Raw genomic sequence first — 144,179 nt, 5'->3', positions numbered from 1 at the left:
TAAAGAGGGCGCTGAAGAAATAGAAGCAAGAAGACAAAGAAAAAGCCTAGTTTACCAGTACTGTTGTCATATGGATTTGCCCTCCTTGGGTTTGGCTGTGCTTAAAACTGACTCTGTCTGGGTCAGATGAATGTTTGTGTTGCAGAGACCCTCCACCAATTGCTGATGCCCTTTTATTTGCAGTTACTTTTATAAAGTCAAACATGCTCTTCTAGGCTGTCATTTTCTTAACCTCAGAGGAATTTTTCAATGGTAGAGATTAGATTTTACCTCTATACTCTTAATTGTGCCTTTCAAAGTGTCCAGTAGGTATCCCTATCTAGCTATCTATCTATCTATCTATCTATCTATCTATCTATCTAGTCTGTCTATCATCTACCTATTGCAAGAAACCAGCTTATGCTATTCTGAGGACTTGCAAGACAAGTTTGAAATCCATAGGGCAGGCCATCAAGAAGGGCAAGCTAGAAATTCTTGCTGAAGTATACAAGTGGAATTTCTTCTTTCTTAGAGAAACCTCCATTTGCTCTTCAGGCCTTCCAACCAATTAGATGAAGCATATTCAAATTATCAAGGACAATCTCTTTTATTTAAAAGTCAGTTGATGGAAGGTGTTAATCACATGTACAAACTGCTTTCACAGCAACACCAGGATTAATTTTTTGATGCGGGAAGCCATCCATTGTCAATACTATCATGAGAATGCATCAAGCAACTTGGAAGGCCGATGCACCTTGGACAATTAGCAGGGCTAAAACCATGCACCAATTGTTCTGTTGAGATAGTGGTGGCTTGAAGCAATTTCCTGACCTAATAGCCTCAAAGTAAATTTTTACTGACCTTTGAGACTGTCTGTCTGCTACCTGTTTACTGAGGGCAAGATGTGTATCTAAAAGTGAATAAAAAGCAGACAGGCCAGAAGTCGGTGTGCCTCTCCAAGAGAGAGGTTTCCACCTGGCCCCCATGCCTTCTAAATTCATATTTCTTGTCTAGTGTTGTCATTTGTGCACAGTCCCTTCTTCAGATACTGAACCCCTGCCGCAAAAGGTTGCGACAATTTTTGAATGACAGAGGACTATAGCCTGGCCAGATTAACACATTAATTAACTTATTAGCTACATACCAGTCATAAGCAGGTATTCCACACATGCCTACTATACCAACTACATAAGAAAGTGAAAGTGCATTAGAAGAAAGAATGTTGAGTCTGGTCTTGGACATGTAGTATTTACAGTGTCCTTAAGTGACTGACATATTATCTTAGTGGTTTTGTACAAAAGGCTTGTTCCAGATGATTTCTGAGGCTGTTTTCAGTTATAAAATAATTTCTATTATCATGCACAAAGGTAGTAGAGATGACTAACAAAAGGTAATTGTCATTGCAAAGAGAATAACTGCTGGGGTCCAGCCCCAGCGGTCCAGGGGTTCCCAAAGGTGTGGACGGAGTCGGCGAAGAATGTTTTACACAGAGACAGTGTTCAGAACTCTCTAGCTTTCCTTAGTCTCCGTGGATCTTCCCTGTGCCTGGCTGAGGCTACAGAGAGAGATCCCAAGGCAAGCTGAGCCTTTATTTTATAGTGAGAGGTAAACAAGGTAGTGGTTTCCATAGTTACACAGTTCTTGTGAATTTCACTTGTTTTGGACACTTCCTGCACTTCCCTCAGCCCATTAGCTTCACAGATAAGATCTAGAGAGCCTCATAAGGTCAAGCCTAATTATGCTTAGAGGACTGTGCCCTCTAAGCTGGGAATTGTTTGTGACTTTGCCCACAGGTCAGTCTGAGGCTTAACCCTATATCAGCTCCCCACAAATAACCATGCAGAATTGAAAAATTTCCCTTTTTACTGCCTGTCTCAAATGTAGCCACTTTATCAGCACACTATGTAGCCACATTCTCAGCACACCATAGGCCATAGACTAGTTTAGATGCTGCAGATACAAAGTGGAATGTGATTCAGTCCTGGGCACAGAGAAACATGACTATAATCTATATATATAAAAGCCTAAGTGACCATCACAACCGAACGGACGACCCAACAGGCTGCATGGGGCGACTAGGCCAGCAGGGGGGTTTAGTGAGGGGCGACCAAACGACCGAGCAGCAGGCTGTGTGGGTTGACCAGGCCGGCAGGGGGGTTAGTGAGGGGCGACCAAACGACCCAGCAGCAGGCTGCGAGGGGCAACCAGGTCCACAGTGGGGGGCAGGTGAGGGCGACCAGGCCGGCAGGGGAGGGGTGGGGCAGTTGGGGGTAACTAGGCTGGCAGGGAGAGCAGTTGGGGGTGACCAGGCCAGCAGGGGGTGCAGTTAGGGGCGATAAGGCAGGCAGGCAGGTAGCAGCTAGGAGCCAGTGGTCCCGGATTGTGAGAGGTATGTCCGACTGCCGGTTTAGGCCCGATCCAAGGAGTCCCGGATTGGAGAAGGTGCAGGCTGGGCTGAGGGGAACCCTCTCCCCCACCATGCACGAATTTCGTGCACCGGGCCTCTAGTGTAATGATAATAAGTAAATCAATAATTTCAGTCCAATATGATAATACTATGATAGAGATGTGTAGAGCACTGAGCAGTGGCATCTGAATTAGGATTTAGGAAAGTCTTCCTGGGGGATCTAAATTTGGAACTGAAATTGAAGGTTAGAATTTAGATAAACTAAGAAGGTGGCCACAGGGAGGGGTAGCTTCTGGGAAGTGGCAGTGGGGGGGAGAGGGAGTTAAAGAAACTGTGATAAAGCTCTGCCATAGGCTGGTAAGGTGAACAGAAAAATTTGATGGGCTGTTTCTTTTTTTTGGTTTTGTTTTGTTAATCCTCACCTGACGATATTTTCCCATTCATTTTTAGAGAGAGTGGGAGGGACAGGGAGACAGAGGAACATCGATGGGAGAGAGACACATTGGTTGCCTTCGCACACGCCACGACCGGGGCCAGGGATTGAGCCTGCAACCGAGGTACATGCTCTTGACCTGAATCAAACTGGGACCTTTTAGCCAGCAGGCCGATGCTCTTTCTACTGAGCCAAACCGGTTAGGCCTATTTAATTTCTTGAAAAGTGCCTTAGGTTTGCAGGGAAAAAAGTTAATGCATGTGGGGATAGTGGAGGAAGTCATGTGTCTTGATCAAAGCCTGAGAGAGAAGAAATTTCTAGATGTGTGATGGAGGGGAGGGCCATTGGGGATAGGCATAAAGGAGAATGGGGCATTCCAGGCAGAAAGTGGAACATAGCAGGTTTGGGCTGAGGACGGGGATAGATAATTAGTTTACTTTTGAGTATGTTGTGTCAGTGTGTCTATCTGAACATTAATAGATTTAGAAATAGCCTGATTAGATATAGACTAGGGCAAAATTCATAGCTCATGTATTACCTGGCTATTAGTTTCAAGTAATTATATTATACAGAAAAATTCTAAAGTAATAGATGATTTGACCCTAGATTTATTCCTTTGGTCTCAAATAAAAATTTATTAAGATCTCTTTGTTAAAATTGACAAAATTCTGTTTTCCCCCATTGTTTTGGTTCCTTCCTCTTTGAGAGTTTTCTGGTTGTATTAATGTCCCCTTTGATAACAATCATGTTCCATTTTTTCAGCATACATAGCTTTTCAAATTGTTACCTGACCCGAGCAGTTTCAATAATTCTCATGTATTCTTTCCGTTTTAAACAATGATCAGAAGCAGAGCTTTTATATTCTGCTCCACCCATGCATTATGAAATCTGTCTTTGAGAATGACATTTGTTTACTTATATAAATCTTAAATTGTCCAAAGGCCCTTTGAATAAGAACTTTATCTGCCCAGAACATATTACCATGTTGTTTGTTTTTTTTTGTTTGTTTTTTTTATTTTTTTTTTAAATCTTTATTGTTCAGATTATTACATTTGTTCCTCTTTTTTCCCCCCATAACTCCCCTCCTTCCAGCTCCCACCCCACCCTCCACCCTCACTCCCCACCCACTGTGTTCATCCATAGGTGCATGATTTTTGTCCAGTCACTTCCCGCATCTCCCACACCCCTTTTCCCCCCAAGAATAGTTAGTCCATTCCCTTTCTATGTCCCTAATTCTATTATAATCACCAGTTCATTCTGTACATCAGGTTATTTATTCACTTGATTCTTAGATTCATTTGTTGATAGATGCATATTTGTTGTTCACAATTTGTATCTTTACCTTTTTCTTCTTCTTCCTCTTCTTAAAGGATACCTTTCAGCATTTCATATAATACTGGTTTGGCGGTGGTGAACTCCTTTAGCTTTTCCTTATCTGTGAAGCTCTTTATCTGACCTTCAATTCTGAATGATAGCTTTGCTGGATAAAGTAATCTTGGTTGTAGGTTCTTGGTATTCAGCACTTTGAATATTTCTTGCCATTCCCTTCTGGCCTGCAAAGTTTCTGTTGAGAAATCAGCTGACAGTCGTATGGGTATTCCCTTGTAGGTAATTGAGCCTCTTTCTCTTGCTGCTTTTAAGATTTTCTCTTTGTCTTTTGCTCTTGGCATTTTAATGATGATGTGTCTTGGTGTGGTCCTCTTTGGATTCCTTTTGTTTGGGGTTCTCTGCGCTTCTTGAACCTGTAAGTCCATTTCTTTCTCCAGGTGGGGGAAGTTTTCTGCCATTATTTCTTGAAATAGGTTTTCAATATCTTGCTGTCTCTCATCTTCTGGCACTCCAATAATTCTGATATTAGACCGCTTGAAGCTGTCCCAGAGGCTCCTTACACTATCTTCACACTTTCGGATTCTTTTTTCATTTTGCTTTTCCAATTGGGTGTTTTTTGTCGAATCTTTGGTTTGATTCTTGAGCTCCTCTGGTCTGCTATTGGGTATAATATTCTTTATTTCAGTCCGTGTATGCTTACTTTCTAATTTCTTTATCGTAGCATCGAGGGTCTCATTAGTTTTCGTGAGGCTCTGCACAAATTTATGGCAAGCCCTCAAAATTGCGATTCTTAGCTCCATATCCTCCATTTCTGTCATGTTTTTTTGTCTCCGCATCTTTTATGCTTTCTTGGTGCACCCCCTTGTGGTCTCTGTGCGCAGTCTTGTTCTAGCCAAGCCTTAATTGTTGTAGTTAACACTAGAGGGATTTGACCACCAGGCCGACTGGCTGTAGGGATCAGCTGTGCGGAAAACGTCTGTCTTCTGGGGAGGCGCTAATCCAGCCTTTGCCTGAGGCGATCGGCAAATGGCTGTGCGCAGGGCTTGGGTGGGCGGGATCAACAGGGCGGGGGGAGGGAGCCGCTATGGCCGCTCTCAGTCCGTCCCCAGGGGTTCTGCCTCTCTGTCCCAGCAACCGCTGCAAACCTCGTAGCCAGACAGTCCCGCTTCTCCCGTTTGAGTCTGGGTCCCTAGAGACTCGCCCGGATCTGTAGCCCAGAGTCTGAGACTCACTCCTGATTGAAAATGACAACCGCGCCCTCAGCCACCAGTCCGATTTGCGCGCGCACCACCTCACCACCGCACCACCGTACCTTTAAATTTTCCACACTACGCCTCCTCTGAGCGTCGGAATGCTGTTGTTTTTGCTTCTAGTTGAAGAGTCTCTCCTCAGCCAGCCTTCCTGTGGTTCTGGTTGATGTCCGTTCCGACTTTTAGTTGTATTTTTGAAGTAGTTGTTTACGGCGGCAATCTCCGGTGTTTACCTATGCCGCCATCTTCGATCTCTCCTCTCATCAATCTGTTTGTTTTTATTGACAGAGCTATGAAACAACATCGACCAGAACACTTTCAGAGCATGGAGATAAAATAAATTAGAGATTTTGTGTGGTTGAAGGGCTACATTGTATTCTCTCTCTCTCTCTCTCTCTCACTCTCTCGCTCTCGCTCTTACCCAGTGAAGTAATGAAGAGCTCCACAGAAATGCTCGTACATGGGTTTCTCCTTAGTTTATGCCTAGGCACTTGCTGTCCTATATGTTGAAATAATGTATGTAAATGCCCTTAGTGTAATGTACCGTATTAATGTGAAACTGTACTTCTTTGCATTGTATTAAAAAATATTTCAGGACTTGAACATAAACAAGCTGGATTGGTTGGTTGGAAGCCTCTTTCACAATATAAATGTATTTGTCCAAATTTAGCATTAACAAAACTTTCACTATAACTTTTTTTTTCTTTATTTTTTCCCTCCTTACCTCCTTCTGTCTATCCCTTTCTTCCTTTCCTCTTACCCCCTCCTTCCCTTCCTTCCTTTCTTCCTTCCTATTTTATTAGATCAATGACAACATCTCTCCCCTTCCTTTTACAATGTCTATTATTATTTTAAGAATATACTTTATACAAATAACCAGTTCATATGGAAATAATCTATAGACTTCAGAGGATCAAAAGCTTTTAAAAAATTATCCAACACACAATTTTGAACTATTGAGGTGTTGCTCTCACTGAAACAGGAAATTAACAGACCACGGCAAAATACACACAATATAAAAATAAGTAGCATTCTCTTTTCTAGTACTTTCCAGGAAAGTTCATATGGCTGTTACAGTAGGAGCAAAGAATCCTTGACCCTGTGTGCCACAGTTGGTGGACACTGGCCTGGAGTCCCAGGCACAATGTCTATTTAACTTTTGTATTTAAAGTTGTAAAGATAAAAAATAATACTGTCAAAACTGGTTTGGCTCAGTGGATAGAGCGTCGGCCTGCGGACTGAAAGGTCCCAGGTTCGATTCCGGTCAGGGGCATGTACCTTGGTTGCCGGCACATCCCCAGTGGGGGATGTGCAGGAGGCAGCTGATCGATGTTTCTCTCTCATCGATGTTTCTAACTCTCTATCTCTCTCCCTTCCTCTCTGTAAAAAATCAATAAAATATATTTAAAAAAATAAAAATAAATAAAAAAATAAAAGTCTCCATTATAAAAAAAATAATACTAAAATTAATTGATCACTCTTGAGTACTTATTATGTATCGGCATGCTTCCATGTCTTTTACATGTATTAACATTTAAACTTCACAATAGTTATTTGAGATAAATACTATTACCACTCCCATTTTACAGGTGAGGAAGTTGAGTCTAAAGAAGGCCAATCATTGCCCATAGCCACATGGGGATTAAGAAGCAGAAGATTTAAACTCGTATTCTTAATCATATCCTCACTGTTTCACCTAATAAAACCGAGTGGGAAAAGTGACAGGCACTAAAATAAATAAAAAATAAGATAGAATGGAGAAAGTGCCATGAGAGATACTAGTACAAAGTGCTACTGGAGCTCTGAGGAGGGAAAAGCTGTGGGGATGTTGGGAGTCTTCATGGAACTTGACCAATCGGAGCATTTTTTGAGAGAAAGGTAGAGGGAATAGTTTAGCAGGAGGGAATGGTTTGAATTATTTCATTTGTATGTGTCATTGAGAACATAAAGTGGAACAGTCAGTCTAAGCCATGGGAGTTCCAGCCATGTCCTGTGAGGCTTTAAATACAGACAGAGATGTTGGTATTTAACAGGTCAGGTGGAAGGAAAACATCTAAAGGTTTTGAGCAGGATAGTGACACAATCAATGTAGTGATTTGTAAAAAATTATGTATTAACATTCTGTAGACTGGAGTAGCCTGGAAAACTTCAGATTCCGGGAGATTAGTTAAAAGTTTGGTAAGAGAGATTAAAGGCTTCACTTCAAGTATTGGTTTGGAAATGGAAAGAGGAGAAATATAGGATGGATAAGAGGCCCTATAGATGCATACTAGGACTTGGTAACTGTCTGAAGGAATTGTTAGTGAGGCCTCCAGGGTTTCTAAGAGGGCACTATAGCTTTGGGAGAATGGTAATTGCATTCTCTTGCATAGGAAGCAGCAGAGAGAGCATGTCTGGGGTGGGGGGAGGAGGGACAGAGTGGAGAGGTGTTCATGCTTCCATCTGGAAGTAGCTAAGATGTTCCACTGTTCATAGGAAATAAATGTGTAAAGTCGAGGACAAGGGCTTTTAAGAGGCCCTCAGTACTTGGCTCAGATTGTTTTCCATTTCTTTTCTTTCCCCTCCCTTTCCCCTTTCACATTTGGCCTGTCTGCCACTTGGAAAGTTTCCCAATGCTGGAAGCAAATGCTCACCATTTATACCTTCCTTCCAGTTTCTCTCCATTGTTATAATCAAATTCATTAAATTATACATCTTAGTTGCTTATTGCCTGCATGGTGCTGAACCTTTGGTAATATGCATTAGTGCTGACTTTTAACATAAAGCAAAACCAAAACCAAAAGCAAAGCCAGAGCAAACAGAACAAATAAATACACAGTCTTTAAGCTAGAGAAATAGTGAAGCCATGCAGAAATAAACCTTGGAACAAGCAAGCAGAAAGTGCCTCAGAAACAATGCTGCCTGCATTTGTTTCCATGGATTTTATCTCAGGCTCTGCCAGTGAAAACCCAAGAGGAGGACTTTTGCTATTACTTACAGGGTCTGTGGTCAACAGATTAGATTGGATAAAATAAAACCTGTAAGAAAGAGCAGAAAAGTTCGGTTTTCTAAACTGGGCAAATAAAGTTTCTTAACTTTGAAGAAAGGTCACAGTGAGTTAGTCAAACATTGCTTTGAAGGTTATATTACAGAATACAAGTTCAGGATGCTTGTGAATAGCTTTATTATATTATACTAGAGGCCTGGTGCATGAAATTTCGTGCAGCAGGGAGTCCCTCAGCCTGGCCTGCACCCTCTCGAAATCCGGGACCCCTTGGGGGATGTCTGACTGCTGGTTTAGGCCCAATCCCAGATCCCTGCAGATCAGGCCTAAACCGGCAGTGGCACATCCCTCACAATCCAGGACCGCTGGCCCCTAACTGCTCACCTGCCTGCCTGCTTGATCTCCCCTAACCACCTCTTGCCTGCCTGATTGCCCCTAACCCAGGGGTGGGCAACCCCTGGCACGTGTGCCAAACATGGCACGCCAGTAACTTTTGCTGGCACGCCAGTAACTTTTGCTGGCATGCGAAACCCTCTCTTATAATCTTCCATTTACAATTTTTTTCTTAATATCGACTTTTTTATTTTTCAGATAAATTCAGTGTAGGTGCATCTTAGATAAATAAATAATTTTACATAACAAGTTATCTTAAAGACCATAGACATGGATTGACAAGAGAGGGGAAGAGCAATTTCTATGCCTCTGCCTTAACTCTTCCTGCCTTCCTAGATCTAACCGGTGTTTTGGTTTCATCCATATACACTTGTGAATCTTTGTTCTCAGTGATGAATTTTGTTAAGTCTCGTAATAGGAGTAGCCTGACGGAGGAAAGTAGTAGCTCGTGCATATCTCTGAAGGTCACGAAATATAAACCTGATGTAAAATCTGTGTCATCAGTGATGCAGCAGCAAAAGTCTCACTGATAATATCAAATAGAGTCATAAAGTTTTCTGTCAGACTATCAGTGTACATGTATACATTAAAAAATAAATGTATTTTTCATCATATACTGTGTTTTTGTCGCTTGAATGAATTTTATTATTTCTTCAAGGCTCTTCACATACTTGTACACCTTAAGAGATATCAAGTAGGTATAACATGTTCTCAAAAAATTAGGGTTGGCACACAGAAGAATTTTGAGTCAGAGATTTTGCTGGTTTTGGCATGCATTCACAAAAAGGTTGCCCACCACTGCCCTAACTACTTGCCTGCTTGCTTGATCACCCCTAACCACCTCTGCCTGTCTGCCTGATCACCCCAACTGCCTCTGCCTGATCGCCCCTAGCCACTCACTGGGGGACTGCAAGCGGGAGTGAGGGACCGTGGTCATTCTGGTCTCTGGTCATTCTGGTCGCCCCGCCATTTCAGTCACTGGGCTTTTATTATATAGGATTCTCTAATCTTATTAGCTGCCAGCTAATGGCTTTAATAGAAGGAAATTTTAAAAAAAAATTTAATTCTCTCAATCTTCAGTTAGTTTTTCAGTTTTTTAGCAAAATTACTTCCTGGCAAAGATTTTGTTGAAAATCATAATTAGCAAACAAATTTATGGTCAAGTTATTTTCTCAATTAATGGAATTCATTTCGATATCAGTTTTGAGACAGCACCAGTCATTTTGTTTGTTTTCCCCCAAATGTACTTTAGTTAGAACTAATTCTGTTCCCTCTGCATTTCTCTCTGATGCCTTGCCAATTGCCTATTTACCATGTGCTTCTGTCCTGCCACCATCCCAACCCATCACTCATCTGCTCTTATTTGTGTGCACTCATAGCAAGTGTTTCTATCAATGTCCAAACTTCTGAATTCACTCCTGGCACCTTCTGCAGACCTCTGGGATGAGAACTCTGTCTTTAATCATGGCCCCTATTTTCCCCTAATAATGCCTCTACTCTCCAAATTCTGGGTAGACCTCCCTGACCTCTTTTCTCCTCTGGTTAGGTTAGGCATGAACTCTCCTAGCCCCTTGTTCTTAGGAATCTTAGCACTTATTATAACACTAGAGGCCCGGTGCATGGATTTGTGCATGAGTGGGGTCCAGCTGGCCCGCCCCATTGGGGGCCCATCATGCCAGGCTTGGGGGGGGGAGGCCGTGGGCAGTTGGCCAGCTGGCCCCACCCCCAACCGGGGTGTTGGGGGCTGATCTGGGGCCGGGCTGGCTGGCGGGGGAGGGCTAATCTGGTCCCGGGTCAGGCTGGTTGGCTGCTGCAGTGTGTGTCATAGCCACTGATTGTTCTGCCGTTCTGGTGACTGGGCACTTATATAGAGAAATTGAGTGCAGAGGCTGTCATTTGTTTTTTATCTTTAGGGCTTTAATTGTTTTCAGCAAACAATTGGTTCCCCAATAAAGATCAGTGGAATGGGGGGAATAAAAAAGAACCACAAGGAACTATTTATTTGTATTTGTTAAAAAATGTGTTTTAGAAAATAGACTCAGATATTGTTATTGAGATAGTTACAAGTTAACTTAATTTTTAGCCTTTTCTCAACTCCCCTTTCTAAGGCTTCTTTCTACAACACCAGTCCACCTCCTGTTCTGCGCACTGCTGAAGTTTACACTGGGACAGGGTAGTTATTTGGGGGCAGTGTGTCTTATAATATTCATCTTTTAGCTGCAATCTCCAGCTCCCCAGACACTCTGGGTTAGAGCTCAGCATATGTTAATGCCTAAGGGAACCCAGGTTCCTCTCCAGGCTCATTACTTTCAATTTTCCTCTTCACTCTCTATGCTCTACCAGCCGTGGGCAAACTACGGCCCTCGTTTGAAATGAATAAAACTAAAAAAAAAAAAAAAAAAAAAAAAGACCGTACCCTTTTATGTAATGATGTTTACTTTGAATTTATATTAGTTCACACAAACACTCCATCCATGCTTTTGTTCCGGCCCTCCGGTCCAGTTTAAGAACCCATTGTGGCCCTCGAGTCAAAAAGTTTGCCCACCCCTGACTAGCCTCACTGGCTTTCACTTACTTTTGTGTGGACAGCCATGCCTTTTTCTAGCCTAAGAATATGCTATCTCTTCCAGGATATGCCACCTTCCTCCAGCTCACCTAGCTAACTTCTACTCATCTTTAAGGCTTCCACTTGAATATCACTTTCTCCTGGAAGACTTCTCTTAAGTTTTCTAGGTTAGATTAACTTTTGTCCCCCCATGTGCTGCCATAGCATCTTGCTCCTCCTGTCCTAATCCTGGGTAACAGAGGCACAGGCAGCATAGCACATTAGGGACTGAACTTGAGCCAGACTACCTGGGTGCAAACCCGTTTTGCTTATTACTAGCTGTGTGAACTTGGGCAATTTTATTGAACTTCTCTATGCTTTAGTTTTCTCATCTGTAAAATGGAAGTAATAGTGCTTATCACATATCATATGTTTTTTTAGAGAATCAAATTAGCTAAGACATAAAGGATTCAGAATAGTGCTTGACATGTAATATATAATACTAGAGGCCCAGTGCATGAGATTCGTGCACTGGGGGTGGGGAGGATCCCTCAGCCCAGCCTGGGCCCTCTCTCAGTCTGGTACCCCTCGGGGGATGTCCGCCTGCTGGCTTAGGCCCGATCCCCCCATCCCTCTTGCAGTCTGGGACCCCTTGCTTCTTACCACCCGCCTGCAGTGGAGACAGGAGAGGCTCCCGCCACCACCACTGCGCTCACCAGCCATGAGCCTGGCTTCTGACTGAGCGGTGCTCCCCCTGTGGGAGTGCACTGACGACCAGGGGGCAGCTCCTGTGTTGAGCGTTTGACCCCTGGTGCTCAGTGTGCATCATAGTGACCAGTTGTTCCACCATTCAATTGATTTGCATATTAGGCTTTTATTATATAGGATATATTAATAAGAATATATTATTTAAAATATATAGCATAAGTAAAAATGTTATTTTAATATGTAGATGTTATTTATATTATGGGATGTGGTATGTACACAGACATATGTATTTACATTTATTGTTTTTATAATTATCTTGTTCCCACAGGGAATGAGTTTTTATGATAACAGTTTAAGGACTGTGACTTTTCTCACTATTATATAGCTAAAAATTTGTGCAATACAAATAGATAAATGACCTCCACAGTTGCTAGAACCTAAATTCAGCTGCTAGCAGGGCTTAAGCATAGATCCTGCCAGTGGGAGGCATCCTATCTGAGAATGGGAGGTGAAAATGAGAACTTTTATGAGCTTTTGCAGTTGTGGAGGCAAATAACCTGGGCATCCTTCTTAGGAGTATTCCCCTATAGCGACAGGAAATAAAGGCAGACTTCTGCTTGGATGCAAGTCAATAGCGGCCACATCGGTGCCCTCTCCTGTGGTGCTGACAGTAGCTTCCTGCAATTCCTTGTTTCTGTAGAATATGCCTATTCCTTCCATGGCCACCCACCCCACCCCATTTTTGTTCCTATTTCCCTCAAAGTTTTTTGTAACTGACTTGTAAGAAGACTACCATCTTGCATTGAAATGCCTAGAATGGTGTCTGCTTTTTCTAGCTGAATCTTGACTAACACATTATTACAGGAAATTACGTAGACGTTACCTAGAATTTTAAAAAGCAGCCAGATTAATGTGTTGTATTCATTCCCAAGGAAGGAACTATATGTTCTTTTACTAAACATTCACAGGTGGGTAAGAAATGTTATTCATTCAATAATATTTATTAAAAAGGCACCCCATACCAGACACTATTCTACATTATGATGGAATAGTATGTAATTTTTTTGGTGTATGAGCATTTGATTTCAGGTTATTCTGGATTATATCATAAACATAACAGCCCATATATCTTTATCAATAATCCCATACAATTGTAAGATCACTGTGAAGTTACTTATGTGAAGGAATTCTATATTTCTATGTAATGGAATATATCCCTCTCTCCTTTTCTGTATTTTCACCTGCAATGTCATACTGCCCAAGCTGATGGGCATATTAGAAACTTTTTTCAGAAAAAAATTACCTACATTTCTCATATGATGAAATAGCAATATTTTATGGTGGCAATGTACCAGCTTTGTCAATGCATTATTGGAATGTTATTATATTCTTGGAAACTGGTAGTTTGCATTAACAGCAGTTAACTTAAGTCTATAAATATGTTAGGAACTTCTCTTTCCTTACAAAACTAACACAACTAAATATTATTACTCCCTTCCTTTGAAAGACAATTTTCCATTAAATCAACCTGAATATCTCCTCTGAGTTCTAAAGAAAAAGTCTGCCTCTTATTAAAGTAGCTAATTTTCATTCTTGCCTCCACTTCTTTCCAGCTTATTAAGTCAGCTTCTTGCTCTCTGTCTTGTCCTTAAAACTGACAGGATGGCTCCCTCCTATATGCCACCTTCCTGGAAAATGCTATGCAGAAATTTCAATTCTTCTACTTGAGAAAAACAACAGCCATGACTCACAGACTCTAAGAGAAGTTTTAACCCGGCACTGACCTGGAAGTGAGGAAACTGAATTACAATCTTGTATTTACTCCTTACTACCTATGAGATCTTCACCACGTAACCTCGCTGAGCCTCACTTCCCTCATTTGTAAAAAGCAGGTTTGAACTGGATTTTCCTAATGTCCCCTGGGGCTCTATAGTTCACTTTGTGTGACTTGACTTTAGTTTTGCCATAATGTAGGCATGGTAACCCCACAATATCATCAAAGACGCAGGCTCCTTCTAGTTTATCTATCAACATCCACGTAAGTGCAATATTCGAGACAGGACAAAGGAGAAAGAGAAAAGGCAAAGACAGGAGAATATAGATTTTTACTATATTGATGCCTCAAATACAGTTGGGATTCTGTTTGTAGGAAGAGTACAGAATGGATGTTGAGTAGGCTTTCACATGGGACTAATAATTCCATCTATTCTTCAAATATTTATTCAGTGAGCAAATCTTTATTGAGGGCCTTCTTTATGCCAGGCATTCTCTTTAGGTACTGAGCATTTCATGGTAACAACAGACATCACTTTTCTTTCATAGAGCTCAGTAGAAGCTATTGGAATTAGTAGGAGAGCTATACATTAAAAACAAAGTAAAAAATAAATATACAACTACACCTTAAGATATGTGATCTGATGGAAAATAATTAATCATTATAAGATGGCAACATATCAAATTAAGATTAGAGGGTCAGATACCTTTAGAGAAAGTGAGACTTAAATAGGAGTTGGATTCTCAGAGTAAAAGATAGGGTGGCTGACAAGAATCTTCAAAGAGAAGGAAGAGTGTGGCTAAAGGCCTTGGAGCCTTGAGATTCCATAAAGGCCAGTGTGGTTGGAACATGTCGATGGAGGGAAAAGAGTAGCAGGAGATGATTTTGGCCAAGCTGATGGGACCAGAGTACAAAATGAGAGAAAAAGGAATGGGGCATCCAGGGCAGAGGGTATTGACTATATGGACCAATGTATGGCGGTATCAGCTTTCATGGAAGTTGAACATTGGTGGTTCATAAAGGTTGCGACATGGGGGACCAGAGTTGGGACTGGAAGACATGATCAGGTTACAGGGCATTTTGAGTCATGCTCAGATAAGCAGATTTTATCCTAGTTGATGGCAACTTACTGAATGGTTGCCATAGAAATGGTGGGTGCTAGTGGTGATGGATGTATGAGATGCTGTATGGAAGATGGATTAAATGAGAGGCAGGGAGACACAAAAGAGACTATTAAAAAAGACTAGGTAAGTCTAGATAAAAGCACAAACTTAGTATCATTTCCACATTTTTGTTTCTGAACCAAGGGACCATGACAGAACTTACACAACAAAGAGCACAAAGCAGAACATAAGTGTAGTAACAATACCTGCCATTTATTTGAGGCCACCATTAGCTGGGCATTGTTTTAAGGTCTTCCCTTGAGTTAATTTAATTAATCCATTCAACAAATTTATTATCTTTTTATAATTATATTGTTATGCCATTTTACAGAGAAAATAGTGTAAGGGTAAGATCCTCAAGCTTTCCTTGTTTAATAAAGTATCTACTCCTTTTTTTTTTTACATTATATTGACTTAAGTATAATTTTGCAATGATTATGTCATTATGTTGGCTACTCTGATTAATCTGACTAACAGATGATGGGATCATGTCCATTCAACATTTCTCATAAAACATGTAATTAATGTTTTATCAAACATTGCAACCAGTAAGACAGGCCATGAGGCCAACCTGCCATACTGACCTTATCCATACCATCAATGTTCTAAACATAATTAGCTGAACAAGTCACTTAAACCAAAGGGTCGACCTAGAAAGCCAGGTAGTTTTAAAATTTAAGTTTATGCTTTAACTTCTTCTAATGGCACAAGATATTAAGCCAAGTGCAAAAAAATGTACTTATGATTATACAGACTCTACCTTGGTCTATAAGGAAGAAGTCTAGGATGATTCTATCATTTAAAACAGCCCTGGCCAATGAGGTTGACCTGAATTTCTTCTGGGGCTGATGTGGTATCATTGATTATTTTAGGTAAATTAATATCAAGGATAAATCTCATATATGGTCAACTAACTTATGACAAAGGAGCTAATCATACTCAAGGGAGAAAAGCCAGTCTTTTCAATAAATGCTAATGGAAAAAATGAATATTTAAATGTAAAAGAATAAAATTAGACTCTTATCTGACACCACTCACAAAAATTAACTTGAAATAGATTAAATACTTGAATAAAAGATTGGAAATCATAAAACTCACTGAAGAAAACAGGAAAAAAGCTCATTGGCCTTGGCAGTGAGTTTTTGGATATGACACCTGAAGCACAAACAACAAAGTACAAAATAATTGGAACTAGTCAAAATAAAAAGCTTCTGCAGAGCAAAAGAAACAATTAACAAAATGAAAAGACAACCTACAGAATGGGAGAAAATATTTGCAGACCATATATATGATAAAGGTTAATATACAATATATAAAGAACTCATACAACTCAATAGCAAAAAACAAAACAAAACCAATTTGACGTAAGAAAAACATGGCAGAAAATCTAAACATGAAAGGAGCTCAACATCACTAATAATAAGAGAAATGAAAATCAAAAACATAGTGAGATACCACTTTATGCCAGTTAGAATGACCATCATAAAAAATACAAGTGTTTTTCTCCACATTCTGCCCTCTATTTCATGTGTAATTTAGGAAATAGTTTATATTTTTATATGCAATTTAATAACTCAAAACTCAAAAGATGTGTGGAAACTATTTTTGTAGTAATTGTTTATGAATACTGGCAGGGATGTGGAGAAAAGGGAACCCTTGTACAACTTTGGTGGGATTATAAATTGCTATAGCCACTATGGAAACCATGTGAAAGTTCCTCAACAAATTAAAAATAAACTACTACATGATTAAGGAGTTCCACTTCCTGGAATATATCCAAAGGAAATGAAAACACTGTCAAATGTCAAAAAGGTATCTGCATGTCCATGTTCATAGTAGCATTATTTATGATGGTCTCTTATTTTTAGAATAAAATATTTTTCTTTGTCCTTAGCCAGTGGTTCTCAACTTTCTGGCCCATTAAAACAGTTCCTCATTTTGTGACCCCCAAACATAAAATTATTTTTGTTGCTACTTCATTAACTGTAATTTTGCTACTGTTATGAATCATAATGTAAATATCTGATATGCAGGATGGTCTTAGAGATTAGACCACATACACAATACTTTCTGAGTGACTGGGAAGCCTTCTCTGTCAAACTTCACCCACCAGCCACATCCATCATACCTAAGAGAGGTTGAAGAGCCTATGACCATTTTCAAGTGAAGCACAAAAAGACCTTGATTTGAAAATCTTAATTGGGAAGACCGGGCTCTGCCCCGCTGCGCACACAGCCTCCTGCTGAACGGTCGTTATGGCGTGAGGGCATCATGACCATTAGCATATTAGCTTTTTATTACATAGGATTATATAGGATATAGGACAGTGATGGCGAACTTATGACACGCGTGTCAGAGGTGACATGCAAACTCATTTTTTTGGTTGATTTTTCTTTGTTAAATGGCATTTAAATATATAAAATAAATATCAAAAATATAAATCTTTGTTTTACTATGGTTGCAAAGATAAAAAAATTTCTATATGTGACACGGCACCAGAGTTAAGTTAGGGTTTTTCAAAATGCTGACATGCCGAGCTCAAAAGGTTCGCCATCACTGATATAGGATATAGGATATAGGAGGTTCACTGCGATTTCACTCAGAGGATTGAAAAAAACTCCTCAATGGAATAAGTTTAATGGAGAGTGAGAGAAAAATAAGGTTGCTCTCTTTATGCTTTCTAACAATTAAACCCATTTGTGATGGGGAAAAGACAGAGATAGACACTGTGGAATGATATGAATTGCCTGAATACTAGTTGTAAAGACTGGCCTCACTAGTCACCTAATGCAAGTATATGAGAGACAAATATCCCAACAAAATACATGGAGTTAAATGAGGTGATAAATTGTGATGAAAACTCTCTATTGCAATGAGTCTTTATATGTGATGGGGTTATGGAGCAATCATGTGTCAAAATGTCAATTGATATAATTATACAAATAGGTAAATTACACCCTGCCCAGTGTGGCTCAATTGGTTGGAGCGTCAGCTTGAAAAGTGGCAGGTTCGGTTCTCATCAGGGCAAACACCTAGGTTGTGGGTTGTGGCACATATGCAAGGCAACCAATAGATGTTTCCATCTAACATTGATGTTTCTCTCTCTCTCTCTCTCTCTCTCTCTCTCTCTCTTTCTCTCTCATCAATAAAAAGCATATCCTCGGGTGAGGAAATTTTTTAAAAAAGGTTAAATTACATGAGATTAATATAAACTCTGAATAGAAGATGGGCACCACATGTCTACATAAAGGCAGAGAGATAATGGTGCAAATGAATTTTTAGTGGGAACCCTTTGGGAATTATGGGAGCAGTGAAACTGTATAGACCTTCAGACAACCAAACTTATTCAGGGTTAACATATAACTTCAACTTCAATGAAAGAAATCACTTTCCTTGGTCAAAGAAATGTGAGAACTCAATTTCAACTAGATATAGATTTAAGTTGAAATTCAGAAGAAAATGCTGAATTCTCACTTAGAAAGAGAATAAATACTTCTGCTAACAAGGTGGCCCTAAGTGGGCTGTCAGAATTATAGTAAATAGACCATAATTATTGTTGCCACATGGATGGCAAATAGCAGCCACCTTCTAGTCTACACTCACCCAAAGGAGGTTTGAACGTTGAGAATGATATCACACATGCACAATGAGGGTATGAAAAGGTTTATTATTTGCATAGGAAGCTTTTTAGGGAGAGTAGGATAGGCACCCAAGTTACTCCCCAATAGTCTGAGTGAAGGGGGAAGTGAGTGGCTTTGGTTGTTTACTATGGTTAAAGGGGAGACCTGGAGAGGGACAGGGTTTAAGTAGTTTGAAGTTCCCAAAGAGGGAACTGTAGGCTTTTATTTTTAATTTTTGTATCAGTTTGTCCACAAGTAGAAATGAGGGGGGGGCGGGCGGGGAGAGAAGGGTGGAACTTTAAAATTGTCAGCAAACATCAACTGTGGAGTCAGACTTTTTGTAAGACTATATTTTTATTGATTTAGAGACAAAGGAAGTGAGGGGGAGAAAGAAAGAGGGGGAGAGCAGGAGAGGGGGGGAGGGGAAGAAAAGGAGAGGGAGAGGGGGAGGGGGAGGGTGATGGAGAGGGAGAGAGAGAAACATTGATCAGCTGCCTCCTGCACGCCCCCTACTAGGGATTGAGCCTGAAATCCAGGCATGTGCCCTGACCCAGAATCGAACAGGCAACCTCTGGGTGCATGGGATGGTCCTCAATCAACTGAGCCACACCAGCCAGGGCTAGACTTTTTAATACAATAACAAAACCTGTCTTTTAAGTTTTATACACTTAATGCTCAAAATATTTTTATATTTAAGATAATAGAGCTGAGCATGAACTATGAAGAAAGGAAAGGTCATAACATAAAATTATAGCCCCTAGAAATAACCTGGAGCTCCTGATGGTAGTAATTATGGCAGAGGGCTTAGTGTTTCAGACTGAAAAGACAAAATTTGAACATCCAAATATTTTTCTATATTAACATAAATTGTATATTATTATATGCTTATCTCTTAATTTTGTCACTTCACTATTTAAAATATATGTGCTTTTATTTAAATTAAGCTGCTTTCCCTATATTGCAAAAATCCTATGGCTTACTCACTGCAGGTTTTCTAATAGACTGTTTATTACCTACCTTGTCCAACCTCTCTCAAAAAGTACTTTTGCTAAAGATATCACAGAGAAAAGAAGATGGAACTTTGAATGGAAAGGTCTCATTTGTAATTTTAATCATTCACTAAATTAAAGTAGAAGAAATAATGTGATTAGGATAGATAAGGAGAAGCTAGAAAAAAAACAAATGATGACTGAGAACATGTAAAAGAAATATTTAATAGATTTTATGACTGGGTTTAAAAAATGATTGTCAATGGAATTTTAGGTAACAAGGATGTTGTGCTGTAGGGCAAGTGACAGAAAACTAGATCCAGGAGGCTACATCCAGCCTACTGCCTGTTTTCGTACAGCTCTTGAACTAAGAACAGTCATTACATTTTTAAATGATTATATTCTAATCTATATATATAAAGAGGCAGGGTCCGTAATGTCCAAAACGACCGAAGGGATGACCGAACACCAGGCTGTGCATGCAGCAGGCTCGGGTGGGTGGGGACTGGTGAGCAGGCTGAACTGCTGACCTCTCAGAGAGAGAGAGAGAGGTGGGGCTGATCAGCAGCCGCCCCAGGCTGCTGGCGAGGCCTGGAGAGAGAAGCAGGGTCTGACCTGCTGATCAGCTTTTGCCTCTCTTTCTCTCCGGGCCTCGCCAGCAGCCATGCCTCTCTCTCTCTGGACCTCACTAGCAGCCTGGGGTGGCTACTGATCAGCCCCAGAGATAGGCCCGAAGACACTGACTGGCATAGAAACTGACCAATCAGAACCAAATCTGGGTGAACTGCGAGGAGCCAATGATTGCCTAGGAGGCGGAGCTTTTGACACTGACTGGCATAGAAACCGACCAATCAGAACTAAATCTGGGTGAAGTGCCAGGAGCCAATGGCTGCCTAGGAGGTGGAGCCTTTGATGCTGACTGGCATAGAGACCGACCAATCGGAACCTAATCTGGATGAACTGCAAAGGCAGAACCTAAGGTGGGGGCTGAGGAGGGGTTTTAAGGGCAGCAGCTGTTGGGTGTAAGGTGTAAGAAAGCGGTTCAATTTTTTAATGACCGGTTTGGCAGTAGGGTGCATATGGCTGGCTATCAGTTCAGATATAGGGATTATGTATTTTTGTCTGCCAAGAGCATCTCCTCCTGCTGAAAAAGACCCCCCCCCCCCATTTAAGCAATCCTATCCTATATAATCTATCTATACTAATAAAAGGGTAATATGCTAATTAGACCAGGTCGACCGACCATCTTCCGGACATCCGACACGCTTCCAGACAAAGCCATGGTGTTGGGGGCCGAGGCAGTGGCAGTTAGGAGTGATCAGGCTGGCAGGGGAGGGCCGTTGGGGGCGAGATCACGCTGGCAGGTGAGAGCAGTTAGGGGCGATCAGGCAGGCAGGCAGAGGCAGTTAGGGGCAATCAAGCAGGCAGGGAGAGAGGTTAGAGCTGATCAGGAAGGCAGGCAGAGGGGTTGGGATAATCAGGCAGGCAGGCAGAAGCAGTTAGGGGTGATTAGGCAGGCAGGCAGGTGAGCGGTTAGGAGCCAGCAGTCCCAGATTGTGAGAGGGATGTCTGACTGCCGGTTTAGGCCCAATCCCACAGGGGTCCCATATTGGAGAGGGTGCAGGCCAGGCTGAGGGACACCCACCTCCCCCGTGCATGAATATCGTGCACCGGGCCACTAGTGGTTATATAAATATCTATATAACATTCTTAATTATGCTTCTTGTCTTGCAAATTCTAAAATATTTATTCTTTGACACTTTACAGAAATAAAATATGCTGACCACACTTTAGGGAATAGATTCAGTTCAGGGCTCATATTGGGCTAGAATTTTGAAAATAAACAAAAACAGAATTTGGGGACCAAAATAACAAAGGTAAAATCTGTTCAGAGTAGTGTGTTTAGAACTTTCCTTTAATATGATCTATGTACCTATGAAATGTATATGTGAAATGTGATAATCTTGTCATTATGTAATGTATGAAATAGAAGATAGAAGAAATAAGAAATAATCATTTGTTTCCTCAGCTCCCTACTGTTCTTGAGAAGCAGTTCCCTGGACACACCTATTCTGTGACGTGGTTCAAGTAGTTATTCCTGGAAACCCATCCTAGAAACTTCTCCTGCACCTCTTAAAAGAATTTTAGAAGCACTTAATTCCTCTTGGCCTTTTATAGTAAGGGACTCTCTATTGCTTGAAATGGAACCCTGAATGATAGCAAGAAGGAAGAGTTTCTTTTACTCTTTCAGATATAATTGTAAGGTGTTGATACTGGAACCAGCGATCAGAAATTCTTCCTGGGATCCTGTCTCACGGAATCGAAGAATGAAGCCACGGACCAGAGGAGTTCAAACAAGGCAGGAGTTTATTGCAAGCAAACACCGGCTCCTCACTCGGGGAGAAGATCCAAATGGGTTGCCACCAAAGCAATCTGCTCTTCCCCTTATATCTGCTAAAGGCCCTCTCTTTGTCTATCTGTGCTGCTCTCTGATTGGTTCCTGGCCTTTTGGCAACATTTTATTTTTCACTTGCAAGAAAAACATCCTTGCCTCAAAATACCCTGTTTTTCTGCTATCCTGTTTTGCTGCAAAACATTTTGTGGTTTCAGTTAGCTTCACAATTCTTCCTTCTTCCACCCCTTTCTCTGCTTAAGAGCTTTTTAGAGACTAGATGATTCTATATTTTGAATAGGAATATTCTCCAAAGCCTACAACACCTTATCATTGTCAAAAACAAGAATGCTTTCCTAATTGCTTTTGGGTGGTGCATGAAGGGATAAATATGCAAACTGCTAGCACATAGGTAATGATACACTGAACATCTCAAGAAAAACAGTGATTAAATTAGAACTTGTTTTGTAAGATGCCCACAATGATACTTAAAGAAGACACATATTGATTGTATTAGAGAAAAGCTCATCAAGAACTGTGAAGGCTCTTAGACTGTAACCCTTTGCAAGTTAAATTAGTCACCAGTTTCCCAGGTGCTGGCTGATGATAAAGAAATAACTCAGAGATAAAGGACTTTATTACTCCTGCTACAGCAGGCAGCATGGTTTTCATGTTTGCATGAGTTCCCTTTTACTCCAAGTGCCCTGGGGGCAATGCAGAGGCAGGCCCAGGTGGATGCTGCCCACACAGTGTGCTTGTGCTACAGCTGAGCAACTCCAAGATTAGGAAACTCTAATCCTTTAAAAGGTCTGCTAGCAAACCCACCCAACTTTCCCCCAGAGGGAGACACTATTTTAATTTTCTTGGTCAGGAAAGAAATCTGTCCTCAGTCCCACACCACTACCTCTATCTTCCACATCTGTTTGTTATACAATTATCATTACAAGATACTTCTGAACAATAGCTCAGACAAGACATGCAAAAATGTCATGGAGAATTTCCAAACAGGGTTGGGTGGATCATTTGGCATGGGAGCAGGTAGAAGAGTATGAAGCAGCATGAGAATGGCAAAGTGAGCCATTGTACTTGGCGGAATCATTATTGTCATCCTACCTGGCTGTTAACATTTGAAGCTCTACCGCTGCCGTGAATACCCAGGACTGGGGAAGTCAGCACCTCCTGAGGGCACTTTCTTTTGCTTTTAGATCTGTTTAATCATCTCCATAATTTCCATATTCTTTGTTATCAACATGACTTTATATGCTCTGATTGTATCTATAGCCTCACCTTATAATTATTCACAGGAAAATCCTATTGTGTTACACTACATTCTTCAGTTTGTAGTTCTATGTGTATTTCTTGCTATTTTGTACCTGCATTCCAATTCAAAATATGAGAATACTAATGTAGTGATATTGTAATAAATCTCTGTTTTCCTATTCTCTTTTTTACCCCTTTAAGGCAAATATAATAAATTTTCTGTTTACAGATGATAACACTGATACTCTTTACTTTCTAGTGAGATTCTTGATTGCATTTCGGAGCAAACACCCTCCTACAGGAGTTTGATAAAAGTATATTTGAGAACTATCAGAGAAAAGAATTCAATTTCATATTATATTCTCTCTCTAAAATAAGTCCTAATGTGTAACTTTACAAAAGACTTAATATTTAACCTCATACACAAAATATTTCTTACATTCCTAACATACGTTTGCAGATGCGGAGACTAGGTTTTAAAAGATGAGAATGTGAGCATTATCATACAAATGTGACAAATTAATCTAGGTTCGCATTTGTTGTACTTGTTGAATGTAAATTGAAGAAATGTGTATAATGGTATCCAATATTAATGACAAGGGCTATAGAGAGGAAGTAGAGCATTGTGGTCAAGTGCATATTATCTGTAACTGGGCTTTCTGTGATAGAATTATTGTTCCACTGCTTATATAATGTGGGCTGTGAACAAGTTACTCATTTTTTATATACCTCAATTTCTTCGTCTGAAAATGAGTGTGTGTGTATATATATATATATATATATATATATTAAAAAGAATATGTACTCATTGGTTACAATGAGGAATTGATAAATCTTTGTCAGATAATCAGAACAGTGCTGGGCATATGTTTTTGCTAGAATATATTTGTTATGCTCACATTAAAAAATTTGGAATAGCTATTTATTCTGGGATGTGGGGATGAGAGTCTGGATATCTGTTTTCAGAAAAAGATGTGGTTTTCAGAGTATATTCTTACACTGTTTACATTTCCTACCAAATTTTTCTACCAATCACATAACTTAATTTGAAAAGACACAAAATAAATGAAAGTAAAATCATTAAATTTCACAACCATAAATTGCATTTGCCAGTGCAATCACAGAAAAGTAGATGGCAGATACCTGTGATTTTATTTTGGACATCTGATCATATTGTTTTACACTATGAGAAAACTGTTCATTTCAGAAGCACTGTCCTATACTTTAATATCCTATATAATTTTCATAAGATATTCTTCCTTTTAAGTAGTTCAAATATTTTTGGATAATGTACATTTAAGGTTTTTCCCATATATAACTATATATTCAATTGTCAGTTTGATTCCTTTTGGAGAGTCTCCTATTTTGGACAATAGGAATGGATTTACAACAGTGTCTCTACAACCTAAATGCTAAAGATGAGCTCAGAAAAAAAAAAAAAGCTTTGCACACAGAAATAAAGATAATATAGTAACAGGACAGCTGTGTCTATGACATTATGATAATGTTTAAGAAGGGCTATCGTCTATTCGACTGTGGAACCCTGTTCCCACAAGAGGATAGAATGTTAGGTTCAAGCATAGATTTGTAGTACCTTCGGGTGGGAATGAAAAGGAGTCAATCCAATTGCCAAGATTAGCATTACCCACCCACAAAGCTGAACTATGAGAGAGAGAGAATGGGACATTGTATTTCTAAATGTTGAATGGTAGAGACTGCTGAATTGGAAGGAATGAGAAATACAGCAAACTGGAGAGGGACCACACTACGAGCCTCTTCCTCAGCAAGGCAGTTGTCATTCTCAGGGAGGGGAAGGAGTGAAACACAGAATTAGCATAGTGGAGAGCTGAAAGCAGGTTTATTATCTTGCCTACAGGTTTATTATCTTGCTATCCTTGTGATTGAAGTCATCCATTGAATTACCAATATCTCTCTCTTTGGCATTACAAAAGCTTTAGAACCTCTTGTCCTATACCAGACTCCCCCACTAGCGCACCCCCCCCAACACACACACACTTTGGCACTAAGCATAGAATATTCCTTAATAGGATTTTTCTTCCAAATACCTCAATGCTTTGTCTTCATTTTCTGGTACCAGAAATTTTGCCAAATAGTGTAGAGGAAATGTCCTTCCCTGTCACCCCAGCATGCCAGGTGCTAAATGTTTACATTTTTTTTCAGATGGCAGCCTCCAAGAGAACTACATGTTGGTCTTTGAGCCATAGGCTAAGGGCGCCTCTGTGTCTTTGCAGTAAACTCCTAAGGATCATCCTGGTGGGGTTACAACTTACTTTCCTTCCCATCCCCAAGGTTATGGTCAGTAGGAACAAGAGGTGTTCAAATCTTAGGGAATATGATTTTCTGACTTTTTTATTTGGTTAGCTACTAGAAAATAGGGATCCAAAGTAAAGACACATGACACAAGTAATAGAAGTGTCTCAGTCAACTTCCAAGGGACTGCTATAACTCACTATTATTTTTATAAATAACATATGTGAATTGAGTTAATATTTCATGTAATCTAGAATCTAAAAATTAGTGCCTTCTAGGCTTCAGGCCTCTCTTACCTTCACCCCTATGAAGCTTTATACCCTGAAACGTCCTTCTTCTACAACAGCCACAGCAAAGCAAATGAATGAAACCTGCTGCTGTCAGGAAGTACGTCTGTGGTGACAGTAAGTGATGAATCCCTTCTTTTTTTTTTTTTATAGGGATGACTAATATGGATTTGCCTGGGGACCACTGGCTATGAAAAGGCAGTAATGCAAAGCATTCAGGACATCTCATAGCATGGACTCCCATGTAACTGAAGTGGCAAAGTGGGTCCTATAATTTAGGATGTGGAAAGTGTATCAGAGAATCAAAATTCCTAATTCACCTTCTCTTTAGATGCCTGTTCAGAATCACATTATTTGAGAGTTTATTTTATACATATTTTATGTCTTAACATACCTTAATATTATGAAAACTAGAATTCTACTTGCTACAGAGATGTTTTCAGCTTTTGACAAAAGTAAGAGAAGGGAAGAGAGAATAGGAAGGTGCTGTAGGCCCCAATGGAACTAACATGAAAAATACATCAGCTGGAGTTGCTTTGGGGCTCTAAATACGGTGAGTTCAGAATTCTTTCTCTATAGCTAACTACCTCCCTTGCCTTCCCATAACACAGAATAATATCGATTCCACAACACTGTTAACAACAGAGCTCAGGGATTTTCTTTTAAGTCATTTCTTACCCACAAGCATTTAATAACCTAACACTATGCTAGGTTCTTTGGGAACAAAAAAAAGGGAGGCTATAGATGTGGTTCCAATATTCATCTAGTGAAATGTACAATCAGAAAAATATTTTGGATATAGAAAAGAAAGACACACAGAGTTTTCTGCATAAAAGAGGTTCTGTCATAAATGAGGATATAGCTTATCGTAAATGAGACTGCTGTATCTGGTCTTTTTTCAAGGGTAGGGGAAGAGAAAGAGATGAACTGGTAACTTTTCCCTAAATTATACGCTTGGAGTTCTTGTATAATTGTCAGAAAGAAAAGACCAGTCCTTAAAAAGAAGAGAGGAAGCAGAAAAGCATGCTGCCTCCTCCTCTGAGTTTAGGAAGCTCTCTCCATGGCAGGGGTCAGCTCCACGTTTCCATGGTGGCCAGGAGTTTGTTCCTGGTGATCTCTGGCTAAAGGGCATTGACATAAGCTGATACATGGGAAGTGCTTAGGCAGTTGGCACTCTTATTATACTCAGCACACAATACAGGGCTTGGAACATCGATGGTAATCAGTATGTATTTGTTAAATAAATAATTCAAGAAATGCTGGGCTCATGTATCATAGATGTTCAAAATATGTGAATCCTGGGTTGCAGATGTATAATCATGGAAATGAACGAAGGAAAGTAATGGGTCAAATCTGTAACTGTTAACCTATGGAGCTGTGTGAAAGGGAAAATCGAGAATTTAGAGTCTTTCTGGGCTGGGAATTTTAGCTCTATTTTGAGATAACGAATATGCAACTAACTGTAAATACTCTGAAACATAGTATTTACAAAGGTTTTAAAAAACAGAATGCAAAGTATGTTTGATTTTACAAGTGAGCCCAGATGAGAGATATAAAAAAGTAGGAGTAAAATAAACACACACATAGTAGTATATTAATGCTCACTGGGATATGTACTGTGTTTTTAAATGCTCTGGAAATATTAATTTTTTAAATTATGCAGAGTGTATGGAAGATTTGCAAATTCATATGGAAACAAAAAATGAAATGTAGGTCAATATAATTACCAGAAGGAATTCTCCTTTTCAAAAGGTCAGAAAGTGAAGAGACAAAAAATATAAAGCAGGGAGAATTATCATGCAAAAGGATAAAACATAAGGTTTAAAGAGCAAAAATTGATATTCTTTACTACACGCTCAATTAATTAAGTTTTAGGCTAGAAAATTAAAGGTGAAGATATTTAGACAAAATAGCAAAATCACAGAATAAAAGAGTAATTTTGCAGAAAGGTTTAAGGTTATGAAAATAGCAGATCAAGAAAGATTCAATATTTAATGATTGTCCAGGACAACTTCTGGGCACAATTAAAATGTGGTAAGATATAAAACTGTAAATAGGTTGGCATGAAAAATAAAAGAAACAAGAATAATTAACATTAATACATTAGAAAGGGGAAAGAGAGGGTATAAAAATTAGTATGATTATAATATTATATTCAAGAATGTTTTTATAAAGACCGACAAAAGTAGCCCAAATCTGAGCAACCAAGGTACAGCCATACATAATAGACCCAAAATAGATGATTTCCATGGGAACTTAAGGAAAATGGATCAAAGGATGGAGCGGGGACAATGTTTAAGTTTAGATCACCAAAGTGCTTCTGCTTCAGTAAGTTTTGATATTCTCTTTAAGGTCATGATATGCTAGTTATGTTAATGGAAAATTAGATTTTATTTACTAAATCCTCTATATCATAGTACATGTTACTTTGATAGGCAAGGAACATAATGGAATAAACTGAACCTTACGTTTTGACATGCCTGGCTTAAACTCCCACTTCAGCAATATTTGAGGTAAATGTGTATCACTATGTGATTTGGGGTTAGTTCAAATTTTTTGAGGTTATAATTTTTTTCACCTAAAAAAAGATTACGAGGAGTAGAGATAAAATATGTAAAATAAATTGCACAGAATCTGTTCAAGGTATTCAATAATTTTTTCTTTTTTCCTCTCTTCCAAATTGCACATTTTTCTCTACCTTCTTTCTGAAATTGGGATGTATCTTAGAAATGTCAAAAGAAACTTGCTGGCCACCAGGACAAGGAGTAAGTTTCTATTGCCTTTGCTTGTGAGGTTCCTTTTTACAGAGGTTCCTTTGATTGTCACCTCAATAGAGTCACTTAAATTGATAACTAATTCCACAGGCAATAGAATAAGTTATTTCTGAATTCCTAATTCTTGCTTAAAGTGTCTTTGAAAAGACTGCATTGTGATGCCGCATTGAAATGTAAAGTTACATTGTGTACAGAAGATTACTTGTCACAAGCCAAGTAATTTAATGACAGAAGAAATCTCTCAGAATAGAACATAGAAATTTTCAAAGCTAGGAGAGGTTGAAGTGACTGATTAGTGTGTCATAAAAAACCGTATCACTCAGATGCTATCAACGATCTGTCAAAAATTTCCAGGTGACTAATGAGAAGTGTTTAACTTCCATTGATACAGACTTCAATTGATGACAGAGAGAGAGAGAGAGAGAGAGAGAGAGAGAGAGAGAGAGAGAGAGAGAGAATGAATAACTTAATAGGAATAACAGGGAGAAAAGCCCAGAATTTTTCAATATGCCTTATTGTCCAGCAAAAACAAAACAAACAAAACAAACAAACAAAAAAACAGAACCTCTAAAACATAAAGAACAGGAGCTACAATAACTATGAAAATCTGTAGTCTCCATGAGGACTTTTGTGTTAATTTTAAATTTATTTTAAAGTTATGTTTGTAATAATTACTATGAGCCAGGTACTTCTATATATTATCTTAATTACAAACTAACTTATTTAATCACAAACTAACTCACTTAATTCAGAAATATAAACTCAATTTTTCTAACAAATCCATTTATGAATGAGGAAATTGAGGAATAGAAAAGATGAAAAGGTTACAGAATGAGTAAGTGGTGAAGCCAGGATTCAAACCTCCAGAGTCTATGTTCTTATTCTCTAAACTGCTGTTTTTGAGACCTGGTAAATAGGGAAACTTTAGTCTCAGTCTATCTTAACAGGTTCTGTTCTTAACATTTTTTAAAAAGTTTAAATAGGTTTAAATCTTGCAAGTTAAGGAGGTAGATACAATTTCTTAGAGCTACACAGAAGTGAGGTAAATTGTCTTAACAATTAGGCTGAGATTTGTACTTAGGCAGGCAGCCTGGCTTTAGACACATGCCTCTAAATTGTAAAGCAAGTTCAAGAAGAACTTAAGTAATTAAAGATGCAATACAACTCTAGTTATCCAAACCTCTGTTTATTGCCACAAGGTCTTTTCTGTACAATTGATTTTCTTCACAAAATGGAAGCATGACAGTGGATTACTGCATATACTAGCCCTAAGTACTATGCTCATACTAGTATATCTATTTATTTATCAACTCTGCTATGAAGAGGAAAATTTATCTCACCTCATGATCTCCTTTTTCATTCTTCAAATGTTTGTTATATTATTGGCTACTTTGAAATAATAAAAGTACCCCTATTTTGTGTTTAATCAACATTCCTCAATATCTTGCCACAACTTGATATAAAATAAGAATTATCTGCCGTGACTGGTTTGGCTCAGTGGATAGAGCGTCAGCCTGCGGACTGAGGGGTCCCAGGTTCGATTCCGGTCAAGGACATGTACCTTGGTTGTGGGCACATCCCCAGTAGGGGGTGTGCAGGAGGCAGCTGATCAATGTTTCTCTCTCATTGATGTTTCTAACTCTCTATCTCTCTCCTTTCCTCTCTGTAAAAAATTAATAAAAAATATATAAAAAAAGAATTATCATAACTCCTTTCTCTGTTTTTACTTCCTACCTTCTGTCAGTTATACTTTTACTTTTATGTTGCAAAGGCTACCAATGTTTACATTCTGTTCTGCTACCCAAACCAAGGATTAGTGCATTGTCCACAGGTTGACTTTAGATGTTGAAAATTAATAAGCACACCATTTATTTTATTACTAGTAGCCCTGCACACGAATCCATGTGCCAATAGCTCAACAGTAGCTTGCTGACATCCTCCAGTAGCTCTCCACCCACTGTCCCACCCTCCTGTAGCTCCCCCGTCCCCCCTCATAGCTTGCTGTCCTGCCCCCTCCTGTAGCTCTCCACCACCCACTTGTAGCCAGTAGCTTGCTGCCCCACCCTCCTATAGCTCCCTCCTATAGCTCCCTCCGCCTGCCCCCCCACCTCCTTTCATAGCTTGCTGCCCTGCCTCCTCCTGTAACTCTCTGCTTCCTGCTTGTAGCTCACTGCCCCACTCTCCTGCTGATTGTGATCTGGTCATTACAAGGTCGGTCTTACGCTTCACAGCATAAGGACCATTTCCATCCTATATAATAAAGAGCTAATATGCTAATTAGACTGAACAACAGAACGACCATCTGGACGAAGCTGGGGCTGCAAGGGCTGGCTGGGGCTGCGAGGGCCAAGCCCTTTGCACAAATTTTGTGCATCGGGCCTCTAGTATTACATGTTTAATATAGGATGACACCAGATATGTTTTACACCCAGAACAAGAAGTATTTATTCAGTATTTACTAAGTGCCTATCCTATGTCAGGTACTGTTTTAGGCACCAAAGATATAACAGTAAACAGGATAGGTAAATAACCTATGCCCTTAGAGGACTTACATTTTCTTGAATTTTTCAACTCTGTGGAGACAATGTCACTGTCATTGCCTACTTGAAGGAAATGTTTCTAACAAGGTTTAAAGTTTTCTTTCAATTATATCCCATTACTTAAAATCATACCATATTTTATTTATTACTGTTTATTTTTCATGGAAATGATGACTAACTAATTTAGCACTTAATATATGACAAGCATTCTGCTAAATATTTCATGTATATTTTTATAACATCTCTATGAGATAGATATTGATATTATCATTATTTTATAGATAAGGAAAAGGAGCTATAAAAAGGTTAAATATGCCACAGAAGGGATGTTGAATCTATAATCACTGAACAGAATCGCACTGAAATATATGGAAAAAAAATTCTTAAAGATATAGGAAAATATTTTCAGAAACGTAATCATATGGAGAGCTTTTTCAAGCTTTAAAAATAAATCTAAAAAGCATGTCAGAAAATAAAGGTGCTAAATGACAAGGTTTATTTGAAATCTATAAAGAAAAACTCATAATTTATAGAGACTATAACCTTTCCCATGTGGCAATGGAATAATTATAAACATTTTATATAGTTTTAATAGTGATTTAAAATTATAGAACACAAAAATATATAAATTCCAAACATTCAGGAGTTATTGAGACTATATAGATTGATTCTTTTCCCTTCTAGCCTCCTTTCCTTCTGTTTCCTTCCTGGAATAACTAAGTGATGACCATGCCCCAACATCCATGCTGGAACACGAGGACACTGAAGTTGAAAGTCACGCACTTAGGATGGACAAATAGAAACATAGACACTAATGACCAAGAAACAGTAACATCAGTCCTGGCCTCTGTTTTGGGACTTTTTTAAAACGGAGAGAAAAACAGCCCCACAGACCTTTAGCTAGTAGTACTGCTGGATTCTGTCACATGCAGCTAAATCTCACTCTCACCGATAGATAATATTGCTGTCATTTTTCTTCTATTCCCAAGCTCTAACTAAAGTAATCTAAGGCAGTATGGTCTATAGCTGGTATTATCTTTCAAGTAAGATCTTGATAAGGGACACAAAAGATAACTCTAGCTGCTTACCCACTGCTTTGTGTAGATTTATAGGGGAGGTCACTTAGATGCATAATTCCTCATTTTTACCATTACACTCCCCCCGGCCCTTTATCTACGGGTAATATGTTCCAAGACCCACAGGAGATGCTTGAAACTGCATAGTACTGAAATACATACATACATATACATACATACATATACATATATACATATATACATATATACATATATATATATATAATTTGTTTTTCCTACGCTTACATACCTATGATAAAGTTTAATGTATACGTTACACACTGTAGGAGATTAACGACAATAATAAAATAGAGCAATTATAACAAGATGCTGTAACAAAAGGTATCTGAATGTGAATGTGGTATCTTTCAAAATACCGAACCGCACTGTACTCACCTTCTTGTGCCGATGCGCGATGATAAAAGGCCGGAACAATTCCTGAATCTGCGGAGCCAGCCCTTCCAGTGGTGAAAGGCTGGCCGTTCCCTCTCCCAGGGGACCCCGCGGTGGAGTCCTGGCTGGCGCTCCCTGGCGCCACCTGTTGCCATCACCCTGGACGCGTTTTCTTTCGTGTCCTCCGCCCACAAATGGATGCCTTCTCCATCTTCACTCAGCGCTCTTTAGGCACCGCGGCTGTCACTTTGGCAGCTTCAGGTGAGACACGAATTTCTTTTTCCTTCTTCGCAGGTTCACGGATGGACGATCCCCTCTGACCATAAACCTGGGCAACCTCAGCAAACGACGTTGTTTCCTTATGACCTTGAGAATGTTCACCGGAGAGCAGCACCCCAGGCTCCCCTTCGCATACTCGCATCGAGCACCACGAATTCGCGCTTTGGGGCCCCTGTTCAGTAAAGTAAGCGTTACCTGAACACAGGCAGCGGGAAGCCTCCCAGCCAGAGTCCAGGCCAGGGGTCCTCAAACTTTTTAAACAGGGGGCCAGTTCACTGTCCCTCAGGGCCGGACTATAGTTTAAAAAAAAAAACAACTATGAACAAATTCCTATGCACACTGCACAGATCTTATTTTGAAGTAAAAAAACAAAACGGGAACAAATACAATATTTGTATTTGCATGTGGCCCGCCCGCGGGCTGTAGTTTGAGGACCCCTGCTCCAGGCTGCAGTGCGAGCCTACGGGCCGGAAGTGTGCCATTCCCGTCCTGGGAAACCTCGCGAGAGCTCATCGCTCGGCTCAGAATGGAGTGTAATTGAAAACGCACGAATTGCTTATTTACGAAATTTTCCACGTTTTATCTTTCAGGCCATGGTAGACGGTGGGTAACTGAAAGCACAGACATCAAAACTGCAGGTGAGTGGAGGTTGCTGCCGTCACAACCTCAGTAAAACAATTTTGAGGAAAGGGGGTCTGAGCAATCTCTGTGTGACTAGGAGTTATCTGGTGTTTAATGTGTTTCACAATGTAAATACAATTAACCTTAAGTAACTAGGTTTCTGTCAGAAGTTACACTCAATAGAAACATATGTTTGAGAGGTAAATGGAAAAGAACTATGGTACTTATTCAGGACCCGTTTTGGGGAGGGGTACATGTCGCCATCTCACTTAACCATGAGTATTTTGTTAATCATTAAAATAGTCTCAGCCCTTAGCCGGTTGGACTCAGTGGATAGAGCATTGGCCTATGGACCAAAGGGTCCTGGGTTCGATTCCCGTCAAGGGCATATACCTTCCCATCCGGGGCTCTGGTCAGGGCACGTGCAGAAGGCAACCAATCCGTGTGGTTTTCTTACATGGATGCTTCTCTCTGTCTTTCCTCTCTCTTCCATGCTCTCTAAAAATCAATGGAAAACATCCTCAGGTGAGGATTTGGAAAAAAAAAAGTCTCAGTATACATGAGCGTTTATATATTTTTGGACCACGGTAGACTGTGGGTAACTGGAACACAGAAATCAAAACGGCAGATAAGTGGAGAATGCTGCTGTTACAGTCTCTGCCCACCGCTGCTCAAAGTAGAGCCAATAAATATTCTGTCCACTCAGTGCTCTTGTTTTCCACTTTAAAAAACCCCCACGTATTACAGATTACTCATTCATACTATAAAAATACACACTTTACATAGTCATGTTGCTACTTAACAAATTCAAACACACTACTGCAAGACAGACTTGAATGAGAAGGATGAGAAGTGAATAGATGGTTTGCTGTGATCGTTTTGACAGGACTGCAATTAAGCTTTCAGCAGCTAGGAGAGAGAGAACACATGTGCACTCTGTGTTTGACTGGAGAACGCTGCTCAAGCGGAGCACATTATGTGCAACAGATTCAAGGAAGCAGTCCGCATATCTGACATACAATAGGCAACGGGCCGTGAGATGTGAGTCCCTTGGAAACAGCTCTACCGTAGAGCTTACTCGCTTCACATAGTCTGCCTGTGTGCATGTTGACCTTTCTATCTGAGTAGAATGAAAATATAAGCAGATCTAAAAATTAATACTGTAATGAATAGGCTTTAGAGTGAGTGATGATTTGAGTGTTTGAGGACTTCCTTCTTAGGTCTCCTGCACCTTGTAGTGTGTGTTCAGGCACCAGAAGGCTGAGTCATAGTTGACACCTGTAAGGTCTTAAAGCAGCTACCTTTTTGGGCAGGATGACTGTTTCTCATGCTTTCTTATTAGTGTCTTTGTAGGTTCAGAGCCAAATAAAAGTTAGGACTTTTTTTTTTTTTTTCCAGTGGAGATGTTAGCAGTTTGTATTATCTGAGAAGGATGGTAGGTCTATATAGCTCAGGCCCTGCAGGTGCTCCTTTACTATAAGCCATTTTTTATTCGTGAATATAAAATATCTATGGAAGATTTGGAGGGTAAAACAGATCTTACAGAAAAGTGGGAGTAAAATCAGCCTATCCAAAAAGTCTGTCTTCGGTAAAACTTAGTCTTCTTTTTTAAGTTTTTGTATTTTTTCTGGATGACATGCCATTGCTCACCTATTGTTTCAGCTTCTAAAGGACTCAATTGGAATAAATGTGTGCAGTGCCTTCTTTAGAGATGTGTCAGCAAAGTCATTAAAATATGTAGGTTCTCTTGTTTCATAAAAGATGAGCTTAAAATGTAAAAGTCATGAGTGTGAAATATCTAAAAACTCTTTAAGTGCAATTTTGATGTGGGAAGCTTTGGAAAGGGCACATGTGGTGGTTAATTTTATGTGTCAACTACACTGGACTTTGGGGTGACCAGATATTTGGTCAAATATTCTGGGTTTTTCTATGGGAGTGTTTTTGGATTAAGTTAACACTTAAATTGGTAGAGTGAGTAAAGCATCTTGAACTGCCTCTAATATGGGTGGGCCTCATCCAATCAGTTGAAGGCTTAAATATTTTTAAAAAGGCTGAACCTCTCCTGAGTAATAGAGATTCTGTCTTTCTTGATGGTCTTCAAATGGGGACATCAGTTTTTTTTTCCTGCCTTCAGACTTGAACTAAAAATAAAAACATTGGCTGTTTTGGGGTCTCTAGCTTTGTGGCCTTTGGATTGGAACTACACCACTGGCTCTCCTGGGTTTCCTGCTTGCCAAATCACACTGTAGGTCTTGGGACTTGCCAATCCATGATCGTATGAGCCAATTCCTTAAAGCAGTTCTTTTTACATATCTTCCTATTGGTTCTGTTTCTCTGGAGAACCTTGCTAATACAGGACTCTTCATCCTTTTCATGTTTGGTTTGAGAATTATTCTTCATTACAGGTGATCTGCATGTATGTATTTGGAAGCATCACAAGACCCTCAAACGAGAGGTGCTCTTCCTATACCCATAGAAAGGAGCATCCTTATCTCTGAAGACTGGAGGGACATCAGGAGGAATCTGAGCAGTGCTTGCTAAGTTCCCCCCAGTTTACTGCACATGGTTCGTACCCCTTTGTCCTATCATATTTCTCCACAGCTCTCCACTCTTCATCAAGCCCAGTACAAAATGCTCAGATTCAACATTTACTTATGAATGTTCCCATGTCAGAATAAACTCATATTAGACAATTTGTGTGCTTTACTCACCTTTTTCTTTTCCTTTCTTTTCTTTTTTTTTTTTTGCTTTTGAGTTGTAGGAGACCAGTGTCACATTTTAAACAGTAACCGTAGCTTCCACTAAAAGGCATATGGTGCTTTTTTATTTGTTTTAAAATCAAGAAGTTAATTTTTAGTTTCTACCCTCACAATGAGGTTCATTGTCTCCATGACTTAAAATGGTAGTTCACTCTAGCATGAAATTAACCCAAATTTTTCTCAGTTAAAAAAAAAATGCTTCATTGTTTTCTCCACCCCCACTGGCATTCTTCTTACACTTGGCGTGGCAAGGGCAATGCTTATGTGTATATCAACTTTCATTTTCCTCTCCCTGGGTACACTGGAATACACCATTTTTCCAAGCTCCCTTGTAGTTAAATTGGCACAAGTGACTGGGTCTTAGCCATTTGCTAAGGTAAGTTACACATATGTCTTGTCCCTTAAAAACAGCTCACAGTATTTCTTCCTCTGAGGTGAGGACTTTGGAAACCATATGCTACAGAGATAGCTGCAAGATGGAGGAGTGGCCAACTCATATTGGATTTGATACGAGCAAGAAATAATCATTAAACCATTAAGATTTTCGATTTCTTTTTTTTCCTTTTCCCAAAGTAGAGGCTAGCCTATGATGACTAAGTCATGTGCACTAAATCTATATAAAAGTTGATACAAAAATATTTATTAAAAATTAAAAAATACTTATATAAAGGCATTTGAAAACATAAATCAACATTTTCACCAGTAGTCTTTAAGAAAATTTGATACCTTATCAGATAAATGATAGTAAATTAATGCCAGGAAGAAAATTAAGTTGTTTTGAAAAACCAAAATGCAGATTGGAGAAGTCTAAATGTATTTAAGAACACAGAATAAGGCAACATTCACTGTAATTATATTTAATGACATGGTAACAATTTTGGGGTTAAAATATTTGAGAAAATAAATCTTTGGTAGTTGGAACATTTCTTCTTTTAAAAAATCTTTTAAAATGGAAGTTGAGAATAATACTGTTACATTGGACAGTTAAATTTAAAGTGCTAATAAACTGAGGTAGGAATCTAAGGAATACTCCTAAACCTAGTAAAACTAAATGAATATATCTCCAATGAAGTTCATTAAGTGTAAATTGATAACATTAAGAAATTTCTCCCTTATAAAAGTCATCTGCAGAGCCTATAAACTAAAAAAATTGAGGAAGTATAAACATCAACTTTAGTATACAGGTCACTCTAACATATGAAAATCAAGTCATTAAAATGTGCAGTTAAAGATCAGTAAGGGATACTGGAATCTGCCACCCCAAAATATTTCTCCTTGGCATATGGATGATTTTGAGTCAAAGTAAAATGTGAGGTTCAGGGTGCAGACTTCTTGTGGGTCCTTGTCTGAGGAAGTTGAAAAATAAATTTGTGGACTAAAGCCTTCTTTAACAAAAATGTAGAAGTTTATTGGAAGCATATATAAACTCCATCTAGGCATGGGGGGTCCCCAAATGGGAAAGGCCTGCTCTCTCTCTCTCTCTCTCTCTCTTTCTCTCTCTCTCTAATGGGAAAATATCTAAACAATCTGAATCTGCTGAGTCTCTTTGTCTCCAGTTTATAAAAACTCTTTGTCTGATCATGAACTTTTATAATTGGTCCCTTTCCTTAATTTTTGACCCCCATGCTTTCCCCATTGGTCACGCTGCTACATAGTGTAAGTTTCAAAGCTCAAAGCCCACGTGGTGCCCCCCTTTTCTCTCCCCCTTGTCTTGTTGGTTGGAGTTGCTTTTATTCTCCCTTATGGTTCTCCCAGCTGCTCAGGCCAGAGATACCTCTTTCCTTGGTTTATGGCTGTTTTAATTGCTCAGGCCAGAAATGCCTCCATCCTTCCTGTATCTCCCCTTCCTGTCTGCCTAATTAAGCTAGCTAGCTAACCCTTATCAAAAGGCCATTGAGAACCTGCAGATGCTGAAAAAGCTCTAAAAAATAGGATACACTTTACTTTTGCAAAAAAAATTTACATTTAAAAAGTAAATTTCTAATTGTATAAATTTATCAAGAAGAGGAGTCCTCTTCAATAACTCTTACAGTGGAAAAGACAGGGATTTACGATGCATAATAAGCCTTACTAAAGCAATCCTTGTTTCCATACTTTTCCTGATCACCTTTCCATAATTTGTGTACTTGGTGATTGTTATGCCCAGATTTCAAGATCCCCAATAGACCATCAGGGAGCCAGCCAAGTCCGATGCAAAAGCAGAGAGTCCTTTATTATTATTACAGACCCGGGTCTGGCTCCCAGCCTCTTCCGACGTAACGGCAAGAGGAGAGAGAGGCCGCCATGGGAAAAAACAGGGTTTTTATAGGGGGGTGGAGTGAGGGGAGGAGAGCTGACTGTGGGCCTTGCCGATCGGCCAGGCGCCAGCTGGGTCTTGTTACACAGGATGCGGTAATGTCTATGGTGTGCACGTCCCTCGACTGTCATTGGTTAGTTCAAAGAAATCCTGGGTGTGGCTAGCAGAGGCTTGGACTTCCAGGAAGAAGCCCCACTGAGCACATGGCTGCTCAAAAATGGAGGACACAGGGTAAGATGGAGGGCATAGTCCTCACCCTTTCAGTGATGGCTACTGCCCATGCAGCCTGTGCAATTGCCTTACAAAAAGATGTCTAGGTGCTGGAGAGAAGAAAGAGCACAATGCCAAATCTGTCTGAGCAGCCAGGATGATAAACTCTTGATTTTGCTGCTTCTGTACCAGTCTGTAGATTACCATCAAACCTTCCTTTATGTCCCCACAGAATTAATGTTTGCTTTCTTTAAATGGGCTAATAAATATGCCAGAGTCACACAAAGAGACGGGCAAGTGTAGAAGCTTTTAAAAATGGTTGTACCTGAGCTGATTTCACTCTACACTTCTAATAAACCTTCTAGGACAGCGGTTCTCAACCTGTGGGTACTGACCCCTGTGGGGGTTGAACGACCCTTTCACAAGGGTCGCCTAAATACATCCTGCATATCAGATATTTACATTATGATTCATAACAGTAGCAAAATTACAGTTATGAGGTAGCAACAAAAATAATTTTATGGTTGGGGGTCACCACAACATGAGGAACTGTATTAAGGGGTCGCGGCATTAGGCAGGTTGAGAACCACTGTCCTAGGACATCCTACTTAGTATTAGCACTGGTAGAATGTTTGTCTCTGCCAGGAAATTGTAAATCCCTCCAGAGTGAGACTCATTTTGTTATCTCACAACTCCTCCACGGTACCTTATTCTGGGCCTTATTTAGTCTGTATTGCATGATTTATTTATGTGTTTCTCTCCCTTTTACTAGATTATGAATTCCTGGAGGACTAGGTTGTGTCATCTTCATCTTTGTGTTTCTCATAGCACCTAACACTACTTGATACATAATAAAGCTCAAAGGTTGTTTTGTTAAATTTGAGCAGTATCTCCTCAGGTTAATTTTATTTATAAAACATTTATATTTGAATAGGACTTGTTTTATCAAAATGATTTACTTTGAAGATTAAGATGATTGTGAATGAAGCTAGAAGACATGGAAAACTTTAAAGTATAGCTTCAGACTTCATTAGGGTTTAACAGGGTTATATGGTATAGGATGGCAAGATGAATTGATGCCTTTTGGTACCTAGTCATTTTCAGATTGTGTTTCTTATGAAAGGGTAGGTAAGGTATCCCTTGGGGGCTTTTTACAAAATGGGGAAGAAGCCCTAAAAATCATATTGTTTAAAAGACCTGCATTCTTTGTATACAAATTTTAGCAGCGATGAACTTAAGTTTGGAACATTCAATAGAAAAGAATAGCCAAGAAGCTATGCTAAGCACTCCGCTCAGTCAAATAATTGAGTTCTCAGAAATGTTTACTTATTTAATTGGTTGTCTGAAGCTGATGTTTGAGGCAGAAAACCTTTTAGTCAAAGGTATAAGGACAGTGAAGGAAGTTCTAGAAATGACTTATATTTAATTCTTTTATCTTCAGTTCTATAAAGATTTTTTTAATGCCCACCTGTTATATAAAATATACACATTCATATGTATAGATTATGCTTTTTTTCCCCCTATTTTGGAACCTCTGCTTTAAAAATATCACTCTGTATCAATTTGTAGATATCTATGAAGCCTTTATTAATTTCACTTCAGAATTGATCATTGATTTGTTTGACCATTCTATTAGGATAACACTTTGACATCATTGGATTTATCAAAATTAGTCCTTGAAGTTGGAGAGAATCAGGATTTTAATCTTATTCATTGTCTCACCCAAAGTCCAGCTAGTCCCCTGGGGGTCAGGAAAAGCCCAGCCTAGAATAAATATCATCAGTATTCAATTTCTCTGAGCTCAGAATGCTTGTGGACGTTGGCATTTGAACAGGTGAGAGAGTATGCAGTTTCCCAAGGGGCCTAGCTAATGTTACAATGTACAGGAATCTTCTTTTCATAGTAGCAGTCAGAGGTTAGCCTACATCTCCCCTGAAGAATTTCTCCAGTGAAAACCTGCTTATTATGAAGTCCTGTGGATATAGGCCACCTCTGTCTTTGAAAAGAGACTTCTCTCATATTAAAGTTAGACTTCACTCTGCTTTGCTGATGGATATGGCAAACATAATTTCTCATCCAAATTGAGACAATGAGAGTGAAGGGCACACCGATACCACACACAGGAATTCCAGTCATAAACCAGTACTGTCTCAGGCCGTATATGGTCACCACACCAACAGAAATTCTTATAGTATATGTTTGGTTCTGTTACTACATGAATCAGATCGTTTTCTTTTTTACTTGTTTTATTTTGGGGGGATTGGATACCAGATTGTGACTTTATCTAGACTGGTATCTGATTGGGAGTTTCTCAAGGCAAGACATTACCTTAATTTCATTTTGAAGAAACTGCAGAGGAATCTTGTTTTTTTTTATTTTTTATTCCACATACATCTATGTCAGTGGTTCTCAACCTTCCTAATGCCGCAACCCTTTAATACAGTTCCTCATGTTGTGGTGACCCCCAACCATAAAATTGTTTTCGTTGCTACTTCATAACTGTAATTTTGCTACTGTTATTAATCATAATGTAAATATCTGATATGCAGGATGTATTTAGGTGACCCCTGTGAAAGGGTCGTTTGACCCCCAAAGGGGTCACGACCCAGAGGTTGAGAACCGCTGATCTATGTGATAGTGTAACCAGACAATCAATGGGTCCCTGCTGCCTATCACTACTTGAGTCAATTAAGCAGAGACAGGGTTGAATCATATGAGCATTTTATTCCAATACTGCCAGCAGTATGGGAAAGCAGTAGGTCATCCACAAAAATCTGCTCTGCCCCCCACCATAAACCAGCTGCTTATATTGGGTAGAGGACAAAGATTACAAAGGGCATGCCAAATGGGAAGTTAGGTAATGCAGGCTGGAAATTTGCAAAGACCCGAGGGTATGCAAAGGGCTGGAGGTCTTCAAAGAGCTGGCATCTCTGGTTTCTGCAACAAGGTTGTTAATCTTTCCATGATAATAGACAGCTCCCTGATGGGAAGGATGGGCTGCATTTCCAGGTGAGCTTGCAGGTCCCACATGCAACTCCCAGCCAGGTTAGAATGTGTCTTCTTTAATCAGAACAAAACAATCACGGTTAACAGAGCATGATTAATATTTCTTACGATTATAGCCTGTCCCAATATTCTATTTCTGCCCCTATCAATGGGAATAAAGGAACATTTCTTAGAAGTCTTTTTCTTTCCTTTTTACCTTCATCTCCTCCCCAAACTTGTTCTCCCATTTGGCCCAGGTTTCTAAGGAGGAAGAATGACTTGTAGCTTGCTCAGCTAAAAGTCTTTGTTGTGCTCACAAGACTCTAAACGTGCTGAATATAGGAGTAGGGACACTTGAAGAAACTAAAAGGATATAATGATCACCAGTACAGGAAATGCCAAAGATAAATTTATCTGAGATTGGAAGTCAAGGGCTTTGTTAAATTTTGCAAATAGGAATGCTTTAGAAACTCCAGTTGCTGCTATTTAAAGTGACACTTAGAGGGAGTTGGGAACGTTTTACTGTTTAATGTGGAAAGTAATTCCAATACATTTTCAACTGAACTGTAATAAAGGTCAGCAATATTCTTAATGTTTTATGGAGCTGGACTTCTATATCTTTATTTTATTTTATTTTTAATATATTTTTATTGATTTCAGAGAGGAAGGAAGAGGGAGAGAGAGATAGAAACATCAATGATGAGAGAGAATCATTGATTGGCTGCCTCCTGCATGACCCCCACTGGGGATCAAGCCCGCAACCTGGGCATGTGCCTTTGACCAGAATTGAACCTGGGTCCCTTTAGTCCACAGGCTGACGCTCTATCCACTGAGCCAAACTGGCTAGGGCGACTTCTGTATCTTTTGAATGTGATAAGATAACATAGTTTTGTGTATTATATTTATTAAGCACATATCAGATAGCAGGCAATCTATTTGAGGAGGCAATGTTGAATAAGGCATATGAAATAGAGGATGTTTGTTGAGTGAATGAACAATGAGTGCATGAATAAATGACCCGCGTGGAAGATCAGAAAGTTTTTCTCCTCTGGAAGATTTAAGGCAAAGTTGCATACATTATGATCCTCTACCCCTAGTGTATTATTTACTGGATCTTCTGAGAAGTTTTTCTAAATCTTAGTAGACTCTATTGGTGGCTCAGGAAGCAATAGGAGGTCTAGACAGATTTAAATTGGTGTGAGCTTCCAAAGGTACCTAAAAAGAAAATTTGCAAACTCATTACTGACAGGTCAGATCCAAGATGCAAGACTGCAATTCCTTGCTGCTTATTAAAATTTTGATCCTTTCAGTTAAGTTAAATAAGTTTTTAATTAGTTACTCGCATTTAACATAGAGATCCTGGCTGCTCTTTAAAATATGGAAGAGGTTAATGGGGGAAAAAGAGACATATGTAATGCTTTCAACAATAAAGAATTAAAAAAAAAAGATATTCATTTACAAGGCAACAATCTGCTATAGCTAATAAGCTGCTGACCTCTTTAGATGAAGTATATGATTTGGTCCCCGCCTCACCTGTTTCAATCATTTATATTCCCTGCCTGGCTCTGGGAGGCATTTGAGTTTTTGACATCTCTATTAAGGGCTTGGAAGCAGCCTGTTTCAGGAGGTGGAAACAGGGCCATGTCAAGGTGATAATTGCCCTCAGAGAACACACAGAACTTGGGGTGTTTCTTCTGTGGCTCCTTTGCCTTGTCCCCTGCTGTGGGTGATATTTTCTTGAAAAAACAACAGATTGACGGACTGACCTCAAGAGTCACTGTGACTCCTTAATTACAAACCCCTGAAAACCTTTCAGCCTTGTGGAGCTTACGCTGTTTGTTCAACTGGCAAGGCTTCCATTTGCTGCTATTGGACTGGCCATTTCCTAAAAGGGGACCAGTAGAGTTAAGGAATAAACATGGAAGCCACTGGGTCGATCAAAAATATAAATGGCTTCATGTCATGATCTTGACTAATACTCTGGATTCCTGTTGCAAATGAGTAATGTCTACACTCCTCTTTAGCTGCTCCCACTGCTCATGGCGCTCTCAGTCGTAGCTCCATTATAATCTTATGCTACTCTATCCCATTCACTTTGCTTCAGGCAACAGCTGTAGGTCTCCTGCAGGTTTTGGATGTCTGTAGTAAAGGTTTGGACGCAGTCCCTTTGGGGAGGTGGAGAACAGGGCTATTTCAGTGTAATAATTTGCTCTGAAAGGACATTGATCCCAGCGTGTCTTCTCCAGGTTCCTCCAGTCTCTCCTTTGCCTATGGGATTGGCTTTTACTGTTGACTTTCATCTTAGTTGTCTCTTGTTCTCTTCTCATCTTGTAGGTCTCTGCTTAAATGTGCCATCCTCTAAAAGGTCTTCTTTGATTATCATATTCAAAGTGGGTTCACTCATTTACTCTTCAACATATTGATATCTTTATATTTAACCCAGCTGTTAATTAACTGGAAAGAAACAAAGGGAAAACCAAATATTATAGGCATTCCCAGTAAAGTCTGGGTGACTCAGGAAAGATGGTTGACTTTTGGCCACATCTAGAAGCAGGTCACTGACCAGAATGGGTGTGGCCACTGCAAGGGTGGGAAATCTGCGATATGTAAGCTCTTGAACAAAGGTCCCTCTCTTACACTCTTGCCTGCTCTTGCTGCTCAGCCTGACTACTGGCTTGCAGTGCTCTCACACTCTGCACTCACCCACAGGGCCCACAGCCATGTGGACCCCACATACAATGGACTGATGGACTCGAACTAGCCTGGTGCTGTGCAAGGTCCTCCATGGAATGGAAACTTTGGACTCTGACTCTACTTCTAGCTCAGCTCAATCCCCAGCTGCACCTTTTCCAGGACTGGTTTAAGGGAAAAGGGACTTTGCAACTTGAGGAATGTAATTCCACACAAATAAAGCTTCCTATCACATCTCATTCTCCCGTGGGGGCCTCCAGGAATTCATATTCTAGTGGCACCCCATGAATCCTACTCCCACTAGCAACAGAGAAGGGCAATCCACCCCATTCTCTGATAACAATATCACCTTATTTATTTTTATCTTAGCATTTATCACAATCTGGAATTATCTTTTTATTTATTTTTATTGTCTATCTCTCTATCTCAGATCTGTATGTCAACTCTCTGACCACAGCAACTTTATGTATCTTCTTACTGATATATTCTTAGCACCAAAGCAGTGCCTGGCTTATAGCTGTCATTTTGAGAAAGGTAACAGAATGAATAAATGTGTACCACATGTTGGGTTTTTTTTGTTACTTTGTAATCTCTGTCTCCAATTTCTAGAAATAAACTATATTATTGGAGGACATTATATTAAGTATTTTCACTCTAGGTATAAACTAAACTGAGAGTGCCAAAGTATGGAAGAAGATTATCATTTACTCGAATTAAATATTGATTTAATGTTCTTAAAATAGAAATCAACAGTGCCATACACTTCTACTTCTCCCATGATTCCTTTTGAAGGTCATAAGTTTAAAAACACAAGAGTAAACTTTGTGGATAAGATTGTGTCAATTTAATTTGAAGCACATTTATTTGAGAGGCATGTCACATGAACACTATAATTACCAAATAGGTTTTAATATATAATTAAAATTATTTTAAGTCAAACTCTGAGATTATAACAGCCAGTACTTTATTTTCTACATTCATTGGCATTCTACAATTCTGAAATAGGTTTATTCTTTTTAAAGTCAAGTTGACTTCCAGAGGATGTTGTAGGTCTTGAAACGCTCACCTTTACATTTCTCTAAACTGAATCTATTCAACCTCCTCTATAGGTATAGATATACTCCATACTTAAGTAGAGAGAAATTTAGAATCTGTGCCATTTGAATATCCACTCAGTATTGAGTCAGCTTTTGCTGTTTCCAATATAACATGAGATTCCCCAAGAGTTAATGGTAAGATTTACCACCCCAATGCCACAGTCAGCCTGCTCCTTTTTTGGCTGTGTCCATCTTTTGGGTCATCTATCCTTTGCCTTCCCCATTATTGTTCTAGATCTTAGTTTTTACTCCAACTTATATCAGTTTTCATCTTATTCTATACCCATAGGACATGCACTTATGTATATGGTTGGTTTTTCACACTAGTCTACTTTTATTGTGTTTCACTTGTTTGTAGTTATTATATCAAGCTTTGAATTTCTCTTACAAATAATCCCAAATGAAAAATACTAGATATCATTATATTTATATAATGGACTCTGACTTTCAAGTTGAGTCTCATTAGAAACAGAGTGTTAACGTTTTCAGGTGTCCTTATTTTGATCATGATCCCCCTGGCGAGTTAATCTCTAGTCATCTCATTTTGATCATGGTTTCCTTGGTGAGTTACTCTGTAGTCATCTCACCTCTTATTGACTTAGCTTGCTTGTTTCTAATTTTCTTAGGTCCACAGAAATGCCATTGCCTTCCTTATTTATGCTCACAGCATTGCCCGATACAAGTTCCATAGGGGATCTCATCTAAAATCAGACCAAACACCACTGTTATTCTATCTCAAAGTATTTTCCTTCACTTCATTATTGGTTACCTTGAGTTCTAGTTTTAGCAAATCTTTATTCCCTGCAATAGTGCTTGTTGACTATCAAGCTGGGAGGGTTATTTCTGTGATTAAAATTTCATAGTTTCTTACATCTAAGTTCTTTGCTAGAGAGAACATAGAATATTCTCTGGAGGAAAAAGAAACAGCACAATAATTTTTTTGTGTGCAGAAATTTACCATTACAAATTCTAAGGCATGCTCTTTCATTAGTTCTCTCCAGGTGAAACAGAGTAATGGTAATAAGCTGCTTAGCTAAAATCAGGTTTGACAATTTGTATTTATAATAATAAAATGCTCTGTAGTAATATTTTTGATATATGCAGGATGATTTTTTTATTCAGATTTTAATTTTCTGGACCAAATAGAAAATAAAATCGAGACAATTAAAACAAGAATATGCTATATGAAAAATTTAGTCCTACATTATGCTATTTATAGCCTTTCTATGGTTTGTTGATTCTGCTAAAATGATCATGTTCCTCAGAATTTTTTCTTAATTAAACCAAAGATATTTTGTGCAATTAAAAATTTGGAGGAGGAACCTTAATTGAATTAAGAATTGACTAGAAGGACACATATATAATACCTTAATCAATAAAGAAAAAAAACATTTTTATAATCCTGAAATGTGCCTAGGTCTATATTGTTTACTACAGGAGTGGGCAAAAGTAGATTTATGGTTGTGAGTACAAAAAACACAGAGTTTATTCTTGTATTATTATTGTGAACAACTATAAACCTACATTTTCAAACCCCTGTATGAAGAAATTCATGGTCTTTGCTGCTGTAAATTTATTGACCATGACAAGGAAACAAGTAGAAAGTGCAATTCATTATAGATATTATTAAGTTCTAGTTTATAACATAAAAGCTGAAAGATTTTTAAAAACCTGCATATTGGAATCTTAAGGGGACATTAATTAAGGAGTGTGTGATTTTGATTATCTTTAAAGGGATATAGGAATTAAATTACTGGATGGGTGAGAAGGAAAAAGGAGAGGATGTAGTAGAAAAGAAGCCAGTTTCCATCAAAGGGTGTGCAAACTTCTTCCTTCTGGGGCTGTAAATTTTTGTCTAATCCCCAAATTTCATTGGACCAACCCTCCACAATGTGTATAGTGCTTCCTTCAGAACTCTAGGATTTCCAGGTTTCTTGCTGTTCATAGGAATGAACAGGCTTCATGGGGTGATTTATAACAACTGAATTAGAACACATTCAATGTTTTTCAATTTTGCCGCATGTGTTGAGACACAGCCTTAGCTCTGGAAGTTATTTAGATTTTATTTCAATAATAGGAGGTTAACTGGTAAGGTCACATTGTGACTCAGAGAGGAAAGACAAAATGTTCTGAGCCAGATAATGAAATAAAGTGAGACATATGGTCAGGATTGTTTCAGGTACTAGCATCTGAAACATATATTGTATTTTGGAGAAAAACAACAACAAAATTTGGTGAAATATGTCATACGAGAGAAGTACCATGTGATGCTGACAATTTTTGCATATGGCATGCATCAAATTTTAAGTAGCTCCAAAGAGGAGGGTTTTTTAAAAAACATATTTTTATTGATTTCAGAGAGGAAGGGACATAGAGAAACATCAAAGATGAAAAAGAATCATTGATCAGTTGCCTCTTGCATGCCCCCTACTGGGGATCAAGCCCACAACCCAGGCATGTGCCCTGACTGGGAATGGAACAATTACCTCCTGGTTCATAGTTTGACACTCAACCACTGAGCCACACTGGCTAGGCAAGGAGGGGGTTTTTAATATCAAATAGAAATATTTAAGATTAGTGGCTTCTGGGAAGTTGGGGAAAATGATTTAGGACCACTTAACTTGGAATATGTTCTCTTGTTATCAAAATTCAGAAGCTATAGGACCTTCCCAGTGCTATGTTGTATATATGAAAGAAATTGAAAGTAGAAATGCAGAGGTACAAAGAGGATTAAGCTAACTAGAGACAGAGACATACATAGAGACAGATAAACTGAGAGAGAATAAGGCAAAGGGAAAGAGAGAGACTGGATGATGAGTAAAATACGAATTATCAGCTCTTTCCTTTAATTCAATACTTATTGCTATGGACTGATTTATGTCCCCCCACCAACCCAATTCATTGTTGAAGACTTAACCCCCAATGTCACTATATTTAGAGATAGAGCCTTTAAGGAGATAATTAAGATTAAGTGAGATCATAGGCTAGATCCTTAATCCAATAGGACTAGTATTCTTCTTCTAAGAAGAAGATACACCTGAAATCTCTCCCTCTTTCTCTTTCCCTCTGTGTCCACAAAGGCAAGGTCATATAAAGGACAGAGTGAGAAGGTGGCCATCTTTAAGCCAGGAAGAGAAGCCTTACAAGAAACCAACCCTGGTGGCACCTTAATCTTGGACTTCCATCCCTCAGAACTGTAAGAAAATAAACATATGTTGCTTAAGCCACCCAGTTGGTGGTATTTTTTATAGCAGCCTGACCAGACCTAAAACACCCAGTATGCCAGTAAAGAAATAGTATGCTTTGCAGAACTGGTTGCAGTATCCAGGAGTTAGGAAGACAGGTTGGGGCATTACCTGGAGATTGGTGGCTGCACCCCTTTTCTGTTCCCTGTATTGTACTCAGCAGGCATACCTCAGAGTTTCAATCTGAGAAGCAAAGCCCAGAAGGAGCTGGGAGGTACCTTCTCCATGAAATGTATACACTACACTTTTGCTTAAACCTGCTGGGTGAGCATAGAATTCAAATATAAAACACCACTGCCTGCCCCTCTCCCCTAAACAAAACTTCAAACCAAGAACTCTGTGTGAACATGTAGACATGACTGTGAATCCTGGCTTCCCTGGGTCTACACTGTCTGAGCCATGAGGCTGGAAAACAAAGAACATAGCATTAACCTGAGACCCGACAGCACCAAGGTGCATTTGGGGTGGGAGACCAGAAGCACTTGGGCCAGCAGCCTTGCTTTCTAGCTCGTGAACATTGATATACCTATCAAAATCATCTTTGTCTTCCTTAATGTGACACTATCATTGCATTAGACAGTTCAATACAACCAAGTCTTAAAAAATTTTAAGTTTAAAACATATTATTAATAAAAGATTCTATGAATACATAAGAAGTTATTCCAGTCTTGTTCTGTTAACACACATGTAATCCAGTGCCCAATGTAATGCTTACAAGTTGCTTTCAGAATCTCTTCATGTTTTCATTGGGCAGTAGGTTCTGTGCGAGGGGTTCACTCAGCATATGCCCCTTATGTTCTGACATGGGGACTTGGAGGACCTTGGGAGGCACCCACATTGCTGTGTTCAGGGTGGGTCCCTACTGGCAAAGTCAGGTCCAAGCAAGTTTATTCTGGAACAAGAGCCACAGCAGCAACTTCTAATCTCATATCTTTTAGAATGCAAGAAAGTTCTCAAGATGAAGACTTGGAAAGAGGAGAAAGGGAGCAAGAAGGAGGGTGAAGGGAAGTGAGGGACAATCTGGGCTAAGTGAAGCAGCCATGTCTGCCTATATCCAGTCTATCGTCCTTAGAACATAATGGCTCAGTAGTCAAGAGCAGCTCAATTTTTTTTCCACAGGGTTGCACATGTGCACATTCAGGGAAGACCCTACTGAGCATCCAGATCTGTAGAAATGAGCTGAGTCATCTGCCATAAATATCTGTGTGCTTCTAAAGCCAAACTAAAACAACAAATACAAAATAAAATAAAACAAAAAAAACCTATCACCATTTCTTCTTATGCCCCTTGCTTCTTCACATCAAATAAACAAGCAAACAAACAAACCAAATCTTATCCTTGAATAGCTAAACCACTTTCTTTCCAGTATGGAGAAATGAGATGAGCATCTTCATTTGTGTCTCAGTGGAGGTGACACCACACCTTAGTTGGCTTCCATTTTGCTAGCACAGTGGGTATGCATTAGGCCACTGAGCAGCTTAGAAAGATTATGAGCTGCATTCCCACCCAAAACCAGTTACAGTGACATTCCCTAAATTCAGTTCTATTACAAATCCAATCTCCACCCCTTCTTCCAAGAGATCAAAGTGAGTACTTTGTGGTTGGAATACATCAGCAAGGGTCCAAGCAGCATTACAGCATTGGAAGACTCACTCCCTGCTAGGTGACACTCAGCTTAGAGGTGCCAGAGAAGTCTTGTAAATCAGTAGGGAGCTTAACCAATGGGAATGGGTGGTGCTTCCTCCACAGTAACTGGGGAAGGTCAGCTTTTCTGTAGCTGCCAAGTCCTTGAATAAAATGCCTCCTGAGAGTGATCCTTTGCTTCAAAATCCCTCATTCCTGTCATGTCAGGTCTTCTCAGCCTGCCTCAGCTCCCCACCACCCAGCCTATAGAACTTGTTCTAGTCTCACAGGAGTGGAAGCGGAAGAAAACTCTGCCTTAATTGGACAAAGTCATCTCTGTGCCCCAATGAGTGTTAGCTTTTGAAACAAAAAAAAAACAAGAAGAAACTCTTTTTTTCTTCTGTTATGTTTCTCCCCTGAGAAAATGATCATGGAAAATATAGCTGCTTTGACTGTGGCAAACAGAAGAAGAAAGAGGTAAGAAAAAGTAAACTCCAAGGAGGAAGGAAAAAGCAACAACATTGCTAAACCTCTAAAAATAGTTTCCTCTCATGCTTGTCGTGCCACTGGTTGTATTCATGTATGCATGTACAATGTTACAAGATCCTTTCTTGTTCCTTCAGAAGGAATTTCAAGAACTGGTGAACAATTGGAGCATGTTTAGAAATGTCACACGGGCTTAAACCATGGAGAAAGAAGTAATATCATTGGATCAGTAGTTGTCAATAGGAATGACAACTCTCCCAGGATGTCATAGTCCTAACTCATTTAATGAGAAAAGACCAGGGGTGGTATTGTCCTGAAATATTCAGGGGCAGCCTTCACAAGAAAGAATTGTTCAGTATTCTGCATAATTTTCAATTGATCCACAGAACATCAGATAGATAAAAATCTACTCATAATGATCTAAACTTAGAACTTACCTCTGTTTTACATGTAAACCCAAAATATTTTTGCATAGTGTTGAAATACATCTAATGTTCCAGGAATAATGCTATTGAGGGAAGATTACACTTTACTTTGAAATTTGCTGAGAGTTGTTAACCATTTGGAAAAATCATGCCTCCAAAGATAAATGGTGTCCTTTAGCTTTAGTTCTAAGTCCAAGCATCTGACTACATTATATATTGTAGTCATGCCCAGACAATTCCATGTTTAAAGATCTATTATTTTATTACAAACTAGGGGCCTGATGCACGAAATGCGTGCAAGAGGCTTGGCCCTCACAGCTGCGGCAGCTTGCCTCAGCCCTCGCAGCCCCGGCTTTGTCTGGAAGGACGTTTGGCTATCGACCTAATTAGCATATTACACTTTTATTATTATAGACTAGAGGCCTGGTGCACAAAAATTTGTGCACTGGGGGCGGGGAGGAGGTCCCCCAGCCTGGCCTGTGCCCTCTCGCAGTCTGGGACCCCTCGGGAGATAACGACCTGCTGGCTTAGGCCTGCTCCCGGGTGGCAGAGGGCAGGCCCAATCCCTAGGTGCAGCCCCTGGTCAGGCTCAGAGCAGGGCCGATCAGAGGGTTGGGGTGCTGCCCCCTGTCACTCACAGAGCAGGGCCCATCAGGGGGGTTGGGGCTCCGTACCCTGTCACACACAGAGCAGGGCCGATCAGGGGGTTGAGGAGCTCCCCGCTGTCACTCACAGAGTAGGACCCATAGGGGAGCTGGGGCACCGCCCCCTGTCACATACAGAGCAGGGCGGATCAGGGGGTTGGGGCGCTGCACCCTGTCACACTCAGGGCAGGGCCAATGGGGAGGTTATGGCTCTACTCTGTCACACACAGAGCAAGGCCCATGGATGGGGGTTGGGGCGCCACCCTCTATCACCCACAGAGCAGGGCCGATCAGGGGGTTGGGGTGCCGCCACTGTCACACTCAGGGCAGGGCCGATGGAGAGGTTATGGCTCTACCCTGTCACACACAGAGCAGGGCTCGTGGGGGGGGGGGGGGGGTTGGGGCGCTGCACCCTGTCACACACAGAGCCCCAGGGCAATCAGGGGATTGGGAAGCTCCCCCCTATCAGGCACAGAGCAGGGCTGATCAGGGGGTTGGGTGCCTTCCCCTGTCATGAACAGAGCAGGGCTGATAGGGAGGTTGTGGCCCCGCCCCCTGTCACACACAGAGCCGCAGGGCGATCAGGGGATTGGGGAGCTCCCCCCTATCAGGCACAGAGCAGGGCTTATCAGGGGGTTTGGGCGCTGCCCCCTGTCACGCTGATCCCGGTGCCGGGAGCCTCGCTGCTCCGCTGATCCCGGTGCTGGGAGGCATATTACCGTTTTACTATATAGGATAGAGGCCTGGTGCATGGGTAGGGGCTGGCTGGTTTGCCCTGAAGGGTGTCCTGGATCAGGGTGGGGGTCCCCACTGGGGTGCCTGGCCAGTCTGGCTGAGGGGCTGAGGGCCGTTTTCAGGCTGGCGGGTGACTGAAGCTCCCAACTGCTCCTTTTTTTCTTTTTCTTTTTTATTCTGGGCCAGCTTTAGCTCTGAGGCCTCGCTGCTGAAAACATTGATACAATGTTGCGGTCCGGCTGGCTGAAGCCAGGCTGAATGAAAGCCGGTTTCTGGGGTTTTGTTTAGCTTCTATGTTTGCAACATAGTACATAGTTACTTAGAGTTGCAGCTGAGAGGCCGGCAGCGGCAGGCGGGGAACGTTGGAGTCCGCAGTCACTGGAGCAAGCAAGTCTCCCTGCTCGCTTCAGTGCATGGCTGCCAGCCGCAATCTTGGCTGACAGTTAATTTGCATAAGGATATGCTGATTAGCCAATGGGAAGGGTAGCGGTCGTACGCTAATTACCATGTTTCTCTTTTATTAGTGTAGATAGCTTTCTTTTATGTGTTCTTTTATCTTAAATATCTTGTATGCTTAGAACAGAGTCCAGGGAGATCAGATTCAAGCTCATGGTTGTTGTCTCCCAGTGGAGTCACATGTTTAATTCTTCCAGCCACAGCATGCATGAAGTGTTGCTAACTCACTTAGCATGGCACCCAGGATTTTTATTGGGGGTCAGTCACATAGCTATGGAATACCTATATGGCTGACCTTACTCAGTCTCCAGCAACTCCAAGATCAAATTGACACTATGTGGCCCCATAAATTACTTTGTTAACATAAACTGTCTGCTGTGACCCAAAGCCATAGGTAAACAAAGATACTCTTTTCAGGCATAAGATTCTAAGGGCTTAGATATTACCTTCCTGGAGCCAGTCAAGGGCCAAACCTTTGTTTGGAATGTGCAAGGTTTGGACAACCCAGGCCTGCTGAGTTAATCCTTTACCGCATGCTATCAATTTCATTTCAGAACATGAAATATTATATTAGGAATTATAATCACTGCATTGAATGTGGAAAGAGATTGAGAGACAATAGAACAAAATCTTATACTCTGGGAGGAAAGGAAAAGTCCACCCCCTCTTTCAGCCTCCTTAAGGTGGTGGAGTACAACTTTCAGAATGTGCGTCTTTGGAGTTGGGCTTCTGGACTAAAAACCTGACCCTACTATTTATAACTAGTGTGATTCAGGGGAGGCTGTTGGAATGTTCCATGGCTGCTTCTTTATCTGTTAGTAAACTAGAGTTGTAAATGCTCCTACCAAAAACATAGTCAATTATGGATAAATGGTTCTTAATAAGCACTCAAAGTCTGTTAGGGCTACTAATTGTATTAGCTCTCCTAAGAGAAGAAATGGGATAACCAAATTCAGAAAGCAAAGGAAGGTTCATGGTCATTTGAAGTTTGGGAAGTGGTACCTTTTCAGGTTGGGGTTTTGGAGGGCTCTCCCAACTAATGAAAGGAATACATGCTATTGGAGATGAGTTTTGAATTCTGGGGAATGAGAAGCCAAGATAATGTGTCATTTATCTTCTGGGGGTTTGCTTTGTGCTTTTGGTTAAAGAGGAGAGAGAGAGAGAGAGAGAGAGAGAGAGAGAGAGAGAGAGAGAGAGAGAGAGAGAAAGCTTAAAGCAGAACCTCTTTTTTAAATTCCTAAATTGTCGCAATTTATTCTCTAAGGTACAAATAAGGGAGAGAGATTCAGGGCAGAAGCTCAAGTGATAAACATATTGGTGCCTCTCCCTTTGAGAGGTTTAGTATAGAGGCTGCGTATGGCACCCTCCACACACATGACAGTTAATAGACAGCCTGAACTCATAAGACTTTTCTTACTGAGGGTGAACAAATCACATTACATAGAGAGATTCTGAACTGCTTTAGTCATTGCTTTCACAATATAGACACAAGTGATAAGAGTATGAGAATGATTCATTTAGCCAAAATGGGTTACATAAATTGACTTGTCAAAAACAACTTAGAATAAGAGAATCGATTAATTGAAGACTGTATGACACCTCAGCTAAAGAGTCTCCATTGATGGAGGAGGAACATACCACTTGATCCAAAGGTAAGTGTCATCAAGCAGCAGAAAATGAAAATACCTACTTTATGTTAGAGAGCTTGCTTTCTAGGTTCGCCCACAGGGCAAGGGGGTGGTTCTTGGGGATGAAGAGACTCATGCTCCCAACCCTCACTAAAAGCTATTAATTTTTCTTCTTTTTGGGGGAAAACTGTTAACTTTTTCAGAGAATTGAAGTTGGATAATTAAGCTGTTGGATAATGCAATTTCATAAAAGAAACATTTCCTAGGAGTTTTCCACAGCTGTCACTTAAAGATATCAAGAAATCTTCCCCCCCTTTCCCCATCACAAACCACAGGGCGTCTTTTCCAAACTTCAGCAACCCTGGGAAGCTGAGAGCCCACCATCCTCCAGGAACTACTGAAGTGAAATCTGCTGCTTGGCATTCCTGTGGTTCTAGACAGCCTAGTCATTCTCAACCACTTTCAAGTTCACATTCTCACAATGCTCTGGGGCTTCTCTACTATTCTAGTCCCTCACACCTTTTACACTCCCCTTTCACTGTGTGTGCTATTTGCTATTCCTCATCCATGATCAGCAAAATATTGTATAGCCTCAGTGTCTTCCACATGTTTGCCTTAACCTGGCCTCCTCCTGGTTGCTCACCTGCTCACATTCATCTCTAGGTCAGATCATATGAAATACTTAAGCTACTATGCCTTGGCCACCTGCCTGAAGTGGTGTTATTTTGTCCACCTGAGAGTTCACCTCCCCAAGTTCATCCTGTACCTTTTGTTCAACCTTAAAATAACTAATTTAGAAATTTCACTTAAGGCCACAACTTCTTATATTACTTGTCAGCTTATATAGCCTATTGGCATAATTGTTTTTCCCCAATTTGATTAAGATATAATTGACACATAATGTTGTGTAAGTTTGAGAAGTATCCTGTACCAATTTGACTGATAGATGTAGATATTACAAAATGATTACTACAATAAGATTAGTGAACACATGTAACTTTCTCATGTTCTTCAGTAACTATTTTAGAATTTTCCTCTATATCCTTAAACACCTTACTTCCATCTTACTCTCAGCAAATGATTTGGACTACTTGCCATAGACATTTAGATCTTTCCTTCACCTCAAACCGAGTATGAGGAAAATATTTTTTAATCTCCCCTCCTCCATCAAAAAATACCCCCTCTTCAGGGTTCTCTGTTTCACTCTTGTATCCTTATAGTCTATTCTCTCAATATTTAAAAAGTGTCAACCTGTAACTCTCCTGTCTGTGGGGATCCCATTTTCCTATTAGAAAGTCCAAATGATTAGTAGTCATACTGCTGCACAAGCTGGCTCCCACCTAGCTATCTCTCCAGCCTCACTGCTAATCTTCTTGTTCCATCCATAGTCAGCATCTTTTATTTCTTCTAATATACTCAGGGTCTTTGCACAGGCACTCCTCTCTGCTTTCCATCACACCTACCACCTTTTCAGACTTCATGACTCAACTAAAATATCCCTTCCTCTAATGAAATTTCCATTGACCAAGCTCCAGCAGACTAGGTTAGGTCTAGCTGTTACACAGTCTTAAAAAGTTGCATGTCTCAATTAGAAGTATTGATTAAAATCTCTTCCCCACCCCAATTTATGCTCTATCATGGTAGAGTCCAGATCAATTTTGTTTACTCATATAGATGATCAATAACATCCATGAAAAAAGTGAATGGCCTGGTTGGCGTGGCTCAGCGGTTGAGTATTCATCTATGAACCAGGACAGGAGGTCATGGTTCAATTCCCAATCTGGACACATGCCCAGGTTGTGGGCTGGATCCCCAGTAGGGGGCATGTAGGAGGCAGCTGATCGATGATTCTCACTCATCATTGATGTTTCTATTTGTCTCTCCCTCTCCCTTCCTCTCTGTGAAGTCAATAAAAAAATATACACTTTTTAAAAAGTGAAGGAATGACTTTAAATCAGCCTGTTTACTACACTTTAAAAATTGCAAAATATTTAAAGAACTCATACAACACAACAACAAAACCCCAAAAATCTAATTAAAAAATGGGCAGAGGACCTGAACAGACATTTCTCCCAAGAAGACATACAAATGGCCAACAGATATATGAAAAGATGCTCAACTTCCTAGATTTTAGGGAAATGCCCAGCAATCATATTATATTTCCCCCAGGCTGCTCACCCTCCACTCTCCTCTTGATACCACCACACACCCGCTAGAATGGCTATTATCAACAAGATAAATAATAACAAGTGTTCAAGTGGTTGTGGAGAAAAAGGAATCCTCATTGACTGCTGGTAAGCATGTAAAATGATATAGCTGCTATGGAAAAGAGTATGGAGGTACCTCAAAAATAAAGAATACAGTTACCATATCACACGACAACCTATTTTCTGGGTAGCTACACGAAACATTTGAAAACATTTATTTGTGAAGATATATGCACCCCTAGGTCATTGTGGCATTCATTATTCACGGTGGCCAAGACATGGAAACAACTGAAGTGTTCTTTGGTAGAAAGTTGGATAAAGAAGATGTGTTACATACATACAATGGAATACTATCAGCCATAAGAAAAGATGAAATATTGCCATTTGCAACAACATGGATAAATCTTGAGACTAACATGCCAAGCAAAATAAATCAGACAGAAAGAGTAAAGAACCATATGATCTCACTATGTAGAGTATAAAACTGAAAGTAGCAAATGAACAAACAAGACAAACAAACAAAAACTCATAGACACAGACAACAGTATGGTGGTTACCAGAGGGAATGGGGAGAGAGGGGGTATTAAGGGTAAAGGAGGTCAAATATATGGCTATGGAAGGGAATTTGACTTTGGGTGGTAAACAGTGCAATACACAGATGATGTATCATAGAATTGTACACTTGAAACCTATATACTTTTATTAACCAATGTTGTCAGAATAAATTTAATTTAAAAAAACCCTACAATTATTTCCTTTTTATTGTGACTAACAGCAGTATAATTTTCTTTTCTCATAGAAGACATAAATAACTGCAGCCCTTCTATTTTCTCAATTTCATGCCTTGCTCTTGGGTCACTAGCTCCTATTTTTCCAGCTTACTTTCTTTGTTAATCCTATTCCATCAAAATTCTGTGCCTATACCCCTGAAGTTGAGCATGACTGGAGAAAAGCACACAGCCATGCTAACTGTTCCTAGTTTAAATCCATGGCCACAAACCTTGAAGTAAAGATTAATTCTGCCCAGCAATCATATTACATTTCCCCCAGGCTGCTCACCCTCCACTCTCCTGGAAGATTTTCTCATCTCGTCCTTTCTTAGGATTTTTTAAAAAATCTTTACTGTTGAAAGTATTATATATGTCCCCTTTTATCCCCTATTGATCTCTTCTAGCCCACCCCCTCCCCACCCCCAGCCCCAGACCTTCACCACCCTATTGCCAGTGACCATGGATTATGCATATATGCATACCAGTTCTTTGGTTAGTCTCTTCCCACCTACCCAACCTCCCTTACCTTCCCTCTGGGTTTCCACAGTCTGTTCTTTGCTTCTATGTTTCTGGATCTATTTTGTTCATCAGTTTATTTTGAATACTTACCTGTGGACTTCCCCCTCAACTGACATCCTTGCTTCCTTCTCCCCTGAGAACACTGAAGCATTCAAAGGAGCGCTTCCCTATGTCCCACCACCATATCTGCTAATCTACCAACACCTGTAGCTAAAAGCTCTGACAACACATTGGTGCATGAGCTGTCCCTGCACCTGATTTAGGTGGATCCTTCCACTGGTGCATTTGACCTCAGCTCCTCTCACTCAGGTAAAGACATTGCTCCAGAAATTTGCCCCCTCCCCCACCCCCACTTCTTGTATTATGTTTTCCCAGTTTACACTGTTATTCTCAAAAAGTATGATGTTATTTTTCCCATCTGAAAAATATTTAAATATTTCATCCCACTTTCCCCACTAAATACAGTTCCATTCTTCTGCTTTTTACAGAATCTCATGTTCACTGACTCAAAATCCCTCACCTCTAATTTATCTCTTAACCCCCTGCTTTCCCTCTCCCAGCCAGATGTTAGCCCTTCCATTGTCTGACTCTCTGACTAGAATTTAATTCCCGTAAGATCACAGATTTTGATTATTTTTGTATTTTTGATCATTTATACATTTTACAACTCAAGAAAAATGACTGACAGAGTAGCTGCTGAGTAGGTATTTATTGAATGAACTAATGACTAAAGGATTTGTGTTAAGATTTAAGCTACAGCAAGTGTAAAAATATTTTTTAAGTTGAATAAATATTATTTTTCATATTTCATGATATGTAGAGACTAGGATGTCAGACTTTGGAATGAGTTAACCATGTGTTCAAAGCTGTGCTCTCGTATTAACTACATGTATATCCACTCAATTAATCTGAGCCTCAATTTTCAGATCTTAAAATAGTCATCATAGTTCATCACAGGGATTTTGTACAGATTAGGGATAGGTTTGCAATGAGCACAGTGCTAGGTGCATGGTACATGTTCTGTATGTTTTAGGCAATATGTCCAACTTAAAAAAAATCTAATTCATGACTCTACCTTTCAATTACAGCTTCTGGGTAAGATGACTGTAACTTTCAGTACTGCTTCTCCCTTATTATTCAGGTAATAGTATTTGTGTATTCTGGGAGGCATCATTATATAGGCTATAGTGTGATTGATGCCTCCAGGAGTTGTGCAATTTGGTGGCTTGTTTGTGTCTTGTGTTTCCATAATGATCCTTACATATTAGGTCTTTTACTTTCTGGTTTGTGTTCCCGTCACTGACTCAGGTTTAGTTTCCCATTCAAAGTAACATTTTCAGTCATATATGATGTGAAATTTGTCAAAGAAAAATAGTTGATCATGAAAATACACACAAGCTAAACAATTACTCACTAAATGCATTCACAGTGGGAACTGATTCTGTTTAAGCAATATACACTTGCATTTGGAACTTTGAATGATTGTTTTTTTATTATTATTTTTTTTAAATATATTTTATTGATTTTCTACAGAGAGGAAGGGAGAGAGATAGAGAGTTAGAAACATCGATGAGAGAGGAACATCGATCAGCTGCCTCCTGCACATCTCCTACTGGGGATGTGCCCGCAACCCAGGTACATGCCTTTGACCGGAATCGAACCTGGGACCTTTCAGTCCGCAAGCCGACGCTCTATCCACTGAGCCAAACCGGTTTCGGCTGTTTTTTTATTATTTGGAAAGAAAGTGAGTTTAAAAAACATGAAAACTGTCAAGTGTCTTATTTGTGGTTACTATTCACATTTTTGGTTGTATTCTCTGTAGACATTAATGAACATGCCTTCCCTTTGTTCTGTATTATTTTATGTGAATAGAATAAAAAAATGTTTAAATATAGCACAAAAAGGAATTTTAAACAATCTACACTAATAAAAGACAAAGATGCTAATTGACCGTACCTTCGCTATGCCCACCAGCCAATCAGAAGAGTATGCAAATTAACCCAACAAAGATGGCGGTTAATTTGCATACACAGGTGCCCAGCGAAGACTGAAGACAGTGTAGAAGGAAGCCAAGCACTGCAGAAGGGAGCCAAGTGGCGGAGAAGGGAATGGATCAGAGGTAGCAGAGACAGGAGCGGAGCTGAGGCTGTGGACATGGGAGGAAGTGAAGTGGCGGAGAAGGGAGGGAGCCGAGGTGGCGGGAAAGGGAGGGAGCTGAGGCGGCAGAGATGGGAGGGAGCGAAGCCCATCTCCTGCTTCGCTCCCTTCTCTGCTTTGCTCTGGCCTCAGGAAGCCCTGTTCTTGCAGGAATCTTCCTGCAACAGGACTCTAGTAGCATAAATAATGACTTATCCATGAATTGGATGTTTTTCAAATTCTTTCAGATACACCAGTGGTGACAGCCCAAAATTACCTAGAAAATTGTCAGTATAACAACTCATACATTTCAAGAGTTCATTAACTTTTAATTACATTTGCTTTCTACTTCTCACATGTTTTTCAATGTATACATTTTTCATTCATATATTTTGTATAAATTGTCTTTACAGATTATAACCTAATATTATACCTTCTGCTTTGCGAATGGAGATCAGTTTGAGAGGTGGTCATAGGAAGAATTTGTCTCAATTAAAAAGAAAACAAGAATAGAAACCTCTATAAATCAATTAGGAAGACAATTCTAACAGAAGAATGGGAAAAAATCTTAAACAATGAAATCCAAATTGCCAATCAATATATATGAAAAATGATCAATACCACTAGAAAAAAATTTTAAAACACTGATGAGATACCATGTTTGTCATGCGCAAATTGGCAAAGATTCAAATAACAATGCCATGTATTTATCAGAGTATTTAGAAACTCATGTATTGTTAGTGGGAATATAGATTTTTATTATAAATATATACATATATTTTATTATAAATATACACATATATTTACAATATATATTATTGTAAATATAAATATATACACTTCCTAAAAATTAAATATAAATGCTTTCTGGGGAAATATTTAGAAATATTAACAAGAAGTGACCATTTGTTTTCAGAAGCTTAGATTTCGATCAGGCTCCCCAATTTTTTGGAAGTGAAGACTTAAGCAAGGACAGACAAGTCAGATCATCGAGTCTTCTTTACCCTGCATTCTATACAGATTTATTTACTTGCTTCTTTAGCTATATTTCTTTCATAACAATGATTCTAGGTACAGAACATCTGCATTTTCAACGAATATAACTTCTTTGAGCCAGTGCTGCATTGACAACCTAGTTGCTACAAACATTCCTTCTGAAAATATTTTTTGAAAATTTGAGGCAGAGCAAAAACAAACAAAAAGTAACCCCAACTAATGGATCACCTGCTAAGGTATTTATAGGGACTTTTTCCAGATGAAAAAATGTAGCTAATATGTGTAAGTGGTATTTACCTCTTTTAACACTTGACTAATGATTGTTTAATTACCCCTTAATGGAAATTGTCGAGGACCTTAAATTAATAATTTTCTGAAAAAATGTATGTATTAAGTAAAGTATTTAAGACAGTGGTTCTCAACCTTCTGGCCCTTTAAATACAGTTCCTCATGTTGTGACCCAACCATAAAATTATTTTCATTGCTACTTCATAACTGTAATGTTGCTACTGTTATGAATCATAATGTAAATATCTGATATGCAGGATGGTCTTAGGCGACCCCTGTGAAAGGGTCATTCGACCGCCAAAGGGGTCGCGACCCACAGATTGAGAACCGCTGATTTAAGATACAGACAGTTGCTTGAACTGTTGAAATATTGATACATGGGTTACACTGCTCTCTTCTGAGTGCCAAAAAGATGACTAATAAAGAAATACTTAGCAACACAGATGTCTCAAAATTAGATATGAAAAGTTATTTTCTTCAAAGACAGACAAAAATAATTTATAATCACTTTATTTATTTTTTCAAAATACATATGAAACAGTAAAATTATATTTCAAGTGCTTTTCCATTTTCTTTTACAAAAGTAATCATAAACTGTACACTTCATAACAGCTTTGAGGTTTCATTGTTACATAATTCATCTGAACCTGACAAATATGTTCACACATTCTAAAGAAGACATTGTAAAAATACTGAAATGTGTACATCTTTTAAAGGTGGTTGCAAAACATTTGTTCTCAGGAATACAATTATATGCTGTCAAGTTTCACAAATGGCTGGTTACTGTGTACAAAAGCCAGAAACACGAATTTCAAACGATTTAAAAATTTTTCTTCTATAATACGGAAGTCAACGATATTGATTTGAACAATGGCTACGTATTACATCACAAAATTCAGTTAAAAAGTCACCTTATGAACAATGACTGAAGGATACAAAGCAGGATTAAATATGATGGATCCAAATTATTCAATTTTCATGGTTGCTGTCAGTTTACAATAATTGGAAAATATATTGGATTATTCATTAGTGAAATCGCTACATTTACAATGTCAGGCAGTTTTTTTCTATTTTGACTTCTTCATTCTTCATAATAAAATGAAGGTCTCACTTCATTGTGATCCATAATTTATCCCTATTTTTCAGATAAACCAAATCACATTTTTCAGTTGAAAAGGTCAATAAAAAGTTAATGCGAATGATATAAACCTGGGTTGAACTTTTTGTTTACAAAAAATTATAAATGCAAATATTTTATATCTGGTCTACCTGCTTCTTTCTTATACAGTTACAGAATTTATAGAGCTAGTCACACTGGGGGTTATTGTGTTTTTTTAAAATAGAAAGCTTAGAGCGTCTTTTTAAAGAAAAAAAGAAAAAAGATTTATAATAAAACCCACAAACAATCTATATAAATAGAAAAAAACATGCAATTTTTATAGTAAATGATTCCATGGCCAATTTGCACATAGCTTTAGGAATGATAGGGATATTTTTGGTTCACAAACTTTATTCTACAGCAAAATTCTAGTTAAACATAATTTCATGTATTGGTGTTCAAATGGGGAAAATTTTCTTTGAGAGACAGAAAAAGACAAAAATCCAATGTATTTATCTTTCAACGTTGAGACTTCTCTTAACAATTTTGACTCATTTCTATAACATGCATTGTTTTCTAACAAATTAGTTTTTGAGGGAACAAAACATGAAATTGAATAATCGAAATCCACCAACCTGTACAGTAAATAGGGATTCTGTGCATAGCAGATGCAAATCACAACTTAATTTCCAAAGAAAATGGCCTATTTTTACCCTTTCATGACAAGATCAGGCATAGTTTGCTCTTTGGAGAAGGTACTCTTGACCCAGGCGAGCTTAGAAGTTATTGTCAGTTTGAGATGAAAGTGTTTCCATATAAATACTATCTCCATCTCTAGATCAGTCAATATCAAGTCACTTCCAGTGTGTCAGCATAGATAAAAATAGGATTATTCTAATCAATTCCTCCTTGTAGGGGTATATTTAAATCATTTCAGGCAGGAAAACATCTGTTTTTCTCTTAAACATCTTCCACTTTTTCTTCCAATCACCATTTCTAGTATTTACAATGTTGCCATTCAATAAGTCATTAAATCCCATCTCAAACCTTAATTCACTGATTTTTTTTAAAGTCTCTATGGCATGATATTGTCATCCCATCAAGTCAAACCCTGGTTACCTATCTTCATGATGAACAGGACAAAAATAAAAACAATTCTTTACTTTGATGAGAAACACTTGAACTGAATATTAGTTAAATGCCTCTGTTCAAATATACATATTTTTGGTGAACTGTTAATGGCAGAAGACAATGCATCTTTTATTAAATTACAATTCACTCTAATTAATGTAGGATTGAGTCAATGTAGGAAATGTTTTAATGAAAGCGAAAATTCTTACTTTAAAGAGCATCACTGAATAACGTATTAGAAACAGCATTTAGTTTAATTAGCTCTGTTGCCTATGTAAAATTCAAATTCACTATTTTCTTTACATAATGGGTCATAATAGGTTCAGATGAATCATATCCTGAGCCATTTCACTAACTGATGAAATACTGTGTCATGGGTTGCTGTTTTTGGAATAATATTAGAGGATTCACTTTCCATTAAAAGTTAAAATACCAAGGAGTTTTTTGTTTTGCATTCAAATATGTTTATTTCCATATGCTATAACGCATTCGTTTACCACTTATTTATATAGATTCTTACTTTATTTTATGTTCCTTGCCTTTGTATAATTTCTTATTGGCAGCAATACATTTTTAGCTTGGAAACTGAGTGTATCAATTGAAGTACCTTGGAATAACTGGAGTTGTTTCAAAAACAAGTTGTAAAGAAAACAGATCGCCACATTTTCACTTAGATTTAAGAGAATCTCTTTGTTACATCCTTATCAACTCTAGTTTTCTTTTTAAAATTATCGGGTTATTAAATTACCTGATCATAGTCACAACTAAGGTAGCAAAAAAAAATTCACATGAAACTCCAGTCTATGAAAACATTCATTCTGAGATAATAATATCAAGTACTCTTTTTAAAGAAGTAATTTAAGAAATTACCACGTGTTCAATGTTAAGATTTTGTATCTTTTTATTTGTAATAGTCCTTTGGCTCTTTGGATAACTCATTCTGAAATAACTTACAATTTGTTTTATGGATAGTAAAATTTGATAAAACAGCGGAAGTTTGGCTTTTTCATTTTTGAAACAGTTAATCATTAAGTAAGTGAAAGCCTTAAGACATTGATAGTTCTTTACTGACTCTGCAAAATGTTTAAATAATAAACATCACAGGAGAATAAACACAGGTGAAAATGTCAATTAAATATCACAACCAAACAAGTTCAAATATATTTGCTTTTATCTAAAACCTGAGTCAGTATTGATCAGTGTGATCTCCCTGCAGTAACTAGAACATGCACTCACTCCCCAAAACAGCATAAGAAAGTGGGTGCTTGGCTCTGCCTTCCTGTGTCTTATTCCCTGGCAATAATCTGGGTGAAATATTCACTAAACTGTGAATGTATGAATATCATGAGTTTTGCATGTAAATAAAGTACCAGAAACAGAGCTGGTCTGACCAAAAAATTAAAATTATCAAGAAAAATATTTTTAAGGAGCCAGTGTAAAAAAAAAAAAAGTCAATTGTTGAGAATTCTGTGAGATTACATATTCCACAAACACTAATGCTCTTTTCATATTCAATTTCCTCATTCTCCTGATCACTTAGTGAATCAGGTAAAATAAATAAATAAATGACCCCAAAAGAACATCATTGGTGTTGTTATGCGAATGAATCAACATTGGCTCCTTTTTCCTAGACTTAAGTTTGGCAAGTCCCTGAATAAATCCCTGAAAATTAGGTATTCATTACATACCTGAACTGCAACTTCATAACGTGTCAGTGTTATCATTAAAATGTGGTATCCCACACAAACGTGGGGGAAATCTGTAACATCAAACCTTATTTTAAACACATTTCACCTTCAATCACAAGTAGAAAGAGGATACATTCTGGTTGTATGAACGTGTGGCTGTGTAGAGTGAGGAGGTGTTGTATTAAAAAGTGGTGGGATTACAATTTTATAATATGAACTATCATTTTAAATGCTTTATCAATATGAGTGTAAACCTCTCTCATGTATTGCATGAAAGACGACTTGTGGTGAATTTTCTCTCCTTAATCCCTCTCACAGGATTAACAAATCCTCCGGCATGCTGAGTTTATTTTAATCCATGGGAAATATTTCTTAAAAATTACCTTTAAAACTTATTTTAATCTACAATCCTGTTTGGCTGATGGCATTTTTTTTTTTCATCACAAGCATTGGCTTTTTCTCCATATGGGGCAAAGAAAAGCATGAACTTTAAGAATGAGTATACAGTCCTGAAAATATCTTTGCAGATGAAAATAATTATTACACTCACTTAGGAAATATATTTACTAATTAATCGTAAGCTGCAGCTACATCTACTAATAAAACAAGTGCCTCCAAAAATGTCATTTTATTAAGAGGATAACTTGTCTTCCCATATGACAATTGTTATTTCCCAGTAAAATAAAGAATTCCAAAATGCGAGTGTCATATTCAGTGATTTTGTCTACAGCAATGATTCTTTTAGGCTTCATAAGATAGCCAGGTATTTTCAAACAGGTTTCTTTCTATAGTTTTCAATCAGAAAATTTAGCTAGAAATACTCATCTTCATTAGGATGGTAACAAGCATTTGAAGAATTTTAGGAAATTGTGTTTGCCTTTATAATGTTAAAAGTGTAAATTACATCTTAATGAACAGTGATGCCATCATTATGAGAGATGCCAATAAACAAAATTTCAAGTCTTTTGAAACTTTTTATTTTTTAATATTTAGAAATATGGGATAAAATTTTATAATTCCTAATACAAATTTCTCATTTTGATGAAGGTGTTTTAATATATTAAGTACAGATTTTCTTGCCTTTTTGTTATATTCTTTTAACCTCCTATCTTGGGATAAGCTTGAAATATGCACTATCCACAGTACAAATCTCAAAGCAAGGTTGGGTTGTTCAATATAGATACCTTCCAAGAGGACCGAGAAGTACGACAATAAAAAGTTGACATGATGTAAAAGAAAGTTCTGTCTTGTAAAAACATTTGCATAGTTTTTACCACTAGTGGCCTGATCCTTGATCCTTATTTAAGGCAAATGCCTTTTATGAAAGGACTGTGGGTCTGGGCCGTCAGAATTTATTTTTATTAAATGCTGAAATTGTATTATTTATGGTATATTTCTATAATTTGCTGAAAAATAGGTCATCCTTTTCTTTAAGAAAATACCCAATTTTAACAATTAGCTTCTGATTGGGTTTGAAAGTCACCAGTACTGTGTACAACCTAAATGACAATGAGCACAGACATTTATTGTACCTTTGGTGTCTGTTAGTATGGTCTGTCAGAAACACAAGATCTACACGAACGCTTCATGTCACAAAATATACATCACAGTACTTGAAAACCTTACGAACACAAAAAATGAACGAATTCTAATTCTATTTATTTAGGAATACTAGTGCTACATTTGAGATTAAGATTATTAGAATTTTAAAATATCAGTTAAACAGTGTAACAGATGTGTGAACTAATGTAACATTAAGACGGTATAAAATGGTAGCCCAAGTGGCTCAACCTCCACTTTCCAGTTACTAAATATTACTTTTTACGTTTATATTCAAAATGTTTCTTTAAATTATAGCTTTAACTGTATGTTTTAAACGATAAGCTTGAGAGACAACGTTCTGAGTTTAGCAGAGCCAAACCTCATCAAGAAAATAATTTACTGAGAATGAAAGATTATCAGAAAAGTAACATTAATTTGATGGCACAAGGACTTAATCCTGTGCAAATTACGTTCAAAATTTCCATTAAAGCTTATATAGAAATATGTGCATAATGAGAAATGAACAGATTAATAAAATCCAAACCTTACATATGTGACGTGCTACTTTATATAATAGCAGCATAGACTATATTAAAATTTAGATAAGTATTGATTCTTTTTTAAAATGTAATTCTTTGCTTAGAATTACAACTTAATAAAACACTCTGTGCTAATAGGCATGTGACAAGAAGAATAAAATGCCTCGTGGAAGTAAGGACTATCTGTTTTCAAGTAAAATATATCAAGATGTCCAAAGTTAATACACAGACAAAAATGTAAATGAAAAATTGCACAAGTTCCTTTACTACCAGAATATATTTTAAATGAGGAAACCAAACCTTCTGCTTTCTTTCTGATCTGATGAGCACATGTCCTGGGTCCTCACGACAATGATCTTATTTTGGAGGCATTACGGTGTGGAAGGTGGTTTGGGAGATGAACAGGATCCTTGACTATCAAAACTGTTCGCCCGGCCAGGTAACTGAAAGACAATAATTTCACAATGTATGACCTAGTATAAAAATAATAAAGTGGGTAATTATTGCTACCTTTTATTTATTTTTTAAAAAATTATTTTTATTGATTTCGGGGAAAAGGGAGAGGGAGGGAGGGAGGGAAGGAGGGAGGGAGAGAGAGAGAGAGAGAGAGAGAGAGAGACATCAATGATGAGAGAGAGAGGTAGAAACATCAATTGGCTGCCCCCTGCACTCCTCCTACTGCAGATCAAGCCTGCAACCTGGGCACGTGCCCTGACTGGGAATTGAACCTTGACCTCCTGGTTCATAGGTCAACACTCAACTATTGAGCCACACTGGCCGGGCTGTTGCTACCTTTTAACAGTGAATATTCACTCATGATATGCAAGCCTCTGAAGAGAAAATATACATAACGCCCCCTGCCCTCCACAACTCAACTCCTCAGGGCACATGAGAGGACACAAATATCTCATAGAGATGTAGGCAGGGTGTGGTACACAGATGGTATGCACAGCAGCCAGGCATGGACAACTATTCCTTTCATGTTCTATGACAGGTGCTTAGTTCTTATTGTAAAGTAATTATTGGTTTACTGTAATGGGGAGGGGGCAATTGCCAGGTAAATGCAATAAGAGATTCTAGACACAAGAGACTGCATTTCACTGGCTCTAAAGCAGGAAGTGACTTTTATTGGCGCAATTCATGAGATGACAGGGACTAAGTTTGGCAAATGGGAGCCACAAGTGATGAAGAATAATGTCTCTCAGTCCCCAAATATTATGTGTGTTTTAAAAGTTTAGTTACAACAGAATAAATTCGTGATTAAGTAGAAGTAACCAGATTTTCTAAATGATGCTTTAGTCCCTGTCCCACCAACTTACCCAGCTCTCGAATTGTTCCCTTCTAACTGTAATCTTTTCTCTGGCAACAAAACACATAATTACACACGCATCACTTTCCCACAGTGCAAAATCCAGCCAGTTCATGGGTCTCTAGTCCATATGTTCTGTTTGACCACTGAATGTAGGTACAGGAGTTGGAAAAAAGGTGCTGTTTGCTGGAGAAAGTATATTTGCATAATATTTTAGTCCACTTGTCCTCTGATACTCCACTGCTAGAAAAAATATCTGGGATCTTCTGATATCCATATTGCAGCTTATTTTTCCTGTATATCCTACAATGACTGACACAAACACATGCCTAGCCCATAGCTCCCCTTCATCAGATAAATGTGTAACTGCTTATTAAACAGTCATATGTCATTATCATATGCCCTGGGTTGCACAACATATGCCCTTTCATTAAAGTTGTTCCTCAGATTACCTCATTTCTCCCTACATAGTGCCTGTGAAGTCTGAGGGGCATGCATTTCCATTTTCATTAGCTCTGGAGAAATGCAACTGTAGGCAGAGTGAGTGGTCTGCCCAGGATTATCCAGCCAGAGGAGCAAGGATTAGAATCCCCGTCTCCCCTTCAGTGTGGTTCTCTGCCCAGCAAATTTTACTCCCATGTCTAGATTCTTAAAATTAATATATACTTTGCACCCAGCCAGTGTGAACCAGGGATCACTGGTTTGATTTCCGCTTGGGTCACATGCCCAGGTTGTGTGCATGATCCCCAGTGGAGGGTGAGCAGGAGGCAGCCCATTGATGTTTCTCCCTCACATCAGTCTTCCTATCTCTCTATCCCTTTCCCTTCATCTCTCTCTCTTTAAAAAAAATCAATAAAAACATATTTTAAAAAGAAAAGAAATTAATATTCACTTTTCAATCCTTAAATAAAAACAAAGATGAAAATCAGGAAAATGATCGTAAATGTACAATAAGCAGTAGAGTATACTTTAGACAAAAACACTGTTGAAATAAAATACAACCTTCCCAAGACTCACTGAAATATTTAGAGGATATATTGTCTATCTTTCTGAACCACTCTAGGGGAAAGTGCTGTGCACATGGGCATTTGTGTAAGTGTCTGACTTTTAAATGATGATGTGAGGTAAACATGTGAAACACACACATATAAGCAGATATCTATGATGGCAGTTCACCTCTGTTGTCTGGGCATGCATTCACACCACATTCATCCAGTTTTCTCTATCATGTCCTGAGTAACATGGCCAAGGTCACATTTTTGTGACTAAGCTAAGATTAGAACCAGAGCCCATTGACATTTAATAGTTAATTACACTGCACGCAGTGCCAGAACAAGAAGCAGAATCGTAACCACAGCGAGACAGCAATACATCATCTACTTACCATGTGGTTATCATAACTGTTCTTTTTATTGAATTGCATAAATTCCATCATCTGCCACGAATCCTTTTGCCAACATGCATCACCTTTCAGTTAAGTAGGCCATATAAATGACTTACTCCGTGACTCTCCCAGAGGCTCCGGCAATTGCCTTTTCATCTAGCAACACTCAGTGTTTCCAGTAGACTGACAATTAACTTTACAGCTAAAAATCCTGATAGAAGCCGGTATCGATATCCATTCTGGTTAAATAACCTATCATTATAATCAAAGCTAACACTGCGTCACACTCAGGGCTAAGAATTCAACATTCAGCATTTTATTTAGTTTTACTCTCTCAGTTTACTACTATTACAGAGTCATAGCAGAACTTAGGTTAAGGCAACTCGCCCCAAGCTTCTCCGATATGTGGTCACACAGCACAGGCACGCTTTGGTCTCAAGCAAGCTGACGCCTCTATATTTAAAAGATCTGTGAGCACTTTTACTTCCTGGCCAGAGTGGGGGTAGATATACCTGTCCTTTTACATAGATGAATGGTATTCATTGACAGGACCTCTAGTTAGGGTTTCTGGAGAAGTTTAGGTGAGGTGGCAGTTTTCACAAAAGAAAAGCACCGACATTCCTTTTCCAGTTAAGAATGAATTTACTAGAACACTCCACCATTCATTGATGTAAGCTTTCCCGCTATGCAAAGAAAATAATAGACTTGCAGTTTTTAGGGGCTTACTGTCCAGAGGAATTTCAAACCCAGAAAGTTGAGTAATTTTTGGGAATCCAACAAGACACACAGAACTTTGAATACTGGATGACAGCGTCTCTGGGGCAAAGCAAGAGCAACATCTGTGTGGTGTTTTTTTTAAAAAATAGGTGAATATATAAAACATCAGAGAATGGTTAGAGATAACATATGTAAGCAAAAGAGATTTTAAATAGAGAGTAGGTGTCAGGGAATCACGCTCACCTCCAGCAAGGGGTGCCAATGCGTTATTGGTTTTCGGTGATAGGCCAGCATTTCATTCCAGTGGTCTCGCCCAAGGCCCTCAGCGTCCAGTCCTGTTCTACACACCCCTATGACCTCATTGTGTCCGACCCTGCAATTCAGAGAATGTTACATTTTCATTTCCATATTCAAAGATACATGGAATTTCACACATCTTAGCAGAATTTTAAACATATGATTAAAACACTAGATTTTGTGGCAGGTTCTAAATGATTTTGCAAATCAAACTACTTTAGGGCAAGTTTAATAATCTTAAGCAAACTAAAAGTTACTAAACAGAAGCAGCATTCAAAAATGAATTTGTAAGGGTGCACATACAAACCATTTTAGTGCTCCGTACCTTGAGCACGTTGCACAATGATAGACGTAGTGTGAATGAAGAATGCCAGCTGGTCCTTACCTATATGATGAGTTTCTTTCTTGGAAGCAATGCAATTAACATTAAGTGATGTGAATCACAATCTTGTTCCTTCCACAAGGCTTAGTGTTTTGTATGCTCATATTTCTCACCAAGACCTCAATATCCACTTTTTTTTTGGTATAAATGACCATATTTAATTGACTCTAAATGATATGTCAGTGAATGTTATACTTGTACTATAATTAAACAGGACAGGGCTATGTTCAATACCACAGCACTTGATTTATCATTGCATAGCAGCAGAGCATACTGAACAACATTCCTATTTTCCATCCATGTCCTGTTTTTACAGCAACAAATCAAAATAATAATGACGGTTAATAATTTGGGAGCTTATTATATGCCAGACACTGTTCTAAATAATTTAAAGGTACTGCCTCACTAAATCCTCCCACCAAGACAATGAATATCATCACCATCATCTCATTTTACAGACAGAGACAAACACCCAGAAGTGCAGGGACCTGCCTGCCTTTACACACTTAGTAAAAGGTTGAGGCAGCATTTGAATTGAGACAATGGACACAAGTGTACAAGTGGTTAGGTTGCTTCTCAAGAATGAAGTATAATTTAAAGGCATTTGTAAAGGTTATTTTGACAGATATCTCTAAGGAGACTTTGAGATGATTTTTTTAGGACATTTCATTACTTTCTTCCTGTCATTGATATTGATTTTTATGTTTACTATCATTTTCCTCAATATTAAGTTTCCCAAACAAACATACTTTTAAAAATAAGTTTTTTTTTTCATCTTCCTGTTTTGTATATTATCAGGATCCATTTCCCTAAACTTGTCTGAATGACAAGTTCTCAACTAGATCTCCCTGCAATCACTGTGGTGAGAAATCAATAGGAGTCATTTTCTTGGTAAAGCAGGACAAGGGCTCCCAATGAAAACAGCACATGTTTAGCTTTTGAAATTTCAACGGACTCAAGAGCACTCTCTTTCTTAGGATAGCTTTCTTTGTAAACTGTGATATAATTTAATTTCAAATATTAGATGATACATGTCATTTTATTTTTCACTGCTTCATTTTGTTAGCTCTGAGCCAGAAGATAGCATATTAATTTCTCAAGGTTATAGGGTCCTGGTTACTACCATTTTCATGGTCCTATACCAGTGATGGCAAACCTTTTGAGCTCGGCGTGTCAGCATTTTGAAAAACCCTAACTTAACTCTGGTGCCGTGTCACATATAGAAATTTTTTGATATTTGCAACCATAGTAAAACAAAGATTTATATTTTTGATATTTATTTTATATATTTAAATGCCATTTAATAAAGAAACATCAACTAAAAAAATGAGTTTGCGTGTCACCTCTGACACGCGTGTCAGAGGTTTGCCATCACTGTACTTCTACAGATGACACTTTTTAAAAATATTTATAAATGTGTGTTCCATTCCACTTGTGTTATTAGAACAAAATAAATGTAACAAGATACTGTCTATTGCTGATAATTTTGTAGGTTAAACATACAATAGTCCTTTCCAAAAAGAATTTATAAATATGAAAAGCAAAACAATAGAAAGAAGCATAGAGCAAGGACCAAAGAAGAGTTATGAATGTTTAAGGTGGGATAAGAGTTCAGAGGAAGAAGAGGCGGGTTAGCGGAGAAAGACACAGAAGTGGTGACTTGAGCAGGGCTGTAAGGCATGGGTGGGATGAGATACACAGAGCAAGGTGATACTATCTCAGACACGGGAAGGATGGGAAGATGAAGGTAAGGGCTGCAGTAGGAGGAACCTTCAGAGCTGTACCTGGGAGTTTGCAATTTCTCTCATGAAAGGATAAGTGACTCCGTGTGTGTGTGAGCTGGAAGAGCTGTCCACAAAGCAATGTTTTAAGATAGATGTCAGAGCATCAAGGCTGCATTCCTATGGCCACTATTCAACTTTTCCTCTTAATGCTCACTGTTCACAGTTCCATATTATGCTGATGCTTTACAAATGGGAAAAGCAAATCCCCAAGAGATTGCATAACTTTCCCTTTCACACAGCCAGTTAATGATAGAGCTCTGTTAAGAATCATAATATTCATATTCCAGCCCAGTTGGGAAAACAAACTCCGTTGATTTTAATTGCTGTTGTCACTGTCAAAAGGCTTCACACAGTGCTTTCTATAATGTGCTCCATACTGCGTCTGTCTGTACCCATTCTTTCACCAGCCCCAGGTGTCCCATTCTTCAACTTAACAGTGACTTCTTTTGGAGAAGAAAAAAAAAAAAGAAATATTAAAACATGGAATAAATGAGTTTTGAAGGAATAACTTTTTCCTCTTCCAATTGACATTAAAACCGCTATAGTGGACTATGGTTTGCATATAACTAAACATGACTGTTCATCAGTGAGTACACAGATACACGTACCTGTCATAATCCATGACCGCGATGGAGAGGCTGACCTGCTCCACATTCTCCGGAGGGATGTCAAAAATAATGGCCTCATTGTACACAGGGTTTAGAGTGTTTTTCTTTGTAGTTGTTTTCCTCTTTTTTAATCTTCGACCCTCACACATCAGAGACACTTTGACATAAGGATCTAGGAGTGGGAAGGTCATTTTGTTAAAATAAAAGTAATGGCACGAAGTAGAAATAAAATTGCTGTTAATTGTTACCAAGAAAAGTGGCATTTAAGCTATTTAGTATTACCAGCTTTAAATTCAAATGATTTACTTGGGGGCAATAGACTCTCTAGGACTTCTTACTTTAAATAAAAGCATTTATCTTGAACGAACTAAAAAATAATTAACTTGACCTCACTATTCGTACCATAACAGAGAAAGCTCACTCATTTCTCAAGAGCCAATCCAGAGCTATAATGTCACAGCTATTTGAGGACACAGCTTGTTAGAAGTGATTTCTAAGGAATGGAATCCTAACAAGTAAGGATAATTATATTAAAGTTAATTTCTTTCAAAATAATTTATAATAAGAATACTAAAACGTATGAAAGAGCAACACTATCTAGACCAATATATATAATCACAACAAGTTGAAATTAGAAAGCAACAACTACAATAGCTGGCATTTTCTTCAATCGTTGGAAAACATACTACAATCAGAGGTCTCATTTTAATCATAGCATTACTGCTTAATAAAGAGCTCAGATTGAAGAAATGATTACTACACATAATTATTAGATGCTCAAGAGTATACAAAAAGAGGGCAATATGTGCTTTAAAAATGGCCACAAGGAAGGTTTCTGTTATGACATTGTTTATATGATGCCAGCTGGAAAGACAAAAATTTAGTTGGGTTATATTTTTATGGGCCAAGGGATCTTAACAAGTTCTGCCCAGCTGATTGTCTCTACTGTCTTACTCCTGACACCTTATGTAGAACAACTGTTACAGTACTAGAGAAAGTTATATAGTATTACACAAAAGTTTCTTTAAAAGCCTTCACTTTTTTATAAAAAGGAGGCATGGCTTTGGGAAGGGGTGTTGGCATGGTAGATGGTTAAAATAATCCATTTCTAAGCTCTATCTTTATGTTTTTATTTTCTGGTCATCCTCCAACTATAGCACCACCACCTTTTCTCTTTCCACCAATGTAATAATACGTCTTATTTCCTTAGAATAGGCCAAAATGATGGCAATATTAATTTAGTTGAGCAAATTAATGTTTTTTGAGCTCTAGAAAAATGTATCTATGTATTTTATAAGCATATCCTCCAAGGGTTAAAAACATATTTTGTGGCTAGAATTGAGGTATGGAGAAGAAAACAAGGTGAAAGGACAATGTTCAATGGCTGCTTTCCATTTATTTATATTTATTTATTTTGCAAAAAAATAATATATATATGTATATATTTAGATTTTTCAATAACTGGAAATATGTTCTAAGGAAGAAGCTCATTTTTGTGATCTGTTTTTGTGTATGAGCCCATAGGCCTGTGCATTTCATTAACAATGGGAACAAGCCCTGATTTATCCTTCCATGCCCCCATCGTGTCTTTGATGACATTTCTCTACTCTACTCATGGCAAGGATAATTTACTGGCTCCTGAGTTGATTCACAAGCCTTTTGTGAGAATTAATGAGGTGGTGTTCTCAAAGCATGCACTCATCTCATAAAAAGCCTCATATAAGTAAAAAGTAATCTTGTACTTAATTACAACTTTGATGCTGTTTGCTTGTCTTAAAATTTGATCTCTTTTGATTCATGGTAGAAAGAATAAACAATAATTTGTGAGTACACTGTTTGACTGAACTTCTTCAACATTTGTTGACCCAATAATTTTTCTTGGGTTAATTAAAAATAAATGTGGAATTTACTTACTTTCTTTCTACATTTATATATCAACTATGTATTGCAAATTTTAAAAAAATGAATAGGCCCATGAACTCAGACAGTGGGCTGGTGAGGGCCTGGGGTGGGGAGCGGGAGTGGGCTGTGGGGGGTCAATGGGGGGAAAAAGGGACATATGTAATACTTTCAACAATAAAGATTAGAAAAAATAAAATAAATATGAACAATAAAATGACAACAAATACAATAAATAAATAAATAAATAAATAAATAGTAAATCATGACATAGTTCAAAAGTCAAGTTGCTAGAAAAGGATGTGCAATAAGAAGTCTCCCATCTGTCTCCATACCTCTCTAATCCAACCTCAATTTTTTTGCATACCACTCCAGTATTTATTTATGCAAATATTAGCAACATGAACATATATCCTAAAAATTCCCATTCTTTCATAGAAGGGAGCATGATATCCATACTTACATTTGCATCTCATTCTTTTAATTTATATACTAAATCCTGTCCCTCTTTCCACACTAGAATTTAGAGTTTCCTCAGGCTTTTTGTAATGCAAATTTAGGGGGCATTTTTGTTCTTAAGAACCACAACATTATAAATTGCCCATCCCCATGTCATCCTTTACTGTATCTCCATTACTACTTGTTATTTCTGTTCATTTCAACAAATGGTTACTGACCTCCCTACTCTGCTCTCATTTTTCCTCCCCCAGAGTATGCCAAAGGTCACATATTCAGTTATAAATAATCCTCCAGAACTGCAGTGATATAAGTGAAGGGATAAAGAACGATGTGGCTTTAACACTAACAAAGTTAGCACACACACAAAAATTTCCTTCAAGAATGTTTTTAAGAAACTTCAAGAAGCATTTATTTATTTTATTATTTCTTTCCATCCCTTAGAACATATTTCCAATTATTGGCAAATTTTTAGTTAGGTAGTAAGAATGCAAATGCAAATGGTGGTCTTGAAACCTGGTTATTCCTCTGCAGATCAGGTTAGGGAAATAAATTCAGTCTAAATATGTTTTCAAGTGGCCCCCAGTCATAGACTAATGCAAGTTCGAAGTGCATGCCTTCAAGTCCAAGAATCTTCTTTTATAAGCAAGTGATTAGCTGAAAGCAGGGAAGTGGATGATAAATCACATACTTTTCAGAAAGAGTTAATCAGTAGAGGAAGAAATAAAAATAAAAACCCAAGTTCTAAGTCAATCTACTTGGTAATACCTTTTAAAAATTTTGTGATGATAATGCAAATAAAAGAGGTGATTTGGAGCACTTTAGTTGGTAATCTCTTTTTCCACTTTTATAGTACTCCAATACAGACACATGAACTCATTAATTCCATCGCTACACATACGTTTGGGTAGGTACATGGACAATTTTATTCGGGAATGTATCCTTGGCTGACTAACTACTTGTGTGCATACCTGATGCGCCAGTAATATCCATAGCCTTCAGATTTCTGCACTTGATGACTGTCAATGTCATACGTCCAGCAGTTGGCAAATAACAAAGGGAAAACATGATTTCACCCAGGTCTACGCTTTCCTAGAAAGGCAATTGGAAATGTTAGCAATTTCAAACACCAGAGAGTGAATACAAAATGTAACTGAAGGGGTTAAGTGAAAAATCACTTTAATAGAATATTTGAATGTCAGTTTAAATTGTTTTATTGAGGATACAAATAACATTGTGAGAAAGCTGTTCCATGTGGAGAAAGAAAAGAGAATATATCCTATCTCAAATACTTACTTAACATCTCTACTCTTATTTCTTTTTTAAAAAATATATTTTTATTGATTTCAGAGAGGAAGAGAAGGGAGAGATAGAACATCAATGGTGAGAGAGAATCACTGATTGGCTGCTCCTACATGCCCCCCTACTGGGGATCTAGCCTGCAACCTGGAATGTGCCCCCACCAGGAATTGAACTATGAACTCCGGGTTCATAGGTTGAAGCTCCACCACCGAGGCACGCCAGCCAGGCTCCACTTGTATTTTTAACAGGAATCTCAAACTTAATAGAGTTAAACCCAGACTGTTGATTCCACTCATTCCCTATCATCTTCTGAAACCAAAGCCTCTGTCGGTCTTTCCATAATCAGCAAATAGTAGCATAATTCATCCAGAAGCTGGAGCCAAAAACCTAGCAGTCACTTTTATTCTTATCTTCCCCTCATGCCTACATCCAACCGATGTCTTATCTACATTATCTACAAAATGTATCCCAAATTACTGAGTTTCTTTTCAACTATATTACTACCATTCAAGCCAGTATCATATCTTACCAGGATTATTTCATTAGTCTCTAAAACTGATCTCCCATTTCAGGAGTTAACCTTCATACAGTGGTCAATGAGGTTATTTATAAATACAAATCAAATTATTTCACTTTCCTACTTAATACCATCTAAAGGCTCATGACTATACTGTAATAAAATTAAACTTATTTACCCTGGCATATAAGTGGGATAACTATAAATCCTGGTGTACCTGGGAAATTCTGGCTTTCTACCTATTGTCTGGTGTAATTATTAAGAACATCCCCTTTAATTCTTATATATGTCTTTGTTTGGACAATGCATTACAAGGGTGTACATGTAGGGCCTTGTGTGATTTGGACCATGCCTATCTCTCTAACTCTATCTCTTGCCTCTCCCCTCAGCTCACTCTGATGCAGATACAAAAGCCCTTTTTGCCCTTCTTTCTGTTGTTCAAATGGATTTTGTTCTTGCTTTTGGTCTTGAATTTTCTATTTTGTAAATCTTCACATGGCTGACTCTTTTTCACCATGCAGGACTCAGCTCAAATAGCATCTCTCCTGTGAGGCCTTCCCCCTTCCTATCCTATGCTCACCCTACTCACAGATCCTTCACATTTTTTTTTCCATAGCAGTTATCATCATCAGAAATTATCCTTGAGTTTCACTTTTGTTTCCCTGGTTCCCATATATAAGAGCAGGGTTCTTGTCTGTCTTATTTTTGCATCCCACTGAAGTGGCTGGTGCATAGCTAGCTCTCAGTGCATTTTTTTGAAGGAATGAAAAGTTTATTAAGTAACCTGGATAAAAAATGACCTACTTTATTTCATTTATAAACTGTCCACAGTGCCCTGATATAGATATATTTGCTGTCATTGGCACATAGATTGTGGACAAATGAAAATGAGTGTGAACAATGCACATTTAGGATGCTTCTCAAAAAGTCATTTACAGGATTTAATCAAATCATTCCTAGTTAAGACAATTTGTGGTGGATTTAATTTGAGGGGTTAATAGGTTGCTATGCATTTAGGTCCAAGAAGTAACCTCTCAAAAATTGTTCAGGAGAAGCTATTATCATTTATTGGACACATTCTTACAGATCAGGTTCTGATTTAGGTATTCCCATTTCTTTATTCATGGTCTAGAAGTGGTAAAGCCAAATAATTAACAGAATAAACTTTGAGTCAGTTAAACTTAGTTTTGACTCCCATTTTCTGCTCCTCACCTGTGAGATCCTACAAAAGTTAGTTAGGCTTTGACTCTTTGAAACTTAATTTTTAAATTGAGGAAAATACCCATGCCACAGGGGTTTTAATCAACATGCTCTAAACCAGTGGTTCTCAACCTTCCTAATGCCGCGACCCTTTAATACAGTTCCTCATGTTGTGGTGACCCCCAATTTCATTGTTACAAATTGAACATAATTAAAGCATAGTGATTAATCACAAAAACAATATGTAATTATATATGTGTTTTCCGATGGTCTTAGGCGACCCCTGTGAAAGGGCCGTTCGACCCCCAAAGGGGTCGCGACCCACAGGTTGAGAACCACTGCTCTAAACAAACCCCGAGTTATTTAACAGTATCTGGTATATGGTAAAAGATGCCATTCGTTGCTGTATTGCTATCACATGGAGCAGTGCCTTACACATAAGTATTGGATAAATAAAAAATTAATAAAGTGAAGCAATTATTATTTTTCAAGAAAATTATTAAAAATAAGTATTTTATTAAAAAGTTATATCCAACTGGGTCTCCTCTGTGCTATTGGATTGTTGCAGACCCAAAGTAGTGAGAAAGACCTAATAGGGGAGGCCTGCCAAAGATTCATTCTTTTCACCACCAAGCAAGTACTGAGTATTACTTCCTGGGCTCATGGTAGGTGCTAAACACCAAGATAGACATGGCAGGATTCTGCCCTTGAAGATCTCAGTTGAAAAGGAAGAGTAGTCTGCAAAGGGCAAATAAAATAATTCTGAATTCTATATTTATCTGATGATTCTCTCCTTGTTCCACTTTTTATCTCTTGTTCCAAATGTTCCTTTAGGCTTAGTCAAGGGGCTGAAGCTTCCTGTAGGCAGCCATCCCCCTCCTGCACTGGGTATTCCTCCTCCCAGAAACTATCAATCGGAGTCAGCATATTGCGTTGTCAGCTGGTAAAAATTATGAAGGTAAAGTAAGGTACCAAGTTCCACCAAGAAACATGGGGGTGAGAGGTGGTGATGGAGGAGCAAGGAATGAAATAGGAGACATGATCTCAGACATGAAATGCTTGGAATCCAATGGGACGTGCACCAGGTGCAAACTCGAAAAAAGTGTGACGAGGCAGCTAAAGGGATTCGTAAATAAAACATTTTCATGTGTCTGACTGACATGGATTTACTTTTACACATTAAATAATCAGAGGGAGTAATTTTGTACTTCTCTGGGCATATCACATGCTTACTAGCCGAAACAAAGAAAGTTCATCATGTTTGGTCCTATCTCTCAAAGACCCTTTCTATGGATCCAGATGCAACATAATTTTGACCGTTATTAACAGGTATTAGTAAACACAGAGTCTAAAGTGAGGAGTTGACCAAAGTACTAGCCCAAATATATGGAAAACAAAAAGCATGATCTCTGAGTAGCTCCAAATAACAAGCTAGCTGGCTTTATGCCTAGTACAGTAATAAGAAACCTACTTAAATATTTAAACTACATGTAGTCAGGAGTTATTTTTTTTTTAAATTGGAATGAACTGGGTGGTAAAAACTGATTTATAATATGCATCCATGATAATTGCACAAAAGTTTCATTCTTCAGTAGACTAAATGTTCCCGTCAGGAAATATAGCTGTGGAAGAACTAGAACTGCCTACATACTGAAAAGGGCAGAATGCTCTCTAAGGTAAATGCCATTATTCTTCAACTTTTAAAATCTGGAAGTGATCAAAGAGATAATCATGAAAAATGAACTTAATGAAGAAAAGTGGCTATGGGACCTTAAAAAAGGTCCTCCAGCAGATGTAGCAGCAGAATTCTGGATTTTGGCCACAGTGCTCTGAGCTGGTGTGCACTGATCCCCACTGCCCACCACCGAGTCTGTCCTGGTTGATGGCCCAACTCCAGGGAGCCGGTCAAGTTCTAATTGCTGCCTCTTCCCTCTCTGCTCCAGACCACGACGGTTTATAAGGCCACACTCAGTCTCAACAATCTGAATCCTCTGACGCCTAGCAAAGAATCAGGAAATAAGTTGAAAGGTGTTTGAAGAACCAGCAAAAATATAAAAAGTTATGCAGTTTAAATAAGCCTCTTATTTAATGAGACTATATCATTTCTTATTTAACACACATTTGCTATTATTTTAGACAAAATTCTAACTAGAATGTTTACTTAGTATATCAATATATATCAGGTCAAAACTCATGGGAAATGTGGAGGTGGGGAAACTTATAGCATTAGGTCTAGTGGAGATAGAAATAAATGATAATTGCAAAGACGCCATACATATAAAAGAGAAGCCAATATTCTCAAAAGGATAGCAATCTAGGTCATTTTGTATCATGGGGAACTAACATTAATGCTTCAGCAACTTAAAAACAAGAGTTTGTTGCAGACTTGAAAAGAAATTAATATTCAAAATGATGACTCTGAGTCATCAAGCTAAGGGAAAATATCCTAAATGTTCTATTGAAGAAGGTAGAGACATGTACACTATTTTTTTTACAGTTATTTTTATCCAAAATCCTTAAAATGTTTGAAGTGGTAATTTTGGCTTACAATGAAAAGCTTTGAGTTTCTGAAATTTTTATTTATGGGTAATTTTATTTACTGCAATTTTATATAAATATGAACTTTACATAGTAAATTTTAAAACACTGGTATCTTTGGGCAAATAATCATTTGAAAGCTGGCTATAAAGTCTAGGACATAGTATTCTAAGAACTTTCTTTCATTTCAGACACGCTAATGTATTTGGTTGAACATTCACAGAGACAGTCTTCTGGCTGGGTCAGGGCCTGTACATTTGATTTCTTCACCCAGGCTCCACAGAGCTGGGTGAAGGGCTATCGTCAACCTCACAAACGAAGTCACAGTGATAAAGTCGTTTTGTTCCATGCACTGTCTCACCAAAATAAAAACCATTGGAAAAATAAATTGATATACAAATGGTTGCACTGCACATCCCATCCTATTTTAGGACTAACAGAACTAACAGCAAGATCGAACTACAGCAATTGAGTGTAAGAGACCTAGAGCAGTCACTGCGAGCTCCATACTCGAGGGTGTGATAGCCAAGAGAAGTAGTCCAGGAGGAGAATAATCATTACACTGGGGTTCGAAAAATTAAACAGATGGGATTGAGAGGGAAGACGAGGAATCATGTTGTATGTGAGAACTACCGTTAGTAAGAATGGTAACAAAATTTGAAAAATGTTTCTTTATTTTGAGGAAGCTAGGTTAGGATGGAGAAAGATAGAAGGGAGAGGGCATTGAAGTAAACAGGTGTGGGGAGATGCTGGCTGAAGAAAGGTTTGAATTCAGTGATATATTAGAAAGTAAAAATCATTAAGACTTATTGGGGGAAAAAAACCCTTTAAACAAGCAGTTGGTTGCCAAGGTGACAGCAGCCATCACATCCACTTAGCACTCTAAATGCAGCCTGCCTTGTACATTTCCTGGTTGGCAAGAGAACGGATGGTTTTCCACACAACGTTGAACAATGTGTTATTAGAGCAAACGAGATCTTCATCAAATTACTTTAGTCCTTCATCCACCTGCTCATAAAATGAAGCTAGAGTGAAATGCAGACTCAGAACGGTCTACTGGATTCAAAGTACCCTGATATTTTTATCTCTCTCTGATGCACACCTAACATTTGCCTAAAAAAAATTATGGCATTTAACCTTGAGCAATACACTTAACCTCAGTTTTGTGTGTGTGTGTGTGTGTGTGTGTGTGTAACATGAGGTGCTCAAAGAGATGAACTAATTTATCTTCCATTCTAAAAGTTTGTCATTTTAAGCACTCGCAAAATGAAGATTACTTAGCACGTACAGTTCAGGCATGCTCAAGAATGTACGGACAGGCATTTTTAGGCCCTGTTTGCTATAGAACTGGTGGAGCCTCATAAGAAAGACCACAAAGGATCAACTGGTGCTAATAACTTGATTTCAAGTTCAAGAACAGATGGTCATACAAAATGGCTATCATGCTGACTTCAAGATGACACACTAGATGAGGAGGATGCAATCTTTAAGGCAGAGTGCATCCGGGTTGATCTGGTTGGGGATCACGAGGAAAGACCTTACAGGATAATGAAAGTGCATTGTCATTTATATTGTCTCCTGGCTATGCTAAAAATCTCAAGGGGGTTGTTTTTTTACTCTCTGAAATGTGTTGGGCACACAGGGCCTAAAATATAGAGTCCACCCTCCTCCACATTACACATGTGGTTCCTAAGAATCTGGTCCCTACGTGTTTTTCCACATTCATCTTACCAATTTCTCGTGAAGTTTCCGCAACTCCAAAACTCTGCACTCTAGTGATATCAAATGCCATGTCAATCTCTAAACATTTTTTCATTCATTAGTATACTCTTGTTTATTGAGAGCATCCAGAATGCCAGGCAATGTTCTAATTATTGGGGAAACACTGATGACCAAGACAAATTTTTTCTCCTTATAGGATTTATATGTGATTTTTAAATAAAGTCACGTAACCTCTCAGGATATCATGCAATTAATCAGGAAACAAGCTAGCAGAAACACATAAGTCTGCATAATTTTATAGTACATGCTTTTTTTGTTTTTCTTTTTTGTTGATTTTTTTTTTTTTTTTGTTCCAGTGTTGCAAGGGATTTCTAGAGAAATTCTTGGGTTTTAATTATAGCAACAGAGATAAAAAGTACCCGATTCTTCCCATGAGGATCTCGGAGGACTTCAGAGTAATTAAATGCGTGACATTTAATCTGAACCTTTAAGAATGAGTAAAGGTAAAGGGAATTAAAAACAGAGGGAGATGCATATAAAGAGGCTTTGAGGGTTGGAATGTCCCACAAGGACCAGAAGGCAAACAGAGACCACAGGCTCTGGCAATGGCAGAGTATAATTTAAATGGCAACACACTGACCGTATTCGCAGGACCCCTCAGAATACTTATTCAGGTCAACCCTGATTTTCTCTGCAGTCAGAATGAGATCCATTTCCATAGCCAATAACAATTTCCTGGGTAGGTTGTATTTAGATTTAAAAGGGCTAATATAAAAAGATAATGTATGTCATGGGTTTCATTTGCTGCCTGACACATAGTAGATATTCAAACATTACCATTTTTTTTCTTGTTGAAAACAATTCTTCTGGGGTCAGTGACTGGCATAAGGTTGATGCTTAATACAAAGTTTATTGAGTGAAGAAGTGAATGAATAAATGGAAAAACCATCAGCTCTGATCATGATGTCAATGGCAGCAGGGATGGCTGCTCAAAGAGTGAAGGCTACTCAGTAAGCAGGAGACAAGTGAGCAAATTGCAACACTGTTTGTGGGTGTTGTGGGCTTTGTGAGTGGGACCCCTGAGAACTGTGCAAGGGCATGTCCATATAGTGTGGCCCTGAGAGTACAATAAACTAATAGTCATAACAGTTCTGAGCCATTTAAAGATATATTTATGGTTTGGGGAGCTGAAGTTAAAGGATACTTATCGATTAGTTTTACTGAACTTTATTTCTCTACAGGTCCCTCTGGTCTAGTGTGATTTGGGATACTGTGTGTTATAATTCCATCGCACATTGGCATTCGGAGCCAAATGGATCCCTGAGGCGTATAAATTGCTTTTTGTCTTTGAACATCTGGCCACCTCCTCCAATCTGCCAGCAGAAGCTGTCTAGTGACTCTGAGAGGCACACGAGAAGGAGGAAGCTGTTTGATATGCTTCCTACCTTGATATACAATTAGGAAATGTAATTAACACTATAACCCTTCCTCACTTTCTAGCCCGCTTCCCTCCTTTTCTTTCAAAGAACTACAGTTTTCACACAGCACATCCTCCCTGCCCTTTCTTCTCCCGGTGGTTCTGATTAAATTAGATTTCATTGTGTTCAATGAGGGTGGGGGCAGGAAGAGGCAAAGGAGGGTCCTCTCACAAAACCTAGTTAAATTCCTGGAGTTTTCGATCACATTTTCCATCATGGAGTCTTTCCTGCCATCTCCACTTGAAGACAGAGGAAATGCTACCAGGTCCCCTTCAGTAGGACCTGCTTGTGTTTCTGCAAGAAGGAAGAGATGCACTTTGGATTAAGCACAGACTATTAGGAGTTGTGCTTGGCCATGGTACACAATCCAGGTGAAATTTTCTGAACTCAGGGCAGAAAAGGGCAGAGAACATGGCAGTGTTAGAGACGGGGTAATTACAAACCCCAACGAGCAGTAAGTGATTAACAGTTGCAACTCAGAGCAATTGTTGCCAGGGATGCTATTGAATCCTGCCATGTGGCTGCTCAGTGGGAGAACCATTTTCAGCTCCAATGCAAGTGGGAAATATCTCTGCCTGCCAAAACGGGTTAGCTCTTATTCTATCCTACACAGCTGTAGACAGCTACCACCAGCCATGATGTGCTCAGGTTGTAGAGATAGAGCTGAGGCCTTAAAACAGCCTTTCCTGGATTTAACAAATCAAGTCTCCTAACTCTGTAATAAGGAGCTGAAGCAAAGAGGGGCCTGAAGCAAAGCCCAATACAGACACTGGGACAAGAGCAATCTAGGACATAAGAAGAGGACACAAATTTGATGAGAACTCTTCCCTTTATCATACTGGATAAAAGATATCTTAAGCTTCTTGGTGAGCAGGGCTAGAGGCTTATTCTCAAACCTTAATCATTATTTATAGACTAGAGGCCCGTTGCAGGAGGATTCCTGCAAGAATAGGACTTCGATCCCGTCTCTGCTGCTCCTACCCCGCCCTTCTCTACACCTCTTACCCCACCCTTCTCTCTCCCTCCTACCCCGCCCTTCTCTGCCCTTCCTACCCCACCCTTCTCTGCCGCTTCTCTCCCTCCCGTCTCTGCTACCTCAGCTCCTCCACTACCTCAGCTCTGTTGCTCGGCTTCCTTCTGCAGTGTCTTCAGTCTTCGCTCCCTGCCGGTACATGCAAATTAACCGCCATCTTTGTTGGCGGTTAATTTGCATATCGCTCTGATTAGCCGATGGTGGTCGTAGCAAAGGTACAATCAATTTGCATCCTTGTCTATTATTAGATAGGATAGGGGCATAGAAACTATTGTAATAAACTGTATGCAGCTCTCCTTAGAGTATTTGATGCTTTTAAGTGTCTTTACAAAATCCCTGACGAAAGGAATCCCTGTCAGTATTGCTGTACATAACCTTGGACGGGATGAACTTGGCTTCACAATTCTCGAGTCTACCTTAAATTGGTTCACATGGCTTCATTCCTGTTCCCCAAAGTCTATTCTTCACATAATAGCCAGAGATTTATTGATCATGAGACGATGGCTCACTTCTGATCAAAAGTCATGAATAATCTCCAGAGGCACTCAGAATAAATTTCAAAGTTCTTTCCATGGCCTAAGGCCACTCAATAATCTGACCCTCAGCTGTCTTTCTGATCTCATCTGCTATCGCTCTCATCAGAGGCCTTATCTGACCACCCTATCTAGAGTGTCCCTGCCCTACAACCACGTCCTATCCCCTACCCTGCCTCATGTTTCTTAAAGCACTTGCATTCATTGGGCATATTATATATTTCCTTTGTTATTACATGTCTCCTTTCTTACAAAGTAGGACTCAGACAATGGGGACATTGTATGTCCTGTAACATGCAGGAGAGTGGGTGGTAAATAGAAAAACTAAACAGAAGTTGGTTGAATTGATGAATTTAAAATGCTTGTTCTACAAGTGGACAGAGCAGGTAGCAAGCCTCTATTACAAAATGTTTATTTAGCCATTATTTTCTCTGGATGAGCACGATATAACAATTGCTTCTCTCTATACAACTAGATCACAAGTTAAAACATTTGCAGTCTACTTGGTATGATAGCAATCTATTTGGCATGATTTTCTGCTTTTGTTCTCTATGGTCTTCTGTAGACTGGTATTTGATAGGTGCCTACAACATTTGTAAAGCATCCCTTCACTTACCAGGGGGTATGGGATTGTGCACAGTTTTTAGAAATTAAAACACCCCTGAAAACATCAATAAAATTGATGTTCGGTCAGTAAGATCTTTGGTTTACTTAGTTTGTGGAAAGATTTCATGCAATGTATGCCATGGTATAATCTTTTACAACATTGTTGTATTTTATGCAATTTCAAGATTGAGTTAAAGAGTATAGAATAAGTATCTCTCACTCATTAAAAAATACACAAGGGTATACTTTTAAAAATTTAAATATTAGGGTGAGACATTCAAGACATGAAAGTAATTGGGATGTCAGTTACCAATTGGGTAGCAAACAGTTGTTTTCTTTACGTGCAAGATTATGACACTTGGCAACTTTAAATTTTACAGAAACTTCACATTTATTATCTCATTTTATTTTCAAAATATTCCTATGGGTTTGATATTATTATAAAATGTTTAGAAATTAGAAAATCAGTTACCTGATTTACAGGAAACTGTTTAATGAAGTCTATTATGGAGGAAAATATTTTGAACATTCACACTTATAATTGAACTGCATATTCTTTTCACTATACAATACCATGTTAATAATTAATGACTAAACTAGTTAAATGCAAGAGAGATAGGGTAACTCAACAGGACCTTTAGGAATATACTAAACTTCTAAAACCTGCAACAGACCATATATTACTAAAACACTGTGGGGCTAAAAAGCTTCTCCTTACCTCCTACAACCTCCAAGCTGTAAAATACCGCAAGATGCAAATGATCCAGTTAAATTATATCCCAAATATAAGGTTCTCACTAATTACATTTAAGAGAAAAACATTGCCTAGAAATTTCCTGAAGTAACACTGATACCAACTGCTTGTTTGAATGATGCTCAGAATTATTGCTTAGTTCTCCATGAATTTAGATAAAAATTGTTAACAAGATGGATTTTATAAGATTGTAAGTTGTAAAGATTATATATATATATATATATATATATATATATTTGTCATAAGTATCATTAACATTTAATTTAATTTAAACTATATAAGCATTCTGAGATTTCAATTCTGTAAGTCAAAAGTTGAACTTTCATGTTAAAAAGAGTCAATTTCTTTTTAGCATGGTAATATTTTGATTTAAATTAAAGCAAACAACACTGAACTAAGAGTTAATTAAAGGTTTAGAGTCTAGTTTTTTTAATTGTCTGAGTGAATTTAAGTGGTGTTTTAAACTATAAAATGGAATGATCACACTAAAACTCTACCAGTTCTATAATAATATGCTCATATGATCTAGACATAAGACTTCTCAAAAATTCTACTCAACTCACACCCATGAACGTTTAAGTTAATATGAAAACACTCCTGACCTGTTACAAGTCTCAAGCACTTTATTCTGAGAACAAGATCTCAGGGCTTTGTTTAAGATTCATTTATTTTATTTATACACAAGTCTCCCAACTTCGTGTTTTATTATACAATCTGAAAGCAACAAATTGGAGATGTAAAGAATGCAGGAAGCATGTACCTTTATAGTGGAGATAAAACAGTGTAATAGAAGAGCAATCAACAGAAATAAAAGCCTGACTATAAAATGTATTGTAGCCCTGACCGGTTTGGCTCAGTGGATAGAGCGTCGGCCTGCGGACTGAAGGGTTACAGGTTCGATTCCGGTCAAGGGCATGTACCCTGGTTGTGGGCACATCCCCAGTAGGGGGTGTGCATGAGGCAGCTGATCTATGTTTCTCTCTCATTGATGTTTCTAACTCTCTATCCCTCTCCCTTCCTCTCTGTAAAAAAATCAATAAAATATATTTTAAAAAATGTATTGTAATGGTTACTGGTGCTAAAGATCACCACTATTAAGAAAAGGTTAAATTATTCAGTAGATTCTACTTAAAAAGCAGGATCAGGTATATCATTTTAGAAGTAACACTGAAATTTTTATTTTAAATTTCTAAAGTAAGACATTGAATAGATAAATCTGTGTTCTGAAACCTATAAAGTTAACGTAAAATTATTTTTTCCAGATTGTTCTAAATAAATAATATATTATTCTTGCCTGAAATCTAGAGTTTAAGGGACAGGAACTCTAGCTTTTTGGAATTTTGATGAAATGTGACATTCTAGTTTAGGAGTTCCTTTGAAATTTTTTGTGTAATAAAAATTTAGAAGGTTTTAGCAATGGTCAGGGTTCCCTCTCACTTTCTGCGGTGGAAGAAAAGGCTTGCCTTAATATCAAGATTTTAAGGAATTAATTTGGTGCCTCCCAAGGTAATGAACACACAGAATATCGTAGGTACCTGTCACAGTCCTAGGTGGTTAAAGGAAATTAACCTGATTGTAATCAGGAATATTTTTCTTTCTTTAGGGTATTAGTCAGGGATCCAGGAGGAAGCAGAAGGCATGCACAACTTAGAGTAACTCCATAGGGCCTAACCAAGGGACCACTTACAGAGATTTGATCAGGAAGTAGGAAACGACAACAGTTGGTGCACGTGTTCTGAGGCTGGTGACAGGAGAGGCTGTAAGGACCCCTAAGTCTGAAAGGACAAGGGAGGGGACAGTTACCTGGATTCAAGAGAGAAGTCTACTCTGAGAAGAACTACCTCAGGTGAAGGACATACCAGCCTGGGGTAATCTCACAGAGGAAGATCTGAAGAGAATACACCCGAATGTCATTCTCCTCCTGACCTCACAGGAGGAAGGCAGAGAATCTTGGCACCAAGCAAGGCAGCCTCTTGGGGCACCAAACAGGGAAGAGAACAGTGGAGAGTGAGCTTAAAGGGAAACACACAGAAGATACCCAGCATCCTTAGCTCCTGAGGTTTTAAAAGGTGCACTTTATAAGAGCATGTACACACTGGTGAAGGAACACAGAAGGAAGTGCTTAGTAGAAAGGGAAGAGTGGGAGATGAGGGCATGCTAGGCGACAGTATGTATCCTATTAATAAAAGAGAAACATGGCAATTAACCATCCCTCTGCTATGCTCAAGCCACACCTACAATCCACACCCACCAGCCAATCAGGAGCGAGTATGCAAATTAACCCAACTACGATGGTGGTGGCCACAAAGCTGGAGTGAGCAGGAGGCTTGGGTTGCCTCTGGCAATGGAGGAAGCCAAGCTTCCCGCCTGACCTGGCCAGCCCTGGGCTCCGCTCAAGGCTACAAAGTTTCAATTATAGAAGATAATAAATCCCAGATACCTGCTTCCAGCTGGCCATGGCCTCCGCTCAAGGCTACAAAGTTTCAATTATAGAAGATAAATAAATCCCAGAAAAAAAGCAAAAAAAAAAAGGAGAGGCTGGGAGCTTGGGTTGCCGGGGGACTTGGCCAGCCTGAAAACGGCCATCAGCCCCTCACCCAGGCTGGCCAGGCACCCCAGTGGGACTCCCCCACCCTGAAGGGGCTGTGGGCAGCCTGAAAACAGCCCTCAGCCCCTCACCCATGCTGGCCACAACCCCATGGGGTGAGGGTCCCCGCTGGGGGACTTGGCCAGCCTGAAAACAGCCATCAGCCCCTCACCCAGGCTGGCCAGGCACCCCAGCGGGACCTCCACCCTGATCCGGGACACCCTTCAGGACAAACCAGCTGGCCCCCACCCATGCACCAGGCCTCTATTCTATATAATAAAAGGGTAATATGCAAATTGACCCTAAAAGCAGAATGACTAGGAATGACTGGCCACTATGACACACACTGACTACCAGGGGGCAGACGCACAATGCAGGAGCTGCCCCCTGTTGGTCAGTGCGCTCCCACAGGGGGAGCTCTGCTCAGCTACAAGCCAGGCTGATGGCTGCCAGCACAACGGTGGTGGCAGGAGCCTCTCCCACCTCCTCAGCAGCGCTAAGGATGTCCGACTGCAGCTTAGACCTGCTCCCCGCTGGAAAGTGGACATCCCCCGAGGGCTCTTGGGCTGCCAGAGGGATGTCTGACTGCCAGCTTACGCCTGATCCCCTGGGGAGCATGCCTAAGCCAGGAGGTGGACATCCCCTGAGGGGTCCCAGACTGCAAGAGGGCACAGGCCAGGTTGAGGGACCCCCCTGAATGCACAAATTTTTGTGCACTGGGCCTCTAGTATACATCATAAAAAGAAAGAACAAAACTAGTATCCACTCACAGAGTCACAGCATACAGTAACTAAAAAGATTTAAATTACTCCTCACACAAAACTTTCTGACCCAAGTAGAAAAACACAACCTAAAGGTAGCTCCTACCCTAGTAACAGGTCAGCCATGTTTAGCACCAAGATCTACTTTCCTATTTAAAATGTAAGCTACATCAACAACCAAAAATATATCCTTAGATATCATTCTGCTAATACTTTGCAGTTGACATACAGTGAGAATTTACAAATGTCTGGCTTTGTGCTAAGGACGTATCTTATTTAGTTTATTTAACAAATTATGGTTGGCCTTCTTGCCTTGTCATAATTCCCATTGTACAGATAAAATAATTACAACTTAGAGATTTATTAACATGCTCAAAGCCATATAGGCTACACTGCTTCAATGAGAGAGAGTGAGAGAAAGAGAGAGAGAGAGAGAGAGAGAGGTGTATGGAAGGAGGGGCTAGATGGCAATTGTAATCTTTAGAGGTAGAACAATTAAATTTAGATTGTAAATTATGTAGATACAAAGAATTTGGAAAAAAATCATCTTGCTTTATAATCAACCACAAATATCATGATTAAAATATGGTTACCTTTCACTACCAAGTTCTGAATGACATTCTTTCACTGAATCAAAATATCACACTGTGCTTACCTAACAATTCTTTATTTATTTAAAAAGTATGGCATCAGTGTTGAATTAAGTCTAAATTTGGTGGCACAAATTTAAGTTTTGTTTTGTGTTTTTTTAAAAATATATTTTATTGATGTTTTACAGAGAGGAAGCGAAAGGGATAGAGAGTTAGAAACATAGATGAGAGAGAAACATCGATCAGCTGCCTCCTGCACACTCCCTACTAGGTATGTGCCTGCAACCAAGGTACATGCCCTTGACCGGAATCGAACCTGGGACCCTTGAGTCCGCAGGCCGACGCTCTATCCACTGAGCCAAACCGGTTAGGGCACAAATTTAAGTTTTAAATATGCTTAATTCTGATATTTTGTTTGGTGAAATAGAACACTGTAATCAATATTACAGAAACCTACTGCTTAAACTGATAGTAGAAAGGCTAATATAATTGTTGTAGGCTATTTTAAAGCCAATTTATCTTTAATTTTTCACTTGAAATGCAAAATATAGTCAAAACAGCCTGAATGGACACTGAGCCTTGTACTCTAAATGTACACAGGTGTGTACAAAGATGAAACAAAGTTTCTTTTAACAGTTGGCCTGGGTTGAGCAAGTATTAACATCAAGAAGAATCAGGCTTTAAAACTCTCATAATTTTGTGATAGTCCATGGTAGACTCTATTATTTTAAACTTAATTTAAATTTAATTGTGTATTGCAACATAGATGCTTCCTATTAATGCCTGCAAAATGGCTAAAAGACCTGACAGATAAGGTCCTGGAGTTTATTTGCATCATTTGCATTAATAATTGGCAGCAGCCTGTTAGCAGATGTGATATCTGTGACATTCCAGGGTCAGGTTTACAGCAGAGATGAAATAGGACATTAGGAATGCCCACAGAGGAGCAGATGTGGACAATCCGCAGGCCTGTGGCTACGATACTGCCGGCTGCACCCGGGAGATCTTGCAAAACAGCTCCTGATAAAAAAGATCGATTCCTTACAGCCCTGCTTTCCACCACACTGTTTTCCTTAGAATGAGGTTGGGATTTTGCCTCCTCCTTTAAAATGTTATTCCATAGTTAACAAACTTTATAAGAGAGTTCACTGATAGCTAAACGCAAAAATATACAGTATTATCTTAATCTTAAGGTTGGTCCAGGATGGTTGGGGAAAGAAAAATATTCACAGAAATAAGAAAAATTAATTTTTTAGAGGTTTAAAGAAATGTTAGTAATCTATGTATATATAAAAGCCTAAGCAACCGACCGACTGGCTGACTGGCCAATCACTAGCTATGACGCACACTGATCACCAGGGAGCAGACGCTCGTCACAGGAGCTACTGAGCTGCAGTAACTTGGCAGCTGTGGTTCTTGGGAAATGCACCCGGAACCAGAGAGGAAGGAGCCCAACTCCGGGGTGTGTCACTCAAAAACCGCCCTCTCACAATCCAGGACCCCTCAGGGGATGTCAGAGAGCTGGTTTTGGTCCAATCCCTGCAGGCCAGGCCTAGGGACCCCACTGATGCACAAATCTGTGCACCAGGCCTCTAGCCCATTGGCGCCCCACTTCAGGTCTGGATCCCCCTGGGCCTCTACCCTATTGCAGAGGTCATGGATCTGGTCCTTACAGAAACTTTTCAACTCAATTAGCTAAATGATGGATGTGCAGGACCTACTGGCTGTGGCCCCAGTGTCTGGTGCCTGCGCCGGCCCATCCACTTAATATTGATTTCCAGAGGAGGCAATGAATTTTCCCACTACCATTATCGGCTAGGAAACTGGCCATGGCTTCCCTCCTACCGGGCAGACAGTAGCACCAGCAGGCAACCTCCGGGGAGGGAAGGAAGCGAAGGAGCAGCTCAGGTGGGAAGAAGGAGGTTCCCGCCACAGGACTCGGCCTAGGCAGAAGGGCCTGGGCGGGAGCCTGACATTGAGCAAGGATCCTGCCCTAGGCCGACTAGATTCCATGCTAAGTAAGCCCTGTTTGCTAAATAATTGCATTTTGTAACTAAATGCCCACAAGTCATCAGTTACCACCAAACTTAGGGTAAAGTGAGATGAAAGAAGCGAGACAGATACAGAGAGAAAGTGACATAATATTGGGAGAAGAGAGGAGGGAACCAGATTCCGGGGTGCGTCACCCGAGAACAGCCTTCTTGCAATCTGGGGCCCCTCGGGGGATGCTGGAGAGCCGGTTTCAGCCTGATCCCCACAGGCCAGGCCGAGGGAACCTACTGGTGCACGAATCCATGCACCAGGCCTCTAGTGTGAAATAAAACACATTACTTTAAACCAAAGCTCAGCTAGTGCATTTAGTATTCTGAATGGTTGGTACAATGGACACAAGTTTCTTGTATTTGTCATGTCAAGGCCTACTCTTTCAAACAGTATTTGACAGATCCTTAGAAGGTAACACATTCAAGCACTTATAGCTGCAAACAAGGTGAATGTGGTTATACATATACACCTTCCTTTCTTGTGAGAATTCCTGAGTGTCTAAAACACGGTTGGTGCTGAAAAATATTCATTGGATGGATGAGCAAATAAACAAATAGGCAAAATAAAATTAGTACTGTTAAAAAAAAGCTTTTCCTTTACTTTCAATGGCTTCTTGAGTGCATGAGAAAACTATGTTTAAATATTCAAAATACATTAGTCTTTATAATGATTAACTTTCTGAAAAAAATATTTTAATAATATACTCATAGCTTTAAAATAAAATGTATATAAAGAAATATGTTGGCAAAAGCATTCCTTTTCTATATTCATTCCATTTTTACCATTTTTCCAATAAGTAATTAATATTATTAAATTCTTGTGGGTTTTTACATAGATTTTTTTTGTATATATAATTGAATGTAAATAAATATTTCTCTTTCACATTACAGACATAGGTACACATACACACCATTCTTCAAGTGATTTTTTTTCCTACGTTGGAGGTATTTCTGTTGTGCAAGAGGTGATTGGCTTGCAATATTTGTTCTATATAGTAAGATAATCCTAAAGTAAAAATTATTTTTTGGACATAAATATTAAGACACACCTTTATTATTTCCTTTGTCATTCTATTTGAAATTTAAAAATGCCTGATAATTTCTGTTAAAAATATAAATCCTCCTTGTATAGAAATAATTTATTAGCAAGGAAATTATGAATATAAAATGTGTGACTCTTGTTTCAATTTGATAGAATTTTTGACAAATAAAAATATTCTTGGTTTATTTTACAAATAAATTTGTGCCATAGACTGACTAATAAAAAAATAACCTGTCTATAGAAAGTAGTTAATGTTAACAAATATAACTAAGCATACGTTTATTAATTTGTAATCAGATGGGTACATCACTACATTGTTTTTTTTTTTCCAGTGGTAGATTTGTACTTACATACATTCTTACACTTGACCTTCTATGAAAATTTGTTTTAAAATTAACCACTAAGTGCTCATATATGCCATGCAGGGTGCAAGAGATGCCTAAGATAATTGCTTCTTCCAGAAATCAGAGGCAAGTGGCAGACATAAAACATATACTTCTAGAATGTAGAACGTTTCATTATCATATATTACCTTCTTTTCATTTCCATTGCTTCCAGCCTCAATCAGACTTTATTTAATCTAATTTACACTGCTGTTAAACTCCTTCCTGATGTCCTCTATTTCATAATCCTCCACTCCTATCCACTAAACACACCAAGATGCCACACAAGATAATATTTCCAGTAGTTTCACTCCTCTAATAAAAACAAAATAAATGTGAACCCCTATGGTATTGAAGGTCCTATTGACTGTAGTTAAAATATCACATTCTACTTTGGGTTCTCTGTAGTACCTTCATCCCATATTCCCACTCACAAGTCTACTGTTTTTCACCCTGAAAACATTCTAGTCTCAATTTATTTTCTTTACCTCTGCTGTTTTCTCTTCAGGGAACATCTATCTCCTTTTTTCAGAATTCTATCATCATCCAAAGGTGATCTTAAATACTATTTTCATCTGAGATACAATCTGTGCCAAAAAGTGTGTGTGTGTGCGTGTGTGTGTGCGTGTGTGTGTGTGGGTAGACAACACTATGTTTGTGGATATTATCAGGAAATGATTAGATAGTATTTATATGTTGACATATACTCTATTTTTTGGTATACTGGTTCTTCCATTTGATTAAATTTATTGGCCATAATTTGTATTTTATTAGTTTTTATTTCCACTTTGTACAAAGTATAAACTTAACTTTGTACATAGAGGATTCTCAGTAAATATTTATGTAATCAAACTGAAGTTCTTTAAATCAAATGCTATAGAAAAAAATAATTTCATTTAATAAACTGGCCTAGAAAGATTTTTTGAATAAGACTTTGGGCAGGCCTTTGGATATATGGAAAAATATGACAGATTCCATGATGAAAATTTGGTGGTGTGAGACACATACAATAATTAAAAGCAACAATTTGATAAAAAGAAGCTACTCTTATTTCCACAAAGTTCCATTTTCAACAATTATAAGAGAAGGAAAAAAAGAGGTCCATAGTACTGATATTAATATGCTAGTAAAGCAGGACTTGATACTCATGAGATTCATTAGAAATTAAAGATATATCAACTATTTCTTTACAAATTGATGACAAATGTTTTTTTCTACTAAATTTTGGTTAAGTTTGAGATTTGTAGTTACATAAAGACACTCTTTAAAAACTCATACATGATTATCCTACATAATAAAAGGCTAATATGCAAATAGACCAAATGGCAGAACAACCGAACAATCGGTCAACATGGCAGGTGTTGGCTGTGGCGGGATGGTGGAGCAGGTGAGCGGGGGAACCAGACCAAGGTGGGGAGCCAGTCGCTGTCATTGGGGAGAGCCTCTGGGGGTTACTGAAAATACTTTGTTCCTGCGTGCTGCAGTCCTGCCCAGCACTCACACCTGCTGCTGGCACTGGGCCCGCTCGCACCTGCAGCTGGTGCCAGACCCATCACTCGCACCTGCTGCTGGTGCCCGGCACCAATCCCGCTCACTTGGCTCCATCAGCGGGTGTGAACGGCGGCTACTGGTCCTGATTGCCCCTGAGGACTTCTCCACCTCCCCCTGCTTCTGAGGGGCAATTGGGGCAGCAGCCACTACTCGCAGCCACCGACAGTGCCAGCCCCAATTGCTCTGCACTGTCAGCGAGTGGGAGCAGTGGCGGCGGGAGTGGGGCTGCCAGAGACAGGGGACAGGGGAAGGGGCCGGGCAGGGTCACAGAGGATTGACCAAGACCCACCCCTGTGCCTACTGCAGCCTCACAGCCCACAGTTCCTCTTAAGGTGCACGAATTCGTGCAACTGGGCCCCTAGTTTCAAATAAAGAAGTATACGAATGTTTTTTTTTCAAGATCTGTGTTCAAGTAGGTAGTTATTTATACTGTCATCAGTGTCTCCTAAAACATAAATAGCAAATATATTAATTCAAATATATGTTTTATTTGGTATGTAAATTCTTTTATATCTATGTTTACATAGCTGGATTACCAAGGTTTCCAAAGAATTTGGGTGAGTGAGGGCATGTTATTATATTTCTTTCTTTCCTTTTTCCTTCTTCTTTGTATAAATGTCTATAATTTATGTATAAATTTATTTAAAGTTAAAGAAAGGTTAGAGTTGCAAGTTTCTTAAGCAAATATCAACCTATATCATTTTTTCTCATTTTATAATCTGAATATATAAAATTGTTTCATGATTTTTCAAAAGTTAAAAGAGGTTTTAATTAAATACTATGCTAGCCATGAAAATGATACTCCTGTATATTGTGGATTTTGGTCCCATAGCCAAGACATTCAGGTTTCATTATTATCTTCTCAATAAAAAACTCGTAAGCTGTATTGGAACTGTGTGTTGCTCAATGTTCCAGTTAAAGGGAAATGTCATTTGACTAGAATAATATAATAATACATTTCATTATCTGCCTATTTACTTTTCTTTCTAGAATATTGAAATAAAACTGTCCTTACACATGGTATGCAGAATAAAGGCACCCCAAAGATAGCCACATCCTGATTCCCAGAATCTGTGAATATGTTACCTACATGGCAAAAGGAATGTTGCAGATATCATTAAGATTATAAACCTTGATCCTGGCCTGTGTGGCTTAGCCTTTGAGCATGGACCCAAGAACCAGGAGGTTACTGGTTCGATCCTAGGTCAGGGCACATGCCCTGGATGCAAGCTCGATACCCAGTAGCGGGTGTGTAAGAGGTAGCCGATTGATGATGTGCCTCTCTCATCAATGTTTCTCTCTCTATATAACCTCTCTTTTCCTCTCTCTCTAAAAATCAATAAAAACATATTATTTAAAAATGATTATAAACCTTGGGATGGGAATATTATGCTAGATTACCCAAGCGGGCCCAATCTAAACAAAGGAATTACTGTGGCTCCTAGAAGCAGGAAAAAAGGAAATGGATCTTCCCTAGTGACTCCCGAAAAGAATACAGACCTGATTTTTATCTAATTAGACCATGTCAGACTTATAACCTACAGAACTGTAAGATAATAAATGTGTTGTTTTAAGACACTAAACCTGTGGTGAATTTTACAGAAGAAATAGAAAATTAATAAATCAGGCATATGGAAGAGTTGAAAATAAAACTGAAGGCGTTATTAATATTTACCGAAAACAAACATGTCCAAATTGAAGTTTCCACAAAGAATCTCTACTTTTTTAAGGACCAGTTTAAAACACAAAAACTTACAAATGTAAAAAAAAAATCCACTATCAATTTCTTAAAAGGTTATACTAATTTTTAGACTTCATTTGGGGGTTACTTACCCTTGATCTTAAATATATGAACAAAACATGCTTCAAATAATTTTTGGTATCCCTAGTACTTAGACCATGCCAAACACTCAAAAATATTTGTTGAATGAATTAAAGAGGAAATAATATAAGATTGGGGAATCAAGAGAAATAATGTAACAATTAATTGTTACCTGTTTTTATAGAATTCTAGAAGGTGTCATGTTTTTTACAACAGTAAAAATAACTGCTCACCATTTTTACCCTAGTAGAAATATAAATAATAAGGTAAAACAATATGAAATCAAGAGTCCTAATATCTTTGAAATATGTTCCAGGTTCAAATTTCTTCTTTGTTACTTAATATACAGATCACAATGGAGAGCATAAAATAAAAACACAACTGGAAATGTTATTATTATCTAATGCAATAAACTGGCAGTATAAATTTTAAAATTAACTTATCATATAATTTATAGTGAAAATATGATCCCAAATACTGATTGTAATTAGTAAAATATTGATAGGCAGAAAAACACAAAAGGAACTACTTTGAATTTAAGTATAATGCTCTTATTTTTTTAAAAAATAATGCCTCGCCCTAACAGGTTTGACTCAGGGGATAGAGCGTCGGCCTGCGGACTGAAAGGTCCCAGGTTCAATTCCGGTCAAGGGCATGTACCTTGGTTGCGGGCACATCCCCAGTAGGTGTGCAGGAGGCAGCTGATCAATGTTCCTCTCTCATTGATGTTTCTACCTCTCTATCCCTCTCCCTTCCTCTCTGGAAAATATCAATAAAATATATTTAAAAAAATAGTGCCTTGTCTATATTCATAAATTCTATATTTTAAGCTTATAAATTATGGCGATACTTAGACAAAAGGTGGTAAATACATAAAGACAACTTGGTAGTAAAAAATTAAATTCCTCCCTTTAAAAACCAACAAATAAAAATAATTCAGCAATCTAATCTATGGGATCAGCTCTCTAATTCTATTTCTATAATTTTATCCTGGACAAATAATTTCAAATAAAAACAAACAAACAAATTTATAGCCCTAGCCAGTTGGGCTCAGTGGATAAAGCATCGGCCTGTGGACTGAAGGGTCCTGGGTTCAATTCTGATCAAGGGCATATATCTTGGTTGCAGGCTAGGTCCTTAGCCCTGGTTGGGGCGCATACGGGAAGGCAACCAATCAATATTTCTCTTTCTCTTTTTCTCCCCCTCCTTTTCACTCTCTCTAAAAATCAATAGACAAATATCCTCGGGTGAGGATTAATAAAAAACAACAAAAAGCAGTTATATAAAAAACACAATAATTTTTAGTATAACAAAATTTATGCCGAACTCAAATGTCCAACAATAAAAGAACGGTTAGGTAAATGGATCATAAATGTAAACATCATGCACCAAAACAAGTATAGCATGAAAGAAAATAAGTGGAAATATTTTAAAATTTAGTTTGATCTTAGTAATTTTAAAAATGCATGGAAAAAAATTTAAAAGCAGTATGTCATGATATTATATATAATTGATAGCATTATAGAGTACTTTGACTCTGTGCATTTTTCCAAATTTTTCATATTAAAGTTATTTACAATCAGTAAAAGCATTTTGTAATTAAAACTTCTAATGTAAAAAATCACTTGTTGACCATTCAGCATTTCAAATACTGTAAGTGTGTCTATTCCAAAAAAGCTTCTGAAGGAATGGGCTGTTTTAGACCAAACCAAAGACTTTTCAAAATATTATCAAAATACATTTTAGGCTTGATCTGAGGAACACAATCATCTTAAATAAGGCAATTATTAACTATGAGGTAATTAAGTGCTGGGAATAGGTGACAAATAAGTATTTTATTTTATTTATGTTTATTCTTAAAAATGTATCATTATTATTGAAAGTATTATAGATGTCCCCTTTTTAAAACCCATTGACCCCCTCCACCCTGTATCCCCTCAGGTCTTCATTGAACTATTGTCTGTGTCCATGGGTTATGCATATATGCATATAAATTCTTTGGTTACTCTCTCCCCTCTTTCCTCTGAAAGTCATCAGTCTGATCCATGCTTCTATGTCTCTGAATCCATTTTTTTAGTCAGTTTATTTTGTTCATTAGATCCCACATATAAGTGAGATCATGTGATACTTGTTTTTCTCTGATTGACTTATTTTACTTAGCATAATACTCTCCAGGTACCTCCATTCTGTCTCAAAGGGTGAAATCCTCTTTTTTACTGCTACATAGTATTCCATGGCATAAATTCACTACAGCTTTTTTATCCATTTCTCAATGGGCACTTGGGCTGTGTTCAGATCTTAGCTATTGTAAATAGACCTGCTATAAACAGAGGAGTGCATATATTCTTTCTGATTGGTGTTTTGGGATTCTTAGAAGAATTATTATTTTTAGTAACTTGTAAGAACTTTTTTAAAAATTTATCCAATTACTAATGTTAGCTATATACTGTTAGATACCTGAGTTATTACTTGCATGTAATCAAGTCCTACCTTTGCAGGTTCTTTGCACATAAATTCCATGACTTTGTAAACTTACTTCAATAAGCTGGGTAATACTTTGTTTTATATACCACTGCAGGTCAAATAAAAAGCAATATATTAGTAGAACTATTACTTACTGCGGTAGCCCAATGGATATCTCTCCATACTGTGGCTTCCCTGGAGAGATCAGAGACGTCAAACAAATTATCAAGAATCACTTCTCCAATCATGTCATGTCTAGAAAATCTGTCAAAGTCATAAACACTGAAATGCAGTTTTCGGTTGCTTATTTGATCATATGCTACTGGAAATTGAAAAGTTTCATCAAATTGAGGATTTAAAGTCTTTCTGTGCACACGGGTCTGGAATTTCTTTTTTCTATCTGGGAGAAGATACATCTTCACATACGGGTCAGACGTTCCTGTGAAGTCTTTAGCAGGGAGATCTAAAGCTTTGATGAGTTTAACAACCAAAAGTTCATTTTCATAATCATACTGGAGGGTAAAGTTAAGTTTCCCACAGGTTTTGACATCTTCTTTCCTGTTGCCCTCAGAGTCGACTGATTTCTGTTTGTAGAGCTCTGGCTTTATCCTCCCAATGCTGGTTGTTGTTTCTCCTCTTTGTAAAACAGGTTCTGTGCCTATACTAAAATCCACACTGGACACGTGCATTTGCCGTGGTAGGTGTCTCTTGAAAGAACTGTGGCTGCACACACAAACATACACACAAGATCATTTAGGTAGACTATTGGTGACAATATTTAATAGTGGCATATAAACTGTCTCCCACCCCCATGATAATGAAAGCATTATATTTATACCAATAAAACATAGACACACACACACACACACACAGATACTTTAAAAAAACCAGAAATGCAATATTCAAAGGAAATGTCTCCTAAAATTATAGAAATACTGGAAACACACAAATGCAAATATTTATGACCTTTGCAATTTTGTAATTTTAGTTGTAAAGAAACCAATTACCAACCAGGTTCAATATTTCACAAAATACTATGAATCATCAATTGTCTGGGCATATCTAAATGTAAACATTGTGTAGAAAAATCATACAGATGGCTGGTTTCTTTTCATCTGGATATTTATGTCTCATGGATTCCATGTTTCAGTGACTGAAGCATTAAAATAAAAAATATAAGTCCACATTTTCTTATAGAGTGTTAATTATTTCTAATACTTAAGATAACTAAATGACTATTTACTTTTAAAAAGCATATATAGTTGTGACAGCCCAAATTAGTCCTTTTTTCAACAGGGAGTGGATTTCAGAAATTCTAAGGATTAAAAAAAGGTAGACTTTTAGAATTTGGGACATAATAACATAATCAAGTTTTAAAAATTCAAACTGATTTTCTTATAGTTTCACCGAGTCAATATTTCCAGAACATTAGCTCCATAACCGTACTAGTGTTCTGTAAATGTGACTGACATTAAGATCTGCTACTCTTATACTTCCTCCCTGATTTCTGGCATGAGCCATGTCTCTCCTCAAAACTTGGTCCCAGGTCTTTTGTTCTTTTCTTTCCTCATCTGTCCATTAGACTAATCATCAGTTCTTGGACTACAATTATTATCTTGAATCTGATGGTTATCTAGATATACTCAGATACACACATTTCCAGTTCCATTCTCTATTATCTTCAAGAGAGGTTTCCAAATGGATGCCCTAATTTTGTCTCAATTTCAAACAAACTCATTATTTTCTCCGATTTGCTCTCAAACTAGGTCTCCCTTCTAGTCTCTGACAATAGCGTTAACATTTTTTATCAGTCACTCATGTTAGGAAACCTGCAGTATGCTTTGAATCACCTTTATCCATGGGATTTACTGAATTTTCTAAATCCTGATAATGTTTGCATTGAAACACCACATGTAAAGTGCCCATTCTGTTCCATTTTTATCGCTACTCAATCCAGATCCTCATCACCTTATACTTCATTTTCTAGAGTAGCTTTCAGCTGACTTTCCTTTCAGCTCTCTCTTACATTTAAAACCTATCTAGCACTTACTTCAAAATCCTTTACTTACCTGTTGTCTAATTACATCAGGTCTACATATTTTACTAGTATAGCACAAATACTGATGACACTGTTTAATTAATACATGATCCATTGATGCACACATAAGGACTCATTTAAGAATAATAAAAAGTTAGTAAGTATCCAGAAGTAAGATACCTAACCATGATACCATTTGAGAAGTAGTTAGAGGATCTGACACTGTTAAATCCAGAAAGAAGATTAAGAAGCAGGAGTAGAGAACAAAAATGGGATTAATGCTGGCCGTCTTCTAATATCTGAAGTGTTGTCATGACATTAATTCATGGGATTTATGGGAGTTAGAGGTAACCAGACTTTGGCTTAGATAAAGGAACAGTTAAACATATTTAGAGCTGTCTAAAATGGAGAAGTAATAAACTTCCCTAAACAGGAAATTTAGAAACAAAGTTAGATGTGGAACAAAAACATTTCTGTCTCAGGTGAGATGCTAGACCTCTAAGTGTTTTTTAATATTTAATTTCTATGATCCTCTGTCATTCTGTGGTTCTTTGAGTTTTATGGGTCTAAATATTTAATATATCATTATTATGTATATTAATAAAATGGAATTTTAAAAAATAAGAATTATAATCTGAGGTGTTCCAAGTTCACTCTCTTACATTTAATTAGCTTATTTTCTCTAACTGGACTGAATTACTAAACAATTAATTGAACACCATAAAAAATGCTTAAGTTGTATTGAAACAGATTCAACCTCTCAATAGTCTCCTTTTATACAAATGAAGAAGACAACCCAAAATGTGCTGTACAAGTATCAGGGACTTTTTGCCTTTTACTGTATTATTTATATGGGCTTCTCAAAAAGCTGGAGTGTTGTAATTGCTGGGGGTGGGGAGGTAAAGGGAGATTTAATTGGAAGAAGGTAATAGGGGAGAAAATGATGAAAAAAATAAAAGAAGAAAGAAAAGAAAGAAAGAAAGAAACAAAAAAGGGACTCTAGTTCAGCACATAGGCTGCAAATTAAGGTAATGGTTGAGGCTGGTAAAGTGAAGGAAGAGACCACAGGTGAAAACACACTGCAGCATTCTGCATGATCTTCTCCTCATGACCAAGATAGAGGTCTTCAGTGTGAAGTCTTAGAGACTTCTATTGAAGAGAGAAGGCTTAGGGAAAAAAATTATATTCCAGTATTTTGAAGAAATAATACTCAATGAAAATATGGATGAAATAAAAGATTATTAAAACAGGAAAAAATGAAAAGTATCCTAATATATAAAAAGCCACGGGCCGTCACAACCAAAACAACCAGATGGGTGACAGGCCAGTAGGGGGGTTAGTGAGGGATGACCAAACAACTGAACAGCAGGCTGCGTGGGGCGACCAGGGTGGCAGGGGGGTTAGTGAAGGATGACCAAACAACTGAATAGCAGGCTGCATGGGGTGACTAGGCTGGCAGGGGGGCAGTTGTGGGCGACCAGGCTGGCAGAGGGGGTCAGTTAGGAGTGACCAGGCCGGTGGTGGGAGGCAGTTGGGGAAAACCAGGCTGGCAGAAGGGGACAGTTGGGGGTGACCAGGCCAGTGGCGGGGGGAGTAAACTAGGGGCGATCAGGCAGGCAGGCAGGTGAGTAGTTGGGAGCCACCAGTCCCAGATTGGAGAGGGTGCAGGCTGGGCTGAGGGGACCCTCACTCCCATTCCCCTGTGCACGAATTTCATGCACCGGGCCTCTACTATGCTATAAAATTTTCACAATGAAAAATTAAAGTGTGATATTACTCTTCAGATTTTGCTAGTAAAGGTTAATATAGCATTGAGTGCTTACTATGTGGAGGGTACAGCTGTAAATTCTTCATCAACTCACTTGGTCCTCATGTAACCCTATAAGGTGCTTAGCATATGTTCCCCATTTTACAAATTAGGCCACTGAGGCACAAGTAATAAGTAACTTATTTAAAGTCACATAGCTAGGCAGGTGCTAAAATTGAAATTTGACCAATTTGTTTGAGGCAGTCTGAGTCTAGTAGCTATGCCCTTTAACCCTGTGCTGATATAGTGGTGGCCCATTTGACTGAATTATTTTAAGTAACCATCTATATATATAAAAGGCTAATATGCTCAGTGTCCATCTGACCGGTTGCTATGATGTGCACTGACCACCAGGGGGCAGACGCGCAACACAGGAGCTGCCATGATGTGCACTGGCCATTTACAGTGAAATGGTATCATGAACCTGGTGCCCACAAAGCAACACTTGGCTTCTCCCAAGTGAGACACAAGCCCCACCACCACCCCGGAGTGACACCTCACCAAATCGCAGCCAATGCTGCCGAGATCCCATGGCACAAAATGCAGCCCACAGCCCAGCCCAGCCCAGGTATTTGTTCCCGTTTTGTTTTTTTACTTCAAAATAAGATATGTGCAGTGTGCATAGGAATTTGTTCATAGTTTTTTTTAAAACTATAGTCCGGCCCTCCAACGGTCTGAGGGACAGTGAACTGGCCCCCTGTTTAAAAAGTTTGAGGACCCCTCAGCTAAATTATTGTCAAGGAACCATCAGAGAGCATTTATATAATAAGAATGTAAAAAGGAATACAGGTAGTACATATTATTGTCCATTTTAAAAGGGCGTGGTATAACCCAGTTTAAATACTCAATGTTCCTAAGAGATTTTGAATATTTTATTAAATTATCTAATATTTCTATCAAAAATCACTTTCACTTATGCACCAATTTTTATTTTTGTGAGAAAAAAAAACTAAAAATAATTCATTTTTTTATAGATTGGTTCCATAACTTCACACTCACTTATACTTTTCAATATAATGAAATTTTAATCTTCCATCCTCTCCCTAAAAATCAGTAATTTCTTTCTTATGCCTCAGAATATAACTGTACAGCTGTAAAGAGCCCCTTTCTAACAGGAATCAGGGTAGTAACACTTTTGTTCTAGTAAGCCCGTGCCCTAATTATAGGGTAAATAGTGCATATTCTAAGTCACAGTTGAGCTAGTTCAGCTAAGAGAAGCTTTAATTATTACAATGTTAAACTATTACCATGACAACACAGATCTTCTTGCTTGCTTTTTCTTCTCTTCTTTCTTTTGGAATGACAGAAATAAGTGGCTATTTAGTGTCACACAAATATTCAACCAATCCAAGTGTAGGCCATTCGATTATTTCTGATCCCATTCTTACCCTTCAAATCTAGGAAAGCACCACCCAAGTGCTTTTACAGATGGTGAAGGAAAAACTTTCCCCATTTTATCTGAACACCTGAAAGTAGCTAGATATAGTCAATATTACTTGATGCATGCTTCTCTCTGATCAACATCTCATCTCTTCTACTCCAACTTAGATAACTTTCCCAACTCAACAGAAACTCCAATCCACAGATCTTATTACCATCTCATAATCACTGATGCCTTAATATAATTTCCCCTCTTTACCCAGTTTCAACCCCACGATTAATTATTAAAGCCAATTTATGCATACATCCCCAATCCCCTATTGCTCTCTACTTTCTTAGTTCTAGAGCAAACCACAGAATCAGTTAAATTCAATTTTCCATCGTTGCTACACCTGCACATGTGCAAGTGAATTTGACTGGAGTAAAACATAAAACAACTCTGACGGTTTCACTTTAAATTCAAGATCACATTTCTCATGTTGACCCTGATGCTGCACAGCAACCCATTCTCTCTCTTAAATCTCCTAGATCTCAAGAAGACTATTTCACACTTTTCCACCTCTCTTCACACATTCATCAACTTCTTCCTCAGTCCCTGTCTCCATTAATGACCAGACTTTGCACTTCAGTAAGAAAACTGAGGCAAAGAGCAGAAACCTTCCAGACTCACAATACCTCATCCACCCTCTTATCTGAATCTGTACCCATATATTTTGCCTTCCAGTTGATATTAAATTAACCACCCATGCTCCTATCTAAAGGCAATCATTCCACTTGTAGACTAATTCCCATTTTTCTCTCATGTTACCTTCAAGAATGCTCCTCTCTAATTCCTGCATAATTCTCCCTCTTTATTAGATTACTAGAGGCCCAGTGCACAAACTTTGTGCACGGGGGGTGGGGGGGGGGGGGTGGGTCCCGCAGCCTGGCCTGAATCCTCTCCAATCTGGGACCCCTTGGGGGATCGGGCCTATAGGATTGGGCCTAAACCAACAGTCGAACATCCTTCTCACAATCCAGGACTGCTGGCTCCTAACCGCTTACCTGCCTGCCTGATTGCCCCTAACCACTTCTGCCTGCTAGCCTGATCACGCCCTAACTGCTCCCCTGCCGGCCTGGTCACCCCTAACTGCCCTCTCTGCTGGACTGGTCCCTCCCAACTGCCCTCCCCTGTAGGCCTGATGGCCCACAACTGCCCTCCCCTGCTGGCCATCTTGTGGTGGCCATCTTGTGGTGACCATCTTGTGTTGGCCATCTTGTGATGACATAAGGGTGTTGCACAAGGACCACCTAGGCTTTTATTAGGATAGATTACCATAAACATAACAGCATACTCTTGATTTCTCCTATCTTTTTTTATTTTTTTTATTTTTCGCTTAAAGTATTACAAAGGGTATTACATAAGTGTCCTTTTTCCCCCCCGCCCTTGACAAACCCCTACCCTCCCTTACCCCCCAATGTCTTATGTCCATTAGTTATGCTTATATGCATGCATACAAGTCCTTCGGTTGATCTCTTACTCCCCTCCCTCCTGCCCCCCAACTCTCTCTGGCCTTCCCACTGCAGTTTGACAATCAGTTTGAGGCAGCTCTGCCTCTGTATCTATTATTGTTCAAAAGTTTGTAATGGTCTTTATTATCCATGAATGAGTGAGATCATGTGGTATTTTTCCTTCATTGACTGGCTTGTTTCACTTAGCATAATGCTCTCCAGTTCCATCCATGATGTTGCAAATGGTAGGAGTTCCTTCTTTTTAACAGCAGCATAGTTTTCCATCGTGTAGATGTACCACAGTTTTCTAATCCATTCATCTACTGATGGGCACTTAGGCTGTTTCCAGATCTTAGCTATGGTGAATTGTGCTGCTATGAACATCTGGGTGCATATATCCTTTCTGATTGGTGTTTCTGGTTTCTTGGGATATATTCCTAGAAGTGGGATCACAGGGTCAAATGGGAGTTCCATTTCCAATTTTTTGAGGAACCTCCATACTGCCTTCCATAGTGGCTGCACCAGTCTGCATTCCCACCAGCAGTGCACAAGTGTTCCTTTTTCTCCACATCCTCTCCAGCACTTGTCGTTTGTTGATTTGTTGATGATGGCCATTCTGACAGGTGTGAGATGGTACCTCATTGTTGTTTTGATTTGCATCTCTCGGATGATTAGTGACTTTGAGCATGTTTTCATATGTCTCTTGGCTTTCTGAATTTCCTCTTTTGAAAGGTGTCTATTTAGATCCTTTGCCCATTTTTTGATTGGATTGTTTATCTTCTTTTTGTTAAGTTGTATGAGTTCCCTATAAATTTTGGAGATTAAGCCCTTATCAGATATGACGTTGGCAAATATGTTTTCCCACGAGGTGGGTTTTCTTGTTGTTTTGTTGATGGTTTCTTTTGCTGTGCAGAAGATTTCTCCTATCTTAAAAGAACCTTCTATTGCCCTCACTTTCTCTGTACTGCCCTCTTTCTCTAACACATTTGCAGCAAACTCCTTGAAAGAGTTAAGGATGGTATGTTCACTGTCTAATTTATCTCTTTCCAGTCTGTTTAAACCCATTCTAATTAGCTTTTCACATCCTAACTTCAGCATAACTAATCTTGAGAATGGCACCAATGTTTCCCCCATATTACTAAACTCACAGGCCAGTCCACAGTCTTCAAGCAAGCTGGGAAGATCGGAGTCACTCCTGGTTGTTCACATACTCTCTTCAATTGGCTTCTGGGTTATTTCCTTCTGGCTTCCTTCCTACTTCATGCATCTCTACTTCTCATTCTACTATGTTGTTCCTTATGTCTTAACATTAGAATCCCTCAGAAATTCATCTCTGATTTTCTTTTCTTTTTTTATCCATAATCATATTTTTGATAATATCATCTCCTGTTTTTTGACACTAGCTGTATATACCTGTACCCCAAATTTATATACATATCACAGATTCTCTCCAGAATTCAAGTTATTATCCAGTTGCCTACTCAACTTCTCCACTTTGATTTCTAATAGAATTCTGAAACTCAACAGAAATAGATCTCCCGTTCTTGCCTCTGAAACTCACCCCATCTACAGTCTTGTCTATTTCAACTTGATCTTTCCAGGTGCCCAGGCGAGGGCCTTGGCGTCTTCTTTGACTCCCCTCTTTTTACTCATATGCCACAGCTCATCTGTCAAGGTATTCTGTTTAGTCCAGCTGGAGTGGCTCAGTGGTTTAGTGTGGACCTATGAACCAGGAGGTCATGGTTCGATTCCCAGTCAGGGCACATGCCAGGGTTGCAGGCTTAGTCCCCAGTGTGTGTGTATGTGTGTGCGTGTGTGTGGTGGGGCGGGTTAAGGGCGTTTGTAAGGTAGCTGATCAATGATTCTCATTATGATGTTTCTATCTCTCTCTCTCTCCTTTCCTCTCTGAGATAGATAAAATTATATTAAAAAAAAAAGATATTCTGTTTGTTCTACCTTCAAAATAGATCTTGAATCCAGCCAGTTCTCACCATCATTAATACCACCTTCCTGGTCTCACCATCACCTGTGGTCTGGATTATATCGCCTCCTTAATGACCTTTCTATTTCTATCCTTGTGCCTCTGAACATTCTATCAATGTTCATTCTCAAAACAACAGAGTTATCTTTTCAAAGCATAAGTCAGATCATGCCACCACTTTGAATAAAAACCCTTTAGTGGCTTCTCATTTTACTCAGAGTAAAAGCCAAAAATGTTTTAGCTCAAATGTTTCAGCTCCTGTTACCACTCTGATTTTTCTCCCAGCATTCTTCGTCTTGCTCTCTCTGCTATAGCCACTGGCCTCCTGGCTGCAGTTGGGACACAAGTGGCAAGTTCTAGCTTCAGGGCCTTTGCATGGAGAGCTCTCCCCAGGCACTCTCATGCCCACCCTCCCACCTCTTCAAGTTTTTGCCGAAACATCTCAGCATTTCAAATATGATAGTCTATACTGACTATCATATTTGAAATTACAATGCAGCCCCCTTTCCCATTTAGACCCACCAATCTCTTTATTTTGCACTATTATTTTCTATAAAACTTATTACCTTCTAATACATCATGTAATTTACTTAGTTATGTTGTGTGGTTCTTTTTCACAAGAATGTGGGTAGGAATTCTTGGCCATTTTGTTCCCTAATATATATCAAATGTTTAGAAAAATGCCTGGCACATAACAAGTGTTTAATAAATATCACTGAATTAATAAATTAATTGAATTCTTTTTTCCCAAAAAATTTAGACATCTCATAAACAATCCAATAACAATAAAAGTTATTTGGAGGGAAAACTATTTTCTTCTCAATTATGCAATATAATAATTAAAATTCATTTAAGTAATCTATTTTTATTCTGTTCAAATAATTTAACAGCTATCTATAAATTAATAGCAATTAATAAAAATAAAGGTTCAAACAAAGGTTATTCTGAAAACACTTCCCCCCTGACCTTTCTCCATGTTAAAAAAAAGTATAAAAATCGTAACAGGTGATAAACAATTGCTTTTGCTCTAATATGTATTTACAGAAATGCCATGAAGCTATGAGTTAGGTTGGGAAATATATCTTGGTAGTTTTCAATCTACAAATAAAGTTCTGAGAACATATTTAATATTACTAAAAAGAAGCAATACAAAATGAAGCCTTACACATAAAAAAACCCTCTGTAATAATATAGACAAACCTCTGGTCAAAATAATAAATATAAGAACATTTTATTTCGTATAACTAGTTCTTAGAGGGTCTTTTGATCTAAACTATGTATTCTAGCTTTACATTTCTAGCTCAGTGTGTCTGCTAGTTATCAGGAGCCTACTTCCTGGTGAGCACAGCTAGGTTTTGGAGGAAAATATCTTAGTCTTCCCAGTGAGTTCACCTACCACCCTGGGTGACACCTCTTCTATATTCCACATTTCATTGAGCATACTACAAATAGTGTGCTAAAATTCCCTGTTTTCAGATTAACATTCCTTTCTAAAATCCTTTTACTTGATTGTGTTCTTTATAAGGGTGGAGTCAGTAGTATTCATGCTTTTATTAATTTCATAATAATATATGCTGGAACTAAGGAAATGCCATTTGAAATTTGTATCAAAATAATTTAATTAACGTTTCTGTGACTAATAGAATCAACCCCCCAAACATTGTTTGTACTGTGAAGAAAGAGGGCCCCATCAATTTAAAGTCAGTGCTTTTAAAGAGATGATATTTATCAGTGCCAGAAAAACAAACTCCCCAAGTTTGAATCTATTTTGTAAGGTTTTATACCTGACCTTGATTGATTCAAAGAGCCATCCCATTTCAGAAAAGAAGTTAATGGGTACACCAAATGCATATTCTATATAATAAAACCCTAATATGCAAATCGACCAAACGGTCACTATGACATGTACTGACCACCAGGGGGCAGATGTTCAGCACAGGAGCTGCCCCCTGGTAGTCAGTGCGATCCCACAGGGGGAGCTCTGCTCAGCAGAAGCCAGGCTCATGGCTGGTGAGCGCAGCAGCAGTGGCAGGAGCCTCTCCCACCTCCGTGGCAGCACTAAGGATGTCCAACTGATGGCTTAGGCCCACTCCCCATGGATGACATCAGTTGGACATCCCCCAAGGGCTCCTGGACTGCGAGAGGGCTCAGGCCGGGCTAAGGGACATCCCTCCACCCCCGAGTGTACGAATTTCAGGCAACAGGCCTCTAGTGTCTCATAAAGGGGGTTATTTAACAACTTCAAGCACTTGTACAGCATGATTCATGCAATTCTATTTAAAGAGGCTAGATCTCAGTTTCTCCCATTGTTGTGGACAAGTCCTGCTTTTTGATATCCTAGTTAACTATAAACTTTTTTTTAAAAAGTATTTTTAATTCCTTCTTAGAGAGAGAGGAAGGGAGATGGAGAAACATCCATGGGAGAGCAGAACATGCATGGGTTGCCTCTTACACAACCATGCATGTACCCTAACCAGGAATCAAACCAGCAACCTTTTGGTACATAGGACGACACCCAACAAACTGTGCTACACTGGCCAGGGCAGCTATATACCTTTTAAACTCTCCCTTGGTGTTACATGTTGCTTTCCAGTCCTTACAGTGTCCTGGAATGGATAACTGCAATTTTGGCTATCTTTAGAGAGAAATTTAATTTAAAAAATATCTTAAAGAATACTATGCAATCCAGTTTTACATATTTTACATAATTCTTCACCTCTTGTTTAAGAGTTTAAGAGTATACATTGAGTGTTCTTTCTGACATTGTGTCTGATGATTTTAAGACTTACTTTTCTAAGCAACCAAAACTAATTATAAATCCATCAGCACATATGAGTCAATGATTTCTTCCCATGTACATTTTTCTGCTTTTGTTCATTGGGTCTGCCATTAAGTTTCCTAATTATTTTCAGTAGGTACTTAGAATCCTCTCTAATAGTGGCTAACCTATGTTATTCATCATCCCCAACAAATTATTTTGCCACTTTTTATTCACTTCACCTTTACACCACTAATGACTGCCCAGAAAATTGGTCCTCATACTCATGCCTGAGAGTATACCACTATTAACCTCTTTTTAATATAAGTACAGTTTATATCACCGCCCAATGCTGCTTTTAAAGGAGAACGTGCAATAGTTCTGGCAGAACAGCAGTAGTTCAATATTAAGACAATAAGCATTAATTGCTACATTGTAACTATGACTTTAAATAATACAGGATAATAGCTTATGATTGGGCAGAAAAAGTAGACTCTCAGACACATTATCTTTAAAGATCTTACGGAAAACAAAAAGGAGGTCATCATTCCAGACCAAGGAAACAGCAAGTGCAAAAAGCACAGAGGCAGAGTTAAGGTCTATTGGAGGATGATAAAAAAAACAAAACAAAACACCAGGGACCCTCCTCATTGGCAACCATGAAATATCTATTAGAAAAGATAAGATGAAGTCATTGCATTCATTTGTTGTTGATATTTTTTATTCAACAAATACAAGGTGGGGCAAAAGTAGGTTTACAGTTGTAAGTATGCAAAATATAAGTTTACTCTTGTATTATTATTTATTAATTACTCTATTATTTTCCATGCAAACAACTGTAAACCTACTTTTGCCCAAGTTTATTTACCCTGAGTTCCCATAGTGCTTTGTCAAGGTGTCCAGAGCAATACAGAAAAGAATTTGGCCGATTCTCTGCCTCAAATAGCAGTATAGTGCTATGTGTGTGTAAGTACCTAAAATGCTATAATGGTAGTTTGGTATCATCAGATTGTAATAATTTGAATGTCAGGCTTTTAAAATGTTTGGACTAAACTTGAAAAGACTAACATGACACTTAGTTTATTTTTTATAAGGGATCTTACATTCTCCCTTTATGACTTTTCTCAGGTTTCTGTCTTTTTGTTGTTGCTTGCTACTTCCTGATTTTTATTATGCTTTAAATACTGTATTAGATACAAAATACTAGTAGATGTCTTCTTCTCTAGTCTGTCCTATGGACTTTTGCCAAATTTATTTTCCTAAAGCACAGCTCTTTACTCAAGGGAGTCTTCTGCAAATATTTTTGACAGGACAGACTTTGAATGTATTGACTATGATTTCTCCTCACACTTTAATTCCAGCTGATTTTATTTTCTATTATTCCCCTATATTTGGATTAAGATGATTTACCAGCTGTTTTCTTAGAGAGATTTCTTGTTCTATGTCTTTTCACATAAAACGTTTCCATGTGGGATGCACAACCCCTCCCAATTGCCATTTATGTAAATTCCTAGTTCCCTTTAGCCTCAGCTTACTGGCTGGCACTGCTCCATGCCTCAGCTGGCAATGATTTTCCTATTATCTGAATTTTGCATTCTTCACTATACAGTTTGCACTTGTAATTCCTTATATTGAAGTTGGTATTAAGTATCTTATCTCTGCATTATGTAGCCTATTTTTTCCCAGCTCCCTAGAGTTAGCAGAGTAGAAGAGTGTGCAGAATACACTATCTATTCCCAGAAATAAGTATGTACAGAATAAGCCTATCGGATGAAAAAAAAAAATCAATCAAGATGGATGCTAGAAGAATGTGTAATGAAGTTACCACATGAAAGTCCACTGGGTTGTTTGGTTGCCTAGCAGGCTGATGGGGCCAGTGTCCAGGTATTTGAGCAGGGAGATGAGAAATTGGAAAAATGTGGCAGTTTCTAGCAATGCTGTTAACTTCTGAACAACTCAGAATGTTAAGTTTAGAGACAATTAAAACTTGAAAGAGTATGATGTTTGTCCTCTATTGCCTGAGCCAGATATAGAAGAGTAGCTGGGATATCTTAATAAGGTGAGGAAACCAAGCATTAAGTTAAATTCATTTTTTTTGTGTGTATATGGTTTGATTTTGCTACATCTCAGTGAAAAGTTAGCATTTGAGCAGAATAATCTGATTTATAATAATGTACCACTGATCTCTGTGTCTAAGTGGACTGTATAATGAACTCAGCAACTTCCTCTTCCTCTCCATATAAAGGTAATTTTCTAGCATGATAAAGTAATTAATGTAGATTGGGATTTTTGAGAACTGATATAATCAAATTTTCTGCATGGAATTCATCCCTAGGCCAAACATTAAAATCATGACTCTAGTCATTCATAATAACCATATATAATTCCTTATTTCTGAGTAGAATGATACTCTCATTCTCTAACCTCCAAAATATCTGTCCTCAGCAGACTTATAACCAATATCTTTGCAAAAAACTGTATCTGCTTGGCTTTATTGCTTAAAATGTATTTCATCTAGATAAATTTAAACTCTAACTCTTCGCCAGCTGCATGACTTTGGGCAAATTTTGAAATCTCTCTAGGCTTCAGTTAACTCACAAGTAATGGGGATAATTAACAACACTTACTTCATGCAGGTTGGCGGAGGATTTGTAGGAAGGTTGCCTGGCAAAGTGACTAAATTGCAAGCAAAAAATTAATATTTTTTTCTTTCTTTACCCGCCACTCACATAAACAAGAAAATTCAAAAAGGCTGGTGAAATATTAAAGTTCTAGAAAAACTATGAATCTCTATTTCACTTTTTCTTTTAGAAAATATGAGATGTGTACAATCCAATTTTATGTTTTCTAAGATTCAAAGAAACAGTGTTTTCTGATTTACTCAATTGTACATAATTACTGAGAAAACCAGGTCTAGAATGATGTGTCTTCACCCCTATTGTATATTGTTTCTAGAAACTAATTCTGTAGCCAAGACCAAGTCTTCACACGTGTTCTCAGTACATATTCTTTCATTCTCCCCTAGCTAGGAATAAAAAGATAAGCCAACTCTTTATATTCAAGAGATAATACCTTGAAGATAGTATTTTTTCTGAGGTTTCCAAAAAGCTTTTGGGCAGAGAAAAACAAGCAATTTTCATAGCTTACCTCAATTTTTCTTCATGAACTGAGTGTCCTTATGGAGGGTACACTTCTTGACTAAAAGAGTTGAATAATTCTGAATGCTAATAAGGCAATATATATTCATGGCTGTTGTTAATATTTTTTAAATGTTTGTAATTTAATTGAATATTTTAACTGAAATTCCTGAGTGTCTTCATACTTTATTACATATAATATTTGGCCACAGTGTGCAGCAATGATAGTAGTGATTACCAAGTAACTACATGAGATAATTTTAAAGCAGCTTTTCCTATAGATATTTTAAAAAGTGGCACATGGGATAATTATTTTATAAATATCCATAATAGATGAATTTAAATAAACATATATTGGGTCATGTTACATAAAAATCATAAAAAATTTTTAAACATAACCTTAAGTGCCACCACTCAGGAAAACTTGTCAAAATAATAACTAAATATGAGGCATATCTTGGTTATAAAATTTAAATAGAAAAGTCCAAAATTGAAAAGATACTCCTTTATATCCTCTTTATCTCAAAATTCCTTATCCCCCCAAACAATAATTATTTTCACTTATACCTTTGGAATTTACTTCAGAAAGAAGAGGATTTATTGATAAATATAATTCTTTTTTACTTCATAAAAGATATATTGAATATATTCTTTCAATTCTAGTAGCAAACATGACCCATGCCCAGTTTGTCAACTTGATAGCTTTCTAAACACACAAAAATATGTCATGTCAGAAAGCTAGGCTGCACCTTCAATTTAGAGAGGTAGAAAGGTAAGATCAGAAAGTCAGTTAGCAATTTACCTGCAGTACCATTTATTACCCTGCACTAGGTTAAAATTAGTTACTACTTCTGGGAAATAAAGAAAAACTGCTACTAGTATGTTGTTCATTTTAAGGATTGAAGACCACTCACACTTAGTAGAAAAAAATGACTCCTCATAAGACTCTCTTTTTCCATTATAGTTAACACAATCTAAAATACACTATAACAACTTATTTTCATTCAAGCAAATTTTAAATGATTTTTTTCCAGGCTGAGCTAAAATGTCTCTCTCTTTGTTCCTTTCATGTCTGTTCCTGATATTCAACAGAGCTCTTGTGGAACTTACCATACTCTGTCCAGTGTAAGAGTATGGTCTATGCAAATTCAAAGAAGCAATGAATATTTCCAGCAACTCCACGTTTATGGTGTCGTGCTAAACAACTGTAGACTAAACATCAACCTCTGTTCCTAGGCTTTGATTGTGAACTTCTAGATTATTTCATACCATGTCTGTTTTCTTGATATTTATTGGTTGAATTCAACTAAATTGAAAGATTATAAGCAGTAATTATCAACTAATAATATTTCAAGGGAAAGAGTAAATAATAATCATCTGTCCTACCCATTCCCTCTATTCAATTATGTTTCATATGTATTTCACATTTCTTCTGTTTATCTTTTTTCTCCTTTCCCACTGTTTTTCTCTCTTCTGAAATCACACAACACTCACACAACACACACACACACACACACACACACACACTCAGACACACACACACACAGACACACACACAGAGTTTTAAATGTTTCAACTTCCCTTACCGGGTTGAAGATGCAGGCTCAGTAATTTGTCTTTGTACACGTGCATGCTTAATTAAATGTTCTTTTAAAGCAGTTTGAACTTCTGCTGGGATATCGGGGGAAGTGTGGCTGATTTTTATTGCAGGCTCAATAGCTTTCAGTGCTGGCTTTCCATTTTCTTTAAGCTCTTTCTTCTCTTCAGTCTCAAGCACTTCGTCAGGAGCACTCTCAGGGGCCTGCGGAAGAGCGTTGATGCTGCAGGTCACGGGTTTGCTCTTCCAGCAAGGCCAGCACAACTTCCAGAAGACAAAAAGAGAGACCACCAACAGGGCCAGGCCACAGAAGCTGACGACGACTGCTAACAAGCTGACCGAAATATCTGGGGAGAAATTACAATGTGAAGAAATACTAGTTCATTGATACGTACATAAAAGAGCAGAAGTGGCGAGGTGATTTTATATTATAACTACTAGTAACAGCTTCCTCATTTAGAATTTCAAAAATTTTAATTTTAAGTCATCTTGGTAGGGAGAAGAAATTAGTAATTATGTCAGAAAATTCTCAAAGGAGATGTTTGAAAAATTCCATCCCAGGGAAAGTTTTGGTTGTATATCAAAAAAGCATGAGAGATGCATATTATTTCCAAGGACATGATAAGGGGTGCAAGAGTTTGCAAAATGAAGGTTGGCTACTTGCAACCTGCCATGAAGACATGAAGCTTAAGAAACTCAGAAACTGCATAAGCAGAAAAAGCTTCTCTTTCCTTCATCTTTAATTCAACCTTCTCTCTCTCTGAGCAGGAAATAACATTAAATATTTGTATAAACCACTTTATATAGTGTAAATGAGAATAACATATTACTAATAGAGAATGTGTGCACTATTAGCTGTATTTTCAAACTCTATAGTTTGATAACCTTGCATGCTCCTAATTTCCAAAGTCCAAAACTAGTTTAGGATTTGTTATCTAAGTCCCTTTACAATATTCTTATTGAAAAATATTTACAAATTAATACATACTTATTATGTAAAATGATTCAAAGAAATATAATAAAAACATTAATAAGATTGACTAAATAAATGGGAGAGAAGTGACACATCTCTTATGAAGAAGAATTACAAACAATTTATGTAGATATTTTGCCTTCAGGAAGGTGGAGCACATGCCCTTACTCAAGTGTGGATTGCACAGAGTAACTTCCTGCCAAAGAATATAGTATGGAAAGTGGTAAAAAAGGCGTAACTTTACAGTGGAGAAACCTCACCCAGGTGGTCAAGTTGAACATCAAGAGTGATAAATCATATCTATAGCATGTACACTTCATATGACATGATGGAAATGACACTTTACCTCTGTGGTCTTCCTGCCTTAAACCTGTAGCCTGAGTCCAATTATGAGAAAAACATAAGACAAATTGCAGTAGTAGAGCGTTCTACAAAATACCTGACCAGTACTCTTCAAAATTGTCAAAGTCATCAAAAATAAAATAAATAAAGTCTGAGAAACTGTCATAGCCAAGAGGAGACTAAGGAGACATGACAACTAAGTGCAATGTGATATCCTAGATGGAATCCTGGAATAAAAAAGGATATTAGGTAAATACTAAGGAAATTTGAATAAAGTATACACTTCAGTTAACAATGTTCCAATACTGGTTCAATTAATTGCAATAAATGTACTACTCTAACATAAAATCATAATAAAAGAAAATTTGTATTATCTTTACAATTTTTTCTGTACATAAAAAACCATTCTAAAAACTAAAGTCTATTTTAAAAAAGGAAATCTCTCCCTACCTGCATCCATTTTCATATTCCTAGGTAATCAATGCTAGCAATCTGGTGTTCTAGTGTTCTTCAAGTTCTGAAGACCAAATAGATTTCCTATGAAGGAAAATTGTTCTAGATTCAAATAACTTTGCAATTTATCTCACAAATTTAGTTTAGCCTTCATGTCAAATATGAATCCAATTTCTGTCATTTGTTTTAAATAAAAATGTTATGAGTATGTTATAGGCTGAATTATGTCTGTTCCTCTACCCCAGGGGTCCTCAAACTGCGGCCCGCGGGCCACATGAGGCCCGCTGAAAACATTTATCCGGCCCGCCGGGTGTTTCTGCTGCCACCGCTGCCTGTCCTGCTTAGCAGCCGACTTGTCCTGGGGCTCTCAGTGCGCATCTGTGGAATGTGCTCCACTCTCAGACTCCCCTCCTTCTCTCTGTCTCTTGACTCCTCCTCTCAGTCTCCGGTGTGATCAGACGAGTCACAAGCTTGCCTGTGCAGAGCCTGCTGCTGCCTGAGGACCGAGGTAAGAACAAGTTAGGATTTATTTTTTTTTTTGAAGTTAGGAGGTCTATTTTTTTTTATTTTGCAGTTAGTAGGGCCTTTTTTTTTGAAGTTTTGTTTTTTTACTTCAAAATAAGATATGTGCAGTGTGCATAGGAATTTGTTCATAGTTTTTTTTTAAACTATAGTCCGGCCCACTAAAGGTCTGAGGGACAGTGAACTGGCCCCCTGTTTAAAAAGTTTGAGGACCCCTGCTCTACCCCATCCAAATTCTTATGTTGAAGTCCTAACCCCCAGTTCCTCAGAATGTGGCTGCATTTGGAGATAGGGCCTTTAAATTAGTGATTAAGGCAAAATAAGGTCATATGGATGGACCCTAATCCAATATGACTGACTGGTGTCTTTCTAAGAAGAGGAGATTGGGACAAAGACACTCATAGAGGGATGACCATGTGAAGACAAAGGGAGAAAGTGGTCCTCTGCAAGCAAAAAAGAGAGACCTCAGAAGAAATCAACCCTTCCTGACACTTTTATCTCAGCCACTCAGTCTGTGGAACTTTGTTTTGGCAACCTTAGCAAAAGAATATAGAACAAACCTAATTTCCTTTAACTGGCACTGTAAATCCAGGCGTTCTTTTCCTACCCAGAAGCAACCACTTATCTCAGTTGGGTGTGTATCTGTCCAGGCCAAGCACTAATAAACAAAAATACCTCTTGAAAAACATAAAGACACAGAATTGTTTAATATATTCTTTACATAAATGGTTTACTCCATATTTACTTTTTACATAAATGGTTTATTCCATATTACTCTTCAATTTGCTTTATTTTTTTTATTCAGCAACACTTGCGGTCTAAGTTCATGTCACATAGCACTCCATAATACTTCATCATAATGGATATTTAGTTTATGCCCAGCTATTACAACACAGCTATAATTAGTGTCTTTGTACCCTCTTCCATGTGCATATTTGGGGATGTTTCTCTAAGGTTAATATCTAGAAATAGAATTGTAGAGTCACAGGTTATGCACATATTTAGTTTTACTAGATATTTCCAAATTGTGACCCCAGAGTGGCTGTAACAAAAACATCATATGAGTTTGTCAGTTCCTATAATTTCAGAGAAATATTATTGTACTTTAATTTTCACTGATCTGACGGGAGAAATGATACCTTGTTTTAATTTACATTTTCCTGATTAGTAAGATAAATGGTTCTGTTTAAACTCCCAATTTGTAGCTAATGAAAATCCATTCAGAAATTAAAATAATTCCAAGTTTTTACTGCTACTTAATTATAAGAATAAAAATTAATTTGATATGATGTGATACAGAGACATTAATATTTTCCTTACTTTCCAGTTGATTATCAATAATTGAATATATTTCCCATTTATGTTCCCTTGGTGAGGAATATGTGATCATATTTTATATTTTGTACTTCACTTTATTTTTACTTTTGATCTTCATCAGCACCATACTTGTGGGAAAGACAAAAAGTATAAAATGAATGTGCTTCCTGAATATTAACTGTGGTTTTAAAATAGAAGAATAAACATGACGGTTATGGCTTCCTAATCTTCATGTATTTTCAGCTCCATTTACATTGTATTTTATGAATATTTTAACTCAATTAACTTCTCCAACAGGCAAACTTCTACCGAGTTAGAGCCAAATGCCAAGATATAAGAAAACTGTGGGACAATGTGAGGTAGGGAAAGGGAGGGGAGTAGTTTTCAGTCTATAATGGAACACTCCTCCTTTCTTACTAATGGGGGTCAGGCATTAGAGATCTTTTATTACTCCACCCACAAGGATTTTATGAAATTCTTTTATGCCCTTGTTCCTTAGTGATGAGCTTTGGCATTCATAAGTTTGTTCTCATCTTAGAGAAAAGCCCTGTGGAAATCTCTGACCTCAGTTCCATCTTGCCTATTGCTGACAATTTTCTTTCTAAAATCAGTATCTGGTTCTATCATTTGGGGGAGCCATAAAACATTTCAAACAAGTCACTTTTGAAAGTGAAAGGCTGTGCTGTCAATAATTCCAGGGTAGCATGAAGAAAAACCAAGTTATGTCCTGGCAACTGAGTTATATACTCACTGTCTCAGCTCTCTTAGCCTAACATCCTTCCAGGTCACCCCTTAGCCAAAATTCGCATGGCATTCCATAGCATCTTTGTGATTTGACTCCTGGCTATTGACTCAGCTTCATTCTTCTGCCACTCTCCTACCTATACTTCTTACTCTGACTACATCATTACTCTCTCATGAATTTGTTCAGGCTGTTTCATGTAGCTCCACTATATTTTCTCCTCCTATTTGGCTGCCTGGAAAATTTCTATTCATTCTTCAATAATGAGATACAATAATGCCTCTTGCCTGAAGCTCTCTCTGCTTCTCCTATTCCTACAGGCTTTTAAAGCACACCCACCACGCTGACACTAGTATTATAATAATTGATTGGCCTATAAATCTTTAACCCACACTCTTAGAACATATGTTTCAAAATTATTATTATTTTCTTTTGGATATTACAAAGGTAACATGGTACACATTATCCGGGATAACATCTAGTAATTAAACATATTAATATATCTATAATGAACTACATGAATTAGTTAACACTGAGTGGGATGATTGAAGACTGTAAGTAGTTAATGCCAATTCAGGTGAGGTGTTAATACCAAATTGTCATAATTTACGAAATAATGTTCAGTTGTCAGATTTGAGGTTTCATAATTGTGGATAAGGGATTATGGATCTGTACTTATTTTGCTTTTCTAAATGTTCCCATACTACCAATACACTCACTCCCCTATCCTTCAGAACAAAATCCGAATTTATTCACTTTTTTATTTCTAGTGTCTGGTATATATCACAAAGTCAAAAATGTTTACGGAGCTACTGAGTATATATTTTGGGAGTTGTCTAAAAAGACAATAAAATGTCTGTGGAGTTCAAGGTGGCTACTGACCTAAAGTTGACTGATTTGGAGGGAATATGCAGAAACCCTTCTACTAGGAAGACAGTATAACAGCTTGTACTGTGGAACAATTTAGACATGGATTCAAATGTCAGCTCCACCATTGCGTGATTTTGGGCAAGCTGCTTAGGTTTTTTTTGTTGTTGTTTTTTTTTAAATATAGTTTTTATTGATTTTTTACAGAGAGAAAGGGAGAGGGATAGAGAGCCAGAAACATCGATGTGAGAAACATCGATCAGCTGCCTCCTGCACTCTCCCCACTGGGGATGTGCTCGCTACCAAGGTACATGCCCTTGACCGGAATCGAACCTGGGACCCTTCAGTCCACAGGCTGACGCTCTATCCACTGAGCCAAACCGGTTCTGGCAAGCTGCTTAGGTTTTAAGAACCTCAATAAAGTAGGAATATTTATTTCATAGAAATGTTGTGAGATTTAAATAAGAAAATGTATATAAAATATTTAAGTAATTCACATAATATATATGAAAATGGGTTGCTATTATTATCAATTATCTTTTTTAAAACCAAGAGTAAGTACTGAGGAGAAAAGAAGCAAAGACATGGACTGAGTATAAATTGAATGGTGGGTCACAATTTAGAAAGGAGAGGAGAGACTCATCTTATGATGATATCTGGTACTGAAGAGTGAATTTTTAAAAATGGAGACCAATATTTCTAAGTAAATGTTAATGTTTAGGAAGCTAATAAATAACATTCTATTTTCCTACTTATTTGTGCAGAGCACAGCTGAGGGACAGACACAGTATTCAAGCTGGTAGCAATTAAAATACTTGGGAATATCACCTTAGGTCTATTAGAAAGTGGACTTGCTAATATATCACCTTGAATTAATTAAACTTACCCATACAGGCACAGGCCTGGCTAGACAACGATAGGTGTTCCCCATCAGGACTCAATCCTGTAAAATTCACTACATGGAGGAGCAGAGAATATTTGTTTCCTGAGCATACACCTCAAAGGAAGGGTAACAGCTAAGTCATATCTCAGAGATAGGAGTAAGATAAGGTTCCATAAATATTCCCATCTTGGATCTCCTTCTATCCAGAAATACAATGCAAGGGGAAAAGGTATTTCCCCTCAATAGCAACAAATGAAAGAAGGTAGATTAAATACAATTTTGTTTTGAAAAATAAAACAGACTATAAAAATAAGCTACTTGCATTTTATATAATTTTACATTGCTTACAATTATGACAAATCATTAAAAATATTTTAAAAATCTGTTTAATACTTAGATCTTTATGACATGATTCTTTAAACAAAATCTGTTCAACAAAATAAAAAATAACCTATCAAAAGATTATGGGAGGATTTATAAAGTCATCAAAATGTTTTAATGACTCTTTTGTGATTGTGATTCAACAGTTAACCATGACATAAAGAATATTATGACTTTGGATTTAGTGCAGTGAAAAACAAGTAGCCCTAGTAACATTTTTAAGTCAATTACTGAAATGGTCCGGTATACATTTCAGAAATGATGCTCTGGCTAAGGAGAAGAGTGCAAGCCAGAGTAGAAGAGGAGAAACTAGGTAACAGAATTACAATAGTCATCCACATAAAAGATTATCGCGGCTCCAAATGAGGGTTTCTCAAATGGGGGAAAAGATCAGATTCCGGAGATAATTGGTAAGTCAAAGCTGTAGTGAGAGTGTGGACTGAAGGACAAGAATGCGACACTTTAGGAAACAAACAGGATGATGATGTAAGGAAGACCGTGACTTCAGCTTTGGCCTTGCTGAGTTTCCGGTACCTGTGGTCATGCCAGTAGAAATTCTGAGCAAACTGCAACTCAAGAAAAAATTGAAGGACTTACTTAAATAGTGGAATCTGAATCCAAGAAAGAGAAGATAAACTCCTCCACAAAATCCTGATTACACCAATATTTAAGAAATACAACTTTAAGGAACAAAAAGCCTGCATGAATAAAGGTTGGTAAAGAGTAAGGTATAAAAAGAATCAGATCAATGTGTTTTCATAAGTTTGGAGGTGAATAATTTGAGGGTTAAGTAACCATTACATTTAACAACTAGGTGTTTAATGAATTCAGTGATGCTAGTGAAACAAAGGTTGTGTTAACTAGATTAATGTGGTTCAATGAGACTAATGAAACAAAGGTTAATGGAGTGAGGAGGTGAATTCTATGAGTAGATAATCCCTTCAGGAAACCAGATTTAGGAAAAGAGGAGAGTTAGAGCAACAACTAGCATAGAATGTGGCGTTGATGAAGGTACTTTTAGTAGGATGTGTAATACTTAAGTATGTTTTAAACCTTATGGGAAGGAATGAGTAGACAGAGATAGAAAGTTAAGCAGAGTGAATAATTAATAATGAAGTCCCATAACACATGAAAATGGATGGGGCCTGACTCAAAGGTAAAATGATTGGATCACTTCTTCCTTTGTAAGCAAAGGAGGGTGGTTCTGGAATGAGGTAAGTTTGTATGTCTTTGGTAGGAAGTCAAGAAAATTCTTGTATTTTCTCTCCCAAGTGGAAGTTAGGGTTAACTGCCAGTTATTTGGGAATAGTTTGGAATATTTAAGTAGAGTGGGAAAGTTCGAAATAGAAACATAGAGAACAAAAGAAAACTCAATAGGAAAAAATAGGATTTTTGGTCAAAATTGAAGCTTCTTTTTAATTTTATACTAATAAAGTGATACTAGTCTGCCTGGTTTTAAAATCACCTAATTATTCAGTTGCTTTGGTGTAGGGATAGACAGACAGATGAATTTGTCCACGAATGAGGTCCCTCCCTATCCAGGAGACTGTGATAAACCTCAAAGGAGAAAGTGATTGCAATGATGAAGGATGCCTCATAAGTGTGATGCCATATTTTATTGATAGGGAATTCACAGAGAAGTAGAAAGGTGAAAGTTTTGAAGTTTCTACATGAGAAAGATGAAATCATAGGAGCTTTTGGTTGTAGGCTGAGGTACCTGAATTTATAATTCTAAGGTAGTATTTTTTCAGCATAATAGCAAGGGTTTGGGCATGATCATAAAGAAAAGAGGTAAGGTGGAGAAGAAGAGACAATCACTGTAGAAAAGGTGCCACCAGGGAGTCTGGGGTGATAAGTATGAATGGCTTGCCCTTTCCATATGGACTATGAAGTTGCTCATTGCAGTGGGCCAACTTGATGAGCAGGACTTGCTGGCTAAAATTTTTAATGTCTTTGTATAATTAAAAAGAATCCACTATATAACATTCATCCTATTATATCTTGGTAAGACTAAGAGTTAATGAAATTTAAAAAAAAATTAGAGTAGGCTCTAAGATAATTAAATTTAAAATTGCTCAAATTCTGGTTTGCTTACATACACATATATAACCATTGCTCTACCACTTTCTGTCTGACTGTATATCTCTGACTCATTTTTTTTTTCTATAGGAATCATACTCTGTTACAATCACATCTTGGTATCTTGAAATAAAGTGACACAGTTCTGAAAAACTGAGAAAACAGAGTAAGCCTAAAAATGCCAATTTCTCAGAAACTTTTACTAAACTCTGTATAACCAGATCATAACATCTACATGGTCCTATTCACTATGGATTGTGAAAACTGTTAACTCTAATTACCTACTCCCCATGCAGATGGCTATTATAGCACAGAAAAGCATAGACCAACTGGCATGCTCTGAATTCCCAATTACCACTGCTTTAGTTGATACTCTTATCTGCACTTTCTGTATCATATGTTTCCAAATTTTTAAATGCTAGTACATTTTCAAAATGTACAAAAAAGTATTTCTCATAATTAATCAAATTCTAATTTAGTTCACGGATATTCCTAGCCTTTTGTTTTTTATGGTGGTTTCCCATTGTTGCCTGACCACAGACCACATTTATGGCATCATTCTGTCAAGAAAGAGGGGGAATAAAACTTAAATCAAAGTAAAACTCCTATTCAAAAAAGCTGAAGTGAGGTGCCTCAGGGAAGTTGAGGCAAGCTGCTGCTAAGATGAAAATTTGGAATTACTTATGGTAATACTATTGTAATAGGGCATACTTCTGATTTCTATAACAAGGGACAAAATTAATAGTGGTTTAAACAAGACAGAAGTTTCTCGCTCAGGTAACTAACTGTCCTGGCCTAAGCAGGCCAGGGCAGTACATTAGCTTCAGGGTGTCTGGAATCCTGGTTTCTTCTGCATTTTTGCTTTGCTATGCAAAGGGTTTTGCCTTTTCCTTAAAGTCCAAGATGGCAAGACACCATGTCCACATTCCAGGCAGCTGAGTGGAGGAAGAATAACAAGGGACAAGGGATGATGAGTGACTGTCCTTTCATTTTAAGGGCACAGTCTGGAAGAAGTGCACATCACTGCTGCTAACATTCCAAGGAACAGAACTTAGTCATATGGCTGCACAAACTACAAGCAAGGCTGAGAAAAGTTGTCCTTTTTAAGTTTTTTTTTTTTTAAATTTAATTCTGCCATATGCCACTTAAAAAGAAAGGATTCCAACCCGTGAAACGGAAGGGCAAAGTGAACATTGGGAAACAATTAGCAGTCTCTTCCTTATCTACAAATTCAATACGTAATCATTCAATGTACTTAACCTTGCAGCAATGCCACTTACAGTTTCCACTTGAATAGTATTGACTTTTGCCTTTGTTTTGAATTTCAGTAAATGATTAAAAAAAACTTTATATCATACTAGATGCCCGATGCATGAAATTTGTGCAAGGGGCTCGGCACTCGCATCCGCAGCAGCTGCCTCAGCCTTCGCAGCTCCGGCTTCATCAGAAGGTCATCCAGAAGGTTGTCTGGAAGGTCATTCAGACCAGTCGAATTAGCATATTACGCTTTTATTATTATAGATTTGATTATAAAATCAATATTTTTAAATATTTTCTCTTCCTGAAATCAGAGTGAATATCAGTATCCATCGCTTGTTACAATCACTAATAGCCAGGAAGTAATGGTGCCATTGCTTTCTTTATGTATACACCACAGGAAAAGCATCATTACTGAAGGCAACTGAATGAATCTCACTGGCTGGGAAGAAAACATTGGAGAGAACAGTGAAGCATATCTTTGACCCTTTAAGCCAAACTTTTGTTGATATTATGTGGGAAAATAGTGTGTGTCAGCTGAGTTTGGCAACATTGCCTACATTCCACATAACTGTACAGCTAGCTTAGGAGCACAACAAAAATAGCCTTTGTGTTTTTGTAAATTATTTTAAGAAAAAGCATCAATAACTTTCTTGACAGCACTCTTGATGGCATACAGTCTAATAATGAGTGGATTATCAAAGGCATCTTTCTGAATCAAAAAAGCATTCAGAAAGATTAGACTCAGAACTTTAAAGTTGATTTAACTCATTTGATTGTTTTATTTTTCTGGTACCATGTAAAAATAATGGTGCATCTCATAGTCAATAACATCTTAGATTCAATAAAAATTAGATTAGGCTCTAAAACAGCGGTTCTCAACCTGTGGGTTGCCAACCTGTGGGTCGCCAACCTGTGGGTCGCCAACCTGTGGGTCTCGACCCTTTGGGGATCGAACGACCCTTTCACAGGGGTCACCTAAGATCATCGGAAAACACATATATAATTACATATTGTTTTTGTGATTAATCACTATGCTTTAATTATGTTCAATTTGTAACAATGAAAATACATCCTGCATATCAGACATTTACATTACGATTCATAACAGTAGCGAAATTACAGTTATGAAGTAGCAACGAAAATAATTTTATGGTTGGGGATCACCACAACATGAGGAACTGTATTAAAGGGTCGCGGCATTAGGAAGGTTGAGAACCACTGCTCTAAGATAGTATGACATTCCAATATGGTATTCAAATATCCAAATTTATAACAAAAGTCTTTATATAAGCTCATTTCTGAGTAAATGATTTATAACCCGTGATTGTATATTAATTACATATTTAAATTAACGTGTACAACTATGCACAGCATTCAATTAATGGTATCAGCACATTTTACTATCTGGAACAATGGCTTTCACATAGTAGTGCACAATAAATAGTTGTTGAATAAAAGTACAAGACTAAAACCACTTTGTGTATACATTAACAACTCATACAGAAACATATTGGGAATGATAGTAAGCTTTTTAATATTGTTATATCAATTATTCCTTAAATCTATGACTTCTGAAACAGAACTATGGGGATAATGAAGGCTGAAGAGAATACAATAGTCCTTGCTGTTCATTTAAAACAATCCTGCCCTATGAACAAACTGACATTTACAAGATTTAAAAAATTGACTGTAATTGTTCTCTATTTAATGATGAAATGTTAGACAGTAGATTATAACACACTTCAGGATGTACCTGAATGAAATAAATAGTTATTAATATCAGTCGCCTCCCCATCCGGTCCCAACCACCCCAAGATGATTCTACTTTTTTAGCTCTGAGGCTATCACAGCACAATTCCAATTATATGTGGTGTTTTGTTTTCTAATAGTCTACATAAGTCATGTTAATGTAAGCTCTCACAGCTTCAGTGGCCACTTAGGATATTTAATGTTATGAGGAAAAGAAAAGCTAATGTATGAGATAATAACAAGCAGCTATCTCCTCAGTTAGGGATTTTGTTTCTAAACTTGACCAGTGCTGGGTATTCCACCAACAGAACAAATTGGTATTGTACAAATTAGATACAAGTAAAATAATTTATTGATCTTTAATAACACTCCCTATCAGGAGGTCTAGTTTTCTTTGACACATTCATACCAATCATACGTTGGAATCTTTAAATAGATAACTCTCAGCTCTTTTGTAATATTCTGTCTTAATGTTCATAATACTGAATTTTAATAATAATATGAGCTGTTAATTACTTAGCTAAAATATGGTGGGAAAATAAACCAATGCAATTTTAATGTATTGTTTTTCTAATTAAAAATGCCTTAGCCGGTTTGGCTTAGTGGATAGAGCATTGGCTTATGGACTGAAGGGTCCCAGGTTCCATTCCAATCAAGGGCACATGCCCAGGTTGTGGGCTTAATCCTCAGTGGGGGCGTGCAAGAGGCAGCCAATCAATAATTCTCTCACATCATTGATGTTTCTATCTCTCTCTCTCCCTCTCTCTTCCTCTCTGAAATCAATAAAAATATATTTTAAAAAATTTTAAAAAAATTAACTGGTAATTTAATATCTGCTTTCATTATATGGGATTTTTTATGAACATATAAAAGGAGTTATGTTTATATCAGTTCAAAGTTGTGTATTGAAACACACTAAAACCTTTTACAAGATTTTACTGTTGAAATAAAACAATCATATTTGGAAGAAATGAGTAAACAGTTGTTATACTTAAGTGCATATGCATGCATATATTCAAGTAAAAAATGAACATCGTATCTTATATTTGGATGACAGCAAATCTAATTAAAAAGTTTAGGGTTTGGGTCATAACTGTACACTAAGAAATCTTATTGATACCTTATGGTATACCACTAATTACAGCCAACAGTATAGTAATAGTTAAGAGTCTATCTTTGCAAACATTTGTTCCAGTGCTCTTTAGCACCATGAATGCCCCTAGGATCTCTTCTTATTCCTACTTTTTGTTGAACCTAGGATCTTAGGAGCCCTGGGTTCCTAGTTCCATCATTAACTAGTTGTGATTTGTGGGGAAATTGCCAACTTTTCCTGCATTAGTTTTCACAACTGCAAAACAACGTTTTCTAGTTCTAACTGGAATGACTAACAGCAATTTGAATAATGATATATTATTTTCAGGCTCATTTCTACTTAAGGAAACATGCTTTCCTTTTACTACTATACATGGATATATTAAACAGACATATACACTTTAGTAGAACTTCAATAAACTCATACATTTATTATACAACACAAATATAGTGACGGTGTCCATTGCTTTTTCATGAGGATGTTGCTCATTACATTTTAGCTTCTAAATGCCTCAAGTACTTTAATTCCTGTCATTCCAGAAAGTAAATATTTTAATGCTTATCTACATAGGATACTGTATTAGAAATTGGAGGCACAAACATACTATATACAATTTCTTTATAAAAGTGATTTGGAGATTATTAAATACCACCCATAATTTTATAAATAAGAAAGTTGAGGCTTCTTGAGGACAAGTTCATTGATTCAACTATTCATTCTTTCATTCATTGAGATTCTATTAGGAGCCACGGATTTTTCTAGGCACTAAGGACAAAACAGTAAACAAACAATTGCACTCAAAGAGTTATATTCTATTGACTTAATGCGCACATCATTAGTAGATTAAAATGTAAATCAGGAAGAACACAATTACATTTCCAAGTATAGATCATTTTAATTGGCATTGGAAATTTTATTAAATATTTATGATGTTTGTTTTCTGCCAGAGTTTTATTCAACAAATGAATGCAGATATACTCCCAAAATAACATTATTTTTTGCCACGAAACAAAATTACAATAATGATTAGGCTTTAAAGAAAATGTGATTTGAATAAAATGGGTAGCTATATACTTTGTACATATAATCAATCTTGTAAGAATCAGATGTCAGAGACTTACTGCTTAAATAAAGAGAATTTACAGATCTTAATTTGTTTCAAGAGAAAATATCCTGCTAATACTCCAAAAATATTGATGTTTTAGAATTAAGAAAATTAGATGCTTGCTGGGACCTGTTTAGCCTTTGAAGGGAGTTGTCCATTTATCTTTAGAGAAAATTAGATAAAGCACAACATGTATTGATGAGCAAGCAAAAATGAGACCAGAAATAGTAGAACCAGATCATTCATCAGTGGAGTGACAATGGAGAGGAAGGACAAAATCCTCTTATACATCTTCTTCAAATGGTCCATATTTCTGAATTCATTGTGGTTTATTTGCTTTTTTCCAAATCTACAAATCACAAGGAAAAATTTCCACTGTTTCTAAATTGTAATTCTTTATACACAGATTAGAATGTGTAAAACTCAGCAGTTTAATGATATAAAAATTATAAATAAATTAACTGAGTAATCATTGCTTTATGTCTGTAGAGAAAAACTTATTAAGTCCCCTTACTCATTTTAAACTCTTCTGTTAAAATTTAAATTCCTTAATCACAAAGGAAAATCATGATGTAACTTTTAAAATTTCACGTAGCCATCTCTTTTCTTAATAATTAACTTCAATGAAATTCTTTGCCATTTGCCTACTCAGCACTACATCTAAACTTTTATTTTAAAATTTTAGTTTCAAATTAAAAGTGAAAAAATGCAAAATTAAATCATTGATGTATTAAATGTTTATTCCAACTATTTATATTAAGCCAGACCTATACAATTGTGATAGGACTAAGTTTACGTGGGTTTGGTTAGCTATGATTTATGAGGTCTGCCTTGCAAACAACCTAGTTTTCTAAAACTTTAAAAGCATTTGGACATGGAGCAGTAATTAAAGACTGACTGGAAATGAACCCAAATCCAGCTCAGAAAATATTACATCTATTTAGTCACAATATACCTAAAAAATAATATTTGAGACCAATATATTGTTTTGTATTTTTCCCGTGTTTTAGTATTGTGCATTATGATGATTTAGTGGGTGACATATCTTTTTTATATATATACTAGAGGCCTGATGCACAAAATTTGTGCAAGAGCAGGCCTTCCTTCCCCCTTCTGCCGGCACTGGTTTCCCTCTGGCACCCAGGACCCGGGCTTCCCTCGCAGCCCCAGCTTTGTCCAGAAGGTGGTCCGGAAGGTCGTCCAGAAGGTTATCTGGACAGTCATTCCACTGTTCGGCCGTCCGGTCTAATTAGCATATTGCACTTTTATTATTATAGATATGTATTGATTTCAGAGAGGAAGGGTAAGGGAGAGAGAGATAGAAACATCAATGATGAGAGAGAATCATTGATTGGCTGCCTCCTGCACGCCCCCTACTGGGGGTGGAACCTGCAACCTGGGCATGTGTCCTTGGCTGAAATCTAACTCAGGTCCCTTCAGTCCACAGGCCAACGCTTTATCCACTGAGCCAAACCAGCTAAGGCAAACATATCTCTTTAAGGGGAGGGGGAGATCAGTGGTAAAAAGACTGTGAAAATCTTATTTTCTAAAAATTACACATAATGAACTTTCTAGTGTACTAGTGATGTTGACATCAGTGATGTCTTTAACAAACTATTCCAAAAGAGTAAATAAACTAGTGTTGGCAGCTGCAGGAAGTCTAAGTCTTTACAAATTTTACTAAAATATGGAATCGGTCAACTTAATTGGTAGACCCTCAGTATCAATCACTGCTACTGCTGTTACAGTGAAAGGGATGGTGAAACTTGCTCTTTATTGGCATTTTAAAAGCCAGTAGGATAATGTCTTATTTAAATATGTAATTCATGACTTCTTTAATGCAGATTGAGTTTAATTGGGATTACCTCAATTTCTCTCCCTCCACCCCATGTGAAGGCATCTAAAAATACACACAATCTGGATGCCTGCAATTGTCACTGCAACCTTAGAGTAACTGACACCATCTGGGCAGTGCTGCTTAACATTCAAAGTAAATAACCACTGTACCATTCAATGTCAATGTCCTCCTACCAGTAGTACTGTGCTTCTAATTAGGTGAACAGTGAGTAGAAGGATCACCTACTGAAAGTGTTATTTTGGGACCTATGATAAAGGGCACAGGTGCATAAGTTATAAGAAAATCCACTTTAAAACACGTGAGGCTAAGTGGATTAATACAATTAAAGATTTGGTAAATAATCCTAGAATTCACTTATAGATACCTCTTGATATTAGGAGTTTATTTGCCAATTAAAACATTTTACTTCTGTTGCCTAGATTTACAAATGGAAAGTGTAATGAAATCTGGTGCATCTTTGTATCTCATACACATCCTAGTAGAGTGTCTTCTTTAGTGACAGCCACTCAATACATATTCATATGTCAAATTAAATACCACACTTGAATAGCATATATTTTCCGGTAAGGGGAAAAATGTCCATGTATTTGTTTTAGACTAACCTCCCCTTTTTGTTCCCAAGGGAGAGTCCAAAGGCATTAGGATGACAACTACTTCTTGTAGTGCTTGGACTAAGCTCAGAACCCCTTCTTCAATTCATATACAGCACTGTGTTTTACCTTAGGCTAAGGGAGCTATGCATTTACAAAGTTTTAGAAGCTAGAACCATTTGGTTTCCAGCCCTCACAAATTTTCCACATTATCAGCCAGTCCGAGACCCAGGAAAACACTACTTGGTGTATGATCACAAAGGGGGAAGGAAGGGAAGAAAGTAGTATTTTTCTGCACAGCATCAACTGTTAAATGACCTTCCCCAAAACGGGTCTTTAGACGGGTCATTTCTTCCACTGTACACCCTTTTCTGAGTCTAATCTTTAGCATGTGAATCCCTAAATACATTTCAGAAGAGCTTATCCAGTATCACCACAGAGAACGTTATAGTCACACGTTCCCCATGCTTAGCAGCCATACAAATGACACGCATATATGTGATGTTCACCCAGTCGCTTTCCTCTAACAGTTGAGTTTCATACATTCCTAGGAATTTAACACCTACTGAACAAATGGAAAAGACTTCTGTTGTGTTTACTATGGAATCATAAAACGTCTAAGTTTCCAGCACGTGGGCAGCAGCAATAATGGATCATGCTGCTCCGGGGTCCAAGGAGCAACATCTCCTCAGGTTCTGCGAAGTGCACACGGGAGCCTCTCTAGGTTTCTCTTAACTGTGATCAGAGAATTCAAAACCCCGCAGATGTTCCATTTAAATCACGGTAGGCAAAAGGTAAACCAAATCTATTCCCACCTGCATGCCCTCTCCCTCTGTTTTGGTGGTGGTGGTGGTGGGGGTGGGGGGGGGTGTGCATCCTTCTGGCCTCCTTCCCAGCAAGCAAGGCCCCCTGCAGTCGCGCTCCTCCTACAGCTTAGAGGTCCAGCTCTTACTTGTTGCCCTGGCTAACTGCAATGCACAAAGCCCCCCTGGGAGGCTAAAGGGACAGGGAAGCAAAGGGGAAGAAACAAGACCCTCCAGGAGGGATGGAAACCTTTCAGCGCTATGCCCCAAATCCCATAGCCAGTGTTTATCTCCCAAAGCAACAAGTGACTCTCTCGGGGGGACCCTGGATAACACGCGAACCACAAACCGGGAGTCCATCTCTCCCACTTGAAAAGCACAACAGGCTGACCCCATCATTGCGCAGGTGGTTAAGACCCTTGCCCCAAAGCGTGACCAAAACAGAGGTTCTGAGAAGGTCCCTCCCTCGGTCCCTCCCTCTTGAGAGAAGTCTGCCACCTGTGATTTCTTCCCATCTCCAGATCTCTGATGGCCAATGTCCTCCTTCATCCCACCCCATTTATTTCCAAGTTTCCTAAAGGCGTAGGAAGATGCCTGTATGTTGGGGTGTGTATGAGAGCGTGTGCGAGGAAAGGATTTATAACCTTTTTCCCTCTCTTGCACTCACTCTGTATGTGTCCTGATGGGTGATCAATAATCCCTGCTGCTTTGCCAACGTTGACATGAAGCCCTGGAAAATCACATATACATGAAAGGGCTTTGGAAACTATCAAGTGCTCAACAGGTTGCAGCTTCGAGTTACCCTTTCCAAGATCCTCTCTGCCTTCCGGGGCCAAGGCAGCCCCTGGTGCAAGGCAAATCTCTGCCTCCAAGCACGGACGCCAGGCCCCTTCCCCACGCCCGCGCCACGGGGCCAGGTCGGGCAGCCCGAGTCCCCCACGCGAGCGGTCCCTGCGCCGCAGCCCGCGCCAGCCGCTCCGCTCCCGGAGGGAGACGCGGGGCGTGGGAGTGTGCGGCGAAGGGGCGCAGAAGCCGGGGAGCCAGACGGCGGGCCAGGAGCGGACCGGAGAAGTGGAAGGAGCCAGGCGGGTGGAGATGGGGAGACAACACAGGAAAAGCCCACAGTCCAAGTAGCCAGCTGCCGAGTAGGAGGAAGGAGCAAGGTAGGAAGGCGCTGCGCCCTAAAGCTGCCGCCAGCGCGGCGCGGGAGGCACGGAACTGGGAGCCCCGAGGGGGGCGCGAGGACGCGAGCGAGCGGGACCCTCCCCTCCCCGGTTACCTGTGCTGCCTCCGCCCTGGCTGCCTCGGTCAGGCGAGGAGAAGCCCGAGCACTTCTCCCCAGCCATCTGGCCCGCGAAACACAGCTGCCTGACGATGTGCAGCGCCTTCTGGCACAGGCTGCTACCTCCGTCCTCCTTGTGGAAACTCATCGTGCGGCTTCTTTTGCCTCAGTTGGCTGCCCTCCCCTGGCCTTGACCTCTCGGCTGGCCCCTCTGGCGTCCTAAGCCATAGCCCGCCCGCGGGGACTTGGACCGGAGCGCGCGCGGCTGAGAGGCGGCAACTCTTAGGAGCCGCAAGTTGGCCCCATGGCGGGAGCGGAGGGCGCGGGAGCAGGCGGAGAGGCTGGGCGGGAGCCCACGAGAGGCGGCTGCGGCGAGGGGTGCGCCGACTCCCGGCCGCTGAGAGCAAGCCGAGGCGAGCTGCCTAGAGAGCCGGGGCATGGAGTGCGGAGGAGATGGGGAGACGGAATGAAGCTAAAGCCCCGGACTCCCAAGAAGGCCCCCCTCCACTCCCCTCCCCAGCGCTTTTGTGTTCCTGGCGGGTGCCTGACGATGGCGCGTCCAATCGCAGCTCCGGGCGGGTCCGGAACGACTCCAGGGGGAGCGCACGGCGCCCCTGGCGCACTCGGCTGGGGCGGGGTGGGCGCCCGAGGGGGCGGTCCGGGCTGGAGCTGGGCCTCCCTGCTGAGCCCGGGGGTGCACAGGTGGGTGCGCAGCGGCGCGGAGAGATCTCCGTTTTCTCTGTACTTTCCCCAGGCTCAGACCCCGCCCCCCCAATCCTCCAGTCCTTTCAACTTTCCTACAGGCATGTCCTCCTGTGTTCTTTCCGCTTCTCCTTTAATGAAGCTTTGATCCAACGGGAGACAAATGGAAAAAGTTAAATTTTAAAAATATATAGGTGAATATTCTAACCAGACGTCCATAGAAAGAAGAAAGACATCCCTGGAAAGCATTTTAAAAATGATTTCTAACGGTGATGGTTTAACAGAATATTTAACGTAGAGGTCTTATTATTAACGCTAGTACAATTCAACATGAGGTGCATTTGTTTTTCACCCAGTTCAGTTATTCTTTATGCATAAATACACTGAATAGGCAAATTTGAATAGTTTGCTTTTGATTTTTTTTTGACCCTCTTAGAAGATCACAAAACGAAGTGTGTTATTTGTATTAATAGTCAGAATTCTGTCGATTAATCCGTAATCGGCAATTGAGAATGCACAACTTGACAAGTCCCCTTTGTCACTTTTGCAAGGGACTTAAGTACAGAAAAGACAAGGCATGTATGTTAAAGGGGAGAAAGGTTACCCTTGAAGAAATTGCTTTCAGGTCTTTATCTCAGTCGGTAAAATGAGGGGCTTGGACTTTCCTGTTCTTATACTTCTTTAATGTAAACGGGTGCAACTTTCTTATGGAGCTAACGCTACAAGATAATGTTGATAAGCATGTACCACAAGGTTAGAGTACATGCATTTACCTTGTTTTTAAATTGTTTTTAGGCAGAGTTTGATCCCATTTTGTAACCTGAGGATTGATTTAACCTTTAATTAGATGAGGATTCTTTATTTTTGAAGTGGAATCTCCTGAACTTGTTAGCATATTTTTTATTAGTAGAATAGATAATCTTATTTCTGGTCAGTTTATGATAAATTATTTCCTCTGTAAGGACACTATGGCAAAGCTTACTATAATTATTAGGCCCAGCCAGCCAGTAGGTAAGCATTTATTAGTTGAATCATTTGACCTGATTCATAGGACAATTGCTATAACTAGGACTATTTTTATCATGAATGAAGACAAACTAAAATCTGCAGGCTTCATTTGGTTTTGTCTTTATGCACATTGATTTTGGGTGTTTTTTAGATCTGATTGACTAAAGAAATAAATTCACTGTCAATTAAAATATTAAATATCTGCTGTATGTTTGAAGAGAAGTAACACACCTTAATAAGGCCCTTTCCGATTGTCCTTGCTCTCCAGTTCTCCACAATCTAGACTGAAATGCAATGTTGTGCTTTGTTTTTACTGTATGAACAAACTGCTGTATGGAAGGACCAAATGAGTACCTTATACTACTTGCAGACTCTAATTGCTTAACTGGAGTAATGCAGAAGGTCTGTTTGATATGACCCTCCGATGTTTGATTTCAGTGTTAAATATTAAGTAAGCACATTCAGAAAATAATTTTTCTGGTATTTGTTTATGCTGTTCCTGACCCGTTGCTGCTCTTACTACTGTTTCCACAACAGAGTTAATTTCATGTGGATATTCATTAATTTTTCTGAATTTGCTTGAAAAATTTTTGTTTTCATCTAAAACTAATACCATAAGGTTTTGATGTTTTTTTCCCTTTGTTCTTTAGACTATCTCACAGCTCATTAGTAGGTGAATCAAACCAGTTTTTCTTATTGTGTATTAACATCTCAGGTAAGGGTTTGGGAAAAGAAGAAATTGCATTCAAGATCGTTTTTTTTTTCAACGATGAAGGATAAGATGACAAGAATTTCAATTTACAATCTTTAAAAAAATCACCAATTATTTCAACTAGCAAGAGCTTGATAAGTATGCCAAACAATACAGATTTGCATATTCTTCCTCACCCACACTTTGAAGTTGCTTAAACAATAAAGAAAAGAAGAGCATGTTAGACTGATACTGAGCACCATTTGCTGTGTGAAGTGCTCTATGAGACATTGATAGTAAAAAAAATATACACTGTAAGGGTGTCTGCCTCAGCTTCCTTCTGAGTGACCTCTGCATTAAGTAGAGGAAGAGTTGGTTTGGAGGGGAAGAACCTAAGAGAATTTCCTTGTGAGCTAACCTAATCTCTTGAGTGATAAACTTGAACATTCAACATTCATTTCCCTGCTTGCTCAAGCCTCTTCCGATTCTTTCTTTCTCCCCTTCCTACACCCCTGTCAAAGTCTGGAGGGGTAGAGGTTATCTTCTCAAGCAAAGATATCCCTAGGGCAGCGGTTCTCAACCTGTGGGTCGTGACCCCTTTGGGGGTCGAATGACCCTTTCATAGGGGATGCCTAAGACCATTGGAAAACGCATAAATAATTACATATTGTTTTTGTGATTAATCACTATGCTTTAATTATGTTCAATTTGTAACAATGAAAATATATCCTGCATTTCAGATATTTACATTACGATTCATAACAGTAGCAAAATTACAGTTATGAAGGAGCAACAAAAATAATTTTATGGTTGGGGGTCACCACAACATGAGGAACTGTATTAAAGGGTTGCGGCATTAGGAAGGTTGAGAACCACTGCCCTAGGGTAAGGGGAATTTGGGAATCATTTCTGAGATTATAATTTCAAACATTACTTTACCCTCAAGACAAGAACTAAGAGGTTGGGTAAATGAGGAAATCTCATAACAGCTGAGCTTGGTCTGGATGAAAATCCAAGACACATATTAAATTTCAGTTTACCTTAAAAATTCCGTAGTGAGCACATGGTGCAATACACAGGTCTTGTAACAAAGAAACCCACACCTGAAACCTGTATGTTCATGTTAACTAATGTCACCCAATTAATTTAATAAGAAAGGAAGGAAGGAAGGAAGGAAGGAAGGAAGGAAAGGGAAGGGAAGGGGAGGGGAGGGGAGGGGAGGGGAGGGGAGGGGAGGGAAGGGAAGGGAAGGGAAGGGGGAGGGAGGGAGAGAGAGAGAGAGAGAGAGAGAGAGAGAAAGAAAGAAAGAAAGAAAGAAAGAAAGAAAGAAAGAAGGAAGGAAAGAGAAAGAAAAAGTTATAGTCCTGGGGGAAAAATATCCCTACCTTACTTCTCTGTGTTCTATAGCTAGCTCAGATTCATAAGAGCCCAATTCTAACTTCCTATACACACTTTGGCCTGCTCCTGTATTCCTTAATTCAGAAAAATGAAGGATGGCCATCATTCCAAGTGGTGATGATGACCAAACTTCTGATTTGCATGGATGGGTATTGCTACTGAGAAGTTCAGTTCTATTATAACTCAACTCTGAAGGTTTGATGTCTTCTCATTGTGCATTGTATTCACTTTGTTCATTCATCCTGAAAGGTACTAATCATTTCAGAGACTCAGTTTTGAGTTCTTCAATTTTGAGAAATTCTGTTGATTTATTCCTTCAATAATTATCTGCCTTTCATTTTTTTTGTGCAGTCCCTCCCTGAAACTCATTTATGTTGGATTTTTTACTACCAGAATTGAATCTCCAATTTGTATTTCTCTTCTATTTCCATCTCTATCACCTTTTACTCCTTGTACTCGGATTTTAGATTTCTTTGACTTTTTCTTCTGAGCCTTCTAAATAATGATATTACTACGGTTTCAACTATTAGCTCTCATAGTTTTAAAATATGCATGCTTTTTATTTATTGATTTTTTTGTTTTTTATTTTATGGATACACTAGGGGCCCAGTGCACAAATTCGTGCACCTTGAAAGGAACTGTGGGCTGCGAGGCTGCAGTGGGCACAGGGGCAGGTCTCAGCCTATCCTCTGTGCCCCCACCCGGCACCTCCCACCACGCCCCCAGTCCCCTGTCTGCCAGCAGCCCTGCTGATGGCGCCGGCCCTGCTTGCACCTGCTGACGGTGTGGAGCGATTGGCTGCCCCAATCACCCCTCAGAAGCAGAGGGAGGTGGAGAAGCCCTCACTGGCAATCAGGGTCAGCAGCCGCCACTTGTACCCCCTGATAGTGCCAAGTGATCGGGACTGGCACCAAGCGCCGGCAGCGGGTGCAAGCGGCGGCTCTGGCATCGGCAGCGGGTGCAAGCAGGGCCAGCACCGGCAGCAGGTGCGAGCACCAGCCGGGACCATGGCACATGGGAGCAAAGAATTTTCAGTAGCCACCAGAGGCTTGCCTTGATGACAGCAACTGGTGCCCCGCCTTGGTCTGGCACCCCTCTCACCTGCTCCACCATCCCACTGCAGCCAACGCCTGCCATGATCCGTGCTTGCTCCCTGGTGGTCAGCACATATCATAGTGACCAGTTGTTTGGTTGTTCGGTTGTTCTGCCATTCGGCCTATTTGCATATTAGGGTTTTATATATATAGATAGAAGAAGATAATCTGTGCTTATTTCTCTAACCATATTAACAATGTATTTTAGTTTACTCTCCCCATTTCTGTCTTGTGTCTTTTTTCTCTAAATAACATCCTGTTGTTGTTTAGTTGTTCTTCACGCTGTAGGATGTTTTCAGATGTCTGCTGATATAAATGACTAAAAATACTTTCCACTTATATTTAAGAGCAATATAGTATGGAGTTGAAGCTCCAAGTGCATTAGTAAGGCTTGTAACCATGGGCTTCACTGATGGGTGATTCAGGGTATTTTAATTGGAGAACCCCCAAATATTAAAGAGGGACTATTAAATCATTCATTAGGAATGTGGAGTAATAATTAAAACCTCCCTGCTTGTACTTAACCCTCCATTTTCAATATGGGACCTCATTCTGCTCTCTTGTAGTTTTGGTGTCTTGAGTTGGAGCCTTTCTAGTTTAATCAGGGATAGACTCTCTTATTTGCAAATTTGGGGAAAGGTAATTACCTGACTAAAGAGTTGTGTGATTGGAGACTTGAGCCTCAAGAGGCCTTAAGAATTACAACTCCAACCCCACCTCTTTCAGCCTCTCACCTTGCCCCATCTTTTTCAGAATTAGTACAAGGTACCGCCATTTCTGTTTTTGCCTGAGGCTCTGTGAGGTGAAGCACTAGCCTCCCATTGTTGTCCCCCAGAAGTTTAGCTCCCTCTGCTCAGCAGTTTCTACTCCTTCACCTGTTCCACCTTCTAAAACTGCTGAGATCTTTTGGCCTTTTGTTGTCTTCTGTGTCCTCTTCTATTCCTTTTTGTTCTTTTGGATTTATAGCTTTCATTGCTCTATTGTCATTTCAGTGTAATTTTAGGTGGGAAAGGAACAGCTGCATGTCTCTAATCTGTCATTCTTAATGAGCTTCTTAAAGGGCAATTCTGGTTGTGTCACTTCTGGTGCCTTCCCATTGTGCTTTAGACACATCAAGCACCTTGGATTTGGCCTTCTTGACCTGGCCTCTATTTCCTCTTCTGAATTCTTTGACTTTGTGTTTTCTTTTTATTCGCTATTTCCTTTTTGTAGCACATGGAATTTAAATCAAATAATTGGATAAACTCTGTTAGGTAGAGAACATTTTTTGCCTTTGTCTCTGTTCTTTCCCAAGTGTCTTGTACTGTGCCGCCAATAATAGTCACTAAGTAAATATTTGCTAAGTGAACAATGTAGGCCATTTATTAACCCTATCTTTTCCCCTCTAGTTGTCATCAATAAAAGCCTTATCCTTGTTTCAGGAATACCAGGGTATAGTAGAAACTAATAAATGGTTCTTTCCAGGGAAGTTGGGAGAGGAGGGAGTGAAGGAAGAGTGAATGGCAGTAATGGAATATGTCCTTCCAAAAGGAATAACATGGTCATTTGTATCTTAGGCACAGAGACTAACTTTGGAGCACCTGCTCTGTGTCAGGTCTATTATTTATCTTATACATATGATTTGACAATGATAATCTATATTTGCTATATAAAACTAAGTACTTTGTGAGCTCATTGCTATAGTAACTCAGGTACTAACATTTAGAACAGTGACAGGCATAGTTCTAAGCTTTTTAGTATATTAACCCACTTAATTCTTACAATAAACTTGTGAGATAGGTGCTATTCTATTCCCATTTTACAGGTTTAAAAACTGAGCCACAGAGAGCCGGAGTAGTCTTCCTTAGGCCATGCTGCATTGGTAGCAGACAGGGCCTGGATTTGGAATAAGACCTTAAGGTTATAGAATTTAGGTTCTGAACTATTGCAGTATGCTGATTTTTCTTGTAACCTCATGAGATGATTATACAGTAGGCAGAATGAGATTAAAGTGCTATTCAGCCTAGCAGCTGTACTTGATAAAAACATGTTATGATAAAAGTATAGTATGGCCTTTACCTACTTCTTCATTCACATTAGCAACCAGTCCTTGCCCCCAATAATTATGCCATTTAAGAAATTTGCGTGCATCTTGTCAAATTATTCTCCTCTCTCATATAATTAAAAAAGCAAGTAGGTAGATGTGGAGATAAATAGGTGTTGTTCTGTCATTGTCTGTTTTCCCAAAAAGTGTAGTTTGTACCCAACAATAATCAATGAAATTCCTTCAGTTCAACTGGGTACCTTTAACTAGTTATTTTAAATGACTATATGTTTTTCAATGGGATGATATACTAGAATTTATTCAACTGTTTTCCTACTTATGGGGATTCACTTTATGTTTCATTACCGCTGTAGGTCCTCTGTCATGCATTCACACATGTTGTAGTAGTGCATAGTGGTAAACATCTTTATAATATTTATTTACATTCTGAGATTTCATTTATATGATCTGGATTCCCAAGGAAGAGGATTCTGCTACAAGAAATCACATTTAAATTCACATTTCCACCAGAAATATGTAAGAACATATTTTCTTCACAATCCCTGCTTACAAAAATAAGTGCTACTACTTTTGAATTCTTGCCATTATTTTGAGTATATTTTTCAAAGACTGCACTAAAAAACTAAGTGATATGGCCATATGTAAATATTAATCTATATAATATGTATGTGTATAAATGAAGTTAATATGAAACTTTAAAATATTTATTTTTAATTTTTTAAAAAGGATATGGAAGTAGGCAGAATTACCTGGAAGGCTTGTTACAATAAAAATTCTGGGCCCATGAATAATGTATGTCATTTGTTAATTCTGGGCCCCACTTCCAGAGTTTCTGATTCAATAAGCCTGAAGTGTGGTCTGAGAATTTGCATTTTCAACAACTTCCCAGGTGATGATGCTGCAGGTCTTGGGACCACACCTAGAGAGTCACTGTTCTGTATGGCCTCCTTAAAACCAAAAAAGTATTCCTAACAATGTACACCAGAACTCAGTTCCCCAACATTCATAAGTAGTCATTTCAAATAACCAATCTAAAATAGCAAAAGTGTGGGCGTGTCAGTCAAATTAGATAGAAAAGCTTAGTCGTGGTCTGGGTTCTGTCATTTGCCAGCTGTGTGGCATATAACTTACCCAGACTCTTTGAACTTCAATTTACTTTTCTACTGTTAGAATAATATTGTGTTTTACTTTTATCAAAACATTGTCCTGAGACTCAAATAAGGCAGTGAGTTTGAAAGTGCTCAAAAACCTATGGGACACTATGCCAATACAAGTCACCACCATCATTCTTTGGATTAGGATTACGTGATAATGAACCAGTTACAATTTAGCC

General features: G+C 38.4%; 1 protein-coding gene across 1 annotated transcript; it reads right to left on the bottom strand.

The window, feature by feature from the left end:
• Window positions 1-67,795: 67,795 nt before the first annotated feature.
• SYT10 (synaptotagmin 10) lies at window positions 67,796-136,057 on the bottom strand. Its single transcript, XM_070407811.1, has 7 exons — window positions 135,907-136,057; window positions 117,600-117,957; window positions 101,577-102,144; window positions 77,469-77,589; window positions 74,143-74,314; window positions 71,315-71,444; window positions 67,796-68,104 (listed from the first exon to the last, which is right to left on the bottom strand). Exons 1-7 carry the CDS (start codon window positions 136,055-136,057, stop codon window positions 68,033-68,035), a joined length of 1,572 nt encoding a protein of 523 aa, XP_070263912.1. The 3' UTR covers window positions 67,796-68,032.
• Window positions 136,058-144,179: the final 8,122 nt, after the last annotated feature.

This window comes from Myotis yumanensis, unplaced genomic scaffold, assembly GCF_028538775.1.
Source record: "Myotis yumanensis isolate MYYU_CA2020_CCGP unplaced genomic scaffold, mMyoYum1.0.hap1 SCAF_3, whole genome shotgun sequence".
Classification (NCBI taxonomy): Eukaryota; Metazoa; Chordata; class Mammalia; order Chiroptera; family Vespertilionidae; genus Myotis; species Myotis yumanensis.
The sequence above is the reverse complement of the archived record's forward strand: the minus strand, read 5'-3'. Positions and strand labels throughout refer to the sequence as shown.

Bases quoted from the DNA above. Each gene is read 5' to 3' on its own strand.
- SYT10 (XM_070407811.1), bottom strand. From the start codon at position 136,057: ATGAGTTTCCACAAGGAGGACGGAGGTAGCAGCCTGTGCCAGAAGGCG. The intron at 117,958-135,906 runs GTAACCGGGGAG...ATTTCTCCCCAG, and splicing joins CCAGGGCGGAGGCAGCACAG to ATATTTCGGTCAGCTTGTTA. The intron at 102,145-117,599 runs GTAAGGGAAGTT...TTGTGTGTGCAG, and splicing joins GAGCCTGCATCTTCAACCCG to CCACAGTTCTTTCAAGAGAC.